The sequence below is a fragment of the Vulpes vulpes genome, chromosome 9, assembly GCF_048418805.1.
Source record: "Vulpes vulpes isolate BD-2025 chromosome 9, VulVul3, whole genome shotgun sequence".
Lineage (NCBI taxonomy): Eukaryota > Metazoa > Chordata > Mammalia > Carnivora > Canidae > Vulpes > Vulpes vulpes.
Window position 1 is genome coordinate 58,224,782 of NC_132788.1, and position 119,757 is coordinate 58,344,538.

Below are 119,757 nucleotides of genomic sequence, written 5' to 3' on the forward strand. Positions count from 1 at the left end.
TTGGAATTAGATCAGTGGTTCAGGCCGGTAATGTACATCAGAATTCTCTGTGATGCTCACAAGTGCTGATGCCAGGCCCCACCCAAAGCTTACTGCTTCACAACCACTGGGGCCTGGCAGTCCTTTACTATGCCCCCTCCAAGACAAGAGCCCTTTAAAGGCAGGTAAAATAATGTTAAAAGTATTGTTGATGCAAATGAGGATACTTATTAACACAGTATAAAAAAAAAGCATAAGCTAGTATAAATACAGCATGAATATTTTTTGATTAAAGCCACTTAAAATACTTTTACTAAAAAGACTTCTAACCAGGGTCACCTGGGTGGCTCAGTCCATTAAACATGACTCTTGATTTACCGCTCAGATCATGATCCTCAGGGTCATAAGACTGTGCACCAAGAGTGGAGCCTGCTTAAGATTCAGTCTCTGCCTCCCACCTCAAATAAGTGCAGTGTGCTTTCTCCAAAAAAAAAAAAAACATATATATATATATATATATATATATATATAAATATATATATATATTTATACACACACACGTATACACACATCTATATTTTTTAAAAGACTTCTAGCAAAAACATAATGGAGCAAAAAATGGCACTATGGCAGCACCGATCTAAATTTGCAGAGGCCTGTTACCTGCTGTGATTGTTTGCAATCTGTCTCTGTATGTGTGCACCTCTTTTCAGGGAAAGAAAAGCTGCTCAAGATTATGAACCCTTTCTATGCTTTTTTTTTTTTTGATTGATTGATTGATTTTACAGACAGGTCGAGAGAGCACATGCACAAGCAGGAGTGGCAGGGAGAGGGAGAAGCAGGCTTCCCCCTGAGCAGAGAGCCTGATCCTGGGCTGGATCCAAGGACCCTGGGATCATGACTGAAGTCAAAGGCAGATGCTTAACCAACTGAGCTACCCAGGTGCCCCTCTACACTACTTTTAATATTCAACATCTAACCTTTAAGTGAACATTTACTGAATGCTTTTACCAACAGGCCAAACTGATGCAGCATGGTTTTACAGCATAAATCTTAAGGTCAAAAGGACTAGATCCCAACTTTGGCTTCCCTTATTGCACCTGTAACATTTAGCAGGTTGCTTACCCTACCTGGGCCGCACTTCAGTAAAATGAAATAACTGTGTGTTGTTCACAGTGCTAAGGATAGTCCATCATAGAAATGTAAATGGAGTGCCTGGATGGCTCAGCAGTTGAGCATCTGCCTTCAGCTCAGGTCATGATCCTGGGGTCTTGGGATCGAGTCCCGCATCAGGCTCCCTGCATGGAGCCTGCTTCTCCCTCTGCCTATGTCTCTGCCTCTCTGTGTGTATCTCATGAATAAATAAATAAAATCTCTAAAAAAAAAAAAAAAAAAAAAAGAAACATAAGTGATTGTTTAGTATTTACTTCAAAACTAGTGCAATTGAACATGTTTGCAAAAACAAAACAAAACCCCAAACTCAATGATGTATGGATTTTGTACACTATATCTGGAAGCATTATTCAACATTAAAAAATTAATTTTTGAAAAAAAAATTAATTTTTGAAAAAGGGTACACAATTGTAAAAGCGGTCCATGTTTACTAGGATTTACCATCAAAATACCGTGTTACCATAGGCACATCACTTGACCTTTCTGGTTCTTACCCACTCTTCTGTAAGATCTTCCTGCCAGAAGAGGACTGAACCTTATCATTGCTTGAGGCCCCTTCCAGCTTCAGGATCTGTGTGATTCACCAAGACACTACAAATTTAACTCTTTTACTCATTTACTTCTTTTAGAAGTGAGAACAAGGGAGAAGAAAAAAATGGTGTGTTTAAAGCACTTCCTGGGGATCCCTGGGTGGCTCAGCAGTTTAGCGCCTGCCTTTGGCCCCAGGGCGTGATGGCGGGGGGGGGGGGGGGGGGGGGGGGTGTCCGGGGATCAAGTCTTGCATTGGGCTCCCTGCATGGAGCCTGCTTCTCCCTCTGCCTGTGTTCCCGCCTTTCTGTGTCTCTCATGAATAAAATAAATATTTTAAAATATAAAAATAAAGCATTTCCTATCAAAAAGAAATAGAAGATTATGGACAAAATACTCAAAAGCTGGGGTCAGCCTGACCAAAGCGTAAATGTCTAAGAAAAATGGTTAACCCATCCATCCTGGGTTCAGCATTTATTTATAACAAGAAAAATAAAAATCAATAAACAGAGGATCTTCCTCCTACAAAGCAGGATGGTCAAGAAGAGTTTAGCCAAAACATTTCAGGGCGTCTAAGATAAATAAGTGGTCCACACCTCCCAAAGCAAGTCAAAACCACGACTTAAAAAGAGAGGAACATCTACGGAACACGTACAACCCCAAATTCCTAAGGGTCGAGAGGAGCAATTTTGCAGAGCCGCTTTATATACAACTTAGGTATCACTTCACCAGCTCCACACACCAGGGAGAGGGGAAAGGACTTAAGATCGGGGTCACATGTCCAGTAAAAGGCCGTAAATAACAGGTCTTGAACTATTCCAATACTTTTCCTCGACCTCCAGAAGCTGGCGGCTTTAAAACCTAAATAAAAACCGATCCGTAAAGAGTAGGGCTCGAACCGCCCAATACCCACCAATAAGCCACCCCGTTGACCTGCAGGCTCTCCGCTGCGAGACGGCTTCTTCGGCCAACACACACTCGGGCTTCAGCTCGGCGGGAGGCCGGGATGGAAGAGGTCACCGGGAGAGCACGTCCCCCAGGAGGCGCGGGCCGGCGTCCGAATAACGGCGCCCGGCGTCCCCAGGCTTTTAAGACGACCGAGCGGCCCTCTGCCCTGGAAGCAGACCCGGTCGGCCGGGCCGCTTGGCTTCGCTGCCCCGCGGCCGCCGCCCGCCGCCCGCCGCCCGCCTGCCAGCCGCCGGGCCCGCGGGCCGCCGAGGGGCCGGACGGACCAGCGCCGGCCGCGGCGTTCCGGTGCGCGCGCGCGTCCCAGCCAATCGCGTGCTCGCCCGCCCCCCGCGGCCGCGGCGAGGCTGGCGCTGGGAAGAGGAAGAAGAACATTCGCCCTCCTCCTACCAGCGCGCGGGCGGCGGCGGCGGCGGCACCGGGGTCACGAACTCTGACCTTTCACTGACAAAAACAATAACAAACCCCCCCTTCCCCGCGACCCCGGCGGCGCCCCCGGGCCCGCCCCCGCCGCCCCCGCTCCCACCGCGGCGTCTCGTCTCTCGCCTGCTGCCCCGAGAGCCCGCGGCCCCCGGGCTCCCGCCATCCGCCAACGCCGGGAGCCCGGCCTCCCCGCGCCCTGCCCTCCGCGTCGGGGGCCGCCCGCCGCAGACACGGGACCTGCTCCGAGGCCGCTTTGGCGCCAAATCCAGAGGTAAAATTGAAAAGGGGCCGGGGCGGGCTCGGGCCGGCGGCGGAGGGGGCGGGCCTGGCGCGCGGACATGGAGCCGCCGCGACGGCGGCTGAACCCGACCCTTTTACCTTTGCCACGGGGCGGCGGCGGCGGCGCCGGACGCTTTGCATAGTGGGCCGGGCCGCTCCCCTCCCCTCCCCGCCCGCGGCCGGGCGAAGCGAGCGGGCTCCCCCTGACCGGCCCGGCCGGCGCGAGGGTGGGGGCGGAGGGGGAATGGCCGCGGCCCCGCCTCACAGTTGGCCCTCCGCCAGCGCCGCCATTTTGTTCGCGATGGAGATGGCTCCGGCTGGGCCGGGCTCCCCTCCTCCTCCCTTTCATCCTCCTCCTCCCTGCAGTCCCTCCTTCCCTAGTTCCCCGGCTCCTCGCCCCGCCGCTTCCCGCCCGCCGTTGGGGACCGCCGCGGCCCAACCGCCGTTTTTCCTGAAGGGAGGGTGGAGGAAAAGGAGGGAGGCGGGTGCGGGGCGCGACTTCGTGAGCGAAGGCTGGTGCGGCCAATCGGTGCCCGGATAGGAGGGCTGGGGCCTGCGGCTCCGCCCCCCGGCCCTCTGTTGATTGGCTGGGGCGAGTGGGGGCGGCCCCCGCGGGGCGCGGGAGCCCTTGCGGGGCGGGAGCAGAGGCCGCGGCGCGGCGTGAGGCCGGGGCGGTGGGGGCGGGGCCGGGGGCGGGGCGCGCGGGGGCGCGGCCTGGGTTAGGAGTCTGGGGCGCGCGGGGACGCGGCGAGGGGCCGGGCGGCTTCCCCAGGTCTGGAGCGCGTACAGGGCGAACACGGTAGAACAATAGTAATAAAGGTGATGAAGCATCTTGAGTCCTCGGCGCTGCCTCGTGGGAAGGGCTTTTCGGAACCTGGACACCCCGCAGGGCTCCTCCCCGTGTTGTCGGCATGGCTGCGGGCGAATCCCTTCCGAGGCTCAATTTCCTGGACTGTAGGATGGGGGGAATGGTGGTGGTTCTTGCCAGGCCCGGACCTCCCTTCTCAAGATCGTTTGAGGGGCTCTGCTCGGAAAATGGAGTCCAGGCTACTTTGTGATCCTCAAAGTAACGGAGAAATGGTGTTCCTGTGGAAAAGGGTGTAGAGCCGCCGACACTGGAAGGCTTAAGGGAGTTGAGGGCTTGGCAGAACAGAGAGAGATGTGGAGGTAATTCTCGTTCGGCGATTAAATAAATGCATGTTTGCCTAGTTTGCGGCAGTGGAGGACACATGCCGAGAACCACCGAGACAAAGCCTCTGCCTTCCCAGGACTGGGGGTTGGGCGGATAGACGTTAAAGGGTGACACGGAGCGATGCGTTCAAGGCCCGAGGAGGAGACTGATTTAGATTGGGTGTGAGGGGGGTCCCTTTGAACGGAGGGAACCCGAGGAAGGAAGACGTTTCCTGGGGAGAGAGCGCAGCCGGGGTGGGGTGAAGGCCGCCGAGGGGGCGAGCGAGGGAGCGAGCGTCGGCTGTGACTGACCGCAGGCCAGTTGTGGTAGGAGAGGCTGCAACTGCTTCACTGACCTTGTACCGTAATCCCGCTCTGCCTACTCCAGGCTAACGTCTGTGAAGTATGACCGAGGTAATGGAGGAAAAATCTTCAATTTAACAACAAAAAAGTAGAGAGAAATATAGCCATCAAATGAGTTCCTAAAGGATACATGACCGGGGGGGGGGGGGGGGAGCCTCAGAAAATCACTTCACTTCTAGATTCAAATTTTTTGTTAGTCCTTTATATCCATCTTTAATTCATAAAATATTTGCGAAACCCCACCAATACCCCTGGCACTAGGTGACTAAGACCCTGATCCGCGTCCTCAGTTATATGGATGTGGTTTTATACCTGAGTTCTGTTCTCCACTCCCCCCCATATGTACATATACACACGCATGTGTACACACAAAATGTTTTAGGCAGAAGCTAAATAATGTTGTGGTTAACAGTGTCGACATTTACCAGCCGTGTGGCTTTGGATAATTTTCTTAACTTTTTTGAACCTCAGTTGCTTTCATCTGGACAGCAATAGAACCTTTTTTCTGGAATTGAGGATTAAATGAGTCAATGTAAATAAGGAGCTTAGAAAATTGCCAGGTATATACTCATAATTGGAATTGTCATTAGCTGTCCGGTAAAGACATTGGACTAGTTAAGTGATGTAAACAGTGAAATTTTTAGGCAGTGTGGCATAGGGACAAAACACTGGATTAGAACACTGAGGTTCTAGTTTTAGCTCTTCTGCTTTTGGCTTGTCCCTTGACATACAGGCCAAAAGTTTATTTAGAAAACAACATAGTGGAAGTAAATAGTGCTAATGAAAGTAACGGGTGTTTCACAATTTACAGAATTCCTTTACGGGCTTTATATTATTCAAGCCCCACTCGAACCCATGTTACAGTACAGGCCGTTTTCCTGCTTCCTATTTTAAGAGCTTTCTAAAGCTTATCATTTTCTTATCCCTGTACCCCTAGCTGCCTGTACTCTAAACAGAATGGCTAGCTTCTACTTCCCTGAGGGTGTGACTTATCTTTACCCCAGGCCCTTTCTCATGCTCTTCTTCCCTTGGCCTGACCTTTCCCCCACAAGCCTCCCCCCATACTCTAGTCCAACGGCTCTCAACTCAAGCATCACTTCCTCAGGGAAGCCCTCTCTGAAGCCTGTTTGCCTAGATCAGATTCTTTTACTTTACACCGTGTTCTCTTTCCTTGTAAGTTTTTTTTCACTTTTTAATTACACTCCATTACGTGATTGATTGATGTCTGTTCTCTTTACAATACTATAAGCTTTTAGAGAGCAGGAGTCATTTCACTCATTTTATTTCAAGCACTTAGAGCAGAGTGTCTGATACTATTAAGTGAATGAATTGTTGGTAACTTATATTACTGTTTACTAAGTTGCTGCTCTTTAATGGTGCCTTTTTTGTGGGCTTGCTTGGCAATTCAGATAGCAGTGTCAGCAATAAAATGTCTGTTTCAGTGTTTGGATGAATTTCGAAATTAGTCCCTCACAGATCTGGATCTGCCTGGAGATGTAAATAGGAATAAAATAATTCCTTTTTACCCACTTATGTGATGATTTGTGTTTTTTTTTTAAAGATATAGAGGTAATTTAACAATTGAATTATAAATTAAATCTAGTTCATATGGAACTCATTTATAAATAACTCAAATATCATGTCATTTCTTTTAAGGGAAGAAACAAAGCACCTGTGTAATTTTCTTGAAATTAAAATTGCTGGTGTTTGTTTCTCTATTACAGAAGATCAAAGAACAGAAGACTTTAATGGGTTTGCAAGGAGTTGGGAGTTGAAAGAATATTTTAAATGTTTATATTTCCAATGATAAATTGATTCATGCAGTGGAGTTACTGAAAATCACCTTTTAATTGGTTTACCAAGGTTAAAAGCAGATTTTTGCAAAGCATGTCTCAAGCTTCTCCTGGAAAGTCTGGTAAATGGGACATTTTTGTAACATTTTTATTTAATTCTTTATTTTTGGATGTTTCTTTTCTGTCCGATTCAAGGATTTTTTGGCGTTAATTGTTCAGTTCAACACTTGATTCCTTGAACCAATTACTCAGGGTAAGCAAAGAACTGATAGTTTAATGAAAAAGCTCTATATCATTAAATTACTAATTTATTGCCTTGAACGGTTGTATTTATGATGATTTTGAAGTTTTGCTGGAACATGCCTTCATAGAAAGAAGAAAAACCCTATGTAATAACCCTATGTAATATCACCTTCACTGTATGAAGACTTGTGGGAAGTTTTAAGACTTGTTTCCAAGAATTCAAGTGACAGTGCAGCATCTATGTCTGGAACCTTGAGTGGGTAACCTTTGAGAGACTTATACATTCCCCACTTGTAATATAAGGAGGGATGAGCCAACACTGAGATTGGGACCAGGAATAGGGGCCAGTTGTCCAAATGACTTAGAGAACAAAGTAGGTGGGCCTGTGTAGAGTAGTTCCCTCTCAGTCATAGCACTAAATCACTGGCCTCATGTATCTGGCTGAGTGTGATGTCTGGAGGGCTCTCATTTGGTATTTTTATTTTTTGAGTTCTCTTACCTAGGTGCTAAATGCCTCTTTAGTCCCAAAACACCTACTAAAGCAGATACTGGTCCCCTTTAATCAATACCACTTAGGAAGAATGTGTAAAGGAATTCGTCTTTGAGCTCATCAAGCCCAGCCTCACACCTGATGCAAAGCTCCCCAGCCAGAATTAGTTCATCTCTTTATCCTTCATTGCTGGTTGTTAGGAGCTTAAATAATGTTTGATTTTTTTTTTTTTAATAATTCCCTCCCATCCTGCCATCCCGTCCCCACATCCCTTGTCATACTGCTGCCACCTGCTTCCCATGCTCTCTTCAGTGCCCTGAGTGCTAGAGAGTTTTAAGCAGCAGGAGCTCTGGGCCAAATGGCAGGACTGCTTGGGAACAGCAATTCAGCTAGAATAGCTTTTAATGATGATGACGGGGACTGGACAGAGAAGATGAATGCCCATATCAAGGCACTGGCATAGGGCACTGTTAGGACAGTATGAGCAGATTCATGCCCCTGGCATCTGAGAGTCTTAGACTAGAAGGACAGGAGGTGAATTAAGATGGGGAAGGAATAGGCTAGCTCAGACGCTCAACTATCCTTTCTTGATGTGCCCCTAGACTCCAGGTAGCCTATAATGATGAAAGCCAACCTCAGGGGCAGAGTGTAATGTCTAGAGTCAATAAAAATTATCTCTTCCGCTAGAAGAGGCTTGAAGTTTTAATAGGTAAAACCTTTTATTTCTTAACTATTGACAGTAACCCCAAAGATTCTGATTCTTGGAAATGTTAATATTGTTGTAGAGAGAAGTTTCATTTCAAGCATAAACAAGTATATCACTCTCTCCTGTTTGGATTAGTAGTATGAGAGGTGTTGGGACCTAGAAAATGGCGTGAATACTACTGAAGGTTAGCAAGAGAAATGAGAGGCTTGTGAGAATAGACTCAAACTTGAAGCATTCATGGTTTTACTGGAGCCACCTATTTGCCTTTGTTACTATGACTTTTTAAGATTTTATTTATTTATTTTAGAGGGAGATTGTGGTCAGGCACAGATGGACATGACCCAGGGAAAGGAAGAGAGACAAACAGACTCTGTGCTGAGCGCAGAGCCCAATATGGGGCTCCATTCTAGGACCCTGAGATCATGACCTGAGCCGAAACCAAGCACTCAGCCCAGCCGGCTGAGCCATGCCAGCACCCCCACCTTAATTGCTTTATTGTCGTCTATGTATTGACAGAAGCTATGCAGAAAAAAAACAATAGTTTCTTACCTGGCTGCTCACACCTGCAACCTCAAGAACTCCAATTACTGCCTGCCTCTGTGTGTCAAGCAGGTCTTGGCTGAGAAAGATATTCAACAATGTAGGATGACTCTTGAGAAGACACACAATGCCAGCAGGCTTCATGATGCATTTGCCCCAGTAGTATTTATTGAACTTGAATTATTGTAAATTTATGAAACATTTCAGAAATGTCATTTGTATTGTCCTCATTTTTTTTCTCTCCCCCTGCTCCACTGTTTCTGCAATAATGCATCTTTTTTCTAGATTAAGTGAATAGCCTGGAATTCTTGAAAAATCACCTTTCACCAAGGTTAAAAGTATATATTGCAAAGTATATGCCAGCACTTGGCTGAAAAGACTGGTAATTAGAGTATATTTTGGGGGGTTCCTGAATGGCTCACTCTTGATCTCTGCTCAGGTCTTGATCTTAGGGTCGTCAGTTCAAGCCCCATGTTGGGCTCCATGCTGGGTATAAAACCTACTTTAAGAAAAAGAGAGACTATATTACTTGAACTATTTAATACAATACATATTTTTGAAATTTTAAATTTATAACATTCCTTAAGGAAAATACAGTTTTTTTTTAAATAGGAAAATTTTGAAATATAGAAGAAATGGCATTGCATCAAAAGGCATGCACAAGAAAGTACATCATAGGAGCATTAGGTGTGAGCACTCTAAACTAGAAGCAATCTGAATGTTCATCAGCTATAGAATGGGTAAATAAATTATGGCAAAGTCATATAATAGAATACTATACAACAATGAGAATGGATTAACTGTTCATGTTTATCACAAAAATAATGAGCAGAGGAAACCAGATACAAAAAATGTATTAGAGCTCACAAACGAGCAAAACTAATCCATGATTTAAAAAACGGGGGGAGGTAAATGACAATGATGGGATAACAAAGGAAACTTAGGGTGCTGGTAATGTTTTCTGATGTGAATGGTTTGTATATGTGTGTTCACTTGGTATAAATTCACTGGGCTGTTTCATTTATGATTTGTGCACTTTTTACTTGCAATTGTGCTTTAGTAAAAATTTTTACTTCGAGGTGGCAAAGTTATCCTCATTATTTTAATCAATGTAGTTGTTAAGAAGGTAAAATTTTAAGAGAAAAGTGTGTTCAAGTTCCAAAAGAACTATTATATTACTACCTGAGTTGAGCTAGGTCATAAATTTTGGTGAGCTATCCTAAACATAAATCACATATTTTGGAATTAGTGGTTATATAAATGAGTTATTAAGTGATCTAGCTTATTGATATAAGCAGTTTGTTCCCTTAGATAATTAACTGGTCTGTCACTTTTTAAAATTCGCTCCTCCCGACTTCTGTTTTCTGGGAAACCATTCTGAAGGAAACTGTGGTAGAGAGGGGATATTGTGATTTTAGAGGCAGAGGCCTTAAAATCCTGAGTCTATCTCTTACTAACTGGATGACTTGAAACAAGTTGATTAAAAGTCTGTTTTTTCTGTCAATATTGGTGGAGCTTATAATACTGAGACGGTATGTTAAGGATTAAATGATACCTACTTTGATGTAAGACACATAGTAGATGCTCAGGAAATCTATACTGCTTTCCTTCTTCCTTCTATCCATGATTCAGATGGTTCAGACTAAGAGTGCATATCACCTTTACACTTGGACTCTTGGTAAGGGAGGAAATCACCCACAGTGTACATGATTTTTTAGGGATAGTCTCATACAGAAAATTGTAGTGCTGCTCCCATACAATAGGAACTCCATATAGGTAAGAATCACTTCTCTTCCCCACTGTTCATTCATTCCTCACCTCACTTCCCCAGCACTATCACACATACACCATTGCTGCGCCTTTCTTACAGTCTAGATTTGTAACATGAAAGAGGTTTCCTGTGGAGGGTAGAAGTCATCTGGCCCAGAAGCTGAATAATCCTTGAGTCTAAATAATGTTGGGGTTTCTGATAAAAGGTTATATATCTGGGGACTCTTGGATGGCTCAGTGGTATTAGGCATCTGGCTCTTGGTTTTGGCTCAGGTCGTGATCTGAGTCTTGACATGGAGCCAGTATTGGGCTCCCCCCTTAGTGTGGAGTCTGCTTATGACTCTCCCTCTACCTCTGCCCTCTCCCCCTCCCCATACACACTCACTCTCTCACTCTCAAATAATCTTTTTTTTTTTAAAGGATGTATATCTGAACTTGAGGCATCCCTGTGAGCATTTTTTCTGTCAGTGAACATTTATTTACATTATACTCAAATTGCCACTTGATTACCACTTCCTGATTTCAAGTCTTGATATAGGATTTCAAGTCTTCACCTATGTATTTCTTATTTTTTAATTCTCTCTTAGGCAATCCAGATTCTTCAATTTTTATTTTCCCGTGAATATAAAAAGACTTCTGACAATCACAGCATAAGAAAACTTAAACTGAATACCTTGTACCTATCAAGAAATTCTATACCCAGTAGTATTTTGTAAATACTTATTGCCTTATTTTTTAATATTTGTGAGATTTATCCTAATTCAAGCCTTTCATTTTGCCCAGTTGAATAATTTAATAATGAATTACAAGTGTTATGTGAGCATATTTTATGTATGGGTGTTACATCAAAATATGACACCTATTCCTAGTTATAGTACACATTATTCAGTTTGAATTTTTGCATTCAGATTTCTTTGAGAAAGTAGAAGTGTCACCATTTCCTTATACCAGTGGTAGCTACCATGTATTTATTGCATGTCTACTCTGCACCAGGCACGCTGTTAGGCTCTTGACATACATATTTAAGATCTGATCTTAAACCTTCACAATAAACTCATGCAATACGGTATCAGATCAACTTAGTGTCAGAGCCTCAAAAACCCAGTATATTTGTTTAAGTGGGAAAATAGCAAGACGAGCTATTTTGAATGTTATATTATCATGGGCCACACGCTACATAAATATGGATGATGTGAATCAGTGACTGTGCCAGGCCCGGCAAGCTCACTCATTCCTGTCAGTGAAGACAGAGTTTCCTTGTCCCGGGACTTGTTTATTGTTATTTGAGACCCTGTCTCATAAACTTGCACCTGTGGAGGGTGTAGCTGGTCCATCCTGGCAACTGATCTGGCAATTCAGGTGTTCCAGTCAAAGCACAGTCTTCACTACAGTGGGTTCTGTAGCCTGCTTGACTAAAAAAAATCTCGGTTGCTAGATTTGGTCAGCTGTATACTTTTTGTGACCCCAGAAGAGTTGATTCAGAGTCACCATTGTATTCTCCATTTTTTTTTTTTTTGTTATAAGAATGATATTGCTCTACATGTATTTGAAAGGATTTATATTCTAAAACCTACCACTGCAGAAGGCCAGTCGATAATAGTTTTACTTCCATTGTTCTGTGTTCTGTACCGCAGTTTTATATGTCGTGCCCTGTGGTTATTAGTGTGCTGTACAAGAAAAACTCACTGTTCTAGTTAAGTGTAGGACCCTGTGTTCATTCCTAGTCTTTCTTGCCACCACTTTCTAACTGCCTTCCCACATACAGTCTCTCCTTTTCCATCCCTACACTGCTGCCCAAAGGGATTTTTTGAAGATCCAGATGTGATCGCTTCATTTCTCTGACAAACCTCTGGTGGTTTTCCAATGTCAACTCTATCAGGCTCTCTCCGCCCCTGACCTTTCCAGCAGTTCCCCATCTGATGGTCTGCTGCTCTTCACATTTGCCATTTCCTTCATACCTGCCGGTTTGTACGAGCTGTGCCCTCTGCTTAGAACTCTCTCCCTATCATCCTGTTCTTTGCTTGCTAAATTTCCATTCTTCCTTCAAGGCGCAGTCTAAGTAGCTCCTCTCTTATGAAACTCGATGGCTCCCACAGGCAGAGGGAGAAGCTATTTCCTTTGGGCATTCATTGTAATATTTACATTGCATAGTTTTTACAGATCCCTTCTTACTTTCTTCAGGGACAAGGGCTTTCTCCTCCTCCTCTTTTTTCTTATTTTTTTAAGATTTTATTTATTTATTCATGAGAGACACAGAGAGAGAGAGAGAGATGCAAAGACACAGGGAGAGGGAGAAGCAGGCTCCATGCAGGGAGCCCGACATGGGACTCAATCCCAGGCCTCCAGGATCAGGCCCTGGGCTGAAGGCAGCACTAAACCACTGAGCCACCGGGGCTGCCCCTTTTTCTTATCCTTCTTGCTATAGTATTAATTCTCAGTTCATTGCCTAGTTCACAGCAATTGCTTTAAAAGGTTTGATGGTCTTGAATTTCATTAGTTTAAAACTATCATAGGAAAATACTCTGTCGCGGGTTTTTTTTTACTTAAGATACTTGGTTTTCTAGCTCTTTTTGGCAATGAATCAGTTTCTTTTCAGAAGCATTATTGTGCATGTGGGCAGTCTTCAAGGGTTAAGGAGCTGAGTGGGTCAAGCACCAGCATTTGAAGACCTCAGGTTTCTGTACCAAGTGCTACTTTAGTACTTTGTCCACGGTGGTTATTCCTACAGTCCCTGGAGTATAGTAACCACTCAGTAAGTGTTATTGTCAGTATTATGCTTACTATCAGCTCCACCAGCCAAGAATTGTTAATGCTTTGTCCAGTTTATAGTATCAAAGCAATAGATTGTTCTCTTTTTTCAGATTAAGTGCAAAATTATATTGTGCTAGTCAATATGGTTTTTCAAGCTACATGTGGATACCACTGACTATCCCCTGGAGCTTCTCATTCTAGGGAGACACCCCTAATTGACAACCAGTGCCCAGTACCCTTTCCAAAACTCTCTACCCTTCCTTCTCACTGTGATCTTTCTGTCTCTAGGACTGCCTATGGCTGCGGTAGCAGTAAGAGAAGCTCTCAGGTGAGAGTCTTATTACCCTCTGACATTATCTTTTTTTTTCCCTTGGTGCACTTGAGTTAAATGTTTTCCCTCACTTCTCTTATATTTTAATATCCTGGAAGAAGAAGCCTCCATCTTTCTAATTTATATGTGAGGATAGAATATGGTTTGTGACAACATATTTTCAAAAATTATGAAATGGAAAATAATTTTCTGAAATAACTCTCTCGTACCTGCTCTCATTGGATTTAAATCTTTATTGAAAGCACTTGCTTTTCATAGTTTCTCTTTCATTTTCTCTCCCCACTCTTATTCTCACTCTTTGTTTCTGCTTGTTTTTCCAGAAGGTGCACATTTCTCCTTGTTCATTTTTAAGCAGCTTCGAAAGCTGCTGTTGATGATGCCTGAAGTTGCTTTGGAGGGAGAAAGCCAACAGTGAGATCAAGAATTGTAAGAATTCACATATGTAAAGAAAGGTTGCTGCTCTGGTGTTGAGTGCTTGAGATGGTCCAGGAAGTTGGAGTGTGGAGAAGAGAGCAAGGGGGGCCACTTGCCCTAACAATGAGCACAACTGTTCTTGTAAAGCAGCAGTAATCAGATAATGGTAGTAGCATGGAGAAAGAGAAGTAGAACAGTAGTGGAACAGAATAGAGAACTTAAAATTGTAGCTACACATACATGGAAGCCTGAAATAGGGCAGAGGTGGCAATACAGATTAGTAGGGAAAAGGATAGATTGTTCAGAAATGGTGCTGGAAAATTGATTATCCACACAGGAAGAAAATTAATTGGATCCTTATTCCTCATCAAACTCAAGAATCAATTTGCACATAGACCAAGGCCTTAAATGTGAGAGACAGGGACAAAACTCTTAAACATGCATAAAAAAATAATTAAAATTATACTTAAGACCCTGAGGTAGGACAGGATTTTCATAAATAAAACATAAAAGTGCAACTTTATTTTATTTATTTATTCATGAGAGACACAGAGAGAGAGGCAGAGACATAGGCAGAGGGAGAAGCTCCATGCAGGGAGCCTGATGTGGGACTCGATCCTGGGTCTCCAGGATCACGCTCTGGACTGAAGGCGGCGTTAAACCGCTGAGCCAACCGGGCTGCTCTATACCTTTCTAGTATTATTTTATTTCTATACTATTCAATATTTCCCTAAGAATATTTTTATGATATTAAAATTCATATATTTTTTACAGCAAACTGCAGTTAATGACAGCAACAGAAATGCTAACATTACCTAAAAGTGATATAATTAAAAGTTGCAGCTGCATGTTTAGATTTTATTTCTTAATATAAAATATCTGTTGGCTGTCTACCCATTTGATTTCTTAGTTCTTGTTTACTGTTTTGAGAAAAAAGATTAGAACTCTAGACTTTTGGCATGGAATAATTGTTTTTAATCTGTCAGTAAACTTTTCTGGTATCTATGAAGTGATACTTTTTTTCTTCCATTTCTGTTAGTTGGAACCAAACTGTAACTGGGGAAAAGACCAGAGTGGTTTTTTGAATCACTGACACTGGTGATCTGGAATCATTGTAGCAAGTGATACAGTACATGCTCTTAAAAGATTTTGACTCCTTGGAGGCAGGGGCCAGTTCTTTTATATTTATCAATCACAGTTTCATGCCTCCATTTCTCCCTCACTGCCATTTTGGCAATAAAATAATCGAAAGGGGAATTATGTAAATAGATATGGCTATCTAATTGTAGATAGAATAATTGAAAAGTTACCAGTGAAAAAGTTTCATAGAGATCAGTGCTTTTAAGTGTAATACTTTAGGTAAGAACTACAGGAAAGTGTTTTGTAAAATTTCACTGTCTAGTTTATGATCGAAGAAGGGCCAAGCAACTGTGTATACATTTGTGTATATTACACACTTGGTAGTGCTATTAGTTTTTACATGTTTGCTGGAAATAAATTATACCAGAACTTTTTTTCTCGTATTCACCAGAACTTTTTTTCTCGTATTCACCTATGCTGTCAGTAATAAAGTCTTTCTGATTTGTCCAGGAACTAAGTCCAAAGTGGAATCCCTTTATCCTGGATTCTTTGTGGAAGAGTTATTGGAAGGGGATTAGGGACTATTCAGTGAAGCTGTGTATTTAGATATGAAGAGACACGAAATCTGTTGCATTAAGAGTGCTTGCATTCAAGAGATCCTCACCCAGGAAACTAGTACACTTTTGGGGTTTTAGATGATTTTTAAAAATTTTTACAAACGATGACGCTATTTTTTCTATTAATAGCTGAATTATCTGGTTTTCTAATTTAATGAGGACTTCAAAATATAAATTGATAAGTTTATGGATTCCATGTTTTTAGCCCACTTTAGTAAAGCAGTCTACTTATTTTCTTGGTTAGTGCTGGTGTTTGCCTTTCAACCTATGAGTGAGGTGTGATAGCACCTGGGCAGGGTGTTGCCTCTCACATTGCTGCTGGTAACAGTAGTATAGTTGGTGATAGCAATCTAGTGCTCTGGATCTAACATTGATCTCACACCTTTCTTAGATAGCCACCTTCTCTTCCAGCATACTGTGACAGGGAGCTATCCAAAAAGGTGTGATTCCCACCTCCCTGAGAGGTGAACCAAGCTGTTACAACCCAAGAGACCTGGTAATTAAAGTTCCAAAGTCATCTTTATCTGTTTACCAGGGGAAGTCTTGTTTCCAAATTGAAATGTTTCTGCTAATTAATTTTGGTACCTGTAATTGAAGAATCTGGTGCAGCATATCCAGATATGTGTGGCCTTGTAGCTGTGTCTTCTATAGAGGGCAAAATCTGCACAGCAGTACCAAAGATGAATTTTGATTTCTGATATTTTTCAAGTAGCCTGGTTTCTCCCCACCTGATAGAAGTTGCTGCATCTTTCCAAACAGGTTCTCTAATGATCTTGCTTCACCATGGCTACAAATATGGAGGGGCTGGTTCAGCACAGAGTGGGGACCCAGCAGGTGGCTGAGGTGAGTGACAGGGGCTAGCACAATAGCTGGCACCCTTGCTTTTGAAAGGAAAAGTAAATCAGTGTGCTCTCTTGTTTGAAAATAGTCCCAATGAAGTCAGCATGTCATCCAAATCCAAAGCAGGATACTGCCATCGAAGAAAAAATAAAAATGACAAGAACATTTACTCCTAATGTTTCTTTGCATGAGTAGGGTGGTGTAGCTGCATACAGTAAGGCAACGTTTAACAAGTTCACCTTGGGATGTATGGGTGGCTCAGTCAGTTAAGTGTCGGTCTTTGGCTCAGGTCATAATACCAGGGTCCTGGGATCAAGCCCTGCTTTGGGTTCCTTGCTCATTGGTGAGCCTGCTTCTCCCTCTCCCTCTGTTCTTTCTCTCTCTCAAATAAATAAAAACCTTTTAAAAATCTTTTTAAAAAATAGATGAAAATAGAAATGTTCACCTTAAATGATTATAGTTTTAACTCCAAGGCTCTTAGTTTCTTGCACATTTGATACTTTGTTAATACTGTGGCATGGTGGAAAGCCCAGTTCTGTGCATTTATTATTGACCAACTACCTTGTGCTAGTGATTTGAGTAGGTATTGAGAAATCTGGAGGTAAATGAGCCATTGGACCTCCTTTAGTGACCTCAGCCCGTTTAAGGAGTAATTATAAATCAGGGTGAGAAATAAAACTCCATGTGAGGAATGTAATCCTAGAGAGTGTTTTGAATATCAAGCATTTGTCAGACAGACCCAAAGCAGTGGGATGAGGAACTCTGCAGCTGATGCTGGGGAGGGCACCCTAAGTCAGAAACCTATGTAAGGTCGAAAAGAGGCAAAAAAGGTCAGTCATGCATAGCTAGTATGTTCAGGCACCTTGAGGTGTAAAGGAAGAAATTAAGACCAGATCTTTTCACTCCATCCTGGGCCGATGCAAGGGCTGTATTCTTCACAAGAACCACGTGAAGTTGGTATGATCATTATTCCCATTTTATAGGTGAGGAAACCAAGACTCAAAGACAGAAGTAATTGGCCACGGGTACACCTAGTTCGATTTCACTTCTTCCAAAGTTCCTCCAATAAATCTTGCATCATACTGTAACCAGGAACCATTAGAAGCATTCACTTTTGTACTTTTGAACCAGTACTTGTATTTCTAAGGCAAAAATGCAAATTTACCCCAAAAAGTGAGCATTTAAAGAAAGAATTTAAAAAGATAAGAACATAACATGCCAGTTTTTTTTTTTTTTTAAGATTTTATTTATGAGAGACATACAGAGAAAGAGAGAGAGAGATGGTGGGGGGTGGGAGGTGCAGAGACACAGGCAGGAAGAGCAGGCTTCATGCAAGGAGCCCGATGTGGGACCCGATCCTGGGACTCCAGGATCACACCCTGGGCCAAAGGCAGGCTCCAGACCGCTGAGCCACCCAGGGATCCCAACGTGCCAGTTTAAAGCAATAAAAGTTGTGAGCAGATTTTCCAAATTTTGGATCAACCATTAATTTTAAGGCAATAGTTTAACTAATCACCTCCTTCCCCCAGCAAATAATGATTAATATTAACTGAAGATGGAAGTAGATAGATTTCATAAATTTTTTAATCATATTTTTGAAAGGGTTTTCAAAGCTGTGAAAGTATTAAGTTTAAGGTGCTTGTGTTTATGTGTTGCTTTAGTTTGTGGTAGGAATAATTACCTTGGAAATCATTGTTGGTTTAAGAGTTAGGGTTATTTTTCATTTGATACAGTTTTCAGTTGAAGCTAACTTGGAAACTGATGTATCACTGCCCTAAGAGGTCCTCATTAATTCTTTAGAAGAGATTAGTATAGGAACTTTTTGTAGTAATCTATAGTAATTTATAGGTTAATCTAAGTTTGTATATGCAGTCAGAAAGTTTGCTAGCTAAAATTTTCTGCCAAATTATCTTATTTCGTTCAGGAAATGGAATATCACATATTAACTTAGTGTATGTTATTGTTTCCCATGACAAGTGCATTTTTAGAAGACTTCCAAAATAATAGAAGGCATTCTTAATTAGGAGTGTAAAAGTAACCTTATTTAAAATATTCCCTAGATTTCCTTGCTTTTAATTCAAGGGATAAGTGTATGTTCTTTAAAATTCTTGTTTTTTTGAAATTTTGAGTTTAGTAAACTACATATAATAACTACATATGTAATATTAAATGGGCTACAAGAGTAAGAGAGCCTGCAGTTCATCACTTCAATGCTAAGTAGTTAATTGAATGGGAATGAAGTATCTAAATTGAGGAGTTATTAACAGTCACTTTTTGGATAGTTGTTTATTCAGTCAGCAGACAGTGAAGGAACACACCCGTTCTCTGCCTGTCTACCAGTGAGGGCACACAGGTAAATAACAGGCCAGGGTGTCTGCTTACCAAGAGCTCTTAATCAAGGAGGTCAAGCATGAGACAGGCCATGCCAGAGGAGAGGATACACAAAGACAGGCAGGCTTTCCATAGTAGAAAAGAAGATCTGCAGGGATCAACAGATTGGGATTTTTTTTTTTTTTTAAGATTTTATTTGAGAGAAAAAATGAACAAGAGAGAGAGCAAAAGCAGGGGCAGGAGCAGAGATAGAACCAGAACCCTGGGATCATGACCTTAGTGGAATGAAGGCAGACACTTAACCAACTGAGCCCCCAAGCACCCCCAGATTGGAATTTAAATTCAGGCCCTGCCATATGCTATCTGGGTGACCACCTTGCTCCTCAGTTTCCTCATCTAGAAAATGGGAGTAATAATAGTTAACCTGTCTATCTTATGGCATTGTTGTGAGAAGTCATGGAATTAAAAATGTATAAGGAGCTTTAGTAGGTACCATGCTTTTGCTCCGTGAATGAGATAAAGCAACAATGTCAATGTGTATAAATGATTTTCTCTCAGGTCCCCAGATCAACTTTTTTCTCTCTAGACCAGATAAGTCATAAATACTAAGTAAACTACGAAAGATAATACAAAGTAACAACTTGATGTCTTATGATGTTCTCAAATTTATTTGATTATTCAGAGAGGCAGTTTAATATAGTGGTCAAGAGTATAGAGTCAGATAGCCTAGATTTGAATCCTGGCCCTGCCTCCTGCAAATTGTGTGACCTCTCTGTTTTCTGGAATTGTTTATGAAGAATTAGTGTTAATTCTTTTTTAAATATGTGGTAGAATTCAGCAGTGAAGCCATCTGGACTTGGGCTTTTCTTTGACGATAGTTTTTTGGTTACTAATTCAGTCTTTTTCACTTGTTATAGGTCTATTTATATTGTTTACTCTTAGGTTAGTAGTTTGTGTCTTTTTGAGAATTTACTCATTTCATCTAAGTGATATGTTGGCATACAATTATGTACAGAATTCCTTTATAATCCTTTTTTTTCTCTAAATTCAGTAGCAATTTCTTTTCATTCATTTCTGATTCTAGTAATTTTTAATCTTTCTTTTTCTTGATTAGCCTAGCTTAAGGTATGTCAGTTTGTTGATCTTTTCAAAGAACCACTTTTTGGTTTCATTGATTTTTCTCAATTGTTTTTGAATTGTCCATTCATTAATTTCCACTCTAAGTAAAACTAATGAAATACCATTTTGCACCCACTAGAATGACTAGAAATAAAAAGTCAGGTAGCAAGTGTTGGTGAGGATGTGGAAAATTGGAAACTTCCTACATTGCTGATGGGAATGTGAAATGATACAGCCACTTTAGAAAACAGTCTAGCTGTTCCTCTAAAAGTTAAACATAGGGACACCTGGGTGGCTCGGCGGTTAGGCGTCTGCCTTCAGCTCAGGGCATGATCCTGGAGTCCTGGGATCAAGTCCTACATCAGGCTCTGTACATAGAGCCTGCTTCTCCATCTGCCTATGTCTCTCTCTCTCTCTCTCTCTCTCTCATGAATAAATAAATAAAATCTAAAAAAAAAAAAAAAGTTAAACATAGAGTTACCACATGACCCAGCAATTCCATTCTTAGGTATACTGTTGACCCTTGAATAACACTGAGGTTGGAGTGCCAACTACTGTACAACCAAAAATCTGTGTATAACTTTGATTCCCCAGAACTTAACTACTAATAACCTACTATTGACTGGAAGTCTACCAACAACATAAACAGTTAACATATTTTTTATATGTATTAAATACTGTATGTTTACAATAGTGCCGGAGTTTGTCTCTCTCTCTCTCTCTCTTTTTTTTTTTTTTTCAGTATTTCTAGGCTATGCATTTCATCTCTGAGTTTTTTCAAATTGTCACAAATCTCCAAAAACTTTGCCAAAGTATTTATAGAAAATAATCTGTGCACAAGTGAACCATGCAGTTCAAACCTATATTGTTCAAGGGTGATCTATATACCCAAGAGAAATGAAAACATGTCCACACAAAAATTATGCACGAGTATTTATAGCAGTGTTATTAAAAGTGGCCAAAAGGTAGAAACAGCCAACATCTATCACCTGACAAATGGTTAACAAAGTGTGTTGTATACATAGAATATTATTCAACCATAAAAAGTAATGAGGTACTGACTAATGTTACAGCATGGGTGAACCTTGACATTATACTAAGTGAAGAAGCCAGTCACAAAACACCACATAGTATATTATTCCATTCATATGAAATGTCCAGAATAGAGAAATCTACAGAAATGGAATCTAGATTAGTGGTTGGTTAGGGCTTTGTATTGGAGGTGATACCTAAAGAGATTTCTTTTTGAGGTAATGAAATGTTCTAAAATTGAGTGTGGTGATCTTTGCATATGTCTGTGAATATGCTAAAAACTACTTAATTGTATACTTTACATGTGTAGATTTTATGGTAGGTGACTTATATCTCAATAAAACTGTTTTTAGGGGTGCCTGGGTGTTTCAGTCAGTTAAGCCTCTGCCTTTGTCTCAGGTCTGGAATCAAGCCCAGCATCAGGCTCCCTGCTTAGTGGGGAATCTGCTTCTCCTTCTCCCTCTCCCTCTCCCTCTCCCTCTCCCTCTCCCTCTCCCTCTCCCTCTCCCTCTCTCCCTCCCCGATCCCTACTTGTGCTCTCTCTTTCTCAAATAAATAAATTAAATCTTTTAAAAATAATAATAAAAATAAAACTCTTTGGGGCACCTGAGTGGTTCATTTGGTTAAGCAGCTGCCTTTAGCTCTGATCATGACCCCAGGGTCCTGGGATTGAGCCCTGAGTTGGGCTTACTGCTCAGTGGGGAGCCTACTTCTCCCTTTGCTGCTCCCCCTGCTTGTGCTCTCCCTCTGTCAAATACATAAAATCTTTAAAAAAAATAAAACTTAAAAAAAAATCGTGCATAAGCAACCAGATGCCACTGCCAAAATTAGAAAGTATTTTCCAAGATAAAAGAATAAAAAGAAATTGGGGTGGGGGGACAGAAACCTAAGGGGTGTGTGACAAGTTTTACTTACTAATTAGAATTACGTACTTTCCAAAATAGTAAAGGAAGATTTACATACACAATAAACTATGCATTAAAAAAAACATATATACAGTTTGATTCCAATTTTATAAAATATTTATACCAAATATTTCCATGTACTGTGATACTACAGTGTGTCAAGTATTATGCTAAGCTTGTCATCTCATTCAATAGTTCCATTAACACTACAAGGAAAGTATGACCTTCCTTCCTTCTTCCCTTCCTCCCTTCCTCCCTACCTCCCTTCCTCCCTTCCTCAGAAAGGGGCAGAGACACAGGCAGGAGAAGCAGGCTCCTTGCAAAGGTGGGGGGAGGGAACGACTCGATCTCAGAACCCTGGAATCATGCCCCAAGCTGAAGGCAGACAGATGTTCAACCACTGAGCCACCCAGGTGTCCCACTTTCCCCAGTTTAAATAAGAGGAAACTGAGAGGTAGAAAGATGGGATTACTTTGCCAGGTTTCAAACCCGTATATAAGTGACATTAGAACCCAGGCCTTTAATTACTGCCCAGTAAGTTCGTTTTTTAAAAATATCCTAAATACTAGTAGTGTTTTTAGTTTTCCAGGTTATAGGCAATTGTCTTTATACTTTATTTTCCAAGTTTATTTATTTATTATTTTTTTTTAATTTATGATAGTCACAGACAGAGAGAGAGAGGCAGAGACACAGGCAGAGGGAGAAGCAGGCTCCATGCACCGGGAGCCTGATGTGGGATTCGATCCCGGGTCTCCAGGATCGCGCCCTGGGCCAAAGGCAGGCGCCAAACCGTTGCGCCACCCAGGGATCCCTATTTTCCAAGTTTAAATTGTAACTCTCTTATTTAAACAATTCAACATAATTATTGATTCCATGATCAGAGTGTCAGAAGGGTGGCTAAATTCAAGCTTCTGCAAAATCTTTGTGCTATGGAGTTGACTATGAAACTTGATAAAGAGTAATATGGTTAATTTTTAAGGTTGGTTGGTTGATTGATTTTAGAGAGAGATAAGGAGAGGGGAGGAGCAGAGGAAGAGAGACAAGCAGACTCCTGGGATGACCTGAGCCGATATCAAAGAGTCAGACACTTAATCAACTGAGCCATTCAGGCACCCTTGATATGATTAATTTTTTTAAAAGGAATAGTTGACAGTTGAGAATTTGTAATTTTAGCAGTGGAAAATTGAATCATATCTAACAGTAGCATTAGTTTTATTTTTCATATATTGAATAAATGGAGTTTTGAAAGGGCTTCAGTATTTTCTAAGCATTTAAGATTTCCTTCTATAGCTGGAAATATAAAACACACAGAGACTCTGTATTTCTTCATATTGCCTACATGTAATAAAGACACTTTTTAACTCAATGTTTTGAGCCAGAGAAATTTAGGAGTTAACTTGCTGGAGCATTTTGAGTTACTTACTGGTTGGCAGAAAGAGACCATTCATGTACCCAAACTGTAAGTTGAGTGTGTTTACGCAGTGGAAGGGAGGTGGCTTCACAGATCTTGGCAAGGCTTTTCCTGGGTCCCGGGCTGTCTCAGGGGCTCTCAGAGGCCATCAGATGCTCTTTGAATAGGAAGGTCCTGTCACCACAGGACAGCCAAATTCCTACGACCCCATTATTTCTTTTTATCAGCAGGGCTTGCATCACCATTGGAGAAAACAACACTTCCATGTAAGGAAATGTTTAAAAACACATAGCTCTCCCAGTTATTGAATAAAACTCTGTATTGGCAAAGCTACACCCTCAAGTAGGAAAAGCAAAGTCATTGCTCAGGTTTCAAGTTTCCAGTGTCCTCAAAAGACCAACTCATTACATTAAATTCTGTTATTCTTGCATCTTACAAATGGGACATTTAAGGTTTAATGTTCATGTCAACATGTAGTACATATACATAGATTTGAAAGTTGGCCAACACTAAGTTCAGCTTGAAATAGGAGACAGCAGGCTCCTGAACCACCTCCTAACCCTTCCTAACCCTAAGTCTCCCTCTCTCAATTTGATTTCTTCTGGTATTTAACGCCTTATTTCTAAAAATAACCCTAAGTCTCCCTCTCTTAATTTGATTTCTTCTGGTATTTAACTCCTTATTTCTAAAAATAGGCTTTCCCTGCCCTTTTTTGTGTGTGTGTGTGTTTTTTTTTTATCAGTGTTAGACATTGTCCTTTGTGAGAAGTTTTTCTGTTCTGTGTTGTAGTAAAATATCAAACTCATCATTTTAACCATTTTTTAGTGTCCAGTTCTGTGGTATTTAAGTTCACATTCACATTATTCTGCAACCATCACCATCATCCATCTCCAGAACTTTATCTTCACAGAAGCTCTGTACTCCTTAACACTATTTGCCATTCCCTCCCTGCCTTTGCCTCAGCAGCCACTATTTTTTCCCTATGAATTTGACTACTCTAGGTACCTCATATAAGTAGAATTATACAATATATGTCATCCTTGATAGGCTTGTTTCATTTAGTATAATATCCTCAAAATTCATTCATGTTATATCCTTTTTAGGGGTGCCTGACTGGCTCAGTTGGTAGAACATGCATCTGTTAATCTCAGGGCAATGAGCTCAAGTTCTATGTTGGGCAGAGGTTACTTTAAAAAAAAAAAATTAGGGGATCCTTGAGTGGCTCAGCAGTTTAGCGCCTGCCTTCAGCCCAGGGCATGACCCTGGAGTCTGGGGATTGAGTCCCGCATCAGGCTCCCTGCATGGAGCCTGCTTCTCCCTCTGCCTGTGTCTCTGCCTCTCTCTCTCTCTCTCTCTCTCTCTCTGTCTCTCATGAATAAATAATTAAAATCTTTAAAAAAATAAAAATTTTTTAAAAATTATCTTTTTTTTTAAAGATTTTAATTATTTATTCATGAGAGAGAGAGAGAGAGGCAGAGACACAGGCAGAGGAAGAAGCAGGCATCCTGCTAGGAGCCTGATGTGGGACTCGATCCTGGGTCCCAGTAACACCCCCTGAGCTGAAGGCAGATGCTCAACTGCTGAGCCACCTAGGTGTCTCATCTTCCTTTTTTAAAAAGGCTGAAAAATACTCCATTGTGTATATATATTACATTTTGTTTATCAGTTCATCCATCCTTGAACACTTGGATTGCATCCACCTCTAGGCTACTATGAATCATGCAGCTATGAATATGTGTGTACAAATACCTCCTCAAATCCATGATTTCAGTTTTGGTGGGTACATACCCAGAAGTGGAATTGCTGGATCATATGGTAATTCTCTGTTTAATTTGTTGAAGAACCACCATACTCTTTTCCTTAGCAGCTGCACCATTTTGTATTTCTATACAGTGCACAGGGTTCCAATCTCTCCCCATTCTCCCAAACACTTGGTATTTTCTGCTTTCTTTTTTATAATTGCCATCCTAATGAGTATGAAATGGTATCTCATTTTGGTTTTGATTTACATATCCCAAATAATCAGTGATGTTGAAGTTTTTCATGTGGTTATTGGCCGTTTGTATATCAGCTTTAGAGATCCTCTTTATTCAAGACCTTTGCCCATTTTTTAATGGAGTTGTTTTGTTCTTATTAATTGTAGGAGTTCTTTTTTTTTTTTCTTTTTAAGATTTTATTCATTCATGAGAGACCCAAAGAGAGAGAGAGGCAGAGACATAGGCAGAGGGAGAAGCAGGGTCCCTGCAGGGAGCCTGATTTGGGACTTGATCCTAAGACCTTGAGATCACACTCTGAGCCAAAGGTAGATGCTCAACCACTGAGCCACCCAGGTGCCCCATTGTAGGAATTCTTTACATATTCTGAGTAATAAAACTCATCAGAGATAAGCTTTACAGATAGTTTCTCCCATTCTTGAGTTGTGTTTTCATTCTCTTAGTAGTGCCCTTTGATGCAAAAAAAGCTTTTAGTTTTGATGAAGTTCAGCTTTATCCATTTTTTTTCTTTTGTTGCCTGTGCCTTTGGTGTTTTATCCATGATATTGTTGCCGAATTCAGTGTCCTGCTTTTCCCCTATTTTTACTAAGAGTTCCATAGTTTTGGCTCTTTTTAGGTTATGATCCATTTGTATATGGAATAATGTAAGGGTTCAACTTCATTCTTCCATTAGTGGATATCCAATTTTCTTGGCACCATTTGTTGAAAAAAACTGTCCTTTCCCCCCATTGAATGGTCTTAGCATTCTTTTTGAAAATCATTTGATATAGTCAAGTATTTATTTTTGGGTTGTCTATTTTTTTTAATTATGGTAAAAACCATATAACATAAAATTTACCACCTTAACCATTTTTAAGTATATACAGTAGTGTTAAGTATATTTACATTGTTGTGCAGTAGAGCTCCACAACTTTTTATTTTATGAAACCTAAACTCTATAAAACTTAAACTCCACTAAACAATTATCCATTTTCCTTCTTCCCAGCCCCTGGCAGCCATCATTCTTTCTATGAATTTGACTATTTTTTATACTTCATATAAGTGGAATTTCACATAAGTGGAATCATAAGGAACTTGTCTTTTTGTAACCAGCTTAGTTGTAGCATAATATCCTCAAGGATCTGAGTTCTCTGTTCTGTTCCACTAGTCTGTGTGTTTGTTTTTATCCCACTACCATACAGATAGATTACTATCTGTAATACAGATTTGATTACTTTAGCTTTGCAGTAAGTTTTGGAGTCAGGAAGTGTGAGACCCTAAACTTTGTTCTAATTTTTCGAGATTGTTTTAGCTATTTGGGTCCCTTAACATTCCATATGAAAGTTAGGGTAGGTTTTTCTATTTCTATAAAAAACATTGTTGAAATTTGAATCTCATAGGGATTACCTTGAATCTGTAAATGGTTTTGGGTAGTATTGGCATCTTAAAAATATTAAATCCTCCTGAACATAGTATGTCTTCCATTTATTTATGTATTTAATTTCTTTCAGCTATATTTTGTAGTTTTTAATGTTTAAGTCTTTTACTTCCTTGGGTAAGTTTATTTTTAAGCATTTTGTTCTTTTTATGCTATTGTAAATAGAATTGTTTTCTTAATTTCCTTTTATCATTGTTCATTGTTAGTATATAGAAATGCAACTGATTTTTATGTGTTGATTTTGTATCTTCCAAGTTTAGTGAATTATTAGTTCTAACAGTTTGTGTGTGTCTGTAACCTTTCGGATTTTCTATGGGGAAGATCATGTCATCTGTGGATAGAGATCATTTTACTTACTTTTTTCCTATGTGGGTGCCTTATGTTTATTTTTCTTGCTTAACCGCTCTGGCCAGAACTTCCAATATAATTTAGTAGAAGTGAGGGAAGACATCTTTGTCTTCCTGCTCTTGGAGGAGAATTTTTCATTGTTTGATCACAGAATATTATATTAGCTGTGAGTTTTTTCACATTTGACCTTAATTATATTAAGATAGTTTCCTTCTGTTCCTGCTTTGCTGGATGTTCTTATTGTGAAGGAATGTTTAATCTTGTCAAATGCTTTGTCTCTATCAGTTGAGATTATCATGTGTTTTTTCTCTTTCATTCTGTTAATGCAGTGTATTGCATTGATTAATTTTTGTATGTCAGACCATCCTTGCATTACAAGAATAAATCCCATTTGGTCATGATGTGGAGTATTTTTTACCATGCTGCTAATATCTATTTGGTACCATTTTGTTGTAGGAGTTTTTGTTGAGGAATTTTGTATTGGTATTCATAAGGGATACTGAGCTGTTTCCTTTTCTTGTAGTGTCTAACGCTAGCCTCATAGAATGAGTTTGGGATTATTCCTTACTCTACAGTTTTTTGGAAGATTTTGAGAATGATTGTTGTTAATTCTCCTTTAAATGTTTACTAGAATTCACCAGGACTGGTCCAGGGCTTTTTTATTTTATTTATTTTATTGTTATTTATTTATTTCTTGAGGGGGCATTGCTTAATTATTCTTCTGATTAGTTATAGATCTGTTCACATTTTCTATTTCTTCATGATTCAAAGTTGATAGGGTTGTGTGATTGTAGGAATTTGTCCATTTCATCCAGGTTGCCCAGGTTGTTGGCATGCAGTTATTCATAGTACTCATTTACAATCCATTTTATTTCTGCAAAATCAGTAGTAATGTTTCCACTTTCATTTCTAGGATTAGATATTTTTTGAGTTACCAATATGGATGAAGGGATTTTAGTTTTCATTCAGCACCTCCCATTCCCATCTCTCTTCTCTTCATTCTCTCGTTAAATTATATCCTCTTTGCATTAACTAATGTTCTGTTACCCAATTATGACACTAGTACAAATATTTCCTAGTGTCTCCAATAAATTGTAAAACCCTGTTTTCCATACAAATACATCACAGGAATTTTCAGTTGCCTTCTTTTTTTTTTTTTTTTTTTTTTTTAATAAAAACATTCCTTCTAAAGCCCTCTGACCTGCTGCAGTACTTACTGATTGCTTTTTGGGCCTGCTGCACAGCTGTCATTCTTGACTTCTCTCTTGTTTTGGAGTCTTTGTTTCCTTAGCTCCATGGTTTTTTTCTTTTTAAAAAAATGGAAATAATATGCTCCAGTAGCTTCCTAGGAATGAGTGTATCAGAGGTGAATTCTTTTTAGTTCTTTTACAGTTGACTCTTGAACTGCTCAGGTCCACTTAGACAGATTTTTTTTTTTTTTTTTTTTTTTTTAATGATAGGCACACAGTGAGAGAGAGAGAGAGAGAGAGAGAGAGAGGCAGAGACATAGGCAGAGGGAGAAGCAGGCTCCATGCACCGGGAGCCCGATGTGGGATTCGATCCCGGGTCTCCAGGATCGCGCCCTGGGCCAAAGGCAGGCGCTAAACCACTGCGCCACCCAGGGATCCCGGCAGATTTTTTTTCAATAAATACAGTACTGTAAGTGTATTTTCTCTTGATTTTTTTTTAAATATTTTTTTATTTTTTACGGTTTTGTTTTTTTCAAGTAATCTCTATACATCACCATGGGGCTCAAACTCCCAACTCTAAGATCAAGAGTCACATCCTCTTCCAAATGAGGAAGCCAGGCACCTCCTTCCTTATGATTTTCTTAATAACATGTTATTTTTTCTAGCTTACTTTGTTGTAAGAATAGTATATATAATACATACAACATATAAAATATGTTAATTAGCTGTTTATGTTATCAGTGAGGCTTTGGGTTGGCTGTAGGCTATTAGTTAAATATTGAAGGAATCAAAATTAAATGTAGATTTTCAACTGCCCATGGAGTTGATGCTCTTAACTGCTGCATGTGCAATGGTCATATATCTAAACATGTCTCATTTACACCCACATGATTGATAGTTTGACTAGGAATAGAAATATAAGTTTTTAGAAAATAATTTTACTTCAGAATTTGAGGCATCGTTTTATTGCCTTCTAGTTTGGAGTGTTGGTTTTGAGAAGGCTGTTTGTACTCTTGATCCTTGTAGGTGACCTCTTTCTCCCTCCCCCTCCTTTTCTCTCTGTTTCTTTTTCTTTCATTCTCCCTTGCTTTTATACTCCCCTCTACCCCTGTTAAGATTTTTTCTTCATCCCTGTTGTTCTGAAATTTCACATTATCTTTTATTTAGTATACTTACCCTTTCATATATAGTACTGGTACTCGGAAAGTCCTTTCAATCTAGGAAATTGTTTTAGTTTTTTGTTGTTTGTTTTTTAAGATTTATTAGAGAATAATAAGCATGAGTGGAGGGCAGAAGGAGAGAAAGAAGCAGACTCCCCACTGAGCAGGGGGCCCAACTTGGGGCTCCATCCCAGGATCCTGAGATCATAACTTGAGCCGAATTAACCAACTGAGCCACCCAGGTGTCCCTAGGAAGTTGTTGTATGCTAGTTCTCAGATAATTTCTTACCTCAGAATTTTTCTAGTCTCTTTCTAGAACTAATTAATTAGATTTTGGATCTCTTGAACTAACCTTTCCAATTATTTATCTTTTCTCCTATTTCCAACCATGCCTACTTTAGGAATAGTTCCTGATTTACATCTGTCTTCAGCCTTTATCAATTGCCTGAGCATATCATTTAATTTTGCTGTGCCAGTTTTTCACTTGTCAAATGGGGTTAATGTTTATATTTACTTTATAGAAGATTACTGTGAGAATTAAATGAGTTAATACATATAAAGCATGGCACATAGTAAGTAATCTATCGTAGCAAAAAAGTAAATACCCCAGCTCCTCCTGCTGCTGCTATTGTACTGTTCCTTCAACTCTTTTTTCAGTTTGTTTTAAAGATCAGTATTCAGATATTTCAATTAGCACACAGTTCTTAAGATATGTACTGAATATCTAAAAAGCCAGATCTTTTCTAAGCAGTTGTTCCAGCTTAAAATTTGAAAGTAAATTTTCTTGAAAAGGATATCAATTACCAGTATCTTCAAATGTTGATAAGATGTTACATCATAAATCCCACTAATTCGCAATTTAATGTCATATACATACATTTTCAATCTTTCACAGCATATTAACAAAGTTACCAGGGAAACTGGACTAGCACTACCCAGAGATGTTTCAGAGTACAAGTGGTTCTGACAGGGAGAGCCAAGATCAAAGAGTTTTCTTTAGAAAACAATTCTAATAAAAACAACATGGGAACAGAAGTAAGGGTAAAATGTTCAAGGAATAGTAAATATACAGGTGTAACTCCACATTGCCATTCAGTGTGTTTTGTGTAATAAGATATATAAAAACTACCTCCCATCTGTGGAAGGTTAAGCTGACAAAGCCTTGCGCATTCAACATCTCACTTTTCTGGTTGAATGAATGAATGAGTGAGCAAGAAAGCAAGCGATTTTACCTTTAAAAAAAAGTCATCTACACTTTAAAAATAAGATGAAGTGGGATTCCTTTCTTAAAAGCATTACTAGAGCTACTGAAGACACTTGTGTCTGCAAAATAGTTGATAAAAATATTCCTCTGGGTTGTACAAGAAGGGAGACGGACCCCTGATAAGATGAGTTATATGGTATTAATCAGAGTTGGCCTCTCCTGCTCCATCAGAGGCTGGACTGTTTTCATTTTTAGTTTCTCTGTTTTCTACGGGAAAACCATCTTTCGTTTCCTGGTTAGATACTTCTCCCTTTGCTCCTCTTTTTTCCCCTTTCTGCACCTTTTTTGTCTGAAAGTTTATGCTTTCCTGGCCTTTTGGCTTCGTTTCCACTGTGGGTTTAGCTGATAACCTCCCTGATCCCTGGGGGTCCTGTAGCTCCGCCCCTCTAGTGGAGCTGACCTTTTGGGCTTCCTGGCCGGCAGGGGCAAGCAGACTGAGCCTTTGCCAGGCTGGGCCGCCGGAGCTGCTGTAACCTGCCTCAGGGGTGGGGAGAACCAGATGGAACAGTATGGCAGCTTTTTATTGTCTCAAGGAATGCAATAGCTTGTCCTGTTTATCTGAGGGTGTTAATTGCAGTTTTTTTGCTCTTTTTAGTTTTCTTTGCTTCTTACATAGTTGCTGTTTTATCCAAGTTCTTTTGTTTCTTTTAGTTCCTTTATTTCTTTTTTTTTTTTAATTTAATTTATTTATTCAGGAGAGACCAAGAGACAGAGACATAGGCGTAGAGATAAACAGTCTCCATGCAGAGAGCCCGATGTGGGACTCAATCTCAGGTCTCCAGGATCATGCCCTGGGCTGAACCTGGGCTAAACCGCTGAGCCACCTGGGCTGCCCTCTACTATCTTCTGAGGAGAGCTCTAGCCCTATCCACTTCCAGACAGCAGTGATTATCTTCCTATTGTTTTATTTATTTTTTATTTTTTTTTCTTCCTATTGTTTTAGATTGATATGCACCTTTTAGAATTTTCTATGAAGGAAATCATACAGTGTGTACTCTATTGTCTGGCTTCTTTAATTCAGCATCATTTCCAGACTTATCCATGTTTTATGTGTATCAGTAGTTCATGCATTTTTTATGGTATATCCATTATATGGATATGCTGCAAGTTGTTTTTTATCCTGAATGGATAAACACCTTTTTAAAAAAGATTTATTGGGATGCCTGGGTGACTCAGCAGTTGAGCATCTGCCTTTGGCTCGGGGCATGATCCCAGGTGCAGGGATGGAGTCCCACATCGGGCTCCCTGTGAGGAGCCTGCTTTTCCCCCTGCCTATGTCTCTCTCTCTCTCTCTGTATCTCTCATGAATGAATAAATTTTAAAACTTTAAAAAATTTATTTATTTCAGGGGTGTGTGTATACCCATGCATGCATAAGTGGGGGATGGGCAGAGGAAGAGGGAGGGAATCTCAGGCAGACTCCCCACTGAGTGTGAAGCCTGATGCCTGATGCAGGGCTCAATCTCATGACCTCAAGATCATGATCTCAGCCAAAATCAAAAGCCAGACACTTAACTGACTGAGCCACCCAAATGCCCTGATAAACAGTTTTATCCTAAATGGATAGACGTTTGAGCTGTGTACCTTTTTTGACGACTACAAGTAAAAATGTTATGAACATTTCTGTGCAAATGCTCATGAGAACATAGGCTTTCATTTTTCTTGGGTAGATAGCTAGGAGTGTACTTGCTTGGTCATATATGGTAATTTTTAAGAAACTGCCCAATTGATTTCCAAAGTAGTTGTACTGTTTTATATTCCTACCAGCTGTATACAAGAGTTCTAGTTGCTCTGCAACTTTGCCAACATTTGGTATGGTCAGTCTTTTTAATGTTAGGTATTCTGGTAGATGTCTTCTGGTTCCTCATTGTGGTTTTGCTTTGCATTTCTCTGATGACTAATGTTGAATATCTTTCATGTGTGTATTTGCCATTCATACATCATTTGTCATCTGTTGAAATCTTTGCCAGTTTTTTTTTGTTGTTCATTTTCTTATTATTAAATTGTGTGAGTTCTATATGTATTCTAGGTATATGTCCTTTAGCAGATACATGGTTTCCAAATATTTCCTCATGGTTTGTGGTTGACCTTTTCATTCTCTTAACGGTGTCTTTTGAAGAACACAAATTTTTTATTTGGATGAAGTCTTATTTATCAATTTTTTATTTTATGAATCATGCTTTTTTGATGTCATTTCAAAATCTTTACCTAACTCAAGATGACAAAGATTTTCTCTTGTGTTTTTTTTAGCAGTTTCATAGCTCTAGGTTTTACTTTTATAATTACTTTTTCGTAATTTTTTCAAAGATTTTATTTATTTACTTGAGAGAGCAAGCAAGCACAAGTGGGGGGAGAGGCAGAGGGGAGGGAGAAGCAGATTCCTCGCCCAACAGAGAGCCTGACAGGGGGCTGGTGGGTTTGTTTGTTTGTTTGTTTGTTTTTTTGCTTTTGCTTATTTTTTTAAACTTCATTATCTCAATATAATTAGAAAATCTGGTTGTAAAAAAAAAAATCTGGTTGTATGATAACAGTTCTTGAAATTTGTTTTAGCTTGTCGTGTTACTTTCCAGGCTTTTTTCTTAAGTATTTATGTTCATGTATATATACCTACAGAAATATATTTGACCCTTAAACAACATGGAGACTACGGGAGCTACACTGACCTCTACATAGCTGAAAATCCATGTATAATTTTTGACTCCCAAAAAACAACTACTTATAGCCTAGCATTGACTGAAAGCCTTATTGATAACATGTAACAGTTAATTAATACATATTTTTTATGTTGTATGTATTGTATATCATGTTCTTAAGGAGAGTAATTTAGGGAAAAGAAAATTTATTAAGAAAATCATAAGGAGGGGATCCCTGGGTGGCTCAGCGGTTTAGTGCCTGCCTTTGGCCCAGGGCGCGATCCTGGAGTCCCGGGATCGAGTCCCTCGTCGGGCTCCTGGCATGGAGCCTGCTTCTCCCTCTGCCTGTGTCTCTGCCTCTCTCTATGTCTATCATGAATAAATAAATAAAATATTAAAAAAAAAAAAAGAAAATCATAAGGAAAGGGCGCCTGGATGGCTTAGATCATGATCTCAGGGATCACCCCATGTCAGGTTCAGTGCTCGGTGGGGAGCCTGCTTCATTTCTCTCCCTCTGACCCTCCCCCTGCTCACTCTCTCTATAATAAATAAATCTTCAAAAAAGAAAATCATAAAGGAGAAAAAATATGTTTATAGTACCCCATTGCATTTATTGAAAAAATATCTGTATGTAAGTGTACTCACACAGTTCAAACCCATGTTTTTCATGGTCAGCTGTATCTAGGTCTTTAAATTTAACATAAATGGAATCACACTAGATAAGATGTTCTGCAAGTTGCTTTTTTCACTTTGTCTCAAATATAGTGATTGATTTCCAAAGTAATTCTACCATCTTATATTCCTACCAGCAGTGCACAAGAGTTGTGGTGCTCAAAAGCATATAATTCTTATACTGTCATTAAGTATTACATAAATTAAGAGCTCTGTTTAGCCACTCTCCTGTAAAAGCACATTTTTTGGGTTGTTTCCAAATTTTCTCAAACATAAATAGTGCTGCAACAAACATCTTTGTGTATGATGCCTCCTTGAGATCACATGTGGGTATATTTCTCTTGCCTAGAAGTAGGATCACTGAATCAAAAGCTTTCTGGGTAGAATGTTCTTTTCCAAGGTGTTTTTTTGTTGTTGTTTTTGACAGCAATTATGTAGCCTTATATACAAGAAGTAGTTGGGCCACTGATAAACTCAGTTGCTAATCCAGCAAGCATTCATTGAGCACATATTTCGTGACCCCTCCTTTTGGGGGTTTACAGTTCCTTCAGACCCAGTACTCCCTTTTTATTGCAGTATTATTTAATGACACTTTTATTATGCCAAAGTGATATTCATGGTAAATATATACATTCATACAGAAATAACTTCAAAAAAATCAGTGTAGGGCAGCCCGGGTGGCTCACCGTTTTAGCACCACCTTCATTCAGCCCAGGGCATGATCCTGGGGACCCCAGATGGAGTTCTGCATTGGGCTCCCTGCATGGAGCCTGCTTCTCCCTCTGCCTGTGTCTCTGCCTCTCGTCTCTGTGTTTCTCATGAATAAATAAATAAAATCTTAAAAAAAAATCAGTGTAGTACAATAACTTTTCAAAAGAAACAAGAGAAGCAATTTATTATAAAGTAATATGTATTTCATGTGGATGCTCACTCACAGCTATCACAGAAGATGTAATGGAGAGTTCAGATAATTCCACATACTTAAATAAGCTATGACTTAAGAGTAGTAAGAAGATGAAGCTATTTTGTAAATGAAATACAGACAGTGGACTTAGAATAAAATTAGTGTTATAATGAGTAAGATTAAAGATTAGACTTACTTGTAGTATGGTAAGAGAAAAGGTGTTGACAAGTGGAATTGTCAAAAAGGAGAAAATGAAGAAGTATGATGTCCTTATAAGTATGATGTATCTTATGTAGAAGTATTGTGCCAAAGTAATTTCCTGTGGTATCATGTTTTGGGACAGCATAGTAACACTCTATCTTAGAAAACATCTCCTTTCTTAAAATCTCACTGTGTTTGAAGTGTGTACCTTCAGTGTCTCATATTTTATAAAGACTTTGGAGATTATCTCCTGTTATTGGTCACAGGAAATGGGGGATTAGAAATGAAACCATTTTGTCTGTAAACAAATGAACCTCTGCTGTAGGAGGAGATAACATCTTACTCAGGGTGATAGGTTTAGTTCTGCACATTTGATTTCCTCAGGGAAATTATAATAGAATCCTCTGAATTTATATAATGCATTGTACTTTATTGCCTCATTTTAATCCTCCCATTATCCTGTGAAGTAAGAAGCATCAACCTCTATTTTACAAATGAGTAAACAAAGGCTTAGAACAATTAAGGGACTTGTCCAAAGCCACCCAGGCAGGAGGTGGTGTGATGAGTTTCCCTGTAACTAGCTGCCTACCAGGATGATTCAGTTTAGGGTTGTGGTTGCAGAAATATAACCTAGTTTTAAAATATCTTCAGTAGTAATTCTTTAGTAGGCAAGGAGAATTCCTTCTCACAGTAGAATTTTATATCTCATCTTACAAAAAAAAAAGATTTTCTTGAATGGGTAGAAAAGTTCTTTTTAAAATGAAGAAAAGTATGAAGAACATTCATTATTTCAGACTTGAGGTGGAAAATAAGATCATTCATAATACCAAATTCTAACAATATTTGCTGGTTTTAAAAGGTCAGTGTTTTGGAAATATTTTTTTAATTGATTATAGAAGTGGTAAAAACATTTTGGAAAATTTGAAAAGGACCTCTGTCACTCTCTATCCATCTTACATTTCTCCAAAGTGCTTCTCATTATCTAAGAAACATACATACTTCTTTATCTGTCAACAATAGAACATAAATTGCAGAGAAGCAGGAACTTGGTTTCATTTGCTGTTGTCTTCCCAGTGTTTAAAACACTTTCCAGGGATGCCTGGGTGGCTCAGTGGTTGAGTGTCTGCCTTTGGCTCAGGTCGTGATCCCTGGGGCCCTGGAATTGAGTCCCACATTGAGCTCCCCACAGGGAGCCTCCTTCTCCCTCTGCCTATGTCTCTGCCTCTCATGAATAAATAAATCTTTAAACAATAAAATGAAATAAAATACTTTCCAGTGCCGGAAACACAGTGAACAGTCAATACTAAGATTTTTGGGGGGGAGCCTGGATCGCTCAGTCGGCTGAGCATCTGACTCAGTTTTGGCTCAGGTCGTGATCTTGGGGTCATGAGATCAAGCCCCGTGTCAGGCTCCTTGCTCAGCGGGGAATCTGCTTGGGATTCTCTCTCTCTCTCCCTCCCTCTCTGCTCCTTCCCATGCACACGCTGTCTCTCTTAAATCTTTTAAAAAAAATTCTTTGTTGAATGAATAAATGCATTTTTTGGTGTGTGTTTTTTTCACATGCATGTCATCCAGTGCAATAACTTAGTAGTGTGATTTCACAGAATGTTATTTCACAGAGTAAATATAAATACACTTTCCACAGGTTGCTACATAGCCTTCATGACCAGTATTTTTCATAGTTCCATAATATTGTATCAAGGGAGCATAGTGTAACACATGTAGCTTGGGGTATTTCAGTTGCTTCTGACCTTAATGTGGTTAAATATATCCATTCTTTACCAGTCAAGGTGCACAAAGCAAGTAACAACAAAACCCAGCTATTGCTGATTTAAACAAAAATGAGCTTCTTAAAAAACATTGAGTAGAATATGTGTGAAGAAGGATACATGGATGGATTGGATTAATTTGACGGAGTTACCCGGAGGGCTAGAAAAGTAACTGCCGCTAGGAACTACACACACATCTCCCTAAAGAGCCAGTTTGGTGAAGCTGTGGCTACACACCACGACACTACCTATAGACACGGGGCTCCACTTCTAGTGCAGAGTCTCAGTTTATTTATTTTTTATTTTTTTAAAGATTTATTTACTTATTCATGATAGACACAGAGAGAGAGAGAGAGGCAGAGACACAGGAGGAGGGAGAAGCAGGCTCCATGCCGGGAGCCTGATGCGGGACTCGATCCCTGGACTCCAGGATCGCGCCCTGGGCCAAAGGCAGGCGCTAAACCGCTGAGCCACCCAGGGATCCCCGAGTCTCAGTTTAAACATCTGATTGACCCTCTGCCCTCCATGGGAAGCTAAGCCTGCAAATATCTGGCATTTTCTGCTGCTACAGTTGAAGGTAGGCTCTACTTCATTCCGATCTTTGGGAGAGGGAATTCCTTTATTCTCTAGGAGAATAATTTAGGAGCACACACTGATAAAGCCATTTCTGTATATAAGATAATTTGGATTTCTTTTTTCTTTTTTTATTTTCTTTCTTTCTTTTTTTTTTTTTTTTTTTTGATAATTTGGATTTCTGTATTTCGGCTAAGGTAGATTCCCAAAAGTAGGATCATCGGGTCAGAGGGCATGAACAAATTTTTATGATGAGAAGAGCAGACCTGTTGACCTTGACAGTTGACCCTTAGAGCTTTTTGCTTCCTTATATTAATCTTTCCTTTTACACCTCATTTATTGGCTTTACTGAATGTTACGTTTCTTAGAGCTTTAAATAGTTGTTCCGGTGGAGGGACTTTTAGTCTCCCTTTTTAAAAGAGGAGAATCGCTCTTTTTTTCCTCTGGATTAATTTAACCCTTTTGGTTGGGGTCCTAGGATCTGAAAGATAGGTGGCATATTCCTTTAACCTAGACTGTTTTAAGTTAGTACACATATGAACTTGTGGAGTAGAAATTCATCATTTATAACACTGAACTTATTTTTTAAAATTTCATTCTCTCAATTCCTCCCTCTCATGTTTTACAAAAGTAAATGTCTATAAAGCCTCTTTCCTCCATCCCCCTCTCCAGGCTTTCTTTGTCTTGTTTTTTTGGTGATTGGCCAGCTTTCACTTCAAATTAGTTCTTTGTCCAGGTATTAAAACAGGTAGTGAGTCCCATGTCAAACAGAGGGCTACCATTTGGCTTAGAGACAGGTGTCCTGAGTATTAGTTACAGCCCCACCTCTAACTGTGACCTTCTAGGAGCTCCCTTTTGTCTGTGGCCTTAAGGGAGGGCTGAGACTGAAACTTGAAGCCTTTGTGTAGCCAGTTATAGTGTCCTTATTTGCATGAGCTACTGGTGTTCTCACCTTCCTGCCAGAATGGGAGGCTGCAGAGGCAACTCTGACCTGAATTCACATGCCTGGCACATGTTGGGTGGATGTAGTAAAATATTTGTTAAATGAGCCCAGTGCTGTTACTCTTGTGGTTGTTTTGTATATAATATAGATTGTTATGTTGCCTTCCCTTTGAATAGACTAATAACTTGCAAAGACACTGTATCTTTAAAAATGTTGGTTTGATGTTCTGTGAAGTTCGAAATGCTATATACAGAATACAGTACTTCTGAGTTCTCCAAATCTTTTCTGTACTCCTTATAGTTTTAAAAATGTTTTGAGTTAGCTGGGTTCCATGGCAACATGCTCAGGAGCTCTCAGTTCAGGAAAGGTGGTCTTTAAGGGGAAGCCGGTGAGGAGGAGGGAGGAGGATGGCACATTTAGCAAAGGCAACAATCTAGGTGAAAGGAGAACTTTGAAAAGCAAAGTACACCTTCTTAAGCAGGTTAATCATATCATTAGACAAACTGCTTCAGCAGCTGGTAAGAACATGTTAATTTTGCTTCCTTGGTTACAGAGAGTGATAGTGTACTTGACCTTCAGCAAGCAGGGTCATAGAGAGGGCATCTTTAAACAGCTCTGTCTGCTTTTGGTGAATGGAATCTGTACTGGCAGTTTGAAAGCAAATGCCTGAGTTTCCTCAACCAACCCTTGGCCCTTTTGGTTGGGCTCTCTGGCATGGGAGGTTGCTGAGGAAAAATGTAACTAAAGCTGCAGGGAGCCATTGGCATGGTAAGTATAAGTGTCCTTAAAAAAACAAAACAAAACAAAACAACAACAACAAAAAAAAAACCAAGACTGCAATTTTGTTCTCATTCTGTTTCTGGGGGAAGCTCCCTTGTAATGCAGTGTATTTCATATGTACTTGTTTTTAGAGCAGTTGATAAAATAGCAGTGGCTTTAGACACCTATTAGTATTTTTGAAGGAATTCAATTTAGTGTGTGTTGCTATGCTTAGTACCCAGCAAGGTCTTCAGAGGAACTTGTATTTGAGTATGCTGGGTTAATTCAGGTGGGGCAAAAGCTGCTTGTTTGTTGTTTTAAACAGTTTAACCTTATGAACAGAGAGTTGCTCTTAAACACCTCATTTTTTTTTTTATATATATATATAATGTGGGTAATGATTGTTGACTGTTTGGATCTTTGTTTTTGTGCCAGGAAATAGAGGGCGGTAATTTTATATTTTTAAACAATATCAACTGGAAAATTTAAAAACTGGCTAATCTGATATAAGTGAGGCTGATTTGTAATGTTCAGGTTTGAATCCTTCATTAACTCCAGTATAAAGATGAGCCTGACTTACAAGTCATCAAGAGAATTTATTTTTTAGGAACATGGCAAACTAGCATTGTAATATAAAGGACCTGATCCTTTGTATGAGGGAAGGGATTGATGACTTTGAAGACCTGCAGGCTTCTGTGGACTCCTCTCTCTGTGATGCAAGTTGCAGCACAAACAGGGCTTAACTTTTTGCGGGTTGACCCTTTACTGCGCTTAACTATTTAATGGTCCCTTGCAATAAGAATAAAAGGAGGATGTGGTACATTCAGTTCAGTCTGAAGGTATCCCATGCCTGAAACCCTTTACCCTACTTAGGTATTTACATTGTTAATTATTTCACTGGGAATGTTAGAAATCGGAAGTTCCCAAGTTCTGGGTTGAGATTTGTAGCATATTAGGTCTGCATGATCTGTTTTTTGCCACAGGGTGTGAACTTGGTTGCCCTTAATAACCCATGGGAATGTTGCAGCCAGAACTCAGAATAAATTATAGAATTAGAAACTCAATATTTTCTCTTTAGCTTAGTGCTGTGAACACTTTTCAATCTAAATGTCCATCTTTTAGCATGCAAACCACAGTTTTTCTTAAGAATTTTTTCTTTAAAAACTGCCAAAGCAATGTCATCTTATGATGGAATAGAGAAGGTTCTCACTCGAGGGTGAAAATGTATGAACTTTTCTAGCAGCCTCATAAACCCAGGTGTATCAGTGAAACTGCCAAAGCAGGTGTTATGCAGTACCTGCAGGATATCTAATTAGCAGACAGGCACGAGAGTGGAGTAAAAGAAGAAAAGATCTAAGCAGAGTTCCAGGATCAAGGACTGTAAAACATACTTCTTACTCATTCCTGAAGTTAATAAGTGTTCATTCAGTAAGCAATCGTTATGGCCCTAAAATGAACCTGTCCTTGGGAGTAAAAGGGGAAGTAGGAAATGTTTCGCACTGCCCTCTGAGGTAGACTTAAACAAGCAGTTGGAGTAGGTTCCTTGTGGAGAGTGTTAAGATGCAGGAGCTCTGGGTACCCAGAACAGGATCTGTATACCAACTTGAGGAATTAGGAAAGGCTGGCCAGAGGAGCAGGGCATTTATTAAACTCTTTAGAAAAGATACAAAATAGAACAGCTGATTTTACCCTTTAAGTGTGCATCAGAGACCATGCCCTGGAAGATCTGTGTCCAGACATACTTTCATATCCTGCTTGCTCATGGTTTGAGTCCTTTGGACTAGCCATTTTCTTGTTAAAATTCAAGTGTTCTGGCCAGGGTATAACACACACCTGGGTGTCGCCAGGCATTTATATCTCAGTATGAACTAATGAGCCTATCCTTTGCAACTTGAGCAGATTGAAGGAGTGAAAAATAAAAGTAGGCTAAGGCCAAGACTGACATCAGGTACTGAAGAGGTAGGCAGGAAAAGATGAAAAGGAGATGCTTCCTCTAGTCAAAAAATGCATCTAATATTTTTATGTCCTGTTACTAAATTGGCTTTTTATCACTGTGCTAAATGATATTCAGCAATATGCTTTTGGGAAAAAAGTAGATTTCCCACCTAAATGTGTGCTCTAAATTCATGCAGCTACAAGAATTTCCGAGCAGTCTCATCATAGAATCGCTTCGCCTTCAAGCCAGATTGTGTCAGACTACCCCTGGTGCCACTAGAATACTTCTTCTCACTAAAGGTCACAGGGGTGGAGGATCCTAAATATTTCCCCACTAACCTGTCACTTCTGGAGTTAAACATTCCTTTGCTAAATTCAAGGGATATTTTGGGTTATTCATCTAATCCAAATTTGTTAATGAACTACTGGGAGCCCATTGCCAATGTGACCCATACCTGTCATAGGCAAATTTGTAGAGGCCCTTGGGCCTCTCCTACAAAAGGAATCATAAAATTTGCAAGCATATCCTTTAACAGGTGAGGGAACCAGAGTCTAGGGAGTTTAACTCACACAGAAGTTGGCAAAAAGCAATCTTAGCACCCAATCTGTGCTTCTTCCACTCTTGCCATTTGTCTTCCCCAACAGATGCTTGAAGGCAGAACCACTTTTGATTGCTCTACAATCCGCATGCAACAAGCTGTAGGGTGCACAGGGTTTTTTTTTTTTTTTTAATTTTTTTATTTATTTATGATAGTCACACAGAGAGAGAGAGAGAGGCAGAGACACAGGCAGAGGGAGAAGCAGACTCCATGCACCAGGAGCCCGACGTGGGATTCGATCCTGGGTCTCCAGGATCATTCCCTGGGCCAAAGGCAGGTGCTAAACCGCTGCGCCACCCAGGGATCCCCATAGAGATTATTTTTAAAAGGGGGGTGGGCAGAAAAGAATTTCCTTCCTCCTTGCAGTTACTGCCCTTACCCTACTCCCTAAAGGTAACCACTATCCTGACTTCTTAAATAGATGATTTCATTCATTAAAAAAAAAGTTTAAGAGCTCTATTAAGATATAATTCACATATCATGCAGTTTACCTAAAGTTTATAATTCTGTGGCTTTTAGTGTATTCATAAGGTTGTGCAGCCATCACCACTATGTAGCTGCAGAACATTTTTTATTATCACAAAGAAACTTATAAAGCCCTTAGGTGTCAACCATCTACCCCCAATTTCCTTATTCCCCAGCCGTAGGCAACCACTATTTACTTTCTGGGTTGTTTGGGTTTTTGTTTTTGTTTTTAATTTGCCTATTCCGGACATTTCATATAAATGAAATCATACGATCTGTGGCCTTTTATGCCTGGTCTCTACACTCATCATGTTTTCAAGATCCACAATCTAGCAGGAGTTAAAACTTCATTCCTTTTTATGGCTAGATAATGTTCCATTGTATGTATATACCACATTTTATTTATCAGTTAATGGATGTTGGGTTGTTACCCTTTTTTGACTATTAAAAATAATGTTGCTATATATAAGTTTTTGTGTAGACAGATGTTTTTATTTCTCTGGTGAAGGTAGCTAGAAGTGGAATTGTTAAATAGTATGGCAACTCTTAATGTTTAACCATTTGCAGAACTGATACTTATTTCCAAAGTGTCTATACCATTCTGTATTATAACCATTCTAATGGGTGGGAAGTGGTATCTTAATATGATTTTGATTTTCATTTCCCTAATGACTAATGATGTTGAGCAATTTTCATGGACTTAATGGCCATTTGAATATTTTCTTTGAAGAAGTGTTTGTTCAACTCCTTTGGCCCATTTCTAAATTGTTTTTTTTTTTTTTTTTTGTATTCTATCATTGAGTATAAGGGTTCTTTATACATTCTTGATACAAATCCCTTATCAGATATGTGATTTGCAAATATTTTCTCCCACTCTGTGGGTTACTTTTTATTTTCTATATAGTATCCTTTGAAGCACAGAAGTTTTTAATTTTGACAAAGTCTATTTTGTATATTTTTATTTTGTTTATTGTGCTTTAAGTGTAACAGTAAGAAATTATTGCCAATCCTTATCCAATTCGTTAAGAAGCTCTACGGTTATGTTTTCTTAATTTTCGTTTATGATGTGAGGTAGGGTTTTTTTGTTTTTTTAGGATTTACTTATTTGAGAGAGAATGAACATGCGCAGAGGCAGGGAATCTCAAGCAAATTCCCCACCAAGCATGGAGCCTGATGGGGGGACACGTGCCAATCCCATGACCCCGAGATCAAGACCTGAGCCAAAATGATGAGTCACATCCTTAACCAACTGAGCCACCCGGGTGCCCCTGATATTTTTTTTTATAATAAGAAAATAAAAAGAATTTTCAGTCCAAGGAGAGCCTCAGTATTATAGTTTATCAGAGTAATATTACAGTAGCAATATTTATACACTGTTTATAACTCAGGCTTTAGAAAAATTTTCAGGAAGTTTATGATAGTATTAATAACTTCTATGTGTTGAATTAATATTTAACATATTATTCATTAACCCTCACATCAGTCTCCTAAAGTAGTCATAATATGTCCATGTTAAATTTGAGGAAACTGAAATTTAGAGGGTTTAAGTCACTTGTTCACTTTATTTCAGAGCCCAGGTCTGTCGGATTCTGTAGCCTGATATACTCATACAATGTTGACTGCTTTAAAATGTCTTACAGGGGGGATCCCTGGGTGACTCAGGGGTTTAGCGCCTGCCTTCCACCCAGGGAGAGATCCTAGAGGCCTGGGATCGAGTCCCACATCGGGCTCCCTGCATGGAGCCTGCTTCTCCCTCTGCCTGTGTCTCTGCCTCTCTCTCTCTCTCTCTCTCTCTCTCATGAATAAATAAAATCTTTAAAAAATGTTTAAAAAAATAAAATAAAATGTCTTACAGGTAAAGTGAGTATCTAAATCAGAAAGCATATTATTCTATCAGTTAAGAATTTCATATATCTGAAATTGGTAGAATTAACTTGCAGGGTAATAATAAATTCAACCACAATTCTAAATGTTCATTGACTAAAGAAGGATTTAATGAATGTGCTCTGATAAAGCAACTGGCCAGTCTTTTCTTCATAATTACAAATAAACAGAGCTAGCAAATATGTGTACGTAGATACTGGGAGATGTATTTTTGCAGGATTTGCCTATCCTGCTATATCGTAGCAGAGAACTAATTTATACGAAGCATTTTGTAAACTGAACATCACTGTGAGAATATTATATTCTATTGTCTTTATAGTGTGATTTTTTTTTTGGTGGTAAAATTAATGCTATGAAAGAAAAAAATCATTTCATAACTACACCCAGCAATTAATCAGTCATGATAATGCTTTATAAACTTGAGATCTGTTTCACTTACCATGAAATTCACCCTTTAGAATTACATAGTTTTGGGGCACCTGGCTGGATCAGTTTGTAGAGCATGTGACTCTTGATCTCAGGGTCATGAGTTCAAGCCCCAATTTGGACATAGAGCCTACTTTAAAAAAAAAAAAAAATGTATATATATATATATATATATATATATATATATATATATAGTTGGGTTTTGATACATTTACAGGGTTGTATAGTCAGCACCATCATCCCCCAAAGAAGCTCCATACCTATTAGCAGTTTTTCCCCAATCACCCATCCCCTCAGTTCTGGGAACCACTAATCTACTTTCTATCCCTATGGATTTACCTATTATGGACATTTTTATATGAATGGAATCATGAAATATATGGTTTTTAGTGACTCATTTCATCCATGTTGTAGCATGTATCAGTACTTCATTCCTTTTTATTACTAAATAATATTCCATAGCATAAGATATACCACTTTTTTTTTAAGGATTATTTATTTATTTATTCATGAGAGACACAGAGAGATAGAGGGGCAGAGACACAGGCAGAGGCAGAAGCAGGCTCCCTGCAGGGAGCCAGATGCAGAACTCATCCCAGGACCCTGGGATCACACACTGAACCAAATGCAGATAGATGCTCAACCACTGAGCCACCCACGTGCCCCACTATACAAGTTTCTGTGTGGACATATGTTTGCCTTTCTCCTGGGTATATACCTAGGAGTGAAACTGTTGATTCATATGGCAGCTCTGTTTAACTTTTGAGGATTGGTGAGACTATTTTCCAAAGAGGCTGTATCATTCTATATTCCTGCCAGCAGTGTATGAGAGTTGCAGTTTCTTCATATCCTCCTCAACATTTGTTATTTTCTAGTGTTCTGAATAGTAGCCATCCTCGTGTGTATGAGATGGCATTTTGAATGTACTTTTGATTTTTATTTCCTAATGATGAGTAGTGATGTTGAGTGGCTTTTCATGTGCTTATTGGCTGTTTGTGTAAACTCTGGAGAAGTGTCTATTCAAGTCTTTCATTTTATTTGGGTTGGGTATTTTTATGTTGAGTTTTAGGAGTTCTCTGTATATTCTGGATATTGTCATTTTAGGTCTTAAATTAGATTTTTTTAATCCATTTTGAGTTATTTTTTGTACATGGTGTTAGATAAAAGTGCAACTTCATTCTTTTGTATATGAGTTTCCAGTTTTTCCAGCACGATTTGTTGGAAAGACTGTCCTTTCCCCCACTGAATGGTCTTGACACCCCTATCAAAAGTCTTTTTATATGCCAGGTTTGTTTCTAGGATCTCAGTTTTATTCCTTTGACCTGTATGTCTGTCTACACGAATACCACACTGTTTTGATTACTTTAGCTTTATAGCAAAATCAGGAAGAGTAAGTCCTTCAGCTTTATTCTTTTTCAAGGTAGTTTTGGCTATTTTAGGGTCCCTTAAGATTCAATATCAATTTAAGGATGGATTTTTCTGTTTCTGCAAAAAATATCATTGGGATTTTGACAGGGATTGCATTAAATCTGCAGGTCACTTTGAGTAGTACTGACATTTTAGCAATATTGTCTTTCAGTCTATGAACATAGATTATGTTTCCATTTACTTATGTCTTTAATTTCTTTTCCCAGTGTTTTATAGTTTTTATTGTAGAAGTCTTTTTTTAACCTCTTTGGTTAACCTAATTGCTAAGTAATTGATTCTTTTTGATGCTATCATGATGAAATTTTTTAATAATTTCCTTTTCAGATTGTTCATAGTATATAGAAATGCTACTGATTTTTCTGTTTTGACTTAGTATCCTACTACTTTGCTGAATTTATTTATTCTAGCAGACCTTTTCAGGAAGGAGGGGGTCCTTGGTTACATTATTTGCAAACAGATAATTTTTACTTCTTTCCAATTTGGATGCTTTTTCTTGCATAATTGGTCTGACTAGAACTTCCAGTACTAGATGGAGTGGAAGTTGTGAAAGCAGGCATCCTTGCCTTGTTCCTGATCTTAGAGGAAAACTTTCAGTCTTTTACCCCTGAATATGATATTCACTCTGAGTTTTTCATACATGATTTCAACTATGTGGAGTTACTTTTCTTCTATTCCTAGTTTGTTGAGGTTTTTTTTTTTTTTTTTTTTAAGGATTTATTTATTTATGATAGACATAGAGAGAGAGAGGCAGAGACACAGGAGGAGGGAGAAGCAGGCTCCACGCAGGGAGCCCGACGCGGGACTCGATCCCGGGGCCCCAGGATCGCGCCCTGGGCCAAAGGCACGCGCCAAACCGCTGAGCCACCCAGGGATCCCCCTTTTTTTTTTTTTAATCATGAAAGTGTTGAGTTTTGTCAAATGCTCTTTCTCCAGCTATTGAGGTGATTGTGTGATTTTTTTCCCCCTTAATCCTATTAATGTGGTGTATCACATTGACTTTTGTATTTTGAACCATCCTTGCATTATAGGAATGAATTCCACTTGATGTCATGGTGTATAATTCTTTTAGTATGTAGCTGAATTCTGTCTGCCAGTGTTTTGTTGAGGATTTTTACATTAGTTCATAAGCGATACTGATCTATAGTTTTCCTGTAGTGCCTTTGTCTGACTTTGTATCAGCTTCATAGAATAAGTTAGGAAGTGCTCCTGTTCAGTCTTTGGTAAAGTTTGAGAAGGCTTAATATTATTTTTTTCTTTAAAGATTTAGTAGAGGGATGCTTGGGTGGCTCAGTGGTTGAGCATCTGCCTTTGGCTCAGGACATGATCCCGGGATCCTGGGATCGAGTCCTGGAGTCCTGCATCAAGCTCCCTGCAGGGAGTCTCTGCCTCTCTCTGTTTCTTATGAATAAATAAAGCTTTTTAAAAAATTATTTTTTAAAAAAGGTTTAGTAGAAATCACCAGTGAAGCCATCAGGTCCAGGGATTTTCTTTGTGGAGATATTTTTGATAGTTGATTCAATCTCCTCCATTGTTATAGAATTATTAGTATTTTCTGTTTCTTTATGATTTAGTTACAATAGGTTTTGTGTTTCTAGGTCTTTGACTTGTCTAGATTATTCAGTTTGATACCATACAGTTGTTCATAGTATTCTCTTATAATCCTTATAGTTCTGTATAAAAATATCCTCACTTTCACTTCTGATTTTAGTAATTGGTTTTTTTCCCCTAATTTTAGTAATTGCAGTCTTTTCTCTGCCGCTGCCCCCCCCCCCCCCCCCCCGGCCCCCAGGCCATCTAGCTACAGGTTTGTCAATTTTGTTGATCTTTTCAAAGAACCAACTTTTGGTTTAATTGATTTTTCTCTGTTGTTTTTCTATATTTCTTTTATCTCTGCTATAATTTTTATTTTTTCCTCTCCTAATTTTGGGTTCACTTTATTCTTTTTCTAATTCATTAAGTTGTAAAGTTAGGTTGTTCGTTGGAGATCTTTCTTATTTTTTTAACCAAAGCATTTATAGCTCATAAATGTACCCCATAAGACTGCTTTCACATTGTCCTAGAAGTTTTTTGTTTTCATCCACCTGTAAGCTTTTTCAGATTTCCCTTATAATTTTCTCTTTGATTCATTAGTTACAGAGTGTGTTGTTTAATTTCCACATATTTGGAACTTTGCTGGTTCCCTCTCTGTGATTTCTAAGTTCATTCCCCTATGGTCAGAGAAGATGCTTTATGTTATCTGTCCTTTAAAATCTTTTTTTTTTCTAAGATTTTATTTATTTATTCATAGAGACACAGAGAGAGAGAGAGAGAGAGAGAGAGAGAGAGGCAGAGACACAGGCAGAGGGAGAAGCAGGCTCCATGCAGAGAGCCTGACCTGGGACTCGATCCAGGGCCTCCAGGATCACGCCCTGGGCGCAGGCGGCACTAACCACCTGCGCCACTGGGGCTGCCCTGTCCTTTAAAATCTATTGAAGCCTAATTTATGGCCTCACACGTCTGTCCTAGAGACTGTCCCATGTGCACCTGAGAGATATCTGAATAGTTTTGTTTCTGGGTAGACTGTTCTATATAGTGTGTTAGATATGGTTGGTTTACTGTGTTCTATAAGTCCTCTGTATCCTTACCTATTCTGTCCATTATTGAGATTCGGAAGTTGAAGTCTACAACTATTATTGCAGAAGTGTTTCTCCCTGAAACTGTCAGTCTTTGCTAAAACTGTAGTCTGTTATTAGATGTGTAAATGTAATTGTTATATGTTCTTGCTGTATTGAACCTTTTGTTAATATGTTGTGTCCTTTGCCTCTTGTAACCTTTTAAAATTTGTTCTAAATTGTTTGATAGTAGTACAGCCACCTGTACTCTCTCTTGGTTACTATTTGTGTAGAATATCTTTTTCCTTTCTTTCATTTTCAATCTATTTGGTCTTTCTTTCTAAAATGAGTCTCTTGTATGGGGTGCCTGGGTAGCTCATTTGGTTAAGTGCCTTTGGCTCGGGTCATGTTTCTAGGATCAAGCCCAGTGTCAGACTCCCTGCTCAGAGGGGAGTCTGCTTCTCCCTCTCCCTCTGTCCATGCCCCCCCCACCTCCACCATGGGTGCTTGTGCTTGCTTAAATAAAATCTTGGAAAAATAAAAAGAGGAAGAAACATGAGGTTTTTTTTAATGGAAAGTTTAATGTATTTGCATTTAAAAAATTGCTGTTAAAAACAAAACAAAACAAAAAATAAAAAATTGCTGTTAAAGGAGGAACTTCTATCATTTTGCGTTTTTTTTTTTTAAATATCGCTTATAGGGTTTTTCTGTCCCTCATTTCTTATATTCCTGTTTTCTTTTGTGTTGATTTTTTTGAAATCCTTTAAATCATTTTTTTGAAATGTTTAAAATTGTTTCTCATTTCCGTTTGTATATGTTTTATAGCTATTTTCTTTGTGGTTACTATGGTGATTATATTTAACATCCTGAAGTTATTCTAGTTTGAATTTATATCAGCTAAACTTCAGTGACATACTGAAGTTAAGCTTCTTTAAGCTCTGTTCTTATCCCTTTTAGTTGTTGATGTCACAAAATTACATCTTTATACATTGTGTGTGCCTCAAGATCTAAGCTAATAATTCTTTTAAATGCATCGGTTTTCTAAATTATGTGGAAAGCAAGATTTGGGGTTTGTTTGTTTCTTTCTTTCTTTCTTTCTTTCTTTCTTTTTTTTTTTAGATTTGGAGTTTCCAACCAAACTTACAATAGTACTAGCTTTTACATTAATAGGTTTTTTCTTTAAATGTTTGTCTCTTAAGTCATGTAGGAAACAAAAAGTACATTACCAACCATTGTTACAATAATACTAACTTTTGTAATTACCCAGGTATCTACCTTTAGTGAAATCTTTATTTCTCTGGTTAGCTTCAGATTACTGTCTAGTGACCTTTCATTTCACTGTGCAGAACTCCTCCCTTCAGTATTTCTTGTAGGGTCGGTCTAGTGATTATGTTTTTGTTTATTTGGAAATGTCTTAATTTCTTCCTCACTTGTGAAGTACAGTTTGGTCAGGTGTAAGATTCTTGGTTGACAGGTCCCCCTCCCCCTTTTGAGCACTTTGAATATATCAACTGACTGTCTTCTGGAGTTTCTGATGAGAAATCTGCAAGTAGTATAATTGAGGTTCCCGTGTATGTGAGAATTAGTTTCTCTCTTGCTGCTTTCAAGATTCTTTGTCTTTTGAAAGTTTGTCTTTGAGTTCCTCTTACTTAGAGTTCATTGAGCTTCTCAGGTATTTATATTCATGTCTTTCTTCAGATTTGGGGCGGTTTTGGCCATTATTTCTTCAGGTATTCTCCCCGCCTCTTTCTCTCTCTCTCTGCTCCTTATGGACGCCCATGGTGCATATGTTGGTCTATTTGTTGATGTGCCATAGGCCCCTTAACACTCTGGTCACATTTCTTCAATATTTTTGTTGTTTTGTTTTTCAAATTCTAATTTCCATTGTTCTATCTTCAAGGTTTTTTATTCTTCTGCTTTCTCAAATCAGATTTTGAATCCCACTCATGAATTTTTCATTTTGGTTATTGTGCTTTTTTTTTTTTTTAAGATTTTATTTATTTATTCATGAGACACACAGAGAGAGAGGCAGAGACACAGGCAGAGGGAGAAGCAGGCTCCCTGCAGAGAACCTGATGCAAGACTCGATCCTGGGACCCCAGGATCATGACCGGAGCCAAAGGCAGATGCTCAACCACTGAGCCACCCAGGTGCTGTGGTTATTGTACTTTTTACAGAATTTTTTTAGTTTCCATTTAGGTTTTTTCATCTCTTCATTGGTTCTGACTTCAGCCACATCTTCCTTTAGTTCTTTGAGTAACTTTTAGAAAGTTGTTGTAAAGTCTTTGTCCAGTAGACCTGACATCAGACCTTTTTAAGGAATCATTTGTGTTGATTTATTTTCTTTTGAATGGCTCATACCTTCCTGTTTCTTTTTGTTTCTTTCTTTTCTTTTCTTTTCTTTTTTTTTTTTTTTTTTTTGACCTTCCTGTTTCTTTGTATACCTTGTGATTTTGTTGTTGTAAGAACTGGGTACAGTTTTTGCCCATTTGAATCCAATGATGTGGTAACTCTGGAAATCAATCTCCCCTCTTCCTAGGATTGCAGGATTTTCATATAGGATGTGTGTTTGTTTGTTTTTAATATTGTAGGCTGTGTGGGTAACAAGGATCATCCTGATGTATAAGCTTAAGGGTCTTCTAAGGTCTTTTCTCAGACCTGTACATTTGCCTGGGTATGTTACAACCACTTTCTAATTTTCCCTGTATATGCATTTGCTTTTGAATGTCCTTGTCTTTAATGGTTGAAATCCCAAAAGAGGAAAGAAAACTGGTTTGGGAAGAAATAATCCAGCCTTGGAAATCACTTAAGCTAGAGTTGGACGGACTTGCAACAATAGGGGGATGAACCGCAACAGTGGCTGCCCCCTCTTTATTTGTCCCTCTGCGATCAGAAGTAGCAATCAGCGACTGGAGCGCACATCCCAATATTTGGAGGACAAGGGTCCTTTTTGCCCATGTAGGCTGCCACAAGTTGTGTCAAGCTATTTCAGGAACATATGCACAGTTGCTTATTTCAGAGCAGAAATGGAGGATGGGCTGCTGCTACCCTGCTAAGAACTGAAATTGACAGAAATTAACTACAGTTTTTGTTCAAACCTTCTCCTGAAGTTGCAAAGTCTTCAATATCCAGTAGACTCCCAAGTCCCAAAATAGTTATATCAGACAGAGTCCACCAGTACAGTAAAGGTTTAGTAGGGGAGAAGATTCCTGGTTCTTCCTACTCTGCCATCTTCCCAGAGTTCTCTCAAATTGATTTTTTCCTGTATACTATTAGAGGTCCAGTTTCATTCTTATATGTGTTGTATTCAGTTGCTTCATCACCACTTGTTGAAGACTCTCTTTTCCCCATTGAATTGTCGTGGCACTTTTGTGGAAAATCGTTTGACCGTATATGTCAATTTTTTTCTGGGCTATTTTTCTATTTTATTGGTCTAAATAATCTGTTTTTATGACAGTGCCATGCTGTTTTGGTTACTGTAGCTTTGTAGTAAGTTTTGACATCAGGAAGTGTGAGTCCTCCAACTCAAAACAGTTAAATGTTGTTTTGGCTATTCTGGATCCCTTGGATTTTCATATGAATTTTAGCATCAGCTTGTCAATTTATGCAATAAAGGCAGGTGGAATTTTGATAGCAATTAAGCTAAATCTATAGATCAACTTGGGTAGTTTTGCAAACTTAACAGTATTAATCTTCTGATCCATGAACACAGACATCTTTACATTTATTTAGTTCTTTCTTTCAATGATGTTACATAGTTTCCAGTGTTTAAGTCTTACCCTTTTGAGGTATTTATTCCTATTTTTGATGCTATGGTAAGTGAGATTATTTCCTTAATTTCATTTTCTGGTGGTTCTTTGCTGATGAATAGAAATACAGTTGATTTTTATGTGTTGATCTTGTATCTTCCAAATTTGGGACTCGTGTATTAACTCTAAGAGTTTTTTTGGAGTTTTTAGGATTTTCTGTATGATCATGTCATGTCATGATCATATCATCTATGAATAGAGGTATTTCTCTTCCTTTCCAAATCTGGTTGCTTTTCTTTCATTTTCTTCCCTAATTGCCCTAGCTAGAAGCTCCAATACAATGTCAAGTACATATGGCAAAAGTAGGCATCTTTGTCTGGTTCCTGATTTTAGGAAGAAAGCTTTCAGTAATAGGGTGCTTGGGTGGCTCAATTGGTTAAGTAACTCTTGGTTTCAGTTCAGGTCATGATCTTGAGGTCATAAGATTGAGCCCCATGAGGGTTCTGTGCTGGGTGTGGAACCTACTCGATTCTCTCCCTCTGCCCCTCTGCCAGCCTCCCACTCCCCCGCCCGACTCTTGTGCATGCTGTCTCTCAAATAATTTTTTTTTTAAAGTTCTTTTTTTTTTTTTAATTTTTATTTATGATAGTCACAGAGAGAGAGAGAGAGAGGCAGAGACACAGGCAGAGGGAGAAGCAGGCTCCATGCACCGGGAGCCCGATGTGGGATTCGATCCCGGGTCTCCAGGATCGCGCCCTGGGCCAAAGGCAGGCGCCAAACCGCTGCACCACCCAGGGATCCCTTTTTTTTTTTTTTTTTAAAGAAAGCTACCAGTCTTTTACCATTAAGTATTGTGTTAACTGTGAGTACTTTTATAGATACTCTTTATCAGATTGAGAACTTATTTTCTGTTTCTAGTTAGTTGAATGGTTTTATTATGAAGTAGTATTGGATTTTTGTCCAATGATTTTTCTGTGGCAGTTGAGATGTTGAAGCTTTTATCCTCTATTAATATAGTGTATATACATGTGGTGGGCCAACCTTGTATTTCTGAGGTCAATCCTATATAGTCATGATGTAGAATTTTATTTTTAGGATTTTACTTAGCACACACATGAGCAAGGGGAGGGGCAGAGAGAGAAGCAGACTCCCCACTGAGCAGGGAGGCCAACAGGGGGCTCAATCCAGGGACCCCAAGATCATGACCCGAACTGAAAGTGGATGGACACTTAATCAATGGAGCCTCCCAGACACCCTCATGGTGTATAATTTTTTATATGCCTCTGGATTCAGTTTGCTAATGTAGGATTGTTACATCTATATTCATAAAAATATTGGTCTGTAGTTTTCTTATGATTTCTTTTTTTTTTTTAAGAGTGAGTGAGCATGTGCAAGCAGGGGAGGGGCAGAAGGAGAGGGAGAATCTTGAGAATCTTAAGCAGGTTCCATCCCCAACATGGAGTCCGACCAGGGGCTCTGTCTTACCATCATGACCCGAGCCAAAATCAAGAGTCATTTGCTTAACTGGTTGGACACCCAGGCGCCCCATGATATACTTTTATTCGAGGAAAAATAGTATCTGCCCACTTCAGATGCCTAGATGACCACTCAGAACCTTGAACCTTGCCTTTGGTAGGTATACCCAAGTTCTAGACCTTTGTATAATAGATGGGCTTCTCCCAGTCCCATCCCAGTGGGACTGGGGGGGGGGGGGGGCGGGAGGTTACCAGGATTCTTTCACAAGTAGTTTTTCGGTGTAGCGCTGATTGTTTTTGCCATCCTTGGTGGTGTTTAAGAGCCTTTCTTCTGGAAACTATCATCTTAGAGGAGTGTTTCACAGCTGGTTTTGGAGACAGTGAAAGCATTCAAAGATCATTTCTAAAAAGTTGACTGTAGTAGCTATTTTATTAAAGTTGTATAGAGCAGATCTGAAAAATCTGTGTTTTGGGGGGAATTTTTTTGTTTTATTGGGGGAGTTGTTTGTTTTTGCATTTTCAATATTAGAAATTGTTCTTTTAGGATTATATTTTCTTATAGCCATCCTGTGGCAATATCTCATTAGTTCTTTGTCATTCTGGATCCAAACACCAGAACTACTCAAGTTTATTACTCAAAGCCACAGTGAAAGCAAGAGGCATGGTCCTCAGCCACCACTTGGCATTTTTCTGAGCCCCCTATGATCCAGCCCACTTCTCGCCCACAGGTACCACGGACACAGACCTCTCGGCCGGAATCTCCAGGGATGACCAGCCCCTCCCCGCGCATCCAGATAATCTCCACCGACTCTGCGGTAGCTTCACCTCAGCGAATTCAGGTATCTGCACCAATCCCACATGGTTCCAGCCTCCTGCCCAAAGGCAGTCCTGCCTTCTGAATCCTTTCCAGAACAAACCTGCCTCGGAATCTCACTATGGAGTTGTGCTTCTTGGGCATCAAGTACAGTACAACCCCCTCGATTCTTTAAAAAAGAAAAAAGCTTACATTGATTGAACTAACTTTTAATGCAAAAGTCTAAACTGTTGTTTGAAACTATTAGGATCAATGTACCATTTAATTACTTACATGCTTCCAAATTGAGAGGCTGCATGTCCTAGTAGTTAAGTGGATGAGCCTCCATTTGAAGTCAGCACCCTACTTTTTAGTATTTTGACCTTGAAAATTACCTTTTCAGTGCCTCCCTTTTTTCCATTTAGAAAATGTATTTAAACCTCATTAGGTTATTGTGAGAAATCAATGGAATATTGCTTGTAAAGTGCTTAGAATAGTGATGGGCACATACTGATGTTTAGTATGTACTAATTATCTGTATACAGTAACGTTTATTGCTACTATTGTTGTTAACTAATTGATATTCACTTATATAAGTTCAGTCTTCCCCAGAGCTCTGACCCTGCCTCTCACCCACTGAACAAAGAGAAGATAGGTGTATTGAAATCATGATCAACACACTGAGAGGAAGGGACAGTATGTTGATGACACACAGATTAAAGACGCAAAGTTACCTTAATAAGCTGAATCAAAAGGCCAAACAAAAAAGAGTGGAAAAAAAAAAAACAATAAGTGGCAGAAAAAACATTAGTTAACATAACATGAGTTTGAGAGAATTCCAGGGAGGACAGGTAATTTGAGTGAATGGCTTCATACATAGTTGATTCCAAGCTCAGTGCAAGTGAACAGTATTATATCACAACTAGATAATTTCTGTAACATTTACCCACTCTTAAAAGTGATTTTTATGGACTACCTATTATAAACTAAGCGTAGAAGAGTTCTAATAAGTAAAATTATAAAGAAGTTAAAGATTATTTTCTCATTATGTCTGTATTGCATACAAATTTAAACACTGAAGCTCATGTAAGTCATTTTAACTTCATACCAGTAGGAAACACATATCTTGAGTGTTTGGAAATTCAGAATTATTCCTCAGAATTAGGAACTTTCTAGCTAAATTATTTATTCTCTTTAATTTTGTTCTTATTTGTTCATTATGACTTGAAAGTAGGTCCTTTATAGTTTTGTGTGGTAAATGTTAGGATTCTGCCTATATAACTCTCCCCACTCTGGAAAAGGAGCTAACTGCATTTAACCATGGCCTCACAACATCTGAGGGCAGATGAGAACATAGAAAGTTCCCCAGGAAACTGTCAGTTAGCTAGAGTAAGTATCAAGAGTAGTGCACATTTCCCCCATATTGGTATGAGAAGAATCTCTCTTCTCCTAAAGGGCCACTTTAGTATTCCATTTCTTTTTTTTTTTTTTTTTTAAGATTTTATTTATTTATTCATGAGAGACACACACACACACAGAGAGAGAGAGAGAGAGAGGCAGAGACACAGGCAGAGGGAGAAGCAGGCTCCATGCAGGGAGCCCGACACGGGACTCGATCCCAGGTCCCCAGGATCACACCCTGGGCCGAAGGTGGTGCTAAACCGCTGAGCCACCCGGGCTGCCCTAGTATAGTATACCATTCTTCAAGTGGGGCTATTCCCACGTGCTGGTGTTTGGCCCATGGTGACACTGCTGTCCAGCTGGATTGCGGTAAGGTCCCTTGAACAGAAAAGTCTTGTAGAATAGATGTTTGGTGTTGAGCTTTTAGTCTCTCTGGCGAAGATAACCTTTTGGCAAGAGTTTTATGTGCAGTGAATATAGTTGAAATCTTTACATTATGAACTCTCAATAAAATTGGACATACCCTAAGTGCAACTGAACTGTATTTCAAGGTTTGGTGTTTTGTTTTGTTTTGTTTTAAAGGAAAGTTAAGGTTATAGAATGATTCCTTGATTCTTGATGTTGGTGGTGATGGCTTCAATGAAGTTTTCGTTTCTAGCCCTGACTTCAGTGATGAATCTCCAACACCCTGAGGCCTGGAGAAAGAATAGGTGCAGTGTTTTCATGAATAACAGTGCTTAGAACCTCAATGGTGGCTTCTGTGATAAAGCTGGGAGGGAAAGATACAGTAAGGGTGATAGGGCTAGTGACATTGAGGAGCTTTGGCTCTGAATGGAACAGACTTGGGATCAAATCTTGTCTCCACTCAGCTATGTGACTCTGGAGAAAGTTTCTGTAACCTCTATGGCTATAAAATGACAGTAATAGTACCTATCTAATAGGACTTTAAAAGGATTAAATGCTAAGTTTTATTTTTATGTAATTTCAGACTTACAGAAAATAGTACTGGGAAATCCTGTATATATACCCAGATTCACTGTTGTTTGTTAACATTCTGAGTGAATATACATACATGTTTTCTGAATCATTTGAGAATAGATATCGCACCTCTTTGCCCTAAATGTTTCAGTATGTATTTTCTAAGAACAATGACATTTTCTTACATAATGACAATCTATAGTTATCAAAATCAGGGAATTTTTTTTTTTTAAGATTTATTTATTTATTCATTCAGAGAGAGTGAGAGAGAGGCAGAGAGAGAAACAGGCTCCACGCAGGGAGCCGGACGCGGGACTCGATCCCGGGTCTCCAGGATCACGCCCTGGGCTGCAGGCGGCGCCAAACCGCTGCGCCACCGGGGCTGCCCAAAATCAGGGAATTTAAAAAAAAAATCAGGGAATTTAATATTGAAACATGATATTATCTAATCCATAGTTCATATTCTAAACTGTCATCAGTTGTCACAGTTAAGTCCTTTATAGCTGTTTTCTCCCACAGCAAGATTTATGTTACTGTTTTTAATAATGATAACAAGGTGACAGCACAAGACCAATATATCTATTTATGCAGGCCAGCAGAAGGTGATCTAGAACATAGACATGTATCTATCAGTATCTTGTCATCCCAATAGCTGCAAAGGGGCTTTGGGGCCAAGCAGGAAGGGTGGCAGTCCTCAGAGTGGGAGGAGTAGCCTGTGGCTAGCATTTAGAGCCATGTTGTGGGGATAACAGAGGACTAAGGTGGGGGCTATGGAAGAGATAGGGAGGTAAGAAGAGCCATAGGAGAGCACCCACTTGTCTGAGAATGAGGCTTAATCAGACCCATCCAATCACAAGGTAGCTTCTCAATAAATCTCATAGATTTTCTGCAGAATGCAGTGTTTGCAAATTTTGTCTTTTTTGCTTCCCACATGACATAAACATTAGTTTCAAATATATATTTTTTAATTGAGCTTTTAAAGCAGTCAGAGTAGATGAAAAGAAAAACACACTTGAACCTGTCATAAACCAAATTTGACATACTGGAGATCATCTGGCATGCTCACTTGTACTGCCATGTTCATTTTTGGTGGCAGACCTTGGTATAAAGCTTCTCTTGCCATTTTTGTGTATTTTAAGGTTTTTGAAATATTTCTCTATACTCCCCACTTCAAGTTCATGTTTTGTTTTGTTTTTTAAGATTTTGTTTATTTATTCATGAGAGACAGAGAAAGAGAGAGGCAGAGACATAGGCAGAGGGAGAAGCAGGCTCCATGCAGGAAGCCCGATGTGGGACTCGATTCCGGGTCTCCAGGATCACATCCTGGGCTGATGGTGGTGCTAAACCGCTGAGCCACCCGGGCTGCCCAAGTTTGTTTTAAGAGCATCATTGTATTCAGTGTTTGACCTACGGAAATGTTTGAATTTGAGCTTGTATAAAATGTATGATAAAATACTTCTTTGGTGTACTTTATATATTGAGGTTTCACATTTTACTAGGAAGGACTTCTGTTATATATTGTTTAAGAGTTTGAAATCTTTACTTGGGCTCTTAAAGCACCTTCTTACCTATTTCCCTCTTCTATCAGCTCTTTATTCCTGCACATCTCTTCTTGAATGCCAGTTTGTTCTCTGTCCTTTCCATGTCCACAACCATCTGATGTTTTCTTTCTCACTGTGATATTCTGGCCTCTCTCAGGTACTCATTGCTGTAACAAAATTACACCACACCAAACAAGTAGGGTAAACAATACATCTCCCTCCCTCCTTTTCAAATAGTTCCCCTTTCTCTTCAGTGGCAATTTTGATATCCTGTGGATGCTGCAGTGAATAACCTTTTTTACCTGTCTAATTTAGCACATCTGTAGGATCAATTCCTAAAACTAGGACTACTAGGAGAAAGGGTATATTCATGTTTAAGTTTTTTATTGAGGTGTAATTGACCTATCACATCATAATAGCTTTAGGTATACAACATAATGATTTGGTATTTGTATATATTATGAAATGATCACCACAGTAAATCTGGTTACCATCCATACCCATACATTGTTAGAAATTTTTTTTCTTATACTAAAAACTTGGAACTTTCTTTCTTTCTTTTTTTTTTTTTTAAGATTTTTTTTATTTATTCATGAGAGACACAGAGAGAGAGAGAGAGAGGCAGAGACACAGGCAGAGGGAGAAGCAGGCTCCATGCAGGGAGCCCGACGTGGGACTCCAGGATCAGGCCCTGGGCTGAAGGCGGCGCTAAACCGCTGAGCCGGGCTGCCCAACTTGGAACTTTCAAGTATGCAACACAATATTATTAACTGTAGTCACCGTGCTGTATATTTCATCCCCATGACATTTATTTTATAACTGGAAATATGTACCTTTTGACCTCCTTTGCCCATTTTGCCCCTTCACCCTCCCCACCCCCTGCCAACTTCCCCACTTCTAGGAGCCGCCAATCTGTGCTCTGTTATCTATGAGCTCTTTTTTTTTTTTTTTAAGATACCACTATAAGTGAGATCATATCATATTTGTCTTTGTCTTCTTTGCCTGACTTACTTCACTTAGCATACTATTCTTAAGGTCTGTTTGTATTGTTGCAAGTGGCAAAATTACATTCTTTTTTGTGGCTGTATAATTGTATAAAAATAAATACACACATAAATACGTACATACATACTACATTTTCTTTATCCATTCATCCATCGATAGGTTATTTCCATATGTTGGCTATTGGATATGCTGCAGTGAACATTGAGATGCATACATCTTTTTGAGTTAGTGTTTTCATTTTCCTTGGATAGATACCCGAAATTAGAATTGCTGGATTATCTGATAATTCTGTTTTTAATTTTTTTTAAAATTAAAGCCACTGTTTTCTGTAATGGCTGCACCAATTTACATTCCTACCAGTTTGTGTGTGAGGGCTCCTTTTTCTCCACATCCTTGCCAACACTTGTTATTGCTCCTTTTTTATTTGATACTAGCCATTCTGACAGGTGTGAGGTGATATTTCATGTGGTTTCAATTCGCATCTCCCTGATCATTAGTAACGTTGAGGAAAAAAAAAAAAAAGTAATGTTGAGGAACTTTTCAGTACCTGTTGGCCAACCTTCTGTCTTCTTTTGGAAAATACCTATTCAGATCCTCTGTCCATTTTTTAATCAGTTTGTTTTTTGCTGTTGAAGTGTTTTGAGTTTTAATATACTTTGGTTATTAACCCCTTAACAGATATATAATTTACAGGTATTTTCTCCCATTCAGTGTGTCTGTTCATTTTGATGGTGTCCTTTGCTGTGCAGAAGCTTTTTAATTTCATATAGTTTCAGTTGTTTATTTTTGCTTTAATGTCAAATCCAAAAAATCATCACCAAAACTGATGTCGAATTTACCATCTTTTTATGTTTTCTTCTAGAAATTTTATGGTCTCAGATGTTACAATCAAGTCTTCCTTTTATTTTTTTATTTTTAGATTTTATTTATTTGAGCAAGAGAGAAAATGGGAGTTGGCACAGGGCAGAGGAAGAAGAGAGTGAATGCCAAGCAAACTGCTTAGTGTGGAGCCCAGTGTGGGGCTCAATCTCATGACCCTGAGATTATGACCTGAGCTGAAATCAAGAGTCAGATACTTAACTGACTGAGTACCCAGGCACCCCAAGTGTTCCCTTGATTTTGAGTTGGTCTTTGTGTAAGGTGTAAAATACTGGTTCCATTTTATTCTTCTGCATGTGGCTATCCTGTTTTCCCAGTATCATTCTTTTATTGAAGAGACTGTCCTTTCCCCATGGTATATTCTCAGCTCCTTTGTCATAAATTAATTGACCATATATATGTAGGTTTATTTCTGGGCTTTTTCTTTTGTGCCATTCATTTAATGTGTCTGTTTTTATGCCAGTACCATACTATCTTGGTTACTATAGCTTTATAAAATAGTTTGAAATCAAGTAACATACTTCCAGCTTTGTTCTTTTTTTCTCAAGGTTGGTTTGGCTACTGGTCTTTTGTGGTTCCATGCAAATTTTAGGATTGCTTTGTTCTATTTCTGTGAAAATGCTATTGGAATTTTGATAGGAATTGCATTAAATCTGTAGATTGCCTTGGGTAGTGTAGACATTTTTCCGATATATGAGCGCAGAATATTTTTCTATTTGTGTTTTCTTCTGTTTTTTTTTTTTTTTCTTATTAATGTCTTAGCATTTTCAGTGTGCAGGTCTTTTACCTTCATGGTTAAATTTATTCCTAGGTATTTTATTCTTTTTGATGCAATTGTAAATGAGATTGTTTTCCTAATTTCTCTTTGTGATAGCCTGTTATTAGTTTATAGGAACACACCAGATTTTTGTATGTTGATTTTGTATCCTGCAACTTTGCCAGATTCACTTATTAGTTCTAACAGGTTTTTGGTGGAGTATTTAGGTTTCTCTTCTCTTTCTTTCTTTCCTTGGCTCCATGTTGGGCTTGAACTCACAACCTTGAGATCAAGACCCGAGCTGAGATCGAGTCAGACACTTAACTGACTGAGCCACCCAGGTGCCCCTTGTCTTTACAGTTTTCTATGCATAACATCATGGCATCTGCAAATAGTGACAGTTTTACTTCTTCCTTTAGTTTGGATGCTTATTTTTCTTGCCTAACTGCACTCGCTAGAACTTCCAGTACTCTTGAATAAAAGCATCAAGAGTAGCCATTCTTGTCTTATTCCTGACATTAGAGGAAAAACTTTCAGCTTTTCACCTTTGAGTGTAATGTTAGCTGAGTGTCTGTGTGTAATTTTGTTTTTGTTGTTTGTTTTTTTAAGATTTAATTTTTATTTATTCATGAGAGACACAGAGAGAGGGAGGCAGAGACGCAGGCAGAGGGAGAAGCAGACTCCATGCAGGAAGCCTGACGTGGGACTCAATCCCGGGTCTCCAGGATCACACCCTGGGCTGAAGGCGGCGCTAAACCGCCGAGCCACCCGGGCTGCCCTCTGTGTGTAATTTTGACAGTCATTGCCAGGCTGCCTTCCAAAGAGGTTGTTCCAACTTATAGTCCCACCAGCCCAATATGAGGGTGCCCATTTCCCTACACACCCACCTATATATTATGCTGTATATACTGTTTAATCTTTTTGAGTATCGAGCTGATGCTTAAATTTTATATAATCATAAATAAGAAAGTACTTTTTTCCCCATCTTTTACCATAACTCTACCCCCTTTACTTTTCAGCCAATAGGCTTTTTGAAAATTGCCTAATTTTATTATGATTATCTTTTACATTAAATGTATTTTGTGATCCGAGTATAAATACATATATTAAAATATTAGACTTTTCTAGAACCACTGCTCTGAAATATCCAAGATCAATCAGCTAAGTTTCTGTTTAATAGGAGGATTAATATGTGGAAAGCTCACAGGAAATAATTTCTAAAAATAGGAAATATATAAAATAGGGGATATATAAAATAAAAAATAATTCTAGACTCACTTTTATAGTATTGGCTGTAGTTCTTTGCTGCACCTTCTCTGCCAGACTGCCAAATCTTGAAGTTCCTAAGGATTCCAGTCTAGGCCCACTCTCTCCTCTCTGTACTCTTTCTGAGCCCATGGCTTAAATGTCATTTTATATAGTGATTCCCAAGGAGGTATCTATGGCCCAGACCTCTGCACTGAACTCCATTTGGTTCAGAATATATTAAATTTTTCTTAAGACTTCTTCTTTGACCCTATGTTATTCAGAAGTGTGTTATTTAACTTCTAAATATGTGGGTATTTTTTATTTTTTTTATTTTTTTATTTTTTTAAATTTTTTATTTATTTATGATAGTCACAGAGAGAGAGAGAGAGGCAGAGACACAGGCGGAGGGATAAGCAGGCTCCATGCACCGGGAGCCTGATGTGGGATTCGATCCCGGGTCTCCAGGATCGCGCCCTGGGCCAAAGGCAGGCGCCAAACCGCTGCGCCACCCAGGGATCCCTATGTGGGTATTTTTTAAACTATTTTTCTGTTACTGTTTCTAGTTTAATTCCATTATGGTCTAAGAACATACTTTAGGATTCCTATTTTTTCTTAAGTTGTATTCTGTTTTGTTTTGTGTTTTTCATTTGTTTTTATTGAAGTTCAATTTGCCAGCATGTAGTATAACACCCAGCGCTCATCCCATCAAGTGCCCTCCTCATTGCCTGTCACCCAGTTACCCCGACCCCCTGTCCACCTCCCCTTCCGCAACCCTTTGTTCATTTTCCAGTTCTCTCATAGTTTGTCTCCCTCTCTAATTTTTCCCACTCAGTTCCCCTCCTTTCCCTTATAATCCCTTTTACTATTTCTTAATTCCCCATATGAATGAAACCATGTGATGATTGTCCTTCTATTGACTTACTTCACTTAGCATAATACCCTCCAACTCCACCCATGTCAAAGCAAACAGTGGGTATTCGTCTTCTCTGATGGCTAATACTCCATTGTGTGTACACACACACAGACACACATACACATACCACATCTTCTTTATCCATTCATCTGTCGAAGGACATCATGGCCCCTTCCACAGTTTGGCTATTGTGGACACTGCTGCTCTTAAGTTGTATTTTATGGCCCAGAATGTGATCTGTCTTATTGAATGTTCTAAGAAAGCTTGAGAAGAATGTGTACCCTGCTGTTAGGTGGATTATTTTATAAATGTCAATTGTATCAGGCTGATTGGTTGTGCAGTCCAAGTCAACTATGTCCTTATTGATTTTCTGCTTCCTTAATCTACCATGCTGACAGGGAAACAATGACATCTACAACTATAATAGTTGATTTTTCTATTTCTCCTTGGCAGTTTTATCCATTTTTGCCTCAGGTGTTTTGAACTCTGTTGTTAGGTGCATACATGTTTAGACTTGTTATGTATTTTTGAGAATTAACCCGTTTATCATCATGTAATTCCCCTCTTTATGCCTGATATCTTCCTTGTTCTGAAGTCTTTAGCCTGATATTTTCCTTGTTCTGAAGTCTACTTTGTCTTTAAATTCAGTTATCCCAGCTGTCTTTTGATTAATGCTAGCATGGTGTCTTACTCCATCCCTTTACTTTTGATCTATTTGTGTCTAGGGTTTCCTATTGACAATTTATATTTGAGTCTTCTTTTTTTTATCCAAACAAGTCTTTGTCTTTTAGTGGTATATGTAGACCATCCACAATTAAAGCGGTCATGGATATATTTGAATTAATGTTAACCATGTGTGTAACTGTTTTCTCTTTGTTGCCAGAGGCTTCCTTTTCTGCCTTATCTGGTTTTGATTGAGGAACTTATATGATCCCTTTTATCTCTTACTGTATCAAATATACATATTTACAAATGTTTTTAGTTGTTGCTCTAGAAATTAACTAATTATTTTAAGCTAATACAAGCCTACCTTCTGATGACACTCTTCTGTTTCACATGTAATGTAGGTTCTTTATAACAGTGTTTCCAATTCCTCCCTCCCATCCCTTGAACATTGCTGTCATTCATTCACTTATCCACATTCTGTAATCACCCAGTACATTGTTACTATTATTAACTTAAACAGTTATATTTTAGATCAATTAGAAATTAAAAAATAGGATTTATTTTGCTTTCACTTCCTCCTACAGTGCTCTTCCATTCTTTATGTACATTCTAACCTGTATCATTTACTAAAAAGCTTTTAACACTATTTACAGAGCAGGTTTGCTGGTGATTAGTTTTTGTTTGCCTGAGAAAGTATTTCTCCTTGACTTTTTTGTTGTTGTTTTTAAAATTATTTTCAGCAAAATTCATAGGACATAGAATTAACCATTTTAGGGGCACCTGGGTGGCTCATGCAGTTAAGTGTCTGCCTTTGGTTCTGGTCATAATCTTAGAGTCCTGGGATCGAGCCCCACATTGGGCTCCCTGCTGAGTGAGGCGTCTGCTTGTTCCTTTCTCTTTACACCTCCTCACTACTTGTGTTCTTTCTCTCTCTCTCTCCCAAAATAAATAAATAAAAATTTTTTTAAATTAACCATTTTAAAGTGCACAGTGCATTGGCATTTAGTACATTCACAATGTTGTACAACCACTACCTTTGTCTAGTTCCAAAACATTTCCATCAATCTAGAATACAACCCCTTACCCATTAAGCAATTTCTCCCTGTTCTTCCTTCCCTCTAGCCCCTGGCAACCACCAATCTATATTCTGTCTCTATGGATTTATCAGTTTGGGACATTTCATATACATGGAATCATATAATATGTGACCTCTTGTGTCTAGCTTCTTTCACTTAGCATAATGTTCATTTACCTATGATCTTGCACGATCAGTACTTCATTCCTTTTCGTGACTGAATAATATCCCATTATATGGATAGACCACAATTTGTTTATCCAGTCATCATCCACTGATGGACTTTTCTTCACTTTTGAGGGATATTTTTGTCAAGTATCCCTGCTTTGGTGGTTTCTTTCTTTCAGCATTTGAACTATTTCGTTCTGCTATCTTCTGGCTTATGTAGTTTTGGATAAGATATCTGCTCTGAATTTTATCCTTGTTTCTCTATAGATGAAGTATTTCTCCTCCCCTGCCCTCACCCCCCAGCTTTTTTCAGTATTTTCTCTTTGTGGTTTTCTGTAGTTTGAATATGTTGAGGAAATATAAATAAAAGAAACAAAATCTTCTCCCACCCAGAAAACCTCTCTGTAAAGGTAGATAGAAAACAGAAAAAACAAGTTTCTTTCTTTCCTTTTTAAATTTTAATATTCAAGTAATCTCTACACCTAATATGAGGCTTAAACTCACAACCCTAAGATCAAGAGTTAGTTATGTGTTCCACTGGCTGAGCCAGCCAAATGCCCCTTTTTTTTCTTTTCTTTTTTTTTTTAATAAGCATTAAATCAGAATGTGATATGCATTACAGGTAGTCTTCTAAGAAATTGCAAAGACAGAAAGGAGTTTCACTCATTTGTATAGCCAAGCAGGTTTGTACCTACAACCCATTACATCATACATGTTTTCAAGATCCTAACTTTATCAGGGAAATTATGGAGACCACCTGTGCTAATTAGTCGGCTTTATTGGGGACTCGACTGGGGGTGCGGGGTAGTTCTTAAATCTTTATGATGGGAAGTAGTTTGCAAATAGGAGCAAGGTGCCCACCAGGTTAGGCCCTTACTCTCCCAGAGGCCTAGGAGGTAAGGGAACTATCGCTCTTGAAGTTTACATTTCGAAATGATGGTTCCCAGATCCTTGAGAAAACATTCCTGAGTTGTGAGACTGCAAAGAGACTTGTGTTACCATTATAAAGATTTACATACATCTGGAGAAGACAGAGTTTAAAAAGAAGAGGGGAAAGAAGTTTTTCCTTTATTTTCAGCAGGGAAAATTAAACCTCATCTTTAACTTGTATTTGGCCTTATAAGTAGGGTATGTCTAGATGTAGTATTTTAGTATTTCATCTACTTGATGTTTTCTTTTTTTTCTTTTTTTTTTTTTATAAATAAAGATTTTATTTATTTATTCATGATGGGGGGGGGGGCAGACACACAGGCAGAGGGAGAAGCAGGCTCCATGCACCGGGAGCCCGACGTGGGATTCGATCCTGGGTCTCCAGGATCGCACCCTGGGCCAAAGGCAGGCGCCAAACTGCTGCGCCACCCAGGGATCCCTACTTGATGTTTTCTGAGCTTCATAGATTTATGCTTTGGTGTTTGTCATTAATTTTTGAGAGTTCTCAGCTATTTGTACTTCAAATATTTCTTCATTCTCCTTCTGCTATTTCAGTTATGCATATGTTCTATCTTGAAATTGTCCCATAGTTCTTAGATACTCTGTTCTGGGTTTTTTTGTTATTTATTTTTCCTCATTTTTTACCTTTGCATTTCAGTTAGGTCATGGTGACCTATCTTTAAGTTCACTGATTATTTCCTTGGTTGTATCCAGTGTATTGATGTGCCCATCGAGGCATTCTTCATTTCTATTACCGTGTTTTCAACTTCTAACATTTCTTGCTTTTTGAGAATTTCCATCTTACATTTCTCATCTGTTCTTGCATGTTGTCTACTTTTTCCTTGGAGACTTTTAACATACTGACCTTTCTAAGTTCCTTTTTTGGTCATTCCAACATTTGTGTCCTGTTGAAGTCTGATTCCAATGCTTGATGCTGGTTTTATCTCTCTGTTCAGATTGTGTTTTTTCTTGCCTTTTGGCATACCTTGTGTGTATCATTTTTAAAACCAGACAGTATCTGTGATGTTAAGTAATAAGAACCGAGGTAAATAAGCCTCTAGAGGCTTCAGATTCCCCTAGTGTCTTTGTCTTGGTCTCTCCTCTTGACTTTGAGCTTCCTTGGATATTCCTCCTCAGAGAGTGTGTGTCTTGAAGCTCTTCCAGCTATAATCCACTGTTATACTGGAGCCCTGTTGGTATGGTGGTAAGGTGTGGGTGAGGGGAAGCATTCTGTCATCTTATAATAAAATCTCAGAATTTAGTAGGCCAGTGTCCCTGGGCTATTTATAAAGAGTTCCAGGACTCAGTTCCAATTTGGGGGCAGGGTTGGAGGGGTACCACATACACAGCACCAGGCAGTTCTGACACTATCAGTGCAGAGATAGCATCAGATTCCACAGACTAGTGATTCAGCCCTAAGAGACTGCCCCCTACTCTCACCTCAGACACCAATCACAAGTCCCTGGCTCCTGACCAACCAGCTGAAGATGGAAGGTTCCAGTGACCTTCTTGGGTTCAATTAATTTGCCAGAGTAGCTCACAGAACTCAGAGAAGCACTTTTTTTTTTTTTTTCCAAGATTTTATTTATTTACTCATGAGAGACAGAGAGAGGCAGAGACACAGGCAGAGGGAGAAGCAGGCCCCATGCAGGAAGCCCGACACAGGACTTGATCCCTGGTCTCCAGGATCAGGCCCTACCTGGACTGAAGGTGGTGCCAAACTGCTGAGCTGCCTGGGCTGCCCATGGGAAGCACTTATTCATGTTTACCAGTTTATTAAAGGATACAAATCACCAGCCAAATGAAGAGATACCTCAGGCAAGGTGCCAAACAAGGGAGCTGCCAGCCTTGCAAAGCTTGGGGCCAGCTTGGTGACACATGGAAATGTTCTGGTTCCCCAAGCATGGAAGATATCTGTAATGGGGCAAAAAGCTGTTCTCCTCGGTTTATGGAGGCTTTATTACATAGTCATGATTGATTAAGTAATTGGCCACTGGCTGATTTAACCTCCAGCCCCTCCCCCAAACCGGTATCCCTGATGAAGGAGGGGTACTGAAAGTTCCAACCCTTTAATCACATGGTTGATACTTCTGACAATCAGCCCCTGCCCTTGGGAGAGGTCCCAAAAGTCACCTTCATTAATGATAAGACACTCATCTCACTTTTATGACTTAAGCATTTTCAGGAACTGTTGAGTGAATATTAAATATATCTGAAAAATCTATTTTTGTCATCTGAATGACCAAATATGTATTTCTTATAAATCATATTGCAGGTGTAACATTTACAAGGGTGTATTAATTCCTCTTATTGCCCTCTCCCCTCTATAAGATGGGAAGGTCCAAGGGGCCTCGAGTTGAAGAAATGCTCTTTCCCCAGGTTTGGTAAGATTCAGGTAAAGTCTTTTCAACCCTGGGCAATAGGCTTGGGTTTATTTTCTAGAAGAAACCCTTGAATTCATTTTACAAAAATTCTTCCCCTTCCCCTGCCAGAACCACCAGGGAAATCTTTCTCATCTTTTCACCTTGAGAACCAAGTGGGATTCCTAGAGCTAAAACCCCTAACCCTCCTAAGACTGTGGCCCCCAAGAGTTTCTTACTCCCATCCTAGTCTGTGCTAAGTCTCCAGCAATTCGTTGTAATTACCTCCAGGTTGGCTTTTGCTCCACCTAAGCAGATCTCAGACTTTGTGAATCACCTCTCCAGATTTTGGGATGGAGTTTGCCCTGCACACTCAAGTTCTCTGATAAGCCCAAGGAAAGTTATTGATTTTCAGTTTATCTTGCTTTTTCTTGTCGTAAAGATGAAATGACGTCTAAGCTCTTTACATTGAGGTTGAAACCAGAAATAAACTTTGAGCTCCAGACTCATCTGTCTGGTATTTTACTTGACATATCTAATTGGGCATCTCATATTTGGCAGGCCAAAAACAGACTTCTAAATTCCTACCAACCCTTCCCCGCCTCTCCACATGCCATTGTTCAGGATACAAACCTAAGAGTCATTCCTGGTTCTCCATTCTCCAGTCTTCACATCTGTACCCACCTGCATGTGCTATTGCCTCTCCCTCTAACATGCATCCTCTGCTCTCCAGACCCACAGCCACCATCCTCAGCTCCCACCTGGGCTCCTGCAGGGACATGCTAACAATTTTTCAGCTTCCACTTTTTTTGTTTTACATTTTTTTTTTCCATCCAACATCCAGGAATATCTGTTTAAAATGCAAAGCCTATCATTCCCTCACTTAAAATCCTGAATGTATTTGGAAAATACTGTTTTGTGTTATTCAGGGAGGAAAGCTTTATCAAATATTTTATCTACATAAGTGTTCTAGGGATTGAGGTAGGCTGAATGGATAATATATTTGTTTGATCTTTGCCTGTGAGCAGCACTAACTACTCATATAAATTAAAATTTATAATAAGTAAAAGATTCATGTACCATTTTGCATAGGTCAAAAAAAATTTTAACAGATTTTCTTTGCCTTTACCTTTAATTATCTTTTCTATTCTCCTTTGTTATACTCTAATATACCCTGGCTTGTAACAATCTGACAAATTATATATATATTTGTGAATTTAAAAATGTGTGTTTGTATAGAATAGTAGAAGACAGATATAAAATAGCATAAGAAACCTGAAGACCTGATTTGGGAAGGCACAACCCCTGAATGACTCCTTTTGTACTTGCAGTGAAATCCTGATTCCCACCAGGGCCAGCCCACCTCCCTTCCTAGGCTCCTGGGCCATTCTTCATTGTCAGTGGGCCTGATGTCAGTTCTAAGAGTTCCTTCTTCTTAGGGCTTTTTATATGCCAGAACATTTCGCATTGCTTGGAACACAGTTTTCCCTACGCCTTTGTCTGATTGCCTTCATAACCTTGAATCTTACATTAAATGCCACCTTGACACAGAAGCTTTCCTTGACCTCTCTTTCTAAAAAGTTAAGTGCCTGTGTCGCTTTCTCCTATTCCAGCCAGATCTTTTCCCTCATTAACATTCATCATAAATTGTTCGCTGGCTGGTCTGTTTATTTGTTTTTTGCCACTTTTCCACTAAACTAAAAGCTTCGTGAGAGCAGGAGCCATCTCCATAATGCCAGTAATCTAGCAAAGTACCCCGTGTAGAGTAGACCCTTTGTAAGCATTTAAGGAAAGAACAAGTGAGTGAGTAAGCTTAAGTCAGTGGGAGATTCAATGAGGTGAAAGGGGTAAGATGAGGCTTCCCAATGAGTAGAGAAGTATGTGAGAGCTTAAAGCAGGAAATACTTTTATCAAGGTCCTCTTATGTTCTGGGCCTTGTACCAAGTGCTTTCACACATACTGTTTCACTTTCCTAGTAATCCTTTTTTATAGATACATAAACAGGGGCTCAGAAAGCTCATATCAACTGTTCCACAGTGACCCAGTTGGGAAGCAGTCGAATGAGCATTCCATTCACGGTTCTCGCTGCAAAGCCCTATTTCAGGATCACAAACCTGTGTTTCTAGGACCAGGTGGCAGTAGAGAAGGTGAACAGTGTGGAAATTAGGGCCAGACAGAGAGCCTGTGCCCCATCTAAAGGGGTGGCCATACACAGACAGTTGATAACCACAGAGAAACTTGGGGCTAGGATGGGGACAGGTTCCAGCTTGTCAAACTGTAAATATGATTTTTCTGGTAAATACTCTATCTTCAGGTGTTGGCAACCAGTTCTTTAAATTTTAAACTCTAGGAGGTCAAGCAAAATTTATCCAGTGGCTGTTTTTTGCCTGCAGGCTCTTTTTTTTTTTTTTTCTTTTTTAAGATTTTATTTATTTGAGAAAGAGAGAGGTCACAAGCAAGGATGAAGGGTAGAGGGAGAAGCAGATTCCCCACCAAGCAGAAAGCTTTGACCTTGGACACAGGACTCAATCCCAGGACCCTGGGGTCACGACCTGAGCCAAAGGCAGACATTTAACTGCTTAGCAGAGGCTCCCCGCAGGCTCTTACTTACAACACAAACGATGATACTAGTTTGGCTGTAACAGAGTGGGTAAGATGGAGGAGAATGGCAGTAAGTCAGGTCACATTGAGGTCCTTTTGAGGTAGAAGTAGAGCCTTGGGCCAGTAGAGTATGTAGTCAGCTCTGCTATAATGTGACATACACGTTCCTTAAAATTCCCATACTGTGCAAAATTCTGCAGTGGAAACAGGGCTTATGGGGGCAAATGGAGTTAATGGCATAACATTTAACAATTGTTAGTGACACATTAGAAAACAAGTATGAATTTAATTTAAATTGCAGTTTTACATACATTAAATGGTTAAGAAATACATAATGACTACAATAAATATGGCACTTTACCTTGAAAGAGCCCTGAAACTTGCTTGTAGAGGGGGTGTGGGAGGATTGTAGCTCCTGCGTTGTTGTGAGTGGGGTGATCTGAAATTGAGAAAAGCTGTAACACCACATGACCTGAGCTGGCTATTCCCACACAGTTCACTTAACCTCGAGGTTATTTTCTGTGTGTTCAAGGTTTCTCAGTAGAAATCATGCATAAACACAAGATTTACATTATGCACAGGATATTCCCTAATATATTGGTCACACTGGAATAAATGTATCTTTAGAATTATAGCAAATACTGTGTAGCCAGGCTTGGAAGGACTTAAAGAGTCACAGAGGGCACCTGGGTGCTGAGGGTGACTCAAGTCAGTTAAACATCCAACTATTAATTTTGGCTTAAGTGATGATCTCATGATCTCAGGGTGGTGAAATCAAGCCCTATGTTGGGCTCCGTGCTGAGCATTGAGCCTGCTTAGGATTCTCTCTCCCTTTCCTTCTGCCCTCTCCATTCACGGTCTCTCTCTTAAGAAAAAAAGAAGTCACAGAGAAAACAAGACCTCCCTCTTTAGATTCCTTCCCTCCCCCCATTTATTATTGTTTGAAAGGAAAATATGAACATTTTGTTCCAAGTGAAGAGATTAAAGTTTGCCTCTTATGTTCCTTTCATAGGGCTGCCTTAACAAATTACCACAAACTTGATGCCTTAAAACAACAAAAATTTATTTTCTGGCCATTCTGGAGCCCAGAAGCCCAAACTCCAGGTATTGCCAGGGCCATGCTGTCTGTAAGGTTCTAGGGAAGCGTCCCTCCGTGCCTTCCTAGCTTCCAATAGTAACTGGCGGTCCTCTGCAGTTCTTGCCTGCAGCTCTGGCCCTCCAGTCTCCTCCTGTATCCAGACCTTCTAAGGACACCAGTCATTGGGTTTGGGCCCACCCTCATCCAGTATGGATTGTCTTAACTAAATCACATTTGAAATTTCCTATTTCCAAATAAGGTCACGTTCTAGGCCCTGGCAGTTAGGATGTAACCATCTCTTGCCCGGGGGTGGGGCATGATTCTACCAATAACACCTCTTCTCCACCCCTCCACAGGAGATTTAATAAGTCTGGGTACATCCTCAATTTGATGTTTCCTAGTCTCTTTAAACAGGAGCCTGCCTGCTGATGTTTGTCAGTAAGGCTTTTGTTTATGTAACAATCAGCCTGGGGTTTTCTGTGCCCCTGAATCTTTAGGAGAAAGAAGAAAAAAAGAATCATCTGAGCTTTGGGCTGTGTTACATACAGTCACCAAGAGCAGCTGTCCCCATCTAGACCCAGTCACTCCTACCTCCCACCCCTGCCCCACCCCCAGAGGTGCCAGGGAATAGCAGCAAAGGTAGTGACATGCCAGTGACAGTGTGTGCTTAGGTGCAGAGTGTGGCACCTCCGAACATGTGAAAGGTTTCTACTAGCCTTGTCTTGATTATAGCTGGTGAATGAGGATCCCTCTCAGTCACATGACTACTTCATTCCTTAACAGGGAAAGTAGGGATCCCTGGGTGGCGCAGTGGTTTGGCGCCTGCCTTTGGCCCAGGGCGCGATCCTGGAGACCCGGGATCGAATCCCACATCAGGCTCCCGGTGCATGGAGCCTGCTTCTCCCTCCGCCTGTGTCTCTGCCTCTCTCTCTCTCTCTGTGACTATCATAAATAAATAAATAAAAATTAAAAAAAAATTAAAAAAAAAAAAACAGGGAAAGTAATTTAGGAAGGAGGTAAGTTTGGATAGACAGGAAAAGGAAGTCAGACATTTTACTCCTAGATCTCAAGGTTATAAGGGCCTTGTAAAGATCAACTTGTTACCTTTTAACTAAGGTAGGAGTCCCTTCTGTGGCAGCTGAGAGAAGTGTATGTCACCCAGTTTGTCTGCAGTCTTTCAGCTCAGCACTGAGTAGGAAAGTTTTTTGTTTTTTGTGTTTTTTTTAAGAGAATTGTTAAAGTTTTCTGTTTCATGTTTTACTTCTCCATGGGACTCTGGGTATGTATGCCACAGGTTGTACAAAGAATGGTACTTCCTTTCATTTCTCTCTAAATCTATTCTTCTTCAGCCTTCAAGATTTCTTTGACCGTTCAGTTGCAGATGATGGTATGCTGGGATTTTTGCCCCGCCAGCTAAGGATTTGTTTGTTCCCAGGCTGCTCTTCTTTCTGGTCTTGAACTTGCTGTGCCCTCAGCCTATAACATTTTTTGCCACATTATCTGCATGGCTTCCTCTCTTGCTTCATTCAGGTCTTTGCTCAACATCACTCCTTCAGAGAGCTCTTTCTGAAGCAGCCCCCCTGCCTCCTTCCCCTTGACATGCTTTATCCATTTATTCTGCTTTTTAGTTTTCTTCATGACACCTGCCATGACTGATAATCTACAATATCAGTGTTCATGGTCTGTTCGTCCCCATACCCATAGAAGGTTAACTCCACAAGGCAGGAGCTCTGTTGTGTTCATGTCCCTATCCCTAGTACCAAGAACAGTGCTTGACGTACAGTGGACACTCAATAAACATATATTAATTGATTGGATCTTTGTCATTTTCATTTGAACCAACCAGCATTGTCTGATTTTCCATATTGGATAGTTGGCAAAGCAGTTATGCTAGATTCTTTGTGAGTTTGCTATCTGAATTCTGGAATGCTGTATCACAAGTCAGCATCTATCAAGATGTGGCATAGATGCCAGACCTACCCATAAGTATGGTAGAGGGGACTGAGTTCCAGCCAGAGATGTAGTACTTCTCTGCATGTCCAAGACCCAGCCACAACGGCCCCCAAAATTCGATTTGCTGTGAGGACCTGTTGGTGTTCCCGGAAGAAGGAAGGTAGGCAGTGCTCCAAGCTGGGCACTAAGCCTGAAGAATATCAGGACAGGAGTAGAACAACTTCAGAGAATTTCATGAGCAGGAATGACAAGTCACTCTTGATGTAGCAACTATTTCTGTCATAACTGATGCAGTTAGGCAGGGACTCTACAAATAGGCAAACTCCCACAGCTGGCCCTCTGAACAGTGAGCAGTGGGAGCTGCTGGAGGAATCAGGGTCAGGACTTCTGTGGACTTTACTATGCCTAGGACAAGGCTTTTTTTTTTTTTTTTTAAGTTAAACCTGTCATCTATTATTATCTCCATTTCATGAAACAAAAGGCTTTTCTTTTTCCAATTTTATTGAGATATAATTGACACACAGCATTGTATAAGTTCAAAGTGTACAGCACTGTGACTTGACTTACATATATTACAAAATGATGACCACTGTAAATTTAGTTAACATCCATCATCTCATATAGATACAAAAAAAGAGAAAGAAAAAATAGTTTATTCCTTGTGATGAGAACTCTTAGGATCTACGTCCTTAACAACTTTCAAATACACCATACAGCAGAGTTAGCTACAGTCACCATGCCATACATTACATCCCAGTACGTTTTTTATCTTATAACTGGAAGTTTGTATCTTTTGACCACCTTCAGCCAGTACCCCACCACCACCCCAAGGGACATTTTAATTAAAAATAGTCGGAATGCTATGATCCTGAAATAAAATTAGCTCCATGAAAATTGTTTCTGAGAAGCTCACAGTTGTGTTTTATTTTTCTCATTTCACCATGCACTGGTGAAACTGCATCTTGGACCAGCATTGACTCCAGGACGGCATTGGGCAGTTACAGCTTTGAGAGCACCACCTGCAAGTACACAAGTCGCATGATACTCCGTGAGAGCAGGCTCCATGTTGTGTCTTGTAGATTGTGACAGACCAGCAGACAGGACAGAAGATCCAGATAGTCACCGCAGTGGACGCCTCCGGATCCCCCAAGCAGCAGTTCATCCTGACCAGCCCAGATGGAGCTGGAACTGGGAAGGTGATCCTGGCTTCCCCGGAGACATCCAGTGCTAAGCAGCTCATATTCACCACCTCGGACAACCTTGTCCCTGGCAGGATCCAGGTAAGGCCTGTTACAGGTATTTGTTCCAGCACTTCTGCTACCAAACTTGTTTCTGACTCCTCCTCTACCACGAAGGCCGGCCATCTCTAAAAGGTCCTTTGAGGACCTGCAAGCACAGCAACCTGCCGCTTTGGCTAAAGTGAAAAACCAGCGAGTGAGTGGCAAGAGCCAGAAGGCAGCCAGCTGCAGTGCTCAGATGGGATGGAAGTTGAGCCAGGAAAATCAGCAGCCCATGGGAGACTGGCACGAGCAAGCTGGTACTAAGGCCGCTAGAGAATTATTCTATCTAACCTAAGTCTGCATGGTGGTGGTTATTGGCCACTCCACATCTTAGGGGTACCACCTATGGCTGACTTATTCCTAAATCTCCCAACAGCCTTGTCCAGGTTGTCATGCCTGCTCCAGCTCTTTGTTCTATCCTTACTTGCTCCTGTGAACTGCTGCCTCTGGGTCAGTCCTCTTCCCCAGCCCTCCCTCCAGCCCTGACAACCATCATCCTACTTTCTGTATTTATGACTTTGGCTATTCTAGGGACCTCACATAAGTGGAATCCTGCAGTGTTTTTTCTTTTGCAGTTGGTTTATTTTACTGACTAATGTCCTCAAGGCTCATCCATATTGTAGCCTATGTCAGAATTTCCTTCCTTTTTAAGGCTGAGTAGTGTTTCACCATATGTAGAGACCACACTTCATTTATACAGTCATCTGTTGTTGGTTGTTTGGGGTGCTTCTACCTTTTGGCTCTTGTGAATGAACAATGCTGCTAAGAACCCATGTGTTTTTAAAAGGGGGGGGGGGGAGGAACGCCTGGTGGCTCAGCAGTTTAGCGTCTGCCTTTGGCCCAGAGAGTGATCCCACAGTCCCAGGATCGAGTCCCGCATCAAGCTTCCTGCATGGAGCCTGCTTCTCCTTCTGCCTGTGTCTCTGCCTCTTTCTGTGTCTCTCATGAATAAATAAAATCTTTAAAAAAAAAAAAAAAGAACCCATGTGTTTTAAGGGGGAGGAGACTTTCTACTATGGAGAAAAAAAAAGGAAAAGAAAGGATTTTTTTTCTTATAGAACGGGTTCAGAACACAAGTGATGTTCATCTTTCAGAGCTGCACTTTTTTTTTTCCAGCAAAGTTTTTTTTTTTTAATTTAAATTCAATTTGCCAAAATCTAGTATAACACCCAGTGCTCATTTCATTATGTGCCCTCCTTAATGCCCATCACCCAGTTACTCCATCCCCTCACCCACCTCCCCTTCTGCCAACCCTTTGTTTCCCCGAGTTAGGAGCCTGTCTTCCTCTCTAATTGTTCCCTACTCAGTTTTCCTCCTTTCCCTTTTAGTCCCTTTCACTATTTCTTATATTCCACATATGAGTGAAACCATATCAGAGATGCACTTTTAATACCCCTTGCAGTGTGGTTAGTAAATGCTGCCTCTTCCTTTCCCAGAGTACCTTCTGATTAACTGAAATTAGAGTTCCTCCCTGCTTATTTAGACTACTACTTGTTCATGAGAAGGTAGTTGTTGATTTTGTTGTGTGTTCTATAAGAGGTCATCTACATAGTAATTTCTATATATATTCCTACCATATAGAAATAATTTTAAGAGATATTGTTATATTATTTAATAACAGCTATTTTTCACTTTCTCATATTGGTGTCAGTTACAATATTCTTCCGGATGAGTAACACTGTTACCTAGAAAGTCACCTGCAAGTGAAAGAGAAATAACATGTTTCAGAGGTCGCCTGTTCTTGTCCTTCTACTCCCAGCTGCCTCAAAGAGAGACCTAGTTATTTAATTAATAAAGCTTGATTATTTCTCTGCCAAATATACCTCATTGCATACATTCCAAGCTATTTCATGGAAATAAAGAAGCAGCCAGGAAGACCTACAGTGTGTTCATGTTGGAGCATCTGAATGTGATTCCCCACGTGGCCCCCCCATCCTGGATGTTTATGCTAGCCAGATAGGAGAGTAGATGAGTGAAAACCAGTGCCTGACCTTGGACAAACCACTCTCCTCTTCTCCTCCCAACCACCACTGAAGGGTGCAGTCTAGGTGAGCAGCAGGGCCATTCTTAATGTCAGGCTAAGTTGTCAGGTTCTGCCCAGAATTTTCCTGCTTAGAAAACCAAGATTAGGAATTTATAGTTAAACATTGCTTTGCTTAATCTGGTTTTCAGTCAGCACTTTGCTTATTTCGTGATTCTTCTTAGATCGTCACGGACTCTGCTTCTGTGGAGCGCTTGCTGGGTAAGGCCGACGTCCAGCGGCCACAGGTGGTAGAGTACTGTGTCGTCTGTGGTGACAAAGCCTCTGGTAAGTAACCCTAGGTTATGTTATGCTAGTTGCTCATCAGGATCCAACATCATAAACCAAATGGGAGCTGGGGCTTATTGGAAAGACAGCATTTTCTGTAGGTTTGTAGGTTTCAAAATGTAAATTCTACTTTTCTAAATGGGGTAGTGCTATAAACAAGCAAATCAATTTGTCAGGTTACTAGAATCAAAAGAAGGAATCGAGACTTGTTTCTATGACTTGTAAATCTTGGTTATGCGTTGACTATTTTGTACTACTAAGAGCAATCATTTCTTTAATCTAGATAATATTAGCACAGTGCTTTGCTATTTCACAAAATGTGTTATCTCTTTCTTCTTCATCCTAACTCTACTATCCCTTCACTATAACCCAGTGTGGTAACTGCTGTAATGAAGGAGGAGGGAGCATGCGATTCTGGCTGGATCCCCAGGGTCAGGCAAGGTCCCCCAGCGGCAGTCACATTCTGTGAGGCTTGAAGGTTAAGTGTGTGTATTGGGTAAAGCAGAAGGGCCTTCCTGCTGGTGGAGCCGGGGCCTGGTGACTTTACTGTCCCCACCCATGATGTCTTTGGGGAAGAGTTCCTGGACTTTTGTGGTTAGGATGTGGGTACAAGGAGACTGGAGAAGATATCTGGCCCAAAAGTTCAGACTTCACCCTGCTAATGCCAGGGAGCTATAGAAGGTGAGGCAGGCAAGAAAGATGGAGGAATATTTAGTATATTGTGCTACTGAAGTGAGCACAGGATGGAAAAGGATTTAATAAGGTACCCTTCTAGCTGTGCTCCGGGCTCAGGCCTGAGTTTTGTAATTGGTTCCACTTTATTCTATAGTCACAGAATTCCCAGGAACTTTGAACACTTTGTGGTCTTGGTTAAACAAAACAAAAGGTTGGACCAAGCATCTTAAGGAAGACAGCCCAGACAAGCATCCACAGAGGTCAGAAGCTCCAGTCCCCTCTTACCTTATATCATTTACTGTGCCAGGGTGCCCTACCTCTGTTCCCACTCCTTGAACAGGGCAAAACCTAGCCCATGCCACACCTTCACTGAAGCCAGTGCTGCCTGTGTCCCTTCATCCTTTTGTATAGGGCGCTCTGGCATTTGTTACGTTCTCTTATAATTGTTCTTAGAGGCCTGTCTTCCACACCAGAATGTACTCTTTTTGTCAAAGCAAGAACCATGTCTGACCCCTCCATCTCTATGTCCTATCTTCTTGCTCAGTAAGGAGAGGCACTCCACAAACTTTTGAACAAATGAATGAAGCATGAACATAACAAAGAGGCCACAAAATCTGCTTGGCTTCCCCATTTGTTAGTCCCCTTCTGGGCTTAAAGGAATGGTCTAGGCATAGCAGTTTCCAGATATTAGATGTCACTCTGAGGTCTAGAGAGACTAAGGAAAGACACTGCAAGAAAGGAAAAATGATGCCTAGACACACACACCAATTTTAACACTACTCTTAAAGGCACAAAATTGAGACCCTCCGAGTACACGCTTGGGGAATGGCTCTGCATGCTAGAGGTCAAGACAGTGGGACGCTCAGCAGCTGCCATCAGTGATGATCCTATGAAATGTTTCTTCTCAGCAATGTAGCTATGATACTGGGTTACAGAAGACCAAACCAGGAGTGTTTATCCATGGTCAGTGCCCACTGGGAACAAATGAAGTGTGATGCATATGGAAGCACTTGGTGAATTTTGGAAGGGTAAACTGAGGAGGGGGGCTCTTTTTAATGTCATCAGTCATTAGAAGTTAGAAACGCCAAAGTGAACAAGATCAGAAAAAAAAGAACTGTATGTAATAAATGTATTTCTAGAACTATGTTTCCAAAAGGATCTGAATACCTAACCCAAATGAGCCATATGGTGTGCACCCTTCCCTCACCTTGGGCCTACGTAATCACAGCCCCTGTGCTTCCCCCAAGTAGCTCTAGGGCCCAGGACATGGCTCACACAGAGGGAGTAAAGGGAAGAGTAGGATGTGTGCTAAAAAAAAACACATGCATGCTTTTGCCACACGCCGCTGTTGGCAGGACACGAGCACTAGGTAGCTTCTCAAGCTCGGGTTTGCAGAGAGCCAGGACCAGGTATGCACAAGTGGACAGTATGGTTCAGCCATCATCTGTGAGCTCTCCCTGCATGTTAGGTCCTTTGTGTACTAAAAGCATTAAGGTCATGCCATTTACCAGCTGTCAGGTAACCTATCTGAGCTTCTCTTTTTCTATCATGACATCACAGGGCCACTTAAAAGATTATAGGAAAATTATGGGAAGAAGTTAAGTACTATGCTTAATGCTCAGGCTCATGATTGCCCCTTGGCTGCTGGCATCTAACACTGTGCATCAGTCACTCTGATAGACTTACCTTAGAAACACCGCTTTGGGGATCCCTGGGTGGCGCAGCGGTTTGGCGCCTGCCTTTGGCCCAGGGCGCGATCCTGGAGACCCGGGATCGAATCCCACATCGGGCTTCCGGTGCATGGAGCCTGCTTCTCCCTCTGCCTATGTCTCTGCCTCTCTCTCTCTCTCTGTGTGACTATCATAAATAAAGAAAAATTAAAAAAAGAAAAAAAGAAACACCGCTTTGTGACAGATCGCCTGTTCTCTTGGTGAACTGCTTCACACACCTTTCTCTTTTCAGGTCGTCACTATGGGGCTGTCAGTTGTGAAGGTTGCAAAGGTTTCTTTAAAAGGAGTGTAAGGAAAAATCTGACCTACAGCTGCCGGAGCAACCAAGACTGTATCATCAATAAACACCACCGGAACCGCTGTCAGTTTTGCCGGCTGAAAAAATGCTTAGAGATGGGCATGAAGATGGAATGTGAGTAACAATACAAACAAGCTGCCTGGGTTAGCAAATTGGGAGAAAGCCAGATTTCTATACCTGGCTTTAAAATACTCTAAGAGGAAAAAAATAAAAATAAAAATAAAAATATAAATATAAATATAAATATAAAAATAAAATAAAATAAAATAAAATAAAATAAAATAAAATAAAATAAAAAAATAAAATACTCTAAGAGGAAAATATCCACTGAGGCTTCCTTTTGTTTCCTTTCTGGGTCAGCTAGGTGATCCAGCGCCCGTGCTGCAGTTAGTCACCTCCCATGGTGTGTGTGGAAACCTCCTCCAGATAACTCAGGAAGCAGCACAGTGCTGTGGAGTGAACACAGGCTTGAGAGTATCAAACCACAGTTCTGCCTCATAGAAGCTGTGAGGCCTCGGGAAGACATGTCACCTCTCTCAGCCACAGGGTCCTTGTCTAAATAGGACCCCTTACCTTACTTACATATTGGGTCTGGGGTTCCTTTCTTTCTTTTAAAAAGATCTTTATTTTCTTCAGTTGTTTCTGGCCCATATACCTCTCTCAGACCAGATTCCTGAAGGGAAAGACCTCTAGTGTTATTGAAAACTGACACCCCATTAAACAGTTTGCCACAGATGCCTTACAGGCTTGACTTGGACATTAGATTGGTTCCTTTATGACACGTGCATTGGACAAGCTGTCTGTTAAGGGCCCGCTTGAAGATGGGTGTTTCTCTTCCTGGAGAGTACCTTCTATTAGCAAAAAGTGAAGACCCAGAAGCCTCAGTATGGGTCCCCCACGTGAGGCCATGCAAATGCCATGCTGAAGTTTCTTAGGCCATGCCTACCCTCCTGAACTCTTCAGATTTAACATGGCATTGTTTGGCTTTGAGCTTTTCTTTCCTTTGGCTGAAAAGTCCTCTGAAAATTGAGCTAGATGTGTCTAGCACCAGAGTTTATCATCCCTATTGTAGCAGACTTAACTAAGAAAGACTCCTAACTTTACTATGAAGAATATAGTTTTTAATGACTCTTTCCTCTAAACGTGAATATTTATGTTGTGATTTAAGCTGTGCAGAGTGAACGGAAGCCCTTTGATGTACAACGGGAGAAACCAAGCAATTGTGCTGCTTCAACTGAGAAAATTTATATCCGGAAGGACTTGAGAAGTCCTCTGATAGCTACTCCCACGTTTGTGGCAGATAAAGATGGAGCAAGGTCAGTCTCTGTTTTGACAAGGAACAGAAAGGGGAAAGAAGAAATCCAAACGGTATCCCAGTAAAAACTAGAGTTGAGAATCCCTTGGTGTATTCTGAAGATCAGGTTAACTTTATTTAACAGAGCAGCCACAGTCTGTGGTAAGCCTGGAAGCCAAGGAGACATGTATCCTTGTGGCATCCTGTCTCAGGCTATAGGCCCAGCTTTGTGGACATCTCATTGCAGAGAGTAGAGGGGTTGTCAGACTCGATGGCTGAGCCTAGTTAGAGCTTCTCTGCTATCCAGACAACTTTGCAGATGTAGAAGGGACAGGGCAATGCAGCATGATGATACTGTGCATTAAAAGTTGGAAGCTACTCTGGGTTTCTTTATGTCTTAAATAGACAAACAGGTCTTCTTGATCCAGGGATGCTTGTCAACATCCAACAGCCTTTGATACGTGAGGATGGTACAGTTCTCCTGGCCACGGATTCCAAGGTAATGTTCTCTACCAACACCATCTCTTCCACCTTTATGTTACAGTACAGACTGTTTCTCTAGATGTGTGCACCTACCTTCTTGGCCTTCTGAGAGTACCTTGAAAGCCTGGCCTTCTGCATCTCATTTTATTTCTTCTTATGCAGCCATTCTATGATTTGTTCTAGGGATATTGATGGCTTTTCAGAAACTCAGGGCTGGCTGGTTATAGTCATTATTACATGGCAGGATCTAGAGTTCAATCTAGTGAAAATTCAGTGGCTCTCATTTTGATAGTCACCCCTACCCCACCCAGTAAATCCATTGGCAAACTACCAGTGTGTTGAGGAAATGGCTGCTTACCCTCAAGACAGTCTTTTGCAGAAACCCTTAGTTCCTTTTTTTTTTTTTTTTTTTTAATTGAAGTATGGTTGACACATAGTGTGACATTATCCACCCCGCCCTGTTCCTTTCTATCAGATGATCTGCAGAAGGAAGTCCAGTCAGGATTCTGACAATTGCAAAACTACTCAGAGCACATCAGCCATAGGGAATTTAACTTGTTGTGAACAAAGGTATTTGTCAATCCAGGAGAGAGAGAGCTGGCTAAGCCCTGTGAAGATAACTAAGGAGAGAAGGGTTTTATCCAGGCAAGGAAATTGATTATATTTCTCATCTCGTTCCTGATGTAACCCAATAATGGTGAAGTAGTAGTAAGCTATGGTCTGAAAGAAGCAACTTGGTAACCAAGTGCTGGCATAGCTACTGCTCTAAGAGCCAGAGCTGCACTATTTGCAGGCTTCCTTCCTGTCTTTTCACGTGCACATTGCTTTGCCCACTTGGTACATTAGGAACATCCTCTCTTGGGGAAAGAAAGGCAGCAGTGAGAGCTGTTGGCTGGCACCAAAAGTTGCCCTCCAACCTGTGGTCCTTACGCTGGCCTTGTGCTACCTGTCTGTGGGGCCTGGTGCTGTGTGCTACATGGGAATCATACCTGGCTTGCTGCTGTCACCCAGTAGACATTCCGGACAGCTTTGGAGGTGTAGTGGGGTGGAGAGAAACCAGAATCCTGAAACTAAGGCCCAAATAATCTGATAACCAAAGGATTTCACAGCAGCTGTTCTGTTGTGTCGGCCATGCAGACACTGTGAGAATAAGAACCAAGAGACTGCAGAGTCTGCTGGTCCTGGGTCCCGAGCCCAGCACTGCTCTTGGTAGCCGTGTGCCCTCTTTCCTGCATCTGTGCTTCCCTCAGCACCACCACATGGGGATGCTGGGGAACATGAGTAAGTCCCTGTTAGAAAGCATGCAGCATACAGTGAACACTCAGTACAGGAGGAGTTAGTCATGGTCACTGGATGGAAGAGAAGGGACACAAAAACTGGGTAGTATTTAAGTAGCGAAGAGAAAGCTGCAGAGTCAGATCCGTGCTCCCACCCTGTTCCTTCCTCTGTGATGTGGAAGTGACCATACCCACCCCAGGAATTTTTCATGAAAAGCAGACTATAGACATAGACTTTACTTATTTATGAAAGAGAAGAAGGCTTCATGTAGGGAGCCCAATGTGGGACTCGATCCCAGGATTCCAGGATCACGCCTTGGGCCGAAGGCAGATGCTTAACCACTGAGCCACCCAGGCGTCACTGTAAACCTATTTTAAAATAAAATTCAAAACCATGTACTCTGGCTAAATACAGAGATCCCATGTCCCCTGTACCCAGTCACCCCCATCTGCTTACCCAGCAGGCCTGCAGCACAGTGTAAAAGGCCACGACCCCCGTGTGGTGCAGACAGGCTGGTCTTTTTCTTCTCTCACTTCCACTCTCGTTTTCTCATTCTCATCTCTCTGTCATGATGGCCTGCATCTTTCAGCAGTTGCAGGATACTCTGTTATGTAGTGGTTCTGTGATTTATGAAGCAGTGCTCTGCTTAGGATCTTTTCCACAATTCTAGTTTTTCACTTTTGTAATCCAGACACAACAGATATTTGTGTTTACCTGTCTTGGATTATTTGTTTGAGTATGTCTTTGGCTTTCTTCCCTTTTTTTAAAAATTGAGATATAATTCACATACCAGAAAACCCACTCTTTCAGTGTACAGCAGTGGTCTTAGTACATTTCCAAGGTTGTACAACCATCACCACTACCTGATTCCAGAACATTTCATCACCCCAAAAAGAAAACTTGCACTTGATTATATTAAGCAGTCACTTCTCCCTCCCCCTACTCCAGCCCCTGCCAGCTGCTACTCTACTTTATGACTGATTTTGTCAATTCTGGACATTTCTTATAAAGGGAATCATACAATCTGTGGCTTTTTGTGACTGACTTCTTTCTCTTAACTAATGTTTTCGAGGTTCATCCAGTTGTGGCATGTGTCAGCACTTCATTCCTTTTTATTGCCAGAGACTAAGGCATCGAATGGCTGGACCACATTTTATTTATCGAGTTATCACCATATCACCAATGTAGTAATCTCCCTTGCCAACTTAAGTGAATTTGAGTTGTTTCTATTTTCTTTTTTTTTTTTTTTTAAGATTTTATTTATTCATGAGAGACAGAGAGACAGAGAGAGGCAGAGACACAGGCAAAGGGAGAAGCAGGCTCCATGTAGGGAGCCTGACGTGGGACTTGATCTTGGGTCTCCAGGATCACACCCTAGGCCAAAGGCGGTGCTAAACCGCTGAGCCACCCAGGCTGCCCGAGTTGTTTCTATTTTCTATTATTAATAGTCCTGCTATGAACATTTGGGTACCAATTTTTTTGTGGACATATGTTTCAGTTTCTCTTACATTATGTACCTAGGAGTGGAATGACTGGTCATGTGGTAACTCTACGTTCAAACTTTTGAGGAGCTGCCAGACTTTTCCACCAGAGGCTGCACCATTTCACATCCCCACCTGCAGTGTGTGAGGGTCCAGTTTTTCCACATCCTCCCAACCCCTATTACTATCTGTCTTTTTTATTATAACCATCCTGTTGGGTGTGAGGTGGTATCTCACTGTGGTTTTGATTTGCATTTCCAGTGATGTTGAACATCCTTCCATGTGCTTTTTGGCCACTTTTTAAAACTGACTTGTCTTTTTATTATTGAGCTGTAAGAGTTCTTTATCTAAAGAACTGGCTAAATATTCCTGCTACTAAGCCATTATTGAGATGTATGATTTGCAAATACTTCTTATTCTATGGGTTGTCGTTTCACTTTCTTAATAGCCTTTTTTTTTTTTATTTTTAAATCACCTCTCCCCCCAGCATGGGGCTCAAACTCAAAACCCCAAGATCAAGAGTCTCACATCCCACCAACTGAGCCACCATGAGCCAGCACAAGAGTTTAAATTTTGGTGGTGTCCAGTTTGTCTGCTTTTGTTCTGTTACCTTATTACATGTATATTTATATAACCACCACAATTAAGACCCAGAACTCCATCGCCAAAAAGATCTCCCTCCTGCTGCTCTATTGAGGTCATGCCCCATAGAAGCTGTTTTTAAACTAATTTTATACTGCCATTGGCCTGCGAGTCTTTCGGGTGTGTGTTTGTGTTCATTCGTAATGTTCTTATTTTTTGTTTAATAGGCTGAAACAAGCCAGGGAGCTCTGGGCACACTGGCCAATGTAGTAACCTCCCTCGCCAACTTAAGTGAATCCCTTAACAATGGTGATGCTTCGGAAATGCAGCCAGAGGACCAGTCTGCGAGTGAGATTACTCGGTACGATGCCATGAGCGCGGAGGCTCCCCCACTGATGTGCACACTCAGTTCCTGCTGTGTGGGGGCAGGTGGCAGCATTTTGACACCCACCCTGTATTTAATCAAGGCTTGTAAAATTGTCACAGTGTTCTTGCACATCTGTCGTCTTTCACATTTTAACTGTGGGAACATGGACCCTCTTATATTACATGATATTAAACAATCAAAACTGTTTTTCATTCCAAACAATGAAAAGGGAAATGGAGTGACTCAGTGGAAGCATGGAAAACCCTTCAGAAGAGAGGTGTTACTTGTATCAGTCTTTGGTAATTTGGACTAATTATTAATAGTCCATCCCCTTTCCCACTTCTGTTTTAGCTTCTTTTTCTCATGTATGTTTTTTCCAGGTAGTCTAGAGCTTGAGTCCATCAGGGTGTCACTGAGAGACAGAATTAGCTGGTCCCAGATGTCCGTAACTGGCAGTAGAAGATGTTTCTTCTCCCACAGCCTGGCTCTTGTGTTTGCTCCTTCCCTGTGGGACTGGCCACTCCCGCCCATCTTGCCAGGCTGGGCAGATGCACAGCTGGAGGCCACACGAATGCCCTGGTCCTCATGCTCTCTTGTGGTCTGATAGCAAAATTAAGGTCTAGATCTAATGGAAAGAGAATGGGATTCGAGTTGGGTGGAGTTCTGGTTCCACTGCATAGTGGGTGATTGGTCTTGGAAAAGTTTTTGAGCATCTCTAAGCCTCAGCTTTCATGTCTGTAAAATGGAGAGGGTTCTACGTTGGAGAGTAGTTGTGAAAAATAGGAATTATGTGTGAAAATAAATAATATATAACTTAGTGCCCATGATGATGTGTTAACCATACACAGAAGCTCTGGTTGTCATGCCTTCCCCTAGCAGGTAGAATTTAATGATCTTTTCCCCATCACATTGTTTTTCTAGATTATGTCTCAACTAAAGTTCTCTTCTTCCTAAAAGCTGTGGATTCACAACTCTGCCTGCTTCATTTTTGCTCACAGGGCATTTGATACCTTAGCTAAAGCACTTAATACCACAGACAGCTCCTCCCCTCCAAGCCTGGCAGATGGAATAGACGCCAGTGGAGGAGGAGGCATTCACGTCATCAGCAGAGACCAGTCCACACCCATCATCGAGGTCGAAGGTCCCCTCCTCTCAGACACTCACGTCACATTTAAGGTGAGTGCGTTTAGGTTAACCGCATCCCTGGTCTGCAGTTTGAAACAAATCTTGCAGGGAGCTCATTTTCATGTTGTTGGCTTTTGACCTGGATCTTGTATTCCAGAACAGTATTCTCATTAGAAAGCATTGTCACTCATGTTTTGCTCACAGTGTTTTGGCTCTGAAGGTAACTTGTCCTGAAGCCGGTATGGCCTATCCTTGCCGGGATGGGCTGACATGGTGCTGCCCAGTGAGGGCTTTTAGTGGGCTCCTCTGCCTCTTCTGCTTTCTCGGGTGGCCTGGCTTCAGCATAGGCTCAGGCAGGTACCTTCGTGTGCTCCAGCAGGCAGCCAGCCAGCCCTCGTTCCTAAGCTTGGTCCTGACCACCTGTTTTCTCGAGCCACAGAAAATAGAGCTCCTATCTCCTTGAAGAAGGCTCTTTGTCTGGCCCACAGGCTCCTTCACTGGCCTCACTTCCAGAGGGCACTCTCAGGGTCCCCAAAGCCCTCAGTTTCTAGGGCTACTGACTGTGTTGTGTCTTCCTGTTCCCCATGTGTTCTTTACTAGAGAGGCCTGACCAGTCACTTAGAAAGCCTGGGTTACCAGGCAAACACTGGTTACCAGTGCCAAGAATATAGGTCACCAGTGGGATTCCAGCATGAAAGGCATTAATTCCCCTTCTGGACTTGGAGCTCTGGAGCCTAGAGCTCTGAACATTCTGATGGTGGCATCTCATCCTCCCACCACATCGGCTTCTCCTCATCTCTCACTCACTATTACCCCGAGGCCACCAACCAAATGCCTCTTAACTATGAAGTTGACACCTGTTCCTAATTTCATTTAGATTTTAACCCGTGGCTCAAAATGGAATTGTCTTAGAACAAATACCAATTTAGTTGAGGCATGAGTTGAAAAGTATGTCTTTATATAAGTGAGCTGGGAGGTCGCCATCATCGACCACATTCCACAGGCCATCAGACCCTAGTTTACCTGGCAAGAGACCATGGGGAGTTGGTGCCAGCCCCCCGCTGCAGAAGACACAGGCTTCATAAGGATAGGTCTGCACAGGAGCTTCATCAGGGATCATCACAATTCAGTCTTTCACAGTTGTTGAGACATGACCGCAGTTCATGTTGACAGAGCCATGCCCTGTCTCTCCGTCACCTCCTGTGCTGTGTGCCTCCTCTTCTCCAGCTCACCATGCCCAGCCCAATGCCAGAGTACCTCAATGTGCACTACATCTGTGAGTCAGCATCCCGCCTGCTTTTCCTCTCCATGCACTGGGCCAGGTCAATCCCAGCCTTTCAGGCACTTGGGTAAGTGACCTTTTTCTCTGCGTGTATCCTTTGGCAAGAGCCTTCCCCTCATTAGGAATGGCCTGGAAGATACCTGAGTGCCCTTCTAGTTTATTCTAGTTTATTCCAGTGATCCTGATTTTCTTAGTAAATATACCCAGTGGACTACTAGCAGAAGACCGTGGTTGCCAGTGCTTTGATGCTCCTCAAATTTTTATCAGTCATTCTCCATAGGCTGAGGACTTGGTGATAAGAGCCAGGGATGGAGTGGAATAGAACACAGTAGTCAAGTAGAGAGACAAGTACAGAGAGGTCACATCTGGGGGCTTCTCAGATAAGGTCATACAGTTTGCAGTGCGTCAACCACACTATCTTGAGCATAACTCCTTCAGGGCAGGGCTGCATGCTGCCTTGGCTGGCCCCTCCCTCCGTGCTCCAGGGCTAGCTCGTCCTAAGGTTTGCCAGCCCTTGGTTCTCGAGCGTAGGTGCAGGTGTATCTCCCATGCCCTTTAGAGTCCACACTCCGCTCCTAGAGCTCAAGTCACTATGTCGCCTTGACAGCCACGCCAGGGCCACTGAGGATTTAGGAGGCTGTAGGAGGTGACACTTTAGTCACAGTCATTTAGATTTCTCATTACCAAAGTCTTAAGTGTCTTTGTTTAGAGCACAGTATATTCTCAGAGGGTCTTTAGTGAAGAGCCTCACAGACAGTAGTGTTTTTGAAGGATGATCCCAGACATACTGTAGACCTTCAAGAAATACCTGTTGGAAATACCTGTTGGATACCTGGTTTGAGGTGCACTGGGGCCTGGGGAGTGTCAGCAGGCAGGCACCCACACCCCCCACCCTCTGTTCCCCCAGGCAGGACTGCAACACCAGCCTGGTGCGGGCCTGCTGGAATGAGCTCTTCACTCTGGGCCTGGCCCAGTGTGCCCAGGTCATGAGCCTCTCTACCATCCTGGCGGCCATTGTCAACCACCTACAGAACAGCATCCAGGAAGGTAGGCCTGTGGGGAAGGGAGGGGAGAGGAGGGGTGTGTGCTCAGTTCAGGCTGGCCCCTGTGTCCCACAGCTCCCACAGGCTGAGGACACTCTTAACTCCTAAATCGTATGAGACCAGTGAGAACGTTTCAGTTTCCTGCCTCACTGTCTTCTTTTCATATAAGGAGTATGAAAGAGGAGGGAAAAAAAGATAATTGAAAAAGTTGCCAACTTCCTGATACATACTTAGTGATGTTTTCAGAACAATCAATATAGTCTATACTTTTATTTTGATGGACAGGTATAAATGGAAAAAAACTAGTTTTTCACTTGCATGGGTATAAGAAAAACCCAGGTCTTTCCCTCTTGTGTTTCTCTTCTCTGCATGTGTCCCTTACTACTCATTCAGTGCGTCTGACACTTGTGGTCACCAAGGGGGTGTGATGCACAACAGGCAATTCCCTGAGTCAGTTAGGACCCTGTCAGACATAGTGTCAGATCCCACAGGTTAAAGGGTCAGTCCCACAAGACCCTCCCCCACAACACCATGTGCAAGTCCAGGCTATCCCCTGTGCTTCTGACCAACTTGCTGTAGACTGGACGTTGCAGTAAACCTTAGCTTGGACTAATTCACTAGTGCGGTTGACAACTCAAGGATAAAAGATGCAGATGAATAGCCAGGTGAAGAGAGATACAGGATGAGGTCTAGGAGAGCCTCAAACACAGGAGCTCCTGTCCCTGTGGATCTGGGGGGTGCTTAGCCCTTCCAATGTGCATCCGTTCACTAACCTGAAAGCTCTCTGAACTCCATACATTGAGATTGTATAAATACTTCCTCATGTAAGCATGAGCAGTTACTGACTCCGTTTCTAGCCCTTCTTCCCTCTCTAAAGGATGAAGGGTGGGGGTGGGAATTCCAAGCTTGTGAGCACACGTTAGTCTTTCCAGGGGACCTTAGGGGTCCCACCCAAAGTCACATCAATGGAACAAAAAATGCTCTTAGTGCTCTTAACATGTAAGAATTTACAAGGGCTTCAAGAGCTCTGTGACAGGAACCAGGGGGCAGAGACCTACGTATGTATTTTCTGTCCTCTCACAACGGTTACCCTTTCCCATGTAATAGATTCTCAGAACCCTAGAGAGACTGTTACTGCAGTAAGGTCCCTGGCATGCAAGTGAAATAGCAAGAAGAGCTGGGCACAAACCCAGGTCACGCAGACCCCTGGTCCAGGATACCGTTGCTTCGCCCTTTGTCTTCATGAATTAACTAGTGACTCTCTTCTAGAAAGATTTGTGGCAGCCATCTAACATTTGGTGGTCCATTCCCAGCTATGTCAGGATCAGGAGACTGCATCTCTCCACATGCTTTACATATAGTGCACCAAAGACACTGTCTTAAGGGAGCATGCCTGGGACTCAGGGCTAATACAGAAAATCTGCAGTTGACGCTGAATTGCAGTTGAGCATTCAAGATGTTTGATTATCTAGGGATTGAGTGACCTAGTCACACCTTTGTTTCTCTAATTGTGCCTTTAAACTCTGTAACATTTTGTTGCATTTAAGTTAGATATGTTCACAAATGAAGATTAGTTATCTTTATTTATTTATTTTGAGAGAGAGAGAGAGAGAGAGAAGAATCTCAAGCAGGCTCCACGCTGGGCTCAATCTCATGACCCTTGAAGTCCTGACCTGAGCTGAAATCAAGAATTGGACGCTTAACCAACTGAGGCACCCAGGTGCCCTTTAATTATCCTTTAACTGAGTGTGATAATACTTTCAGCAAATATTGTCAGGAAGATTAAATCAGATAACATAGAAAATTGTTTTCACAACTAAAAAATGTCAGCATTTAATGGACAGGCCCATAAACCTTTATTAAATGCCTGCAGAGACTTAGAGAACCTGAGCGCTGATAAGAACTGACTTGTGGGTCTTAAGCACAGAATAAAAGGAATTCCCAGATTGTATCTATAGACCCTACCCAAGATGAGGCCAGGGAGACTCAAAGGTCCAGGGCTTTGTTCCTGAGACATAACATACAGAAGAGTGGCATTTGGGTATCTTGTCACTTCACCTTCACCTGGAAAATGGGGCTCGTAACCATCTTAAAGTAACAGTTTTTCCATTAAAAAATGAAATTAGTTTCTCTTTCAACCTGTGTTGCCTCAAAGAAGCTTGTGTTACTATTCTTACCAGCCTTTCTCAGAGCATCTGTGATGTTGCTTTCTAGATAAACTTTCTGGAGACCGGATAAAGCAAGTTATGGAGCACATCTGGAAGCTTCAGGAGTTCTGTAACAGTATGGCCAAGCTGGATATAGACGGCTATGAGTATGCATACCTTAAAGCTATAGTTCTCTTTAGCCCCGGTAAGATATGTGGTGGTGACTCACAACAGTTTGCCGCCTGTGTCTACTGATATTTCTAAACATGAACGTATTGTCAAGTTGTCAGCTGTGTAGAAAGAGCCCTGCCAGATTGTATGTGACCGAATGTTCTCCTACTAGGTGTGCTTTGCTAGCTAACATAAACACAGACAGTCTTTTAAATTGTTGCCTTCACGGTCTCAAAGACTGATGACATGGTGCCTGGTGACTTCGTATGTTGAATAGGTTTATTCTATATTCTAATTTAAACCATTGGCCAAATAAGACTTTGGCATACAGCATGAAGTATACTACCATCCAACGTCCTTTTTTTGTTTTGTTTTCATTTCTTTTGCTTTCCCTTTTGCCAGTGTCAGATGGTGTTAGCATAGGTCCTCCAGCACAGAGGAAAAGTGCGCGAGTTTACCTGTCCTTGTGGGGCAGCAGCTAGAGAAGAGGCAGCAGGACTGTCCGGCTGGCCATGCAGCCCCCCGTCAGCTGTTCTCTCTCAGCCTCCAGAGAGCTCACTTAGGCTGCCTGTTGTCCTGACCGCTGTCCTCCATAGTTTACCCTCCCTTCCTCCCCAGGGATCCCCTGATGAACTAATAAAAACAGCTAATAAAAATGGGAGAGATGATGTGATTAAATACATAGAAAGTAAATGATCATTTCTTTTTTTTTTTTTTTTTTTTAAATGAATTTTTTTTTTTTAATTTTTTTTTTTTTTTTTTTTTTTTTATTTATGATAGGCACACAGTGAGAGAGAGAGAGAGAGGCAGAGACACAGGCAGAGGGAGAAGCAGGCTCCATGCACCGGGAGCCTGATGTGGGATTCGATCCCGGGTCTCCAGGATCGCGCCCTGGGCCAAAGGCAGGCGCTAAACCGCTGCGCCACCCAGGGATCCCCTAAATGATCATTTCTAATCTCGGAATAGTTCCAAAATTTCTGTTTTCTAGAATGGTAGGTGTCCAGATCCACGCCAAATGGGGCTGCTGAGGCTGCTGTGACCACTCAGGAGCCCCACCCGGTCCTGGGAACCTTCAGGCCTTAGCAGAATGCACAGAGCAGAAGCCCGTATTTTAGGAGTAATAGCCACCCTAGAGCCCCATTCAGGGCTCAGTCTGTATCGTACTTGAGAAATTGGTCAGAGGCTTATCGTAAAATCAGTACTTGGGAAGTCTGCAAGTGAGGCTTTCCCAACACACAGGGCAATTTGGGGGTGCTTTTCTCTTTTCAGATCATCCAGGTTTGACCAGCACAAGCCAGATTGAAAAATTCCAAGAAAAGGCACAGATGGAATTGCAGGACTATGTTCAGAAAACCTACTCAGAAGACACCTACCGGTGAGGCACACAGATACACGCTCTGGCTATGGGGCATGAAGGAGTGCGGCTGGATGTGCAGTCGCAGATAGAAATGTCAGCCTTCCTGCCTCTGGCAGCCTGCTAGAGCCTCCTTCTGATCTCACTCTAATGCCTGCATTGTGTGGATGGTAGCAGTGTGGAAAGTGCTAGGTGGGAGGGTCAGGAATCCTGGGTAATTCCAGTGTTGCTGGGTAAACTGCGACCGAGACCTTGGGGTGCTCTTCTGTAACACGATGGGGCCTGATCGCTGCTCTGGGGCTAACGTTGTATACAGAGGGGCAATTCTCGTGGGGCCTCCCCTCGTCCAGAAGAGCAGCTCTGGCCTTCTGGCCTACATCCACTAAAGAGGTAGAGCTAGCATACTTGATAGAAGAGTATTCATTGACAGAAACCAAACCTGACCTCTACAGAGGAGTGAGTGGGTTACAGAAAATAGTAAGTTTGCTCTCAGATAAACTGATTTTCTTTAAATCCCTTTATGTGGGACTTTAGAGGCTGGCTGAGGTTTCTCTCAGCAGAGATATAAACAGTACAAGTTAATTTGTATTACTTATAACGGTTGGGCAGTAAATACATGTATTTGTGTCTATATGAGCCTTTCTCATCCAAATCTGGACAGGAAGGTGGTTCTCAAATAGGACAGACTGCCTGGCAGGCTTTCCAGCCAAGGAGTGGAGGAGCTCTCTGATCATGACCACTTCAACCCACTAGAAGCTACATGAATTACTAAAGTCATGTCAGGCAAAATATTTCCTTCCCTGCCCTGCCCCCTTAAACACTTGAGCAAAACTGACCAAGAAGATACATGGCAGCACTTTCCTCAATTTGTGTCACCTTCACAGACAGTCTGTAGGTGCCCCATGGAATGAAAATGCCCCAGGCCCCAGGAGGACCATTTCTGTGGTGGGACGAGCACGGGGAAGGGAGGCATCCTGTGGCTGCCCCTGCTGGCAGAGAACCTCCTGTGCTTTAGACACAACCCCATGGCCCAGACACACCTTTTGCCAAAGCAGGATCCACTTTCTCCTGGAATTTCTAAAAACCTCACCATGAACCTTAAGTAATTCCATTCTCAGGACATAGGGAATGGGACTGCCAATAATGCAGCCACACCCAGAGTTCATACATCCAGCTTGCGGGCAAGCTGTCACCTAAGGAAGCCATGGGCCTACTCGCACCCAGTGCCCATGGTCAGAAGAGCCTGGAAATGCTCCTCTGGGGGCTGCTGGCAGAGCCACAGCACACTAGCATCATCTTGACTACAGCAACTCTCTGGCCTTTGAAAGTAGGTGTTTCTGAAAAAATGCAGTCAGGGACCCAGGGATAGAGGGGGCGGCCAGCCAAGCAATTTGGGGCCAAAAATGAGAGAAGAGAGGCTTTCTTATGAGACTTAGAAACTCACTCAAAGACAGTTCCCCATAAAAAGCCCTAGGATGGCTGTCCTCTGTTTCTGCATTCATTATCTTACTCTTTCCCATCTTTATGCCTTTTCTCATAGTATTTGCTCCTCCTGGGACACCTTCCCATCCCTCCCCATTGTTCATATCTCTGCTGGGAGAAACTTCAGCCAGCCTCTAAATCTAAAGCCCAGCTGACCTGGGACTGCCACTGCCCCACTCCACCCCCCAGAAGTCCTCCCTGATTTACCTGCTGGCATCCCAAGACCCTTCAGCCTGCCCGCCCCCTCGTGGTCTGTGGTGGTGTCCCATTACACCTTTGTGTGTCCTTGCAAGACTCATGGTGGCTGGGCAAATGGATGATGGTACTGGAATGCTGCTTGCATAATATATATCCTCTTTTTAAAAATAACAATGTTCACTGTAGAAGAAAATTAGAACATTCTGGAAAGTAAAATGAAAACTTTTAAGCCCCTATAAATACCTGTTCATAGATACCTGTTAATGTTTTATGCATTTCCTTCCAGAAATTTTTTTATATTGTGTAATTGGAATCATAAAATACAAAGTAAGGTTTTGTAACCCTTTTTTCATTCAATGTTCAACTGAGCATACTTCATTTTCTGTGGCTAAGGAGATGCTGTAATTTCTTTAACACTTTCCTACTGATGAAAATGTAGATTGTTTCCAGATGGGGCTGGCACCGCAGTGAGCATCCTTGCACACGTGGCTCTGCAGTGGCTATGGAATGGCCAGTCACATGCTTCAAGTACAGTGTCAGTGGCCTACCAGGACAATGTCACAGTGTGCCCACCCAGGGTGTTTTCAAAATGAAGACAATTTTTTTGCTTTATTTTTGATTTTTTAATTATAATGCTGTACAAACACTATGAATTAGGGTAATACAGAAGAAGTTTTAATAAATAAAAGCACTCTAAGTCCCCAAATCCAGAGGACAACCATTCTCGTTTTGAACATCCTTCCGAATACTTTGCTTGTCACACAAATAAATGTACACAAATGAGGCTGTGCTGTACTTGCTGTTTTCCATTCTGCTTTTATTCAGCTGTACATCATGGACTTCTTTCCTTAACTGAAAAGAGATCTTTTTTTATACTTTTTAGTGGGTATATAGTGATATTTTATATGGAGACACACCATACTTTATTTCTTTTTTGGTGGGGGTAGGAAAAACATTGAAGGAAACGTGTACAAACATCTTTGTCCTTAGGTTTTTGTTGTGTATTTTTTTTTTCCCCTCATGGTAAATTCCTACAAGAGAAACTCTTGAAATCTGAAATCCAGGGGATAGATCATAGGTCTGTTTGGTTTAATTCCAAGCAGTGCAGTCAGAGTCCTGGGAGCCTGTCCTGGGAGAAGTCTTGAAGGGCAGTGAATCCCCTTTCTCTAAGGACCCTCCCTTTTACAGATTGGCCCGGATTCTCGTTCGCCTGCCGGCACTCAGGCTGATGAGCTCCAACATAACAGAAGAACTTTTTTTTACTGGTCTCATTGGCAATGTGTCGATAGACAGCATAATCCCCTACATCCTCAAGATGGAGACAGCAGAGTATAACGGCCAAATCACCGGAGCCAGTCTATAGTGCGCACCACACACCTGCCGAGAAGCAAAAGGATCCTCCCAGGACCGCTCAGATACAGAGAAAAAGTAGTGGTATTTTGGTATGTGCAAATATTTCCAGTATGTTAGCCATTTCCTACCTGGTTTCTTCTTATCTGTTAATCCCAAACAATAGCAACTAAAAGACTAGTAGGATCCTTTCCTGCCATAAGAAATGTTTTAATGCCTTTTGATGAAGCAGATTTTGGAACAATCTTTTAACCCAATTTGTAAAATTTAGAAATTCTCAAAGGGCAAAAAACAGAGTTTTATAATGTCAGAGACTAGTATTAAACAAAACTAAAAGAACCTAAGAGAACAGTATGTGTGTATATATATTAAAAATGTCCTTGGAATTAATAGCTACTAATTACCAGGGTAATAATATTAGCACTTTCTAAGCACTTCTTATCAATGCGTAATGTTAGCAACATCTTGCCTATGGGCAGGACAAATGGAAAACTGTATATGTCTTTTGCTGAAATGCTAATAATTTCTGTGAAAACGCACTAGGGTACAGGAGACAATCATTTATGTTTAAGAAAAGATGGCATCATTCCTAATTGTATGCACACATTGGTGGTGTTGAACTAAATTCCGATGAGCGAATGAAAATGTGGCTCATGTGTATCATGCAGTAAGTGGGAGTGTGGAAGCACAGTCGGTGGTGACCTAAACCGGAAGCTTCCTCAGCTATTGAGCTGATGATGCTTGTCAGGCTCGCTGAGCTCTGGTTCTAGTCTGTGACTGGCCTCTGCAGACTCCCCCAAACCTGGGGCTCTCTTCTCGTGACTGGTTCTCAGAATTGGATTGCAGCCAGTCAGACCTTAACTGCCACTTCCTGTGGCAACCGAAAACGTCCCCACATCACCTCCACCCCTCACGGCAGACAGAGCCTCTGACTAAACAGTGCAAGGTGGGCATTTTGAACCCGATAGCAATTCCGGAATGCAGTCTGGGGCAGTTGCTTGTTCAGTTGGAGGAATACAAAGGTTCCCTTCTCAGGGGTTCCCATTCCAAACGTCCCTTAGAGAAGGGCCTGTATTCCTGCGGTTCACTTGAGCCTGGAGGTGATTCAGGGCGGGGGAGTGGGGAGGGGTACAGGATTTTGCTGCCTGGCAGGGTGGCGGCGGTGGCCGTATGGCTGGATGGAGGGTTTCTCTGTTGACCTCAAGTGTAAGGGTTTTCCAAAGTGTCTCCAGACTCCGCATTTCTGGTGGCAAGTCTTTGAATAGTACTGGTACACCATGCACTTTGATTTCCCCAGGTGTGTGCCAGCAAGGAACCCGGGAGCATTTTAGGTGATAGATGCAGAAGCAGGCCACCTGCTCCTTAAGAAAAGAAAAATGAAAAAAAAAAAAAAAAAAAAAACCTTAACTCCCCAGTTACCTTCTTTCTCTTAATCTAAAGCGACCATCGTTACAAGAACAGAAGGCAGTCATAAGGAAGTTCTGTCTAGAGAAGAGCACCATAAATTCCTAAGGGTGTAAGCAGCAGGCATTTCCTGCTTGAGTGAAGTGGCCTGTCCAAGACCAGGTCAGGAACTCTTGGTTTCCTCGGTGCAAACCCAGATTAAGGGAACATGGCTCGAGTTAATTTTGCATCTCCCAGACCTTCTCATCAGATGGCACCCACAGAGACCCTGGTGTACTTGCCCTGCTCACAGGCACCCCCCTGGTCTGGCCCAGGCCCTTGTCAGGGCCCTGTAGGTAGCCAGCCGGCCCCTGGCTTATGACAGAACAGACTGCTCTGTGCTGAAGTGTCAACAGCACTTGGTGAAAGTCGTTAGTGGGAATTAAGCAGGGACAGTATCTCCAGCTTCTAAATTCCTGTTTGGATTTAAGCATATTATTTATAGTCCATGTCTTGGAAGCAAATTTTGGACACAATAGGGGTGCCCGTTATAAAATGATGGAAAGAATTTAATTTTGCCAGCTTAAATTTTTGGTTTTCTGACTTCAAAGTGATTTAAATTTCAAAATTAAGAGAGGAGAAAAAAAAAGCCAAGACAACAGAGTTAGGGCAGGTCTGTTTCATTTCTGCTCATGAAGGATTTTAGCAGGAGGTAGTTTTAACTGTGTTTATGCATCTTACATAGCAAGTTGCCTCTTTCCTGTTCTTTTTATTTTTTTTAATGTAAGCATGTCTGTAGATCACATAGCAGGTCCCTGGGGATACATGCTATGTCGCATCTCCCTGATCTGGGTGTTGCAGGAAAGGCCCAGCCCTCATTCCTGGGGGTGGCCCTGAGAGTGGTGTGTCCATTCAGCTGGTAGACTCAAGGTGGCCTTTCAGGTATGGGGACAGCTAAGCCAAGACCTCAACTGGGGTCCCAACAACACTGCTAAAGGGTTTTGGGGTAGAGGTGATAACCAGCAAGAACACTCAACATTCTGGCGAGTGAGTGCTGCATTCTGGCAGGACAGCCCCAGAGAAAAATTGATTTAGCTTGGAGGGTCATTGATTCTGACCCATTCGTGCCCCTTGCGTCCCTTCACTGGTGGTGGCTGATTGCAGCAGACCTTTTGGGGCCTTAAACACTCATTAGTTTCCCAGATCCTCTCGGCCTTACTCTGAAGTAACCTCTTCCCTAAGGATCATGTTCACACAAGCTGATTTCTTGCTGCCCCAAAGCATTTCACACCTCTGACAGCAGCTCCATCCATCCTGTCTTGTCACATTGGTTAAGAGAAGCCCAAAGTCAAGAATTGAATTGAACGGGATCCCAGGCAGATCCTGAGGTTCAGCTTTCACAAGGCTTTTACCCCTTAGTAGTAGTTCTTAGGAGTCTAGATTTGGTTAAGTAAGGCCAGCCTTCTTCCCATGGAGTGTGAGTGAAATGAGCCCCGAGCGGATTCTTCATCACAGCCTGCACACACGCCCCTTCTGCTAGCCTGGCCCTTCCCCCTTGTCAGGGGAAGTCCGCTGGCTAAAGGGAGAGCAGTACACACCACTGCTGCTCGATGGCGTGGGCTCTTCCAGAGGGGTCTCAGATAATGTTAGGTATTAAAATTATGGAGGTCATTACATAGAATTGTAAAACCGGACAGGAAGAGACTTAGAAAAAGTCCAAATTACGCAAGCCAATGATACTTCCCAGGTATTCCACCCTTCTGATTTGAGATTTGTATGTGTGTCTCTTGGGGGGTTACTGTTATTTATTATCTAATTTCTGCCATGAAGCTGGGGTTGGGGTTCTTTTGTTGTTTGGGGTTTTATATTTAATTTCAGGTGTAGTCACTTGAAGAGGTTATGTAAATGCCCTCAGGGGGATCATTTTCTGGCTTGTCAGTATTAAATGTGAACTCTGTTCTGAGGCAGTTGCCACCAGCCGTGGTGAGAGCAATGGGCGCACCTTCTCTTAGGCTCCCAGATAAGTGGCTGCATACTTGCTGGAGCACATGGTTGCAGCCACAGTACATACTTAGCAGCTTTGCTTGTTCTGGGGATAGCCGGGGCAGGGAGCTAAGAATTAGAAGGGCTATATCTAGTGCTTTTAATCTGGGGTGGGACCCACATCCTAATCCTTTGGGGGAGTTTCCAGTAGAGCAGTCTTGCCCCAGCCTGCCCTCTGCCTGCCAAGCAAGCAGCCCTTTGCAGTGGGTTCAGATTCCAGGACGTGATCAAATCACAGTCCAGAGCTTGTTGCCCACTTGTCCGTGGAAGGGGCCTCATGTGCAGGGGTAGCTGTAGATAACATTTCAACCCTTCTCAAAGTCTAGGCCATGAAAAGTGTCATCTTCAGACGTTTGCTTTTCTCCCAGCTGCGATGGGGTAGGGGGGGTAGTGCCCTTTAGATCCTGGAAAGGTTGGAGCAGGCAGGGCAGATGCCCACATACTCCTTTGTCCCATTTCCAGTCTCTAGATTGTACGGCTCTTTGAAATGTCTTAACTTTGATGTAAATTTGTAAAGCCAAGCCCTAATCGAGATAGAAAGGGTTTGGGTCTTTTGTACACGGGGTTCTGGACATCCTCACGTGTGCCTCCCGCCAGTGCACACTTGGCGTGTCCAGCCCTGGGGTCCCTTCAGCGGCATTGTGCGTGTACAGATTTATAGGCTTGTATGACTGAATGAATGTACATGTGTTTATATCCTATATATGTACAGTGTATATAGTGTGTGTACGTGTACATAGATGTATATTATGTATACAGACATGTAGCCATGTATCCAAAGTTTCCTTATGTTTTAAAGAGAGTCTATGATAGAGTCGCTAAAGTAAATCTATACGGATGTTCCAAGGTCCCTCAGCAGGATGGATTTGCCATTTTGACTCCAATTTCCCTTGGGTGCGCCTGGCTGGGAAAGGCCACCGAGGCAGAACCTCCACTCTGTGCCAGGGCAGGTGCTGGACAGCAGAGGCCCGGACAGGAGGACGTTGCTGTGTATTCTCCGGGTTCGGACCATGGCCCGAAAGCTAGAGGACCACTTATCCTAATGTCGAAAACTGGGTGGGGATCTTTAGCCGGCTGCCACGTGCCTGGTTGGCCTAACTGGAAGGAACGAGGTGCTTGGAGCGGTCCGCCTTCCCAGGCCCGCGCTGTCACGTGGTCCGGAGGTTCCGCGAGGGCTGTGCTGGGGCCCCGACTCCCAGGTCTACGCTCGCTCTGGACTTAGCAAAGGCGGGCGCTGCCCTGTGACTCAACAGATTCCCATCTCTAATGCGAGTTGAAAAAAGCCTACCAAGTAGTCTTTTAAAATAAGCATGAATATGGTAACTTTTGGCGTAGAAGTTACAAATTTTAAATTACTTCTCTAACTGTAGCATGTGAATAAAACCCACTAATGTAAATTCTTTCTGTAAAATGATTTAAAATTTTCAGATAAAAATGACATTTTAATATGGCTATTTGTGCCCTTAAAGCTACAGATGCCAAATTGTCCTTGTCCAGGTCTATCCTGGTTGATTTTCCCCCGTAATTGGGCTTTAAACAGAGGCATGGCCCTCGGGAACCAGGGCCCAGCGTAGCTGCTTCCAGACCTGGTGAGCGGGGCCCGCCGAAGGGAGTCCCTGGACAGCTGCAAAAACTCACATAATCCACAGCTTTTCTGGTTTCAGTTTTTGGTTGTTTTTTAAATAAGCTACTGAAATGTTTGAAAACACTTCATTGAGATCATAGTACTCAGTGCCTTTTGTGAGACGGTGGGTCACTTAGCCTTCAGCTTCCTCTCTATTGGATGAAAAAAGAAAAATGCTCCTGCTACTTCCCTGGCCTCATCCAACAGTGTGCATTTGACCCTTGCCCCTGTCCTCGCCTGTCACGACAATCACACTATTATTGAAGGTGGCTTTCCAGTTAAAAGAGGAAGCCTGACAGTCTCTAAATGAATCTTCAAAATAAAAATTCTCATTTGGTGGGGGAGTGGGGGATCTTAACAGCAATCTAAGAATAATTAAACTTTGAATTAAAAACAGGGGTGGGGAATGCCTGAGATATATCTAAGGCCCAGCTATACCTTCAGTTCAGAAGCCAAATATTCTGGTATCTCAATATTTATACATACAGCATAGAAAAAAATGCTATAAACATTGGGAAAAAATGTTCAGCGACATTTACCAACTGACAGACTATGATAAAGCTTAATATTGGATAACATTTGGAAGTAGTAGACTTTATGTTACAAATGGCTTGTCTTAGGAACATATACTCAATTACCATTTTAACGACCAGAGCATCCATGGACTCAGATGCTGCCGCCACATACAACTCAAGTGCTGGAATATTTTTCTACAGTCTCCGTTCTCCCCATTCTCTTGTAAACCAGTGTTCAACTAGTTTTATAACTGAAAAGCTGCACATTTTTCATAGTACATAGTTTTTACCTGCAGTTTGGACCTCTCTGTTAAAATTTAGCTGCATTTCCAGCCCTTTTAAAAGACATGTTAAAGGAAAATTCGGGTGTTAGATTTTCGTGGGACCGTTTCTGTAACTTCTGCCCTTCACGATATAGAAAAATACTGTTTATGCCATTACATTTTAATTCCAGGTTTAAAACCTGTGGAAAGCTGTAGCTTAAAATCAGCTTTGTTTATGTGATGGCATTTAAAAAATAGCATGTTCTTTTTAAACTGAATTTTATAATCAATGTCTTCAGTCTTGAAGAAGAATTTGCATTGTTGTGTTTGTATATAGAGTATTGCAGTGCATGAATTAGCTTTATGCATTTTATTAAATGCTGTTTCAATGTGGCATTATTGTTGTGGCTTAATACTACTACCTAAATGAGGTTTATACTATTAAAAAAGTGAGTTAAAGACTAATGTGCATCTTCTCATTTCTTCTAATAATAATACCAGTAATGCCTGACCCCCAGGGGCGCCGCACTGGCTCAGCCCAGGTAGATGGTGAGGAAGCACCCTTGGGGTCAGAGGCCACGTTGCTGGCCCGGTCGGATTGTAAACCCCATTTGTGGGAAAGGTGTAGCCTTTTCCAGGGGCGCCACCCTTTGGTGTGGAGGTCAGAAAGCCAGGCAGCTGGTTCTGGAGCAGAGCACCCCCGGGTTGCCAGACCACACGGATGCTCAGAGCCAGGCCACAGGGCAGCAGATGCCGCCCATAAGTGTAAGGACGATCCAGAATGAAAGGGTTCTTAAAGCTGCAGCAGTTGGAAAGAACGTCAGGTGGACCGCTCATTTACTGCTGAGGATTTGGAGGTCCAAAGTCAGATTCTTGGCAGAACCCAAAGGCACCAGATAGGTTTGTGGGTTTTTTTAAGATTGATTTATTCATGAAGGACACAGGCAGAGGGAGAAGCAGACTCCCTGCGGGGAGCCCGATGCAGGACTCGATCCCAGGACCCCGGGATCACAACCTGAGTCGAAGGCAGACGCCCAATCACTGAGCCACCCAAGGGTCCCTTTTCCTTCATTTACATAAATTTTAAACCCATCCTAGAAGACAGTGACTTCAAGGGACAACAGTGCCCCCTAGTGGTGTTTATTTCAAGTCTGCAAACAATAGCCCCCGCCCCCGCCCCAATCAGGCACTAGACGCTTCTCTCTACAGGACTCTTGCTTCCTGCTCAGCAACCTTTCTGAGCACCCTGTGGGCTCTCGCAGGAAGGGCACTTCCCGGGCACTGGCCCACCTGCTGTGCAGACAGACCAAAGGAGGAACTCTCCGCAAAGCCCTGGCAACTGGGCAGGCGACAGCTGCAGTCAGCTGGGTGGGATTACTAGAAAGACAGGAAGGGTTTGAATGGAGGGTGCCCCGTGGTGCGGACCTGCCATCAGACACCACCCTAGTGAGCCTGCAGCCATCCCGGAACCCCGCCCGCCACCCCACCCAGCCCCACCAGCCATCCCCCTGAGCCCCAGGCTGGCACAAAATCACAGTAAACCACAACCTGGGCATCAAGTGTAAGAGGAGCCCGATCCCTCCCAACATAATGGGCTGATCCCCAACATTTCTCTAAAACCTGGTTCCACACCACTTCCCATGCAGGCTACCTCCCGGCTCCCCTGGCTCCTGCCGGCCACAAGTGGCCAGCTGCCGTGTCCCAGGGCAGTCTCCGTGTCCGCCTCAACAGCTCCCGGGCCCAGCCAGACCTTCACTTCTGACCAGCTAAGCCTTGAGGTAACCAGCATCATTCAGTGACAGTATGGTCCGTGTCCCGTGAGGAAAGAATGAGGCGGACGCCCGGTAAGCCATCACCTGTCTTCCAAACCTTACAAAGTAAGGCCTGAATGAGCAGGAGGACAGACCTAGGCAGCCTCCAACACCAGCCTGCAAAGCAGAGCCCCAAAGTCTCGGCCAGCCAGCACCCTCTGTCTTCCCCACCCCCGCAGGCTGCAAACCCACCTGTGAATGGGCCCCGAAGCCGCCTCCCCGCCTGTGCCTGTCACCAGGGCCCCCAGCACCGCTGGCACTGCTGGCACGCCTGCAGCCAGGCCTCTCGGAGGAAAGTTGGCTGGCTTCAGCGTAAATGGGGAGCACTCGCAGAGGCTTACCCTGGGATTTCTGAAAAAGCCCATGGAGCCCGAGTGGAGGTGGCTGGCACACTGCCAACCATGTAGCTCCAGCCAGGTCCTAGCAGGCCAAGCATAGCGGCTCCAGACTCTCCTGAGCAGGGCCTGGAAGAAGAATCAAAGCCAACGGAGACCAGGAAAGGGCGGCAGGACCAACAGGGGATGTCAGCAGGCTGTGGCCCTGGACTGCCATCCCCATCCCCACGCGGGCCTTTCTCCTGTGTGTCAGACCAGGTTCACGCCAGTGCTGGAGACCAGGAAGCATTTTATTGCCTGACAGAGCAGAGCCCACGTCTAGCAGCTCCACTGCAGATCCTCCCCGACCCTCTTGTGTCGCTGCACACAGGTGTGTGAAGGGGACGGTCTTATGGCACAGATTGTTCAGAGTCCCTCCAGGGACACCCTCCCAGGGTGTGACCTGGGCCTCAGTCCTGGGTGCTGGCCTTCAGCATTGCTTTGTACTTCCCGGTCAGCTCCTTGGGTAACGGCAACAGGCCCGGGCAGGGGACCTGCCCCTCCACCTCGCAGATACACTCCCGCAGGCAGTACTTTCGGGGCCCGAAGTGGGCTGGGTGAGAAAGCTGCTTTTTCTCCTGCTCCTCCTCTTCCAGGGTTTCCCTGCCAAAGAGCACACTGAGAGCCTCTACCTGGTGTGCACTTCTCGCCACATGCACCCCTGGTGGCCACCACATGCACCCCTGGTGGCCGGAACGCCTGGCTCCGCTGTGCCTCCCGCCTCCCCACCCCTCCTCAACCCCAAAGCCTAGGCCCCCCCCTCTCCACAGGCCTCCCAGCTCAACGGGGAAGCAGGAAAGCAGGCTGGCCTCAGCACAGCTGCAGGCAGGAGGAAGGGGCCTGTGAAGGCCTCTGTGCGCTTCCTCCAAGAGGCACTTTCTTGGCTTCCCTCCCTTTCCTCTTCCCATCCACTTGGAGAAAGGCCGGATCCCAACACATCCCAGGGTTAGATAGCAGCTCCCAGGAATGTCTCAAGGACTAGTGGCTGCAACCGCCCCAATTTCTATAGCACCTCAGCCTCCTGTGGGGCCCAGTGCACAGCCCAGGGCAGCAGAGCTCTCCCAGCTCCAGGCTCCAGGCTCACTGACTTACTGTCACACAGCTGGGGGCGTGGGGAGCAGCAAGGCTGGATGGAGCTGTGCTCTGGGCTCGGCTGGCGTGTGCCCCCAGTGCCCTTCTACCTCCTTCCCTCAGAGTTGAGACATTCACCCCCCTCCAGGTCAGGCCCAGCAACTCACTTGTTCTTCCCCAAGATTTTTTTGATGTGCTCCACAATCTCCTTGTTGCTCTTGGTCTCCACATCCACAAGGACCTGCTCCCCAGAATCTGGAAATGGGAAACGGAAGGGGACAGAAAGTGGCTGAGGATGCAGCGGCTCTTCAGCCTCAAAGGGCGGTGACCAGTTTGCCTTTAGTGACTCAGTGTTTGAACGGTAAGATAAATATGTTTGCCTACAGAACCCATAATGCTACCCCTCCTTTCCATATTTCTCTGAACATGAGCAAATTTGAGGTACATGCAAAAGCATACTATCAGGACGCCTGGGTGGCTCAGCAGTTGAGCATCTGCCTTCGGCCCAGGGCGTGATCCTGGGGTCCCAGGATCAAATCCCACATCAGGCTCCCTGCATGGAGCCTGCTTCTCCCTCTGCCTGTATCTCTGCCTCTCTCTATGTCTCTCATGAATAAAGAAGATCTTTAAAAAAAATTAAATTAAAAAGAAAAAGGAAAACAAAAAAGAAAAGAACAAAACCTGAAAATGGATCAAAGACCTAAATGTATAAAAAACCTCTATATAACTTTTAGAAGAGAACATAAAAAGTCTTCCTAGCCTCCTTGGCAAAGATTTTTTAGGTATGACATCAAAAACATGGTCCATTAAAGAAGCAATGTAATAAATAAAATTCATCAAAGTTTAAAACTTCTATTTCAGAAGATCCTAAAAGCTAGGGTACCTGGCTGGTTCAGTCAGTGGAACATCCAATTCCCGATCCTCGGGGTCATGAGTTTGGGCACCACACTGGGTGGAGCCTTAAAAATAAATAAACTTTGAAAAAAAAAAAACCCAAATAAATAAATAAATAAATAAACTTTGCTTTTAAAAGTTTAAAAATAAAGTTATAAAAATAAAGTTTAAAAATAAACTTTTTTTAAAAAAAGGGTACTAACAGCCATAGACTGGGAGAAAATATAACACATATATCTGATAAAGCACTTGTATCTTGACTATATAAAGAACTCTCACAACTCCTTAAGACAATCCAACTAAAAATACAAAATATTTGAATAAACATTTAAAAACAAAAATTACAACAGTTAATAATAAGCACATGAAAAGATATTCTTCCTTTAGTCATTAAGAAAATGCAAATTAAGGGGCACATGGATGGGCAACTCAGTCAGTTTGGCGGCTGTCTTCAGCTCAAGTCATGACCCCAAGGTCCTGAGATTGAACCCCACGTTAGGGTCCCTGCTCAGAGGGGAGTCTGCTTCTCCTTCTCCCTCTACCCCTCCCCCTGCTCATGCTCTGTCAAATAAAATCTTTTAAAAAATTAAAAAAAGAAAGAAAATGCAAACTAAAACCACAAGGAGATACTGGACTGGCTGAAAAATTTTTAAATGTGTAATACAAGCGCCAATGAGGGTGCAGAGTAACCGGAACTTTCCTAATATAGCTGGTAAAAATGAGAAATATTACAGCCACGTTAGCCAATGAATACACAGAAAAGGAAAGAAAAAGATTGGAAAGAAGTAAAACTGTATTTGCAGATGGAATGACTGTGTATGCTGAAAATCCTAAGGAATTTAGAAAAGAAAACCTACTAGAAGTCATAAGTGGCTTTATTAGGAAGGCTGCAAGACACAAGGCCCACACACTAAAATCCACTGGGCTTCTATAGACTTGTAACCAAACACCTGGAAAATGACATGTTTTTTAAATATTTTTCACAGTAGTCATAAAACACATTCAACATTGTAAAAACTAGAAACAGCCCCCCACCGCCATGGAGGCCCACATGGGGAGCAGCGAGCCCACAGCCTGGCTGCCCAGGACCCGGCCACCAGCCACTCCTGCCCCGCGCGCGCTGCGGGAACATCCTGCTGGGTGGCCCCGACCTGGCTCAGGCCTGTGCCACCATCTGTGGCACCTCCTATCCAGACCTCCCCCTTCTGCTCCTTCCAGAGATGGCTGACATGCTCTGCCATCTGAAGACTTTCCCTGCCTTCCCAACTCTCTTTATCGCCAACAAATCTACTTCTAACTCTGTCTTGGCATTTATTTAACAAAAACCCAATATGGGTGAATGTTCCTACAGGGGAACAGCCCTTGGCACAAAAAATGAAATCAACTACCGATGCACGTAACAGATGACTCTCAAAAACATGCGGAGCAACAGCCAGACACAGAAGAACAGACACTGTGAAACTCTATTTACACGAAGTTTGGAACAGTGGAAAAGTCCTCGGGCAGCCCGAGTGGCCCAGCGATTTAGCGCCGCCATGGCCCAGGCCCATTCCTAGAGTTCTGGGATCGAGTCCCACTTCGGGCTCCCTGCATGGAGCCTGCTTCTCCCCTGCCTGTGTCTCTGCCTCTCTCTCTGTTTCTCATGAATAAATAAATAAAATCTTTAAAAACAAAAAAAAGAGGAAAAGTCCGAACAGTGGGTGCCTCTGGGGGAAGGGAGAATTCCCTGGAAAGCAGCACAAGGGGACTTTCTGGAGTAATAGAAATGCTCCGAATCATCACTTAAAAAGTGGGAACACGGGTACGTAACACATGTCAGAACTCATTAATTTATGTTCAAAAGACCAGGGTATTTTATTATGGGCAAATTATACCTCAATGAAATTCATTATTTATTTTTTTATTTTTTAAAGAATATTTATTTATTCATGAGAGACACACACATACAGAGGCAGAAACACAGGCAGAGGGAGAAGCAGACTCCCCCTGGGGAGCCTAATGCAGGACTTGATCCCAGGACCCCCGGGATCATGACCTGAGCCGAAGGCAGACGCTCAACCACTGAGCCACCCAGGCGTCCCTGATATTAATTTTTTAAAAGCAAACACAAAATACATACACAAAACTGCTACAGCACCACTATTCTCTCCAGCCACCTAACCTCACTCTAGTTTTCCTTCATAGCACTTGTTGTCCCCTGACACTGAATGGGTAAGTTTCTTGTCTTCTGTCTCCGCCTGCTAGGATATCATCTCTATGAGGGCAGAGACCTTGTCCTCTCCGGCTCCCTGACACCCCAGGCACAGTGCATGGCCCAGCAGACACCCATATCTATTTGCTGAATGAATTTAAGAGCAGTAGCATTCTGCTCCCTAAAGCATTTCCCAACTACACTTCAGTTGGTTCTTGTAACCATGTAAGGCGGGTGTTGGACCTTCACCTGAGAATAAAGCACAGGGAATATTACTCGCTCAGGGTCACAATGACTGAGTAGAGAGCTGGGCCAAACATCTGGTCTGACTTCCAGGCACTGAGCCCAGTATAACCGAACAAACATTCACTCAGCTCCTCATGGGAAAAGGAAAGCATTGTGTAAGTGAGCAGCCAAGAGAAGACACACACAGATACACACGCTGCTCAAGAGGATGTGGCCTGCCCTGACAGGGCAGCTGGAGGAGATATGGAAGGGCCAATGTAAGGGTGCAAGAAGGGCTTCCTAAAGGTAGTGGTGCCCAAGTGGAGTCTCCGAAGATTTTAAAAATAAATCAATAAGCTGGAGGAGCTGCTGGAGGATTTCCAGCAGACGGACCAGCATGAGCAAAGGCATCAAAGCAAACTGTGGCAAGGGAATTTGGAAAAACCAGCTGTACAGTATGAGGCACCACATAAAAGATGTGGGGGCAACAGGAGATGAGGCTGGAGCAACGAGGGAAGAGTCCAAACCTCAGTGGCCACTGTATGCTATGGTCCAAAGTCAATGATGGAAATGAGGGATGTTTACAAGAGCCCATATCTCAGATCCCTCAAGCACTATGGTGGGAGGAAGAGATAGGAGGAAAGACCCTCTTGGCCTGTGCAGAGGCCACACTCACCCAGATAGAACCGCAGGAAGGGGGACGGCGTCATGTTCTTAAACATCATGATCTGTACCCAAGGATTTTTGTACTGGATCTGAGGTATGTTGAAAAACACAAATTTCCTGCAAAAGGGAAGAAATCAAACCTGTGAAACACAGTTGACTTGAAATGCTGTACACCTGTGTATTTTTTTTTTAAGATTTTATTTATTTATTCATGAGAGACACAGAGAGAGAGGCAGAGACACAGGCAGAGGGAGAAGCAGGCTCCATGCAGGGAGCCCGACATGGGACTCGATCCTGGGACCCCAGGATCACACCCTGGGCTGAAGGCGGCGCTAAACCGCTGAGCCACCCAGGCTGCCCACTGTATTTTTTGAGGGAGAATGTGAAGAACTTTCATCTGATCCTCAGGGGAACCTGCCCCACAAAAAAGCAGAGAAAAGGATCGGTCAGGAATTTATTAGTATATTCTCTGAACAGTGGGTGTCAGGACTTATGGTTTGTCACTTGAGGTAAAAGACATCTGTATCATCTGTATCCCTACCTCACACTGCACACTAACCAAAAACTCACCTAGCAGATTAAATATAAACATAAAACTATAAGATGTCCCAGAGTTTGTGTGGTTAGACAGATGTATTCATTCATAAGCAGAGGCTAATCAAGCTGTATACTTACAGCTGTGCACTTCATGTAAATTGTACCATAATTTAAAAATAAATGAAACCAAATCCAGAGAGTATTTTTACAATCTATGAGCAGGGAAACCCTAAACTTAGGCTTAAAACACAGATAAATAGGATCACCTTAAAACTTCTATATGGCAAAATTTACCAGAAACAAAATCAACAGTTGCCAAACCAAAAGAAAAATGTTTGTAAAACATTAAACAAAAGGCCAATTCCTTTGATAAAGTTTTACACATTATTAATAAGATTTACAAACCAGGAGTGACAGAGCCATCCTGTGGCTCAGTCAATTAACTGCCCAACTCTTGATTTCAGCTCATATGAGGCACACTCACTGGCACACACACACTCTCTAAAATGAATAAATAAATAAGTAAAATTTTTAAAAATAAGATTTACAATTCAACAACAAAAGCCACAAATAGGCAGAAACCCAAATAGCCTATCATCTTATGAATAGATTCTCAATACCTTCCCAACAGTCATGTTAGTTAAAATAGGATCCCTTTCCACCTGTTAAATTGCTGAAGATTAAAAACAAAACAAAAAAACAAGTTACCGAAAGCAAGAAACCCTAAGAATTGGTTTAAACCTCTTTGGAGATCAATTTGGAGCTAGCAAAATTTAAAAAGCATAGATCTTGACTTAGTGATTTCACTGCTTTTAGGTATTTTCATACTTGAATGCAAAGACATTATTTGTTACAGCAAAGGAACAGAAACAACAAACATCCTTTGAGAGGACTAATTAGGACACAGCCAAATATCTGGATCCCTCTCCATCTGCTTTCCATCCTCAAGGGCTAACATACATGGACCGGGCTTCCCTGACCTCTGACTTCATGTTGGGTTTGGCCAACAGTGAACGCTGGCAAGACTGGAAAGAAAAGGCAGAGTCCCAAGCTCCTATTAGGCAGCCCTCTCCCTCTCACTTCAACCTAGACCTGAGGTCTTGCACTGTTCCTTATGGTTTCTTTTCCCCACCTTTGCCCATACTTCTGTAAATAGTCCCTTAATTAAAGGTTCCCCAAATGATACTAATTTAAATGTGCCTTCTCCTTCCTGCTGCTATCCTGCCCCACACGTCAGATGACAGAGAGGTGCGAGTGATACATGGGACAGAAACCTAATCATCTAGCTTTACTACTTCTCAGCTGAGTGGACAAGTTACTGCTCGGTGCCTCAATGTTTATGCCAAGATGCTGCCAATGCAGGACAAAAAGTCCATAGTGGATTGTAATTCACTTTTTTTTTTTTTTTTTGTAATTCACTTTTAAGAAGATGAAATTAATAATCAACAGAAGGCAACTGTGTGACCATTTACTTGGGGAAACTTCCTTAACTGCGGCAGAATCTGCAAGTGAAACAAAAAAGAAGCAAGGACAATTCTTAACTCCAGGGAAAACAAAAGGCTTTGCAAGAACAAAAAGGAAAAATAACCATACTACTGTAGTTGGTTCAACTGTGTATAGTGTTCGCAAAGTTGTATTAATTAAACACTGAATACTGTTCTAATCAAAATTCTGAAACGACCATACTGGGAGGATGAAGAGCTGAGTAATATGCATGGGCTGGTTTAGGGAATGCCAACGGTGGGGAAAGAGCTGAATTCTCATCTCCCACAGTGACAAGTCCACAGATAAAGCCTAAAGCTAGAAAATGAAGAAACAGCTCTCTAAGTATGGTATTTAACTATGTAAGGGAAACTCTAATAAAATGGTTAGAGTTGTAAAAGTTGTTGCCTCTAGGGGAGGAATGGAGGTAAAGTCCTACTATAAGCCTTGCTGATCATGACAGTACACAAGGGGGATCCCTGGGTGGCTCAGCGGTTTGGCGCCTGCCTTTGGCCCAGGGCGCGATCCTGGAGTCCCGGGATCGAGTCCCGCGTCAGGCTCCCGGCATGGAGCCTGCTTCTCCCTCCTCCTGAATCTCTGCCTCTCTTTCTCTCTATGCCTATCATAAATAAATAAATAAATCTTTAAAAAAAAAAAAAGGTTGGAAGCTCCAAAGCTGCATTTACCTTCTTGGGCTTACAACATCTCTGCTCAATTCCCACCCCACAACAGACAATCCCAACATCGGAAAAAGAAACCAGGGCATATCCATGCTGGAACTGCCCACACCCAAAATTCCTGTGGAATTTTTGTTTGTATTTTGTTTTTAAAGATTTATTTTAGAAAGAGTGCACTGTGGGGAGGGAGAGAGAATCTCTAGACTCCCCACTGAGTGGGAAGCCCAAAGCCCAATGTGGGGCTCCATCTCATGACGTAAGCCAAAACGAAGAGTCCAATGCTTAACCAAATGAGCCACTCAGGTGCCCCTGGAGAGGAATTTGTAAATGGTTCTTGAAATCTGGGAAGAAAGTTGATAATGGTAGGTAACCTTTAGTTGAGCACCTGCTGTACATGGCCAGACATCTTGTTTGGCATTTTAACACCTGAAGCCTCACAACGACCCTGCAGGGTGGGGTTTTATAACTAAGCAAACAGGTCAGAAAAGGGAAGTAAACTGCCCTAGGTCACACAACCAGTAAATGAAAGAACGAGGGCTATGTGCCGTTGGACTTCAACCACACTCTTCTGTCACTATCAAGTTACCAAATTCATCTAGATCCTAAGACTCAGGCTGGACACAGTACTCAATAAATGCTAGCAGCTATTACTTTTCTTATTGCACCTGAAGGGCAAGAATATCTGGCAGAGGTGAGCAGGGACTTGGCCCTCAGGCACGAAGGCAGCTCCCCACACACCCAGCAGACACCCAAGAGTATGGCTGGCCTAGGGTTGTATACTGGCACTTGGAATGGAGGCAATCCAGGGAGGGACAGTTGAAATGCCAAGGGCACATGAACAAGCAAAGGCCTGTGGGGCTGGAAAGAGCAAGTCAGGTAGACTCCAACCCAAGGGCACGAAATCCCTAAGGGCACACATATGTGGGACAGGCAAGCCTTTACCATTCAGAACAATGAAGCTCAGAATGGCTGCATGGCTCCTAATTAAAGTATGTGAACATCCAAGGATAAGGCCTGCAGGCCTATTTTGATAGACTGCTCATTTAAAAACCAGAGATCTATATAAAAATCTGAATTTCTGGCTTCTTGACAAGTCAGAAATTCTCCATGGAGCCCACATAACTAAGCTGTAGCCAAGCAGTGAATGGCCCCTCCTGATAGTGCCCGTTTTCCAACTGGAGCGGGCCCCATCCAGACTGCCTCCCGCCTTCCTGGTACTGCCTAGCCTCTGCGGACTCCCAGTGTGAATCAATGGGATGCACAGTGGGTTAGGAAGGAGCATCTGAGTGCCCATTCACCCCAGGTCTTCCAGAAGCCCTCAGCCCAGCTGATCCTATTCAAGCAGGTACAAGGTCTTGGCTTCACCCGTGGACAAGTGGCTTGGAGGCAGCTCCCAGCTATCCTGAACAGCTGTACAGCAAAGGCACCCCACCATGGGGGGCCTTACCCTACTGGAAGCACTCCCCCCGCCCCACTTTGATCCACCCCATACACACAGTCCCAAAGCTTCTGAAGGATGAGGCACCGCGGAATTCCCAGCTCACAGCACCGGGCCAAGCGGTCACTAGGCACTCTGTAAGTTTACACTGGACACCTCCAAAACCCAAAGCCCCGCTCCTGCCCAAGGTTCTATTCAAACATTTCTAAGCTTCCATTGGAGGAGTTCCCGCTCCGCTCCAGGCAGAAAAACCACCTCACGGAGTGTAAGGTGGGGAAGGCGGGGCGGGGTAAGGAGCCCGGGGCTGCACAGCTGACATAAGCGACTGTAAGGGGGATGCGCCCTGCCGTGGAGAAGCAGGCTCGCCGCTGCCACTCACCACCACTCACCAGCCAGCGTGGTACCTTGGCAAGCAAGTTACCTACCAGCTCTGAGTCTCTCCGTCCCTAGGATGGGGAAAACCATGCGGCTTCCGTGAACGTCACAAGAGACAATGCACGACCGACACTCAAGAGCCGCGAGGCGCACAAAAGGCCCAGAAGGGCTAGCAGCCGTCACTTCCTTCAGTGCATCCCCGCAGCGGCTCTGGGGGGGCCGCTGTACATCGCAGCGGGGGCCGATGACGAGGCGCAAGTGGCCCAAGCCAGCAGGTATTGGAGCCGGCACCTGAACAGGGTCTGTGGCCCCCGCCCGGCTCCGTCCAGGGCGGAGCGTGCGCCGCAGCACCCCCCTCCCCCCACCACCACCGCTCGCCCGCCCGCCAGGCACAGGTAGCGGGGGGTCGAGGAGGCTCCCAGGCTCCGGCCTCCCGGGGTCCGCCCGGTCGGCCGGTCCCCCGCCGGGGGAGAGGAGGGGAGATGGGGGACGGGGACGGGCCCTTGCCCTCCGCGCCCCCACCTCAGTCGCGACTGCGGCTGGCACAGCGTGGCCCTGCTGTCCTCTTCTCGCTGTGGAACCTGGAGCAGGCTGCTTGCTCCTCAGTCTCCTCGTCTGTGAAGTGGGGCCAACGGCACCCACCCAGGAGGCCCGCGTCAGGCTCGGGCGCACCCAGAGCAGCTCCGGGCTCAGCGTCACCAGCACGTCATTACAGCGCGCACGGCCGGTCCGCGCGGCCCCGGGCGGCCTCCGAGGGCTCCGACTGACCTGGCGCCCTCGCCCAGCTCCCCGTGCGTGTTGTAGTTCACCGTCATGACCTTCACGGAGTCCTTGAACACCACGTCCCCCTGGCCCAGGTACCGCAGGGTGCGGCGGATCGGGAAGCGGCCCTTCATGGGCATGGCGGCGGCGGCGGCGGCGGGCCCAGCGGCTGAGAGGCCCCGCAGCAGCGAACGGCGCAGGCCCGGCGGCCCTGGCCCCGCTTCGCCTCCCGGCTGGTCTCCGCTTACCGCGCAGGCGCACGGGGCCGCCTCCCTCCGCTCCCGCCGCGGAGCAGCTTGGGAGTTGTAGTCCCGGCTTGCGTTGGTTTAGGGGCGGAGCGCGGATTTAGAACACCTTCCCAGATCGTTTGCTTTTCGCACTCCGTAAATTCGCCTCTCCCCATCCCCCCGCACCGCCAGGGAAGATAGCTTTAACTAGGCTCAAGCTCAGACAACAGAATGACAGTTGGAAATAAGTCAGGAGAGCTGCGTTCAGATGCCAAGTGGCTACTAACTTGCGCTTCAGCGTCAAGTAACCCCGTTTCTCTCGCTCAGCTTCTCCGGATTCAAAATGAAATGTTTGCAGGGGGGGAAAAAAAAGAAAAGAAAAAAATAATGTTTCCAGGGTGCAGTTTCTAACACATCACAATAAATGATTTGAAAAAGGGAGGCGGAAAGGCAAGTTTGGAAACGACCCCTTTCCTGATTTACCCACCTAACAACCCTGGACTACAATTTGATTTTTTTTTTTTTTAAATTTATGATAGTCACACAGAGAAAGAGAGACAGAGGCAGAGACACAGGCAGAGGGAGAAGCAGGCTCCATGCACCGGGAGCCTGACGTGGGATTCGATCCCGGGTCTCCAGGATCGCGCCTTGAGCCAAAGGCAGGCGCTAAACCGCTGCGCCACCCAGGGATCCCTGGACTACAATTTGTTTCAGAAATAAAAAGTAGAAGAGATGCATTTCCGAAGTATGCTTACGGATCTGGGAAAGTTTTCACTTCTCCTTCAGTTTTGGAGAATAGTTTTGCCAGATACAGAATTCTAGGTGGGTAGGGGTTTTCTTTCGACACTTGATTTTACTCCTCTCTTCTTGCATGTTCCTGAGAAGTAGCCGTAACTCTTAGTTTTCTCTGTAAAATAATTTCTTAATCTGGCTTCTTTCAAGATTTTCTCTTTGTCTTTGGTTTATGCAGCTTGAATAAGATACATCTACATATGGATGGGGCTTCTGTCGCGGGGTTCGTTAAGGCTGACTCTTGGTTTCCCCTGAGGTCATGATCTCAGCGTCCTCAGACCCATCCCTAAGTGGAGCTCTGTGCTCAGCAGGGACTCTGCTTGAGATTATCCCTCTTCCTTTGCCCCTCCTCTCACGCACACTTTCTCTCAAATAAATGATCTTTGTATAGATTTTATTTATTTATGAGAGCGAGAACGAGTTGGGGGGTGGGGAGTGGCAGAGGGAGAGGGAGAAGTAGACTTCCCGCTGAGCAGGGAGCCCCACACGGGGCTCGATCCCAGGACCATGAGATCATGACCTGAGCTGAAGGTAGATGCTTAACCACTGAGCCACCCAGGAGCTAAAAAATAAATGAATCTTAAAAAAAAAAAAATCCTATGTATAGATATTTGGTATTTATCCTACGTGATATTGGTCCTACTCTGAGCTTCCTGAATCTGTCATTAATTTTGGAATGTTTTCGGCCATCGTTACCTCATATTTCTTCTCCATTTATTCTTTTTTTTTTTTTTTTTTTTTTTTTTAATTCATGAGAGACACACAGAGAAAGGCAGAGACACAGGCAGAGGGAGAAGCAGGCTCCATGCAGGGAGCCCGATGTGGGACTCGATCCCTGGTCTCCAGGATCACGCCCTGGGCTGAAGGCGGCGCTAAACCTCTGAGCCACCCGGCTGCCCTATTCTTTTTTTTTTTTTTCCTGGTGTTCCAGTTATGTATATTACATCTTCTGAAATTGTCACATTGTTTTTGGATGTTTTGTCCTAGGTTTGTTTTTCATTCTTTTTTCTCTTAGCATTTCAGTTAGGGAAGTTTCTAAAGACCTATCTTCAAGCTTATTGATTCTTTCACAGTTGTGTCCAGTATTCTCATGAGCCCATTAAAGGCATTCTTCATTTGTTAGTGTTTTTGATTTTTAACATTTCCTGTTGTCTATTTCTTAGCGTTTTCCTATCTCTACTTATATTACCCATACGTTCTTGCATGCTATTTATTTTACCATTCACTCCTTATTAATCAGTTATTTTAAATTTTCTGTCTGAACATCTGTGTCATAGAAGACAATACAGACACAGACACAGACAACATCTGTGTCATAGAAGTCTGGTTCTGATGCTTGCTGTGTCTTATCAAACTGGTATTTTTTTTCTTGCCTTTTAGCATGCTTGTAATTCTTTATTGAAGGCCAGACGATATTGACTATTGGATCATGGGAATTGAGGTTAATGAGCTTCTAGAATGAGGATCTATGTTAATCTGGCTAGGAGTTGAGTTGTGTTTAATGTTCGCTGTAGCTGTAGGTCCAGAGGCTTCAGATACCTCTAGTGTCTTTGTTTCACTTCTTGACTCTGGTTTTCCCTAGATGTTACTCCTCAGAGTGTGTGCCTCGAAGCTCTTCCAGCTGTAATCCACTGTTACACTGGAGCTCTGTTGGCCTGGTGGTAATGAGTGGGAGAGGGGAAGCATTCTATAATCTTCTGATGAAATCTCAGTATTTAGAGGGCATGTGTCCCTTGGCTGTGACCTTCGTAAGTATTTCTTAATCCCACTCTGTGATATTATAATAGGAAATAAATATATTTGGTCTTTGTTCCTGACACCTGGCCAGAACTCCTGAAAGCCTTGTAATTTCCTTAATGATAATATGAGCATCTTTTAAAAAAAATTTATTTATTCCTGAGAGACACACAGAGAGAGGCAGAGACACAGGCAGAGGGAGAAGTAGACTCCTCATAGGGAGCCCGATGCAGGACTCGATCCCAGGACCCCAGGATCACGACCTGAGCCAAAGGCAGAGGCTCAGCCACTAAGCCACCCAGGTGCCCCTTAAGATTTTATTTTTAAGTTATCTTTATACCCAATGTGGGGCTGGAACTTATAACCCTGAGATCAAGAGTCACATCCTTGGGGGACCTGGGTGGCTCAGTGGTTGAGTCTCTGCCTTTGGCTCTGTCATGATCCCTGGGTCCTAGGATGGAGTCCCGCATCACGCTCCCCACAGGGAACTTGCTTCTCCCTCTGTCTAGGTCTCTACCTCTCACTGTGTCTCTCATGAATAAAAAATAAAATCTTAAAAAAAAAGTCACATCTTCCACTGACTGAGCCAGCCAGGCTCCCCATGGAGCGTCTTTTGTCAGAATATCTGGTTTTGTCCCTGTTCCTGAAATAGCTCTGAAGGAATGAAGATGAATGGAGCATCTTTTGTTATAAGACCTTTTTAACCATACTATTAATGCAAATAAGGGAGCTTTTGGAAAACCCCTAAGGATGAGGGACTGGTTGCCACAGAGGATTACTCAGAACTTTTAGCCCCAGCCCCCTAACCTCTGACCTCTGGGGAGGGGAGAGGGACTGGAGGTTTAGTTAACCACCAATGGCCAATGATTTTAATCAACTGTGCCTATATAATGAAACCTCCATTAAAAAATACCCTAATCAAAGGAATTGGGGAGAGCTTGTAGGAGGATGAACACATCAGTGATGGGGGAGAGAGTGGTGTGCCCATAGAGGGCATGGCAGCTCTATGCCCCTTATCTATATCTTGCCCTATGCATGTCTTCCATCTTGGTTGTTCTAAGTTGTATTCTTTTATAATTAACCAGTAATGTAGCGAGCCATTATAGCAAATTATCAAACCCAAGGAGAGATTTGTGGGAACCTGGATAGCCTGTCAGAAGTACCAGAGACTTATACTTGTGATGGGCATTTGAAGTGAGGGGCAATCTTGGGGGCTGAGCCCTTAATGTGTGAGATCTGACACTAACTCCAGATAGTGTCAGAACAGAGGTGAATTTGTAGGACACCCAGCTGATGTCAAAGAACTGGTTGGTGGGGGAAAACTCCCCACACATTTAGTGTCAAAGTGTGTGAGGGGGGAGCACCTGGGTGGTACAGTCATTTAAGTGTCCAACTCTTGGTTTAGGCTCAGGTCGTGATCTTGGGGTCTTGAGATGGAGCCCCATGTGGGGCTCAGAGCGAAGTCTGCTTAAGACTCCTCCCTTGCCCCTCCTCCTCTCTAAAATAAATTTTTTTTTTTTTAAATAAATCTTTAAAAAGAAAAGTGAGGGCAGCCTGGGTGGCTTAGCGGTTTAGCGCCGCCTTCAGCCCGGGGCGTGATCCTGGAGACCCAGGATCGAGTCCTGCGTCGGGCTCCCTGCATGGAGCCTACTTCTCCCTCTGCCGTGTCTCTAATAAATAAATAAATAAAAATCTTTAAAAGAAAAAGAAAAGTGAGTCGTGGAATGTATAGAAACAAGTTTTTTTTTTTTCTAAAGTACTTTATTTTTTTTTAAGATTTTATTTATTCATGAGAGACCGAGAGAGAGAGAGAGAGAGAGGGAGAGACACAGGCAGAGGGAGAAGCAGGCTCCATGCAGGGGGCCTGATGTGGGATTTGATCCCGGGACTCCAGGATCACGCCCTGGGCCCAAGGCAGGCACCAAACCGCTGAGTCACCCAGGGATCCCCGAAACAAGTTTTCTTTTACCTTTTCCTCACTGAGATGAGCTGGATCGCTTCTCAGCCTTTTGGCTAAGATCAAGTGAGATGAGCTGGAAAGGCTTGACGGGGTGGGCGTGGGAGAAATGCCCTTCCCGGAGTAGCATTAGACCCTGGTAGTCTGTTCCCCCTGGGGAACGCTCAGGGTTTATTTTACAAAGATTACTCTTCCCCACCCCTGCTAGAGCCACCAGGGAATCTTTCTCAGCAATTAGCTGTAACCAGGTGGGGTTCCTGGAGGTGTCCCTTGGCCTGTGGCCCCCTCATTCCCACACTAGTCCACACTCAGCCTGAGCATCCCGCCATTGTTCCTGCCAGCTCTGGCTCCACTATAGGTGAGCAGGTCTCTGCTCCGACTCTCCAGATTTCAAGGCAGCAGTCTCCCCTGCATTCAGCTCTCTGATGCTCCAAGGAGAGTCACTGATTTTGTTTGTCCAGCTTTCTCTTGTGAGGGCAGGAGTGACAACTTCCCAACTCCTCGTGTGCCTGAGCCAAAACCCGAAGTCCTTTCTTAAAGTGGAGTGATGTCCTCACCTCATCCCCACCTCCACTTCAAATATTTTAAAAACTGTCCTAGGATGCTGAAGAGTTTCGGGCAGAAGAGGTTTTGATCTTAAAGGCTACAGAATGCCCCCCACTGTGCCTGACCCAGATGAGCCATCCTTGCTACTTAGGGCGAAGTGAATCAGGCAGCCCAGCCTTTAAATCCTTATTCTACCACTGACTGGCTGTGTGTCTCCCGGGCAGGCTAACCTCTCCCGACCTCTTTATCTTCCAGGTAAAT

At 42.1% G+C, this 119,757-nt stretch overlaps 2 protein-coding genes and 1 pseudogene across 9 annotated transcripts; 1 reads left to right on the forward strand and 2 right to left on the reverse strand.

Annotated features, from left to right (window-relative positions):
- Positions 1-3,139: 3,139 nt before the first annotated feature.
- Positions 3,140-102,199, forward strand: NR2C2 (nuclear receptor subfamily 2 group C member 2). 8 transcript variants are annotated; one of them, XM_072720234.1, is made up of 17 exons: positions 3,150-3,340; positions 13,463-13,502; positions 13,826-13,931; positions 16,376-16,459; positions 54,361-54,471; positions 75,058-75,258; positions 77,464-77,566; positions 80,204-80,383; positions 81,438-81,585; positions 81,969-82,062; positions 85,615-85,748; positions 86,753-86,930; positions 88,107-88,228; positions 89,069-89,208; positions 91,419-91,556; positions 92,792-92,897; positions 95,745-102,199. In XM_072720234.1, the coding sequence occupies exons 4-17, from the start codon at positions 16,400-16,402 to the stop codon at positions 95,917-95,919; spliced, it is 1,890 nt and encodes a 629-aa protein (XP_072576335.1). In that variant the 5' UTR covers positions 3,150-3,340; positions 13,463-13,502; positions 13,826-13,931; positions 16,376-16,399; the 3' UTR covers positions 95,920-102,199. The 8 variants fall into 8 exon arrangements, with proteins under 8 accessions (XP_072576338.1, XP_072576337.1, XP_072576335.1 ...); XM_072720235.1 differs by lacking the exon at positions 3,150-3,340 and adding an exon at positions 4,098-4,515; XM_072720237.1 differs by lacking the exon at positions 13,826-13,931 and having other exon boundaries at positions 3,140-3,340.
- On the reverse strand, positions 30,767-47,346 carry LOC112933669 (non-histone chromosomal protein HMG-14 pseudogene; annotated as a pseudogene).
- Positions 102,200-102,635: 436 nt separating the features above from the next.
- Positions 102,636-114,484, reverse strand: MRPS25 (mitochondrial ribosomal protein S25). The gene is made up of 4 exons (XM_026016902.2): positions 114,244-114,484; positions 108,977-109,083; positions 105,158-105,245; positions 102,636-104,522 (listed from the first exon to the last, which is right to left on the reverse strand). Exons 1-4 carry the CDS (start codon positions 114,375-114,377, stop codon positions 104,330-104,332), a joined length of 522 nt encoding a protein of 173 aa, XP_025872687.1. The 5' UTR covers positions 114,378-114,484; the 3' UTR covers positions 102,636-104,329.
- Between the last annotated feature and the right edge of the window lie 5,273 nt (positions 114,485-119,757).

Bases quoted from the DNA above. Each gene is read 5' to 3' on its own strand.
- NR2C2 (XM_072720237.1), top strand. From the start codon at position 16,400: ATGGCTACAAATATGGAGGGGCTGGTTCAGCACAGAGTGGGGACCCAG. The intron at 16,460-54,360 runs GTGAGTGACAGG...TCTCGCCCACAG, and splicing joins GGACCCAGCAGGTGGCTGAG to GTACCACGGACACAGACCTC. The intron at 89,209-91,418 runs GTAGGCCTGTGG...GTTGCTTTCTAG, and splicing joins ACAGAACAGCATCCAGGAAG to ATAAACTTTCTGGAGACCGG.
- MRPS25 (XM_026016902.2), bottom strand. From the start codon at position 114,377: ATGCCCATGAAGGGCCGCTTCCCGATCCGCCGCACCCTGCGGTACCTG. The intron at 109,084-114,243 runs GTCAGTCGGAGC...TCCCTTTTGCAG, and splicing joins GAGCTGGGCGAGGGCGCCAG to GAAATTTGTGTTTTTCAACA. The intron at 104,523-105,157 runs GTGAGTTGCTGG...GCTCTTTGGCAG, and splicing joins AAAATCTTGGGGAAGAACAA to GGAAACCCTGGAAGAGGAGG.